The sequence below is a fragment of the Ochotona curzoniae genome, unplaced genomic scaffold, assembly GCF_017591425.1.
Source record: "Ochotona curzoniae isolate NIBS_2020 unplaced genomic scaffold, NIBS_Ocur_1.0 contig_2754, whole genome shotgun sequence".
Classification (NCBI taxonomy): domain Eukaryota; kingdom Metazoa; phylum Chordata; class Mammalia; order Lagomorpha; family Ochotonidae; genus Ochotona; species Ochotona curzoniae.
In genome coordinates, this window is record NW_024465582.1 from 29,432,573 (window position 1) to 29,545,829 (window position 113,257).

General features: G+C 44.9%; 1 protein-coding gene and 1 long non-coding RNA gene across 2 annotated transcripts in view; both read right to left on the reverse strand.

Annotated features, from left to right (window-relative positions):
- The window catches only part of LOC121154557, a 26,262-nt gene extending 803 nt beyond the window's left edge, over positions 1–25,459 (reverse strand). The window contains exons 1-6 of the long non-coding RNA XR_005883552.1: positions 25,292–25,459; positions 20,398–20,660; positions 8,152–8,291; positions 7,761–7,825; positions 6,822–7,068; positions 2,001–2,205 (exon numbers count right to left, since the gene is read on the reverse strand). This is a non-coding gene — a long non-coding RNA (uncharacterized LOC121154557). The remainder of the gene's footprint in view (positions 1–2,000; positions 2,206–6,821; positions 7,069–7,760; positions 7,826–8,151; positions 8,292–20,397; positions 20,661–25,291) is intronic.
- Positions 25,460–26,984: 1,525 nt separating this feature from the next.
- DEPDC1B (DEP domain containing 1B) lies at positions 26,985–104,056 on the reverse strand. The gene is made up of 12 exons (XM_040977578.1): positions 103,962–104,056; positions 87,128–87,416; positions 83,811–84,076; positions 63,790–63,925; positions 56,495–56,622; positions 55,691–55,821; positions 53,151–53,198; positions 48,158–48,298; positions 35,510–35,676; positions 32,997–33,173; positions 29,972–30,157; positions 26,985–28,009 (listed from the first exon to the last, which is right to left on the reverse strand). The coding sequence occupies exons 2-12, from the start codon at positions 87,293–87,295 to the stop codon at positions 27,848–27,850; spliced, it is 1,710 nt and encodes a 569-aa protein (XP_040833512.1). The 5' UTR covers positions 87,296–87,416; positions 103,962–104,056; the 3' UTR covers positions 26,985–27,847.
- Between the last annotated feature and the right edge of the window lie 9,201 nt (positions 104,057–113,257).

A 113,257-nucleotide genomic window follows, 5' to 3' on the forward strand; every position in this document is an offset into this window, starting at 1 on the left:
TAATCACTTCAGGAGAGGCTATGAAAGATCTGTGAAATCGTGTTTTCCGACGTCAGACTGATTCTCCTCTGCCCCAGCAGGCTACAGTCCTCCCTGTCTAACAAGCTTTGAATCTCAGCTTTGGTGGGGAGGGGGCCTTTGCATCCTGTTCCTTCCTTGGGTAACTCTGTAGTGTGGTACTTCCCTCCTCACTATACTATTCCCGTATGCTCTAAAATTTAATCCACATGCTATGGTTCATCATATTTGACTAATTAATGTTTATTTCTACCAAGTTTTTCCTGTTCAGACTCCTGGTGTGTTCTGTCCCTCCTTGCTGGGCACTACTCCTTCAGGAAAGAATTTCCTGTAGAAAAGTTCTCATGTTTGCCACAAATGAATTAATGCTGTTAATTATGGTAGCTCCAACAAGACCTTTTGTGAAATAAAGACTCAGTAAGTGATGCTTTCTTGAACTTTGCCAAATCACCCTAACTAAAATCTACCTTTTCCAAAGCTCCATGGACACTGAAACTCCTCACACTGCTGGCTGAGACTGCTGGTTGAGACTGCTGCAACGGTGGTGCAGCCAATTTGGAAAATGGTCTGGGAGTTCCCCCTAATATGAAACAGAGAAGCACTCTAAACCACCGATTCTACTTCTATGTGTATACTTGAGAGACGCAAAAACACACACTACACAAAAATGTTACATAAATGTCCAAAACAGCACTAGGAATAACGCAGAGGAGAGCCCACCCATATCTTCATCATATTATAAATAAGATACAATATGTGTCTACAGTGAAATATCAGTCAACCCTAAGAGGAAAGGATGGATTTACAAGTGCATTTGCTCCATCATGGAAAGCGGAAAGCACAACATGCAGTAAAAGAAGTCAGAGTGATCACAAAGGACTATATATTGCATGATTCTAATATAGAAAATAAAATATTAGAGACAATGCAGTGCCTCCTGGGTGCCCAGATCTGAGGGTGGGGATTCCAGCAGCAGCAGGAGACAGGAATGAGAACTGCTAATGCATGTGGACTGTCCTTGGGGATGATATTCTAGAATTAGACTGTGGTGGGCTTTGCACAGTCTGTGAACATATTTAGTTGCATGAACTGTACAGTTCAAACACATTTCCATGCCTGTGAATTATGTCTCCATAAAGCTGTTTTGTAAAAATTGCCTTTTTAGAAGGAGGCTTAGTTCTGCCTCTATAGTTCATGAAATGTACCAATGTGATGCTGAAGGAAAGCTAAGATCTCAACCCAAGAAATCACAAAGTCTATTTTTCAAAAGCTCTTATGACTATTTCTGTTTCTATTTGCTTTGAATAAAAACTGTTTTGAGAAACATCTGAGAGGACTGTGGATGGTTCTCAGATGTCTCAGAAATGGCTGCAGGGTAAGCTTCATTGAGTGTGACATAACGTGCAAAGGCAACAGGAGTGAAGGTTACTAAGGGACACATCGAAGCAAACTGCGCACATGTAAATGAATTTCTTATGCCAAAACCTAACGTATCATGGCACCCACGGCCATCAGTAATGCCCAGGAACAGATTCTGCCATGATGGCATCACTCGTGGCGAGTCAGAGACAATTCAGCGATCCAAGGAACCTCCTATCTTAGCATGAGAGTCTCTCATGCAGCTTGCTCATTTACCACTGCTCCTGAGCATATTATTTTATCTAATAATTATAACCAATCCTTTACCCCAAAAAATGCTTCTGTGGTTATTTACAAATTCGCAAAAAAAAATTTTCTGTGTTTATTCCTAATGGAAGGAGAAAAACAGGTACTTTTGAAATGATTAAATCCTTTCTATAGCTTTGTTTCCTGTTACTCTCTCATCTTCTTCCCCCCAGCTCTTGTAAAGCATGGCAACTCAGGAAAACTACAGAAAAAGGCAATATTTTCTTCTTATATCTCTTCTGGTGAGCAATAAGTGTTCCCATGAGACTTTTTCATCATAACCCCAAACATACAAGATGTATCTAATTGCTACTTACATGAGCTGATCTCATATTTAAATCATGTTGATGGCATTTCACCCAAGCTTTGAAAATTGCTTAGGCAATTTCTGCTTACTTATTTGAGTGAATTATAAGCTGCTTGTTGTTTAAGGGTTTTTAAAACCTAATTTTATTCCTTCCTAATTTCACTTCATTTCTTTTGATAGGTCTGGCAAACGGTAGTTATCCAGGAAAAGGGGTCCTAAAAAATATAAAAGGAACTAGAAATATAGCTTTCATCTAGTACAAAATGTAAATTAACATAAGATAAATGACCATAAACATGCTTATATAATTGTAAATTGAATACAAATGTATAAAAAAATCTGGTACAGATGCATCAGATGCTATTAGACATAAAATACTAGATATAAATTGAATATATATTGAACAATAAAAAATCACGACAGAATATAAGCCTTTAAAGAGTGATGAAGGAGGGCACAGAGACATAGGCGGAGCCTCGGTTTTGTGGTGCCTCATCCCGTACGGGCACCAGTGAGTCCTGGCTGCTCCCTTTCCCATCCAGCTCCCTGCTCAAGTGCCTAGGAAAGCAGAGGAGGATGTTCCAAAGCCTTGGGAACTTGCACCTGTGAAGAAGACCTAGAAGAAGCTCCTGGCTCTGGACTTCAGCTCAGCTCTGGCAGTTGCAGCCATTTAGGGAATGAACTTGTAGATGGAAGATTCATTCTCTCTCTCTCTCCCTCCCTCCCTCCCTCTCTTCTTCCCTCTCTTCCTCCTCTTTCTTCTATTCTGTAAACCCACTTTTCAAACAAAGACAAATCCTTTTTAAAAAGTAATAAAAGAAGATCACATTTGTTATAAAATGTAGGGGAAGATTGCTAATTACCTGCTAGAAATATTTATCGACGACTTTATTCCTACAGTTTCAGCTGAATATTTTTTGGTTGCCTTGTTACACAATGAATTTTTTTCTTAAAGTCTTTAATAAAGACTCTTCTCATAGATCTACTGTACATTTTTGATTATTGGCACATAATTACGGGGAGTCATAATTCTAGAAGAAAAAATGTTAAACATTTTGATTAAAGCTCATCAAAATAAACCATGTTTCCAGAGACCACTATGCATCCAGTCACAGTTATTGCCTCTTGATGTCTCACACACAATCCAAATTAATTGTATGCCCAATTCAACCTCCTATCAACTAGATTCCAAAAAACATCTATAACCACTTCTCACCATAATCCAAAGGAAATGGGAGGATACTTCAAAAAGCTATGGAAAAGGGGAATTATGTGAAGCTTAATTGATAGTTTCTAGCTGTACTGCTTCTGATCTGGCTCCCTGATGATGGGAGGGTAGCAGAAAGTGGCATGGACTCCTGCCACCCGTGTCAGAGATCTGGATGAAGTTGCAGACTGCTGGCTTAAGCCTGGCTCAACCCCAGCTGTTGCAGCCATTTGGGGAGTGAACCAATAAACGGAAATTATCTCTCCCACTCTGGCTCTCCCTGTAACTCCTCCCTTCAAATAAATTACATCTTAGACTGTAGAATAGAAAGTCTTTAAAGTAAAGACTAAAATCAAACTTGCTAATGGCCATTACTATACATCAGATCAGAGGGGAAGTGAATCCTAAAAAAGAAGAGCTAGAATTGTAAGTCAGAAAATGTCTGCAGGATACATCTGTAAGAAATAAACATCATGGTGTTTCAAATGTGCTGTAGAGAATAGAAACACCAGAGGGGGCCCACACCTGTATAATGAACTTATCCTTGACAAGAAAACTGAAAAACAATCCAGGGGAAAAGCCTGGTCTCTTCAACAACTGGATAGCACCTTGCAGATTAAGAAGAAAGACCCGCACCTGTCACACTATACAAAAGTCAGTTCTAAATGGTTCAAGGACCTAAATCAAACTATTAAAGGAAAACATAGGAAGCACTGTCCAAGACATAGGAACGGTGAAAGGCTTCTTAGAAAAGGTGCCAAAGCAAAGGCAGTCAAAGCCAAAATGAACAAATATCACACTATCACACTAAAAAACTTCTGTACAACAAAGGAAACAATTAACAAAGTGAAGAAGCAACCAACAGAATGGGAGTAAATCTTGGTATACTATACAAGTGATAGGGGACTAATATCCAGGATTTACAAAGAACTTCATAAATTCAGGGACAGAAAAAAAAAAGCATGAAGAAATGGGCAAAAGAAATGAATAGACATTTTTTCGGAGAACAGATTCAAATGGCTAACAGACATATATGAAAAGATGCTCAGGCTCCCTAGCCAACAGGGAGATACACATGAAAACCACATTGAGGTGCCACCTAACTACATTGAGGTTGGCCTACCTTCAGAACTCCACAATCAATACCTGCTGGCACAGATGTGGGGAGAAAGGCACCCTCCTTCACTGCAGGTTGGAGTGCAGGCTAGTACAACCACTGTGGAAATCAGTATGGAGAGTGCTTGGAGAATTGCAAATAAACCTGCCATATGAACGAGCTAGCCCACTCCTAGGAATATACCACCCCTTCCCCCAAATGAAAACTGCATATGAAAAGGAGATCTGAAATCCCATATTTATAGCAGCACCATCTGCAATAGCAAAGACATGGAAACAATCCAGATGCTCATCCAAAGAGGAGTGGTTAAAGAAACTGTGGTACATCTACTCCATGGAAGATTACTCAGCCATTAAAAATAATGAAATTATACCGTTTGTAACTAGATGGTCCCAACTACAGACCATTATGCTCAGTGCAATAAGTCAATCCCAAAAGGACCAATACCATATATTCTCTCTAAAATAAGGAAGCCATCATGCAAATTTAAAGTTCAATAACCCTTTCTATACTGTTTTTGCTGCACCTCATGTGTTTATTTTATTTTCATTTATTCCAATTTTTTTTTCTCTTGTCAAATTCATCACTGGCTCATGGATCACATGGTGGCATCATTTTACCCAGAAGGCTTTTGTGTTTTTTGTTTGTCAGCCACGTGTTGGGTATTCAGTGGCGCACTTTTTCGACTCCATGGTGCTATAATTTTGTTATTCTTCTTATTTTAATTTCATACCTGTTGTTGACTTTGTTTCTCATTTAAGGGAATGTATAGTGATGGCGTAATAGAGGCTACCATATCCAGATGTGAAGATACAATGCAGTATGCATCCCTACTTACAAATCACAGATGGACTCCCAGTGAAACTGTTGGACATGTTTAGACAATGTGATTCTGGACTATCTGACATTGTCTGTACCAGCCATGTCGGGACACAAATAACAGACTGATGGAATCATGCCTCCATATGAAGGACTATTATAATAATATGGGGAAAATCAGTCAGGGGGTGGGAATCTAAGGGGGTGAAAATTCCAGACCCTATGGAATTGCACCATAAAGTTCAAAAGAAAAAAAATTAAAACGTGCTGTAGAGAGAAACCATTTTTTTTTTTTCAACTGAAATTATTATACAGGATGGTAAGCTGATTCAATGTTCCAACAGGGACAAGCTAGAACAAAGGAAAATGTAACACTGACTTTGCAGGACACTGTGCCAATCCACTCAGTTACATAACTTCATCCAGTTTTCCCATCAACTCTTCTATTTTAGTCAAAGAATTCAGAGTACAAAGATATTAAATAACCATGTTTACAAATAAATGTATACTTTTTATATCATGCACATATCCAAGAAATCACAGCAGAATTAGAACATATTTCAAGAAGGATTGTAATTTTAAAGCAAATCAAGACATACTGGAAACTGACATTGTGCCTAGAAAAGTTATAACTTCATATGCATATATTTAAAAACCCACATTTCTGATCTTCAGTGATTGATCTCCCCAAATCCAAAGAAAAACAACAAATTAAAGTCAAAGAAACCAGAAAGAAGGAAAGAAACAGAAAACAGGGTGTTTGGCCTAGTGACAAATCACATGCTGCTTTCAAATGCCTGGGTTTGATGTAGCCTGGCTCCTGGCCACGGCTTCCTGCTAAGGCAGTGATGGCTCAAGCACTTGGGCATCTGCAGAGTTGGGGAAGGCGCTGGGAGCCGGGGGGTGGGATTCTCAGGTGAAATGGCTGATTGGTGGACGGAGGCTTGGGTTGAGTTCCTGGCTCCTGGCTGCTGGCTTTGACCTTGTAGCGGGAGTTAACCAGCAGCTAAGAGCTCACTCTGTCTCTCACAGAAATAATTTCAAAAGAAGAAACTGAAAACAAATACGCAATCGAATAAGCCTCAGACGTTCCTTCACGGGACCTAAGTCATTTGCCTAAACGACAGAGCTGAAATACAAGGCCAAGGCTGTTGGAGCTCCTGAAGCCCCCGGGGCCTTGTCCACCCCGCGACTCACAACCTGCTCCTGCACTCAGGCCCAGAGTGTGTGGTCTTCACCAAATCCATTCTCGCCACTTCTTGTGCTAGACAGGGCCCAAAAGTAAGCCAAGCCTGTGAGCTGTTCTTGACCTTGCTGACACCTTTACAATGTTTGATGGAGCCCACAGCTTTTCAGTTTTAAAAATAACTCGCTCAATACGTACTTGCTTCCCGCTTATGTGAAATATTTCCTTGTGTATATTCAACAAGAGGCTACTAGGTTAATATTTTAAACAAAGGGGAGAAGAATATTAACATTCTCCACGAAAGATTAAAAATACTCAGAGCACAAAAATGCTGTGTTCCAGAGATTTTGAAGCTGCTCGGCAGCAGGAGTGATGTACGCTAACCTGAGTTAGTCCCAAATCCTTCAGATAATACAGTGCACGCTGGAATCACCAACAAGCGTCACTTCTATCATTCCCTGCTTTTGTGTCTCCATTTGCCCCAGGGTGTTCATATACTCACCTGAGCTATAAAGTCCATGAAAATTGTCCAAGGCGAAGGATTCCGTAGCGTGGACCCAGGAACAGCAGCCTCTGTGACCGTGTTAGGCAGGCGAATCCTCTGGCCCACTCCGACCCTCGAGGTGCAGCCCAGCAGTGCGCCGAGCAACCTCTGCAGGTGGTTCTAATGAACGCTCAAGCTGGAGCGGCTGCAGGTGTTTGAATGACTGGGTTTGATTCCCGGCGCCAGGCTTCCGCTGATGCAGACCCTGGCAGGCAGCAGAGATGGTTTCTGTGACCGGGCTCCTGGCTCAATGTCTGGTTCCAGGCTCCAGCTCCTGACTCAGCCAGGGGGCCAGTGGAGCGGGGAGCGCTCTCTCTCTCACACACACATAAATAATCTTTGAAACATGTCAGAAGCTCACGGGACTCCACAAGTGCATGTCAGCAACGATGATAGAGTTCTTGATGGCTCCAACGAAAATGACGGCTAATTATCAGAGAACTCATCTCAGAGAAATTATCTCAGAGAGACTCCGACGGGAGGGAGGTTCTGTAAGGAGTTATTCCAATATCTCCACCCTGGGCCCGGCGCCATTTCCTCTTCCTCACAGCTCACGCAATTCGCGCCAGTCCAGCCGTCCACCAATCAGCCATTTCACATGAGAATCCCACCCCCCCAGCTCCCAGCGCCCTCCCCAACTCTGCCCACTGACCAATCATTCCTACGCAATCACCTGTGACAGTCTCAGGCACCAATCGCCTGGGGCCCTCAGTCCCTCCCAATCCCCGCCCCGCACCTTGCAGGCTCACCTGAGTGACCGCCTCCACCCCGTTCCTGCCCCGCTGGAATAAACCTCCTTAGATACCCCGTTGGGTCTGGTGTTTTCGGCTCACGGTAAAGAACCAGGCTGCGGGAACTAGCTGCGCATAGTAATATCATATGAACTAGAACTCTTACCTGTTTCAAATAAGTAACAGGTTCCGCGGTGCAGAAACGGGCCATCATCGGCACTTCTCGGCAAACTGCAAGAAATGACAAGAAATGTAATGAGCTCATAACACCGGGAGACCCTTGCCTGGACATTTGCTCATTCACCAGCATAGAATTGCCCTCTCCCTGCCCCAAAAACGGGGCTGAGCGGGAAAACAGAGCAAAAAACCGCCGTCCCAAGGCCACCCAATTAGAAAAGCAACTTGACAGGAGGCAAATGAGATTCACCAGCGCGTAACCTCTCATTATCCCCAGGTGACCGTGCCTGCACTCAGCCCTCAGTGGTTCCCCCTGTCTGCCTGCCGCCTCTGTTTGGAAAAGAAAATGAAGAAAAACGTACCCTCTGCGTTTCCCTTACCTCACAATTTTCAGCTGTACGGCCGCAGCTTGCTCAGTTTAGGAACATCAGTCTTCACAAACTACAGCAGATGCCTGCCTGCCCAACTTTGTTCCATTCTTGCTTTTTCATTTTCTTTCAAGCCAGATCCTTTTTCTTTTCTAAAAAAAAAGAAATCACCAAAAAAAACCCAAAAAAATTTTTAAACGTACTTGAGGTAAAGCATGCTGAATGCAGCTGTCCTGGGGAAAGAATACACATTTTTAACTATTTCTTTCCCCTTCTTGTTTGATTTCTCCCGATTTACACTGGGTAAGTTGCTGAACCCTGAGGTGAAGTATTTTAAGAATCAAAGCTCTCTCCTTCCTGCTTGGGGTCTGCAGGACAATGAAGCAAGGCCACTGTGGCCCTTCCATGTACCTCCTCCACACCCAGGGTCATGCACTGCACATCTGACACAGGAAAGCGAATCCTTTTATTATAATTACTCTGTATTTTACCTTTTTCCCCCCTTAAGATTGATTGATTCCTTTGCAAGGCACAGGAGCAGAGGGAGGAAGGGAGCAGCCCTCTGTTCGCTGGTTCCCTCCTGATGTGTCCACATCCACAGCTTCCAAGGCCGAGCCAGCCTGACACAGCTCTGATGGCAGAGGCCCACGTGCTGGGGCCACTTTGCACTGCTTTGCCAGGCACTTTGGTAAGAAGCAAGCCAGCAAGCAGAATGGCCTGGATTCAGGCCTGCATGTTGGTGAGGGCCACGGCAGGAGAGGGCTCAAATACCCAGCCATCCATCCAGGAGACTTCTAGTGAGGGCCCCTCTGCCCTGGGATGAGGGAGGCACTGCGGGAGTAAAGCAGGGAAAAAGGAGAATTATTTCAGACACACTTTCAAATAAATAAGACTCTGAAAAATCAAAAAGTAGACTTTAGAAAAGAGAGAATTAATTTGAATGTCCATTCATGTATTTGTCAGCTCAGCTTCACTACTGCCCACCTCCTATTTACTTTGGGAGCACAAGAATAACAGGACCTGTAATTCATAGAAAAAAAAATGGTCTTCCGAATCCATAATTACTTTAAACCCAAAAATTCATGTTTACTTCGTTCTGCCTAAAATCATATTCTCTACCCTTCGATAAAACTAACAAAATAGTTTAGTCCTGGTTGTACATTTATATAAAAATATATCTTGAAATCCATTATCTTAAAACATACTCAAGAAGCAAATGTTTGAATTGTTTTAGGTGACTGTACACCTTGGCATTACATCTGTCCATCTGTATATTTCTAACAGTAGATGCTGAACATACACTTCTCAGTTTTATAACACAATTGGGCATTATTTTTTTTCCTCTCATGATTATTCTTTGGTATCAGTTTTACTGAGCTATATTTCTTGTACCATACAATTCATCCAGTTAAATGAGGAAAATATTCAGAATTGTTCCATTATGATGTAGTTTGAACATAATTTGGCTCCCAAATCCAAACAGGATTTTAAACCCCAAAGTTTTAAGTTCATGGTCCCAAGAGAGTGGAAACCTAGCCCAGTTATGGTGCTTGGGCCCTGGGCTTCCGGAAAGGCAACCTCATCACCAGGAATGTGTGCTCAGAAGCAGGCTCCAGGGAGAGGGCTGTTACAAAGCCAGGCTGTGGGCCATCTTCTCTCTCTGCCCCCTGGTTCACCACTGTTGCCCACACATGCTCTGCTGATGCCATCTACCACCCTTCGCTGATGCCAGAGCCTGCATCCAGCAACCAGCACTGTGAGCTAAATAAACTCTCTTTCCTGAATGAGTTGACTGCCTCGGCTATTTTGCTCCAGGAATGAACAGCCGACTGATACAAATGATGGCAACTATGATGTAAGAGGCATGGATCACAGGACAAGAAGACAGAAAGGACCCTGCCTTCTGCAATCACACAAAATCACACTGTGGTTATTTCGACAGAAATATTGGATGTAGCTTTGAGGTTGCAAATTCATTCAATGCATTCACCCGACAATGAAATGCAAGAGAAGGGAAACAAAGACGAGACAGGTTTATTTGTCTTTGCTGATTCATCCAATTTTCCTAATAGGTTTCTACCCTGCTGGACAATAATTACATTGGGACATATCAATTAACAAACTTTAAATGTACTATATCCTTCTTATCTGATGAAATAGAAATTGATAACTGAAGTCATTTAACATAAACAACCATAAAACATATACATCTGCTATCACCATTTTCATTTAAACCATATGTACATGCATTTAATTTTTTTAAAATTTATTCATTTTTATTGCAAAGTCAAATATACAGAGAAGAGGAGAGACAAAGAGAAAGATCTTCCGTCTGATGATTCCCCAAGTGGCCTCAGTGGCCAAAGCTGAGCTGATCCAAAGCCAGGAACAAGAAGCCTCTTCCAGGTCTCCCACACAGGTACAGGGCCCCAAGGCCACAAGCAGGGAGCTGGATGGGAAGCAGGGCTGCGAGGATTAGAACTGGCGTCCATATGGGATCCTGGTACGTTCAAGGCAAGGACTTTAGCCGCTAGGCCATCATGCCGGGCCCTAATATTTTATGAAACATTTAATATATACTAGGTACTAGTCTTGTTAATAATTAATAAAAACATGGAATTACTATGTTGTACAAAATCTTCTAATACTGTTGATACAGTCTGGTATATAGCGAAGTTTGGGGACTTATTGGCTTATTAACTACTGGGTCTAGATTTGTTTCTTTTATACAATTTTTAAAGATTTCATTATCTTAATTGGAAGATTTAATTGGAAAATTAAAGATTTAATTGGAAAAGCAGATCAGATTTATAGACAGAAGAGAACAGAAACATCTTCTATCTGCTGGTTCACTCACTGAGAGGATGCAACAGCCTGAGCTAAGCTGATCCGAAGCCAGGAGCCTCTTCTGGGTCTCCCATGCAGGTGCAGGGTACTGAGGCTTTGGGCTGTCCTCTACTCCTTCCCAGGCCACAAGCAGGGAGCAGGATGGGAAGCAGGACAGCCGGGATTAGAACCAGCAGCCATATGGAATCCCAGTGCTTGAAAGGCAGCGGCTTAGGTATTGAGCCATTGTGCCGAGCCCCGAATTTGTTTCTATGTCTATATTTTTTCCCATTTTGCCAACTGAGATCAATAAATTCGATTTAGAGTATATATGATGGTTTCATTATTCATACTTTTAATTTCCTACAAATTGTTATTAAATATCCTATTATTTTATGTTTTCATTTAATTCCTTAATTAGTCCCTGAAAATGTTCAAGGTTCAGAATCACGTTCATCACTCATTTTAGAATTTGTGGTTTTCTATAGCAGGAGGCACTAAATATTTTACACTTTCTGGGCCTCATGGCCATAGTCACAACTACCGAATTCTGTCATAGTACTGCGAGAACAGCTATGGACAAGCCATAATCACTGAGTGTGTCTTAGTTCTAATAAATTAAAGGTGAATTTGGCCCATGGGCCAGTTTGCCAACTCTTATTTTATAATACTATTAGCCGCAAGCCATCATTTTCTTCAAGTCTGAGCTCATGGTCACTTAGAGCATCAATGTATCACAGTATAATTTCTAACAGTTAAAACACTGACTCCCATAAAACATATAAAGAAAGCATGTATGGAAGATTTATTTAACTTATTAGATGGGATCCACGAAGGCAATAAAGGCAAAACAAAAGAACAGAAGGGAGGCAGAAACAGCTGCAGTCCTTGGGGAAAAAAAAGAACAGCTGAAATAAGGATGCTAAAATACAATGAATACATCTTAAAAGGGTGCATCGGGCCTGGCGCAGTAGCCTAGCAGCCAAAGTCCTTGCCTTGCACACCTGGGATCCAATATTGGCGTGGGTGCTAGTCCCAGCCCCACTTTCCATCCAGCTCCCTGCTTGTGGCCTGGGAAGGCAGTCGAGGACAGCCAAGGCCTTGGGACCCTGCAGCTGTAAAGGAGACCCCGGGGGAGGCTCCTGGCTACTGGCTCTTAGCTCCTGGCTACTGGCTTCAGATTAGCTTAGCTCTGGCTGTTGCAGCCACTTGGGGAGTGAACCAGTGGATGGTGGATCTTTCTCTAGTGTATCTGCCTTTCCATTACGAATAAAAATAAATCTTAAAAAAATTGTTTTTTCTGTGTGTGTGTGTGTGTGTGTGTGTGTGTGTGTGTGTGTGTGTATGTACTTCCCAGGGCAAGGCCACATGCAGGGCTCGAGGGCAGGTCCCGCTAAGGTTCCAAATGATACTCAAGGTCGGTGGTTACCCATAGGAGTGACTCCTCCAGATGCCACCAGACTTCCATTGTTGTCATGCCCAGCCCAGGTGAAGCCTCAGACATGGTAGGGAAACATTCAGCCCTGCCTCTTGCGATCTGTCCAAATCCCTGAGCCACAGGCACAGAGGACGTTAACAGCTTTCATTATTTTAAGCCACTTTTAGGGTGACTGGTTAAGCAGCACTAGAAAATTGATGCAGCTACTATGGTTCAAGAGGGTGTCTCAAAACATCCAATGTCACATTACAGACAAAAGCTCTGAATTCATCCAGATCGATTTTTCGAATTACAAGGGGAAAGTTCATTCCTAACATTTCTAGGATGTCTTTACAAAAAGCAATTTTCTGGGCCCGGCGCGATGGTGCAAGTGGTTAAGGTCCTCGCCTTGCACGCCCCGGGATCCCATATGGGCTCCGGTTCTATCCCGGCAGCCCCGCTTCCCTTCCAGCTCCCTGCCTGTGGCCCGGGAAAGCAGTGGAGGACGGCCCAAAGCTTTGGGATCCTGCATCCACGTGGGAGACCCGGAAGAGGCTCCTGGCTTTGGATCAGCATAGCATTGGCTGTTGCACTCACCTGGGGAGTGAATCATCAGACGGAAGATCTTCCTCTCTGTCTCTCCTCTCTCTGTATATCTGCCTTTCCAATAAAAAAATAATAAAAATAATCTTTAAAAAAAAAGCAATTTTCTGCTCTAGCTGCAATACCTTAGATGTTACTGTGCCTTTTTTTAATTATTAAAATTTATTCTTGAAATTATTTTCTTTTAAACATTATTTTATTTCAAATGCAAAGAGAGAAATATCTAATATTCACTCATCAACTACCCAAATGGCTGCAACCGTGCAGGATGGGCTGGGGACCAGAGCAGCCGAAAGCTGGAGCCCATCTGGATGTGTCCTGTGGGTCGCAGGGAGCCACGTGCTCGGGCGTCATCATCTACCGCCTTTCCGGGCTCATCAGCATGAAGCTGGAACAGACGTGGAGCAGCCAGGGCTCCAAGCAGCACGTCAGTGAGGGACACCAGCAACACGGGGGATGGCTTCATCTGCTGTGCCACCACGTTAGCCCCCCTCAAGCCTCTTTTCTAGGTTCCTCTAATACAATGTTTATAGACAGAATGTTTTCATATTCTGGAGCCTTGTTCTTCACGGCTTCAGCGACATTCTTCAAATGTTCTCTCTGCAGAATTGACATTAACCGTTCGCATATTTTACAACAGGCCATTTCTTCCCTGATGCTGCTCAGAAGGCTGACTGTGTCTGCTTTTCTCACCGCAAACCAACTGCTTCTCCCAGATGTGTTCACTATGTGCTAATCTCTCTAAAGTGAAATTAAAAGCTTATTTCATTTGCCTATTTGGGAGCAGAACCCATCAAGATTTTTACAAAAATTTAAATTCATCTAATTCAGCCATTCAAATATTTTCAAAGCGTGAACTTTTAAAAAAAAAGATGTTCTTGCATTCCTGCTTCACTGATCTTTTAACAATATTTAATTCAATTTTCTCACTATAAAAGCATGCGTCATTAGTGTCATGACCAGCCTCCAAAACGGCCTTCGGGGATCTTGCCCTCATGTTACTGACATCGTCTGATAGTCTTTCTCTGCACCAAACATGGCTGACCTGTGAAACTAGCAGAACATTGTCAAACTGACGGGCACACAGAGGCACCGTGGCCTCTGTCCCTACCTCTGCTCACTCTGGTGTCATCTACCTGCTACAAGGACACTCAACCACTTCACGCAAATACAGACAGGCTGCCTTCCGACATCACCATTACCTTGGACACGCTCACCCTAACAAGCCTTCTGAGGACCCCAGACCCAGCCAGTGACTTGACTGCCACCTCGGAGCGACCCCAGGTCAGAACCAGCCAGGCCAAGATGCTGCCAGTATTCCTGACCCCAAAAAACTGACATCAAACATGTTGGTGTTTTTTTCATTATTTTCAAATTGTTTTCAGACAACTTTTTTTTTCTTATAAAATGGAAAATGATTGCAATGAGTATGTAAGTTTAGAAATAGCTGCCTCAAGCAGTTAGTAGAAACAGATTGGGGGATAAACACGGCTCGCAGTGTGCAGAAGCACACTCACGCTCTAGAACACAGTCAATGCCGTGCACCAACATCATGCACGGGCACGCGTCCTTGTGCAGCTTTGTGGAAAGTGCAGAACGTATTTAACAACTCTGACAGCTGGGGTCTGCTGAGCGGGTGTCAACTGCCAGGGTGCCTTTGGACAGCCTAGTTCCCATTCCTAACCATCCTCCTCTCACCAATGACAATCAGTATATGAAGGTAACTTCACACGATTGGGAAGAGGAGCGAGATCAAGAGATCCAGAGAGAGAGAGAGAGAGAGAGAGAGAGAGAGAGAGAGAGAAGCGGAGCATCTCAAACTCCACTGCCTTCTAGTGCAAGTGGGGATGGTGGCCAGGTCAAACAGGTCACACTTGGGTTTGGGTGGAAAACTGTGGCAAAGAGGGCCCGGTGCGATGGCACAGTGGTTAAGGTCCTCGCCTTGCACGCCCATATGGGCGCCGTTTCTAATCCCGGAAGCCCCACTTCCCATCCAGCTCCCTGCCTGTGGCAGCAGAGGATGGGGACGGCCCAAAGCTTTGGGACCCTGCACGTGCTTCGGAGGCCCGGAAGAGGCTCCTGGCTTCGGATTGGCATAGCATCGACCGTTGCGCTCACTTGGGGAGTGAATCATCGGACGGAAGATCTTCCTCTCTGTCTCTCCTCTCTGTATATCCGCCTTTCCAATAAAAAAATAAAATAAATCTTAAAAAAAAAAAAACCCTGGCAACGATCACTAGCAGCTGGGATCCCGATGCTGGTCTCTGCTCCTAACGGCTCCTTGTAACACAGTCTCTGTTCCAATCAGGCCCTTCCCCTCATCGCATCTCTCAGACTGTACAACAGCTCCAGCTGTGGCAGCACCAAGAGCACAACCTCAGTCTCATTCCTGCCTATTCCTGCAACATTCCCTCCATGCCACTGTTCTCTCTACTCTGGTCATGGCCCAGAGCTAACCATGGAAGCTGACCAAGAGCTAGGGGTGGTGGCCTCCCTCGTGCTTTGCTGCCTTTCAGCTCACATATTCCCGGACTCCTCCACGCCTTTCTTAATGCTTCCATGTTCTACCAGTTGGAGGGACACAATTTGAAGAAGATGGAAAGCAAGAACCTTAAAAAAAAAAAAAGCAAAGACCCTTACCCCTTGAACCCAGTGGGTGGGCTTCTACATGCTGTAATCTAGATCTTTCTTCCTAGAGCAACCACATCTTTCAGAAGTCCTACAAATTTTTTGTTTTATTAACTTCCTGAGCTTTAAAGACATTTAGGAAATCTGTCCTTCTCTTGCCCAAATCAAGCTTTCCACACTGGTACCACCACTAAACACGGACCCTGGTAGCTAAAGCTGAATGCCGAATCTGCATTCCTCTTACAAAAGCCCTAAGTGAACCCTCACTCCCCGCAAAGAGAGCTGCCTCGGCCCGACCAGGTAGACGGTAACACTCGGAGATACTCAGCAAAGGAGAACACCTGTGTTTGTGTAGGTCTATTTCATTCTCTAAATTTTATATATTCGTGTAAAGTGAACAAAGTTCACCTATTTCACAATATGGTTTTAGGAGCCTAAGGCTGCTTCTGACCCCACTATCCCTCCTGCCTGCGTGACCCACCCACCGCCTGCCTTCCATCACTTTATCATTTTTATAATTGGCATACTTTCGGTTCACTTCACGACCACAGACTTAACACTCCATGAGACAAAGGACTCAACAAGTAACAAGTGAAAAACAAGAAAAATCCTACTGTTCCCCAAGAAATAAATCCTTTTAAAAAATAAAAGAAAAACAAAAAATACAAACAGGAAAAATGACAATATAGGCAAAGACTGTGAACAATAATCAAATCTCAAAAGGCCAGTCTCCCTCTCAGGTTACCTTTTTGTATTCTATGAGTTATAACAGATCAGGAAAAATCTGATATCTATCCTTTGGGGGACCAGCTTACTTCGGTAGAGTACCGATTAAGAAAACTCTGCTATCCTCCATCAGTTATGTGACTTACACTCATGAAAGACAATGAATAAATAAAATAACCAGTTGAAACATAAATTTGCATAGAACAGATTAGGACAGAAATGAAACAAACTCACAGAATACAAGGAATGCATATTCAAGGTTTAACAAATCACCTTCCATTCTCTCTCCTTAGAAAACAAAAATGAATGGCCACATTTTATAAAATCCAGCACACTGTTAATTTTTTGGGACATTAAGAAAACAAGACGCCTGGTGCCTACAATCTTTGCCTTGAACACACCAGGATCCCATATGGGCACCGGATCTAATCCCAGTGGCCCCACTTCCCTTCCAGTTCCCTCCTTGTGGCCTGGGAAAAGCAGTCGAGGATGGCCCAACGCTTTGGGACCCTGTACTAGTGTGGGAGACCAGGAAGAGGCTCCAGGCTCCTGGCTTTGGATTGGCGGAGCTCCAGCCATTGAGGCCGTTTGGGGAGTGAATCATCAGATGGAAAACCTTCCTCCCTGTCTCTCCTCTCTCTGTATATCTGACTTTGCAATAAAAATAAATCAATCTTTAAAAAAATAAGAAGAAATGCTGCCAATTAAACTAGGATAAGTCCTCAATCAAAAGATGCATCCTTGTTTCATAGTTGCTTAAATGTGAAGGGAAAAAGGAGGGGAGGATGCCTTAGAAACAGTGAAATACGCAAGAGATGACGAAATTCAGGAAAAATTAACTGGTTGCTTTATATTATATTGGAGATGTAAAAAAAATACAGCTACAGAAGTAAAATATCAAAACAAGAGCTGTGAGGGTAGTTAGAAAGAATTACTTTCAGCACTTCAAAAATCTCTAAGATATTATAGAAAAATAAAGATTTTGAGTTGTGAAGCTAATACCCAAGTGCTTCCAAAATGTCACCACGGTCATGCAGCAGAGCTCAGCAATGAAAACATATATGCAACCTGACTCCTGAAACAGTCACAAATACACAAAAGCTGCTGAGCAGTCAACACGTGGGGAAGCCCGAGATCCTGCCTGGCAGCAGAACGACACTGCAGGGCCTCTGATGAAAAAGAAGCTACTCCCACATGTTTCCAGAGAAACTTTCCTCAACTTAAAAATGATCTCGGATTCCAGTTTGCTTCACAAAAGCACAGCAACAAAAACCCTGCTAATTTCATCACTAACTACTAGAGTAAACCAAGGAGATTCATACGGAGAGGAAAATTAGCATATTAAAATACAAATGAGGGCCCGGGTGAAAGAGTAATGGTTAAGGTCCTTGCCTTGAATGCGCCAGAATCCCATAAGGCGCCGGTTCTAATCCCAGAAGCCCCACTTTCCATCTAGCTCCCTGTTTGTGGCCTGGGAAAGCAGTCAAGGACGGCCCAAGGCCTTGGGACCCTGCACCCACGTGGGAGATAAGAAAGAAGTTCCTGGCTCCTGGCTACGGATTGGCGCAGCACTAGTCATTGCAGCCGGTTGGGGAGTGAATCATCATACAGAAAATCTTCCTCTCTGTCTCCTTTCCTCCCCTCTGTACATCTGCCTTTCCAATAAAACAAATCTAAAAAAATTTACAAATGAATCATGACAATATGAACCAAAAATGACATCACGGTAAACCTTGTAAAAAAGAAATGTGCTACCTTTTTCTTTCTTTTTTTTTTAAGATTTATTTAAAATCTTTAAAATATAGACAGAGAGGAAGATCCTCTGTCCAATGGTTCGTTCCCCAAGTGACCACAACAGCTGGTGCTAAGCCAATCTGAAGCCAGGAGCTAGGAACTTTCTCCAGGTCTCCCACGCAGGTGCAGGGTCTCAAGGCCTTGGGGCTGACCTCAACTGCTTTCCCAGGCCACAAGCAGGGAGCTGGATGGGAAGTGGGGCCACTAGGATTGGAACCGGCGCCCACATGGGATCCTGGCACATTCAAAATGAGGACTTTAGTACTAAGTCACCATGCTGGGCCCAATGCTATCTTTTTCTTTTAAAAAAAAAATTATTTGAGAGCTTTTCAATTCACTGATTACTCTCCAGACAAGCTGAAGCCAGGAGACAAGAGCTTCGTCTGTATCTCCCGTGTGGGAAGCAGGCGCCCGAGCACTTGGACCATCTTCAACTGCTTTCCCCAGGCCATCAGCCAGGGACTGGGTAAGAAACAGAACTGCCAAGACCTGAAAAGTACCCATATGGACTGCTGGCATTGCAGGCCATAATGCCAACCCCCAAACTGAACTATCCAAACACAACAGTATCCAATTATGACCAACATCAATTGTTTATAACTCAGTCTCCTATTGCTCTCTCCTATGGGAAATACAAGTTTATAAAATTAGACTTCTCATTAGGAAAATAGCCAATATTTGGAATAAGCGTATTTTACAACTTTCAGGGCAAAGAAAAAAGGCCTACCAAATCAAGAACATTTTAAAAAAACAGGGAATAATTTAGAAATGCTGATTTAACATTCTCACCTTAAGTCAGTTAAGGGAGTAAAACATAACCTTGATCTTGACTTAATGATAAAACTTGAAACCAGACATCATGTCATGAAGCCATTTGATCTAACAGAACAACGTGAAACTCTGTGTCATTTTCCACGCTCAGCTTCCCAAGCTGCTGAAAACCACTGTAAGCATTCATAATAGTATAAAAGGGGACCTGCTTTATATAAACACAAGGCAATACAAGCCAGGAAAAGACCACTTATTGTGATGGATGTCTTCACTGAATGCCAAAAAGCAAATTATTGAAAAGAAAGGATGCAAGGGAAGGCTTCCTACATGAGTAGGGGATTAAGCACATAGAAATCAAAGGCAGACAAGGAGGGCTCATGTGGAGACAATATTAAGAGCATCTCACTGCAGGCAACAAGATTAAGGCAATGCATTTGCAGAGCCAATTCTAACATTCATTAAACATTATGAAATGGAACAGTATAGACCCAGGGGCATGGATTATCAGGCTAGTGATGGAAAAACAGAAGTCAGCAACAAAAGGACCACCCTTTTAAATAAAAACACAAGGCAGGTTCACCAGTGTCAACAATACATTGCCGCCATTGCAAAAACACTCAAATAAAGACACAGCATGCCCTGTGATGACTTGAAATGAGAAATCATGATGTAGCAGCAACCTAAACAAGACCAAAAACTAATTCCAGCTAGCCCTGGGATCTGGACACAGAAAAAGAATCCATGTTCGAGAGGCTGAGAGATGTTACAAAAACAAAAACAGACCAAAACAAAACAAAATCTGCTATAGCTCATGAAATCTCCTTCCAGGCCACTCCTTGATGTCGGCCAGATACGACTTGGAACCATTGATACTACCTGGAGGAAGCGGAAGGGTCAGTCGCCTCTTCTTGTCGCTAGTTCCTACAATATGTCTTAAAGGTGATGTTCAGAAATGTGTAAGCTCGAAGGAGAAGGTCAGGGAAAAAGGACAGGACCACAAGACACAGGAGCCACACTTAGGCCTCTTCTTTGAAGCCTACACACCTAGCCTGTGGGGGACAGGACTTTGGTTTGGTCACCAGAGAGAGAACAAGAGGTGAAGTTTTACATGAACTGCTGGAACCACTCTGATCCCATCTTCCCATTTGGCTGTGTATCTCCAACTGTGTGTCTAGCATAAGTTCGCCCAAAGAGGAGCACTCAACCTTTTGTCTGCTAACAAACACTGTGTTATAAGGAGGGCCCACACACCCCATCTCTGCACTGGTCTCTCCACTTTGAGCTCCCTGGTCCTGAAAAACACCCAGCATGCGTGAGCTCAGAATCCAGCCCTTCACACTGTTGGAAAGAGAATCAAAGCTTGCTAACCCTGACTGTGTACCAGCAGTGCTACAGGATGTAGAATCCATTCAGTGCCAGCCAACCCTGGTGCTCCCAACTCTCCTGGAAGTGACTCTCAGCTAGTAAGTCAGCTGGAAGGAAAGGAGTCTTACCTTGCAATCAGATTTGCACAGCACATGCACTGTGTGCCTGCTTGTTTCAGGCGTGGGAGACGGAAGCCTGCTTAGGCTCTCGGTGGCATAGCCGTTATTGCCAGCATACTGTTCTCCTGCTGCACAGGCCGCATCCAACAAGTCGCCAGCTCGGTACCCTGGAAGGAGCTTCCTGGGCTGTGCTTATTCACTGTTTCCTGTTCACTGGCATCAACTCCAAAGGCATTAGTGCTGAACATGAGCTTTATCCCAGATGGTCACCTCTGCATTTATTACAAAATCCTTGCTTTAGAGAGCAAAACAGAAATATGGGTCTGAGGACTAAAACCAGGCTTATCTCAAGGAAAGACTGTTATTTCAAGGTGCAGAGCAAACGGCTAAGGCAGGGGGCTCACTGCAGACTCATCGGACTTCGAGGCTTTTCTTCTGGAGTTGAATTCTGCAATTTCTTTCTTCACATTAAAATCGAATGATCTGACATTTACCCCAAATTATCTGCTGTTGTATTTAGATAATTGCTCATTTCTTTTATGTATAACCCACTTTTAGAGAGATTTAATAAGCAATTGAGCCTTTTGGGGCTTTCAGAGGGAAAATATGATAACAAAGGAAAACATATTGCCCTCAAGTGCTGTTTGTTACCATAAAGATGACTGATTGTGAAGTCTCTTCTTTCCAAAACATGGCTTACTAAATGTAGAAAATGCACTAGACTTTTAAAGAAAATCTCTGGTTTTTCTTCTAAGGTTCAACTACCAACACAAGACTGACCTCTGCTGGAAACACCCGTCCTGGTCAGCTGAAAAGGAAAGACGATCCACCAGCCATCACCCAGGGCCTTCAAACATCATCACACTGTTCTTTCTGAAAGCAAATGAGAGAACTTTCTGAAAGCAAAACCTTCACCTCCTGAAACAGTAACTGTGTCTAATTACACGTGGCATTTTGGTAAGTCGAAGGCTTACAGAAACTTAGAATGATGTCAGTGTGTGTTTTAAATGTTCACTGTCACTTCAGAGGACTGCTGGCTTAAGACAGTGAAGCCATATTATCCCAATCATATTTGACTGCCCTAAAAAAACCAATTGAGGGAAGTCTTTAAATTTGTTCTAAGTATCAAAAAGCTTTTGAAAGATCAGAATTGTTAGGACAATTCTGCATATGGACAAAACCCCAGATTTAATTTAAAAAAATACTGTGCAGAATCACCAGGCTGATTTCATTTGCCGTTTCCTCTGAGCTTTCCATCAAAGTGGTTCAGATCTCATGCAAAGCAGCTTTCAGCCACATCATGGCAATGCTCAGCACTTCTCTCCCATGGTGTTTAGTAACTTCTGAATCGGAAACACACCGGATAAAGGATAGACCCAAAAGCGGACATCAGCGACTAGACAGAGACTCCAACGAGGAGCTCTCAGGAGGTGCCAGCCTGTACGCTATCCTGCATCCCTATTTTTAGCAGGAAATATTTCTGTTATCTTGGTCAATGATCACTGAAATTTTCACTGCCAGGCTCTGCAAAGGTCATGCGTTCTCAGTGGGAACAGTGAGCAAAAGGCCTCCACATTCCCATGTTGGATTGGTCTGGAGTGGTTTTTTTTTTTTTTTAAAAAAAAGTACCTCAATGTTAAATATCAATTGCAGTCTGCTTATTTCTCATGAAAATTATATAATCACTAGCTGTATCTTTTTTAAGAACAAGGTTTTGTCTATTTTGCTAGGCATAAAGCATCATCTAGTACATATCGAAGAAGACCATCTTGTTATCAATCTTCAAGAACTGCCAGCAGCAACATGCCCCACTTCTCCCTGGTGCTGGAAGAGCGGGGAAAAGCTGCTGTGAGCCTACACGGCTCCAGACACTGCAATCTCAGCTACGACAAGCACCCCCAGCAGGGGGATTACAGAGCAAGTGGATTTGGCCAAACATATAGATTCTCCTCCATGTCGAGATAGGCACAGTTGGTGACATTTTAGGAAAACCTAAAATATTCTATATTTTCAAATCAAACAATCAATTTATTCAACAATTCTCCAAGGTGGGATTTTTAAAGAAATTGTCAAGAGTGATTTCAAACCAAGTTTCAGATTTACTAGGAAATTATGCAACATTATTTTAACAACACAAACATGCACTGAACTGAAAGCGGCTTTCGTTTTTATTAGGTTAGTATTCTCTTGGCCCATCATGGGACCCATTTTTGCTTCTTTACATGGAATGATTAAGCATTAAGGCTAGTAATATCCTCTAACACACACCACTCACAATCACCAGAAGGCACTCCTCATATTGTTAAATCAATGAGTATTTCCCTTATCACAGGTAGCAATTTGTTCTTTAAAAATAGGTAATAAATACATTTGCAAGTTGATTAAAAAATGAGCAAATTTTGCTTATTAAAATGATTCTAGATCCAAAATTTCAAATCGAACACCTACCTATGAGCAAATAATTCAAGAAAAAATAATCACACTTCAAGTTTCATAGTAATGCATTTGTCTGGAAGACCCTAACTGCCAAGGTACCAAGGTATAATATTTTTTCTAGGCTGTGCATGCTGCCATAGACAAAAACAAAACAAAACAAAAAGGCAAAAAATGACTGTGTCAACATTAAAATGTTCTACGTCTCATTCTTTTGTTTTTAAAGTTTTACCTATTTTTATTGGAAAGGCAGATACACAGAGAAGAGGAGAGAAAGAAAGGAAGATCTTCCATCCGATGACTCACTCCCCAAGGGGCCACAATGGACAGAGCTGAGCCAATCTGAAGCCAGGAGCTAGGAGCCTCTTCTGGGTCTCCCACATGGGTGCAGAGTCCCAAGGTTTTGGGTTGTCCTTGACTGTTTTCTCAGGCCACAAGCAGGGAGTTGGATGGAAAACAGGGCTGCCAGGATGAGAACTGGTGCCCATAAGGGATTCTGGCACGAGAAAGGTGAGAACTTAAGCCACAAGGCTACCGTGCCGAGCCCACTCTGTCTCATTCTTACATGAGTGCTTCAAAATGTTGTGATGATGGATATGAACAGAACCCTCATTCTCACTGATTTTAGTAGATGATAACATTCTTACGATACTCTAGCTCTTGACATCTCTAGCACTGGTTCTTCAGGATGAAAGAAAACATGATATATTACAAGGCCCATCCATACTGCTTCGGCTGACTCCCTCTTAAAGCATGGGGGCCCAGTGGCTCACACGCAGACAGGTTCCTTTTCAAGTTAATATGCCCTACAAGAATGTGCAGAAACTCTTTTAGGTGTTGGCATCAGACCCAAACCCTGGATGGCACTAGTGTTAAGTTGCGATCCGCGGAGTCTGTTTCATTCGCTAGGTTCCCAGGTAAGACTTCGCGGAAGGCAGAGTCAGGGGCACAACGACGGGCAAGAGCAAGGCTGCACTCCATCACCCGGCTCGGACACCAAGTGCCGACCTGAAAAGCTTCCTCAATGTTTTAATAGGGGATACTCACTTGATAAATTTCTTATGCGAAACTCTCAGAACAATGGCAATGCTCAGGACACGGCCCACTAGTCATCCCTAAACCAATTATATATAAAACATACATTAAAAGTGTACCTCTGAATAAGGCACCACTATGCTGTGCTGATAGACCTGCGAAGCCTGTTTTCGTCACTGTTGCCTTCCTGTTTGGTGTAAGCATGTGGAAAGCTCACTGACAGCTCTTCAGCATGGATCTGCAGAAAGTGACCAGAAGAAAGTGGAAATGGATTTGGCAAAGCTAGCCAGCACGAGGAAACTAGTGCAAATCTAAAAGAAATTTTAAAACTTAGAGTTCTAAAAATTACAAGCTGGTTATAGAAAACAGCATCAAAGCTCCTCAAAAAATGAAAGGGAAAAAACAAACAAAACCAAAAAAAACCCCAGACCCTATGATCCAGGCATGCAACGACAGTATACAGATCCGCAGCCACGTGGGAGGTATGGAAGAGGCTCCTGGCTCCTGGCTTTGATCAGTATAGCTCTGGCCATTGTGGTCACTTAGGAAGTGAACCAACAGACAGAAGATTTTTCTCTGTCTCTCCTTCTCTCTCTGTATATCTGGCTTTCAAATAAAAATAAATTAATTTTTTTTTTAAAAGAAAAGGTTTTAGGAAGGGAAACATCTAAAATACAAGGATATAGGAAAGACACAAATTAATGTGTCACCAGAGGGTGTCATTACATAATGGTTAAAAGAAGGGTCTTTCAGAAAGATGGACAAATTTATAATGAATGTCATCACAAACACACAAAAGCTGCATAAAATCAAGTTAAGAACATAAACAATTTGAACAACGCTTCATATAGAGAAAATGATTGTATACAGTAAGTATAAATTCATATTCTCAAGTCCACACAGAACAGTAACAAAAACGACCAAATGCTAGGCCGTGTAACAAATCTCAACAAATTTCACAAACCATGCTTTTTACATCATGGAAATTATTTCAAAAATCAACAGTAAAATGTTGACTAGAAAACATATATATGATTTCACCAAGTCTACAGAAGCCTCAGCCAAGAGCCAAATAAACAAAGGAACAATCTGTAGCTTAATTTACAACCTTGATCAGAAACTCCGAAAGAATAATGAGAAACCCAGTCCTGGGCTCAGCTTTACTCATGAACATAGATATGATAATTACTCCACAACCATGAGCAACATCATTGAGCTATGTGCTAAAACAATGTCACAGCTTGTTCTACACGGCATCATACAGAGTTCAGAGCGCAAGGTTTGATATGAGAAATTAACTAATGCAACATACCACAATAACAGAATAAAGGATGAAACTTTCTAAAATTCTTTTATAAATGCAAAAGGGGAATTAAAAACTTATGATTAAAACAGACAAAAAACTGCTTCGGCAACTAAGGAATAGAAAACTTACTAAAAACAGTCCCACTGAAATCAGGAACAAGACGGCGGCTCCCAAGTGCACTTGTATTCAGCGTCACGCCGTAACGGAAGTCCCGAGGACCTTGAGATGAAACAAGGAAAAGGAAAGCAAGTGAGGGAATGAGAAAAGGAGACACAGGGCAGGAAGAGAAGAAGGAAGAAAATAAAGGATATATAAAGATTAAGCATACTTACTGTCTTGTAACAACTTACTCCTGAATTACATGGGTTAAAACATTTATTGGGCCAGTACCACGGCGTAGTAAGCTAAGCCTCCACCTGCAATGTTGGCACCCCACAGGACGTCGGTTCGAGTCCTGATGTTTCACTTACTTCTGAGCCAGCTCCTGGCCTGTGGCCTGGCAAAGCAGCTAAGGAAAGGATGGATGGCCCAAATTTTGGGCTGTTTCACCCACATGGGAGATCAAGAAGAAACTCCTGGCTCCTGGCTTTGGACTGGCCCAGCTCCTGCTATTGTGGCCATTTGGGGAGTGAACCAGCGAATGGGAAATTCTCTCTGTGTGTCATTTCTTCTCCCTCTCTCTATAATTCTGACTTTCAAATAAGAATAAAACAAATCTTAAAATACATATATTTATTATCTCACAATTTTTCTGACTTAGGAACCCAGGCACAGCTTAGCTTGGACTTCTGGCTTTGAGATTTTCAGAAAGGCTATGATGACAGTGTCATCTGTGCCTTGAACCACTGCAATGCCCTCCTAAGGGAAAGTCCACTTCAAGATCACTTCCACAAATGATGGCCGGTGGCAGGTCCTGGCTGGCCATAGACAGGTCATCAGTCCCACAGTTGGTTGGATTCTCCACTGGGTACTCCCAATAGCACCTGGCTTTCCAGGACGCAAGCTGGGGAGAATGAGGGAGGCAGACAGGTAAGTGGTAAGTTAGAGCCTTTCTAGAAGATATTCCTAAATGTGATCTCTAGGAGCTGGCAATAAGGCACAGCGGGTAAGGGCACTATATGCAGATCTGACATTCTATATGGGCGCCAGTTCACATCCCTGTTGCTCCATTTCTGATCCAGCTGCCTGCTTACAGCCTGGGAAAAGCAACTGAAAATGACCCAAGTGTTTGGGCCCTTGAATCATGTGATAGACTTGGATGAAGCTCCTAGATTCCAGGTTAGGCTGGGGTCATCCCTGTCCATTGCTCCAGCCATGTGGGAGTGAGTCAGCAGGTGGAAGAACTCTAACTCTGTCCCTCTCTCTCTCTCTCTGCAACTCTACCTTTGAAATAAAATAAACAAATAAATAAATCTTTGGAAAACAATCTCTACAAAAGTCTAAATACATATGGGAATACTGTTCAGCCATATTAACAATCAGGCAAACACAAAGAAAAGCCACAATCAGACACTAATGACATCTCTCTACACTTAAAATGGCCCTTTTGGGTGGGGACATTGAGCACTGTTGCCGGATGTGCACGTGGGATCATTTGGAAAAGTGGCATGCCCTCCTCGGGAGGTTTATCCCCACAAGGACCTTAGCCTCATGACCCCTCTGTAAGTGTGTAAGTGCCCTCCCAGAGCCAGTCCCAAAGCCCACACCTTAATGCTCATTTTCTTTTGGAAATAAATGACTAAAGTGAGAACCCTGGCAGAGAATGCTAACTGTTCTAAATAAATCACCAAAAGAGAAATACAATGTATGGGACAACACAAAACACAGAACAAAACCCCAGCATTTATTTACATTCCATTCCATTTACTTTGAAAGGGATGAAGAAGATGGAAAAATATATTTATAAAGAAAATAATCACATTTTACTTAGCTCATATTCATTTTTACAAAAATAAAGCAGATTTGACACACACACACACACAGATCATAGGACTAAAGGAATCTAAGCCTTTGTACAGTTCAACCTTCCAGCTTTAGCCAAGAGTGAGTTTATACCCTGGTGGGTAGATGAAAAGTTATTCCACTTACAGGTAAATGGCAACTCCCAGACACGTTCTAAAGGAACCATCTCCAGGAAAATCGGCCCTAGCATCTGCCTGTTCTAGCATCCAGCTCAGCCATCAGGATTTAAGACACTGACATTTTCTGTGTAATAATGGAAACTGTAAGGTACACAGGAGAAATGACTGCTGCCACGAAGCCAACAACATCAGAGTTAACAGTATCCTGTGTCTGTCTTCTTCAAGACTGCATGTCACACCCAGGACTTGGTGATAACTGAGACATTGGCACCCAAGATATACACACAACTGTTATAAACACCAAGAGAGCAACAAAAATCAATGGTAAAATACTTGAAGCAGATTGTGTAACAATTATAAACATGTTCATTTGACACTTAGATGTGGACTTGCATCTTTTTAATTGATTTGTACACATTTAAAACAACTCGAGTTCTACAGAAATACTGATAATGGCTCAGGATTTTTTTTTTTTTTAACGTTAGTCTTTAGATTTCAGTAGTCTATTTTTCCCTCTCCCAACACCAACATCCTCCTCATGAAGAACGTGTTGTCTCCAGACCAACAGAGGCCCCTGGCCCATGGCGCTGCGGAAGTGGAAGGGTCACAGCCGGAAGCTCCTCGTTCTCTGAAACGGCTGGAAAGGCTTTTTCAGCGCCCACATTAGCAGCTGTGGTTTGGGCTTGGGTTTTTCAGGAAACACAAGTGCTTCGCTTTCTGCTGTGGGAAATCGTTCATGGTAGACCTCAGGATAGGATTTCTGAAACTAATGAAAAAAATGTGCAAGAAATGTCAGAGATAAAATTGGACAGCCTGTCCTGACCCCATATTTTCCTTGTTTTCTTTTATTTTTGCCAACTCGTTTGATTAGAATTTCTACATATCCAATATACCTTTTCCTAATTTCAATCTTCAAATAAAAGTCTCGCAGCCATATTTCTTAAAACTTTCCCCACTGACCAGCTATAAATAGACTTGGCTTTAAAAATATCTACAAGTACCTCTGGCTTGAAAATTTCTTACATTCTAAAGTAAATTCTGGCCCAGTTACATCTCAGAATCTCTGTGCTTCTCCAACTTGGCCCCACCAGCTTTTGCCCAAGTAGAAGTTAGAAGAGAACATTCTAGTACGTATTACTTTATGAAAAGCTAAAAGAGAGGTAATACATTCGTGCTTTGATACTCAGCACATTACTCCTAACATTACTGTGAGGGAAGTAGGACTAAGCAGAATTCTAGTGAAATTTAAAAATAAATTTTTTTTAAGGATTATGTATATTTATTAGAAAGGCAGATCAGATTTACAGAGAAGGAGAGACAGAGAGAAAGATCTTTCATCTTCTGGTTCGCCTTCCCAAGAGGCCACAACAGCCAATGCTGGGCCAATTTGAAGCCAGGAGCCAGAAGCTTCCTCCGGGTCTCCTACACAGGGTCTCCTACACTCCTACAGGGTCCCAAGGTTTTGGGCCGTCTTCTACCTGCCAGCCATGGGTGTTGTACATGACCTGTTACATGACTGGAGGGTCCAGAGAGACAGACATGCCTTCTAGGCAATTGCAGAGCTGTTGGGAGGAAGGACTGTTGGGAGACGTCCTTCTGCCTTCTCCTTTCTTAGTCTCTACAACGGACTTGCTCGATCAGACTGTCTCTGGTGGTTTGTGCTGCAGAACACACCTTCTCACCCCCTCAGTGGTCAGAGGAGCCTGCTGGTTAGGAAACACCTGAGAATGCAGGGGAAGTAGAGTAGCCAGGACTTGAACCGGCGCCCATATGGGATCCTAGCATTTGTAAGGTGAGGATTCGGCCACTGAGCCATTGCACTGGGCCCTCTAATGTTTTATATTGGGTTGACGTGGAATCTAGCTGTGTAGGATTTAAAGCAAATTCAGGGAACAGGGAGTCAGTCCAGCAGTTTTGACCCCCCACGTCTGTATCAGAGCACCTGGTTTGGATGACTGCTCTGCTTCCTGACTCTACTCTGCTGCAGATGATAACTCGGGGAGATGTTGTTTTAAGAGGTTAGTTCCCTGCCTCTCATTTGAGAGAGCTGTGTTGAGCTCTCAGCTCCCAGTTTTGATTCCCCCAGTCTCACTTGGGGAGTGAAACAGCAGTCCGGTGCTCCATGTGTCCAACTGCCTGCCTCCCACCCCCGAAAAAAATTTCCTGACTGTGGGTCTGTATTTAAGAATGGTCAACATAGACTATTTTGAATTGCAAACTACCCTTTGAAATCCTACATGCTGTAACCTCACATAACTGGATCTAAACACTAAGAGATGCCGGAGGGAACAAACGGACTTGACGTTGGCTGTCTAAAACCAATGGCTTTTAAATCCTGGACACCTTACATTTATGAACTCTGCCTGCTTTGCCTTTTGGATAAATCAGAAGAAACCTGTCCTCCTCATGGATGACTTCATGGAATTTGAAGTACTTGCTTCATGAATTCACATTATACCTCCTAGCAAACCAAAGGACAAACACTAGAGAACAACCTGATAAATGAAGAGCTCAAGAATAGCGAAGATCTACATTGAATGATACAGAAAATCGGGGAAATTGATCCGAACTGTGTAAGCACAGAGACTGCTGGAATCTTACATGGAATAATGCATTTTTAAACTGCTATGTCTCAGAAGAGATTTAGAAGGAATCTATTAAAATAGAAAACAACATAACACAGTAGGAGGGATGTGAGGGGGTGTCATATGGAGAGCAATCACAGTACCTGCTTCAGCTTTTTCCTCTTCTCTTTGTTGGAGAGCTTGGCATCTGAGATGACTTCCTCCAGCAAGGCTGCCAGCGGCTCCTGGGAGCCGTATGCTCTTTGGTATTCAAACTCTTCTGGGCTAATTTGACGACACCATGATGGGGCAGACAGAGTGATGTCCATATCAGCTCCTGGGTATTTTATCTGAGCCAAAAAGATTTGCAGTCAAACAAAAAGATGTGTTGACAAATGAACCATGAACACCCTTACTGATCAAACAGAACACGTCCTCCAGGAGGAGTGCCATGTCATTCCCCAATCTGGGGAAAGCTTTCTACTGAAAATAAAAGTATTTCTGTGATTTTCAAATAGTAACATTTGAAGCCAAAGGCTCAAATAGAAAAGTTGCGCTTTTACAACCTGAATATGCATTTTAATCAACAGCCTTTGCCTCTTCTAACAAGATCTGCAATTGAAACATTAAACCATTACAGAGCAGTTCTGAGGGCGGGGCATCTCAGCCTGTCAGTCAGGCACCTGGGGGCTCCTTTCTGAGGCTGATTTCAAGTCCCACTCAGAGCTCTGACTACAGCTTCCTGCCAGTGCACACTCCGACAGGAAGCAGGTAGTCGAGTCCCCTGTGGAAGACACGGAATGAGCTCCTCCTGGCTCTCAGCTTGAGCCTGCTCCAGTCCTGGCTACTGCAGGACTGACCCAGCAGCTGGCCCAGCAGCTGGGAGATCCCACTCTCACTCTTTGGAACTATCCAGGCTCTTCCTGCCACAGGCCAGGGATGCTTCCCCCACCCCACTTCTTTGGGAACAGACAGAGACCTGCACTGAGCTAGTGGTTTGCAGACAGAGGAGCCATGCCCACCTCCAGTTTTACTTGAGAATCAAGTGAAGACAACAACCGTGTGGGCCCTGCATGAGGTGGAAGCGATAAGGGAGAGATGTGGGGGGAAATGGAAAACAAGGCCTATCAAGAAATAAACAGCCACCCCAAATAGTTCCTTTCAGAGTCTAGAGCATTTTTGAAACTATTGCACCCTCCTATTCTCTAGCAGAAGATGAAATTGACTATTACATTTACTCCTTATCCAAGATATTTTTTTCCCAGAAGCAACAGCTAAAATGAATATGTTGTCAAGAGGGGTTATTATATTAAGCACATTCCGTGCCTCAATAGCAGCTTAATCGATCAAATAAAGGCAATCTAAGGCAGACAAACCGTAACCACAGGGGAAAGGGACCTACACACAGGATCTGTTTTTGTTGGAAATAAGAACGGTAGGGAAAAACAAAAAAAGGTGAGAACAAAGTTGATGGATGGCCAGGCAGAATGCAACAGGTAGAGTCCAGGGCATGAGGAAAACCCTAGGTGCCCAGACAGAAGGACACAAGAAGAGGGTGAGACAAGGCCCACAGAAGGCTCGTATCAAAAACCCTGTCTACCTCCCAATTTTATCCGAGTCAGACCTGGCTGGCATTGCCCCCAGACAATCCATTGTTAGCAGCCCAAGCAACACTACATTTTCCAAGAAGCAGTGTTCTGAAATCAACACCAGGCAGGGGCTTAGTAGCCTATTCAAGAGAATGTATCTATAGGCCCAGCAATTATACTGAGCACTTCTATAAGAGAGAAGTCGTCGGTCAGTTGAGTGCTTCCAGACTCATCTCTTCACAAGATCATGTTTAACCACAGTTACGTTAATCCTTGTGGTCACAGCTCAGCCTTCTGATCCTCAATGGACAGTCAATGGTTCCAGTGTTTAGCTGCTTTGAGAAAGGCCTGCACTCCGTACGGGAGAATACAGACTGCAAGCATCCGGAGCAACAAGGTCATGGCCACAACACTCCCCACAGAAATTCAATGGAAGCATTTCTTCTTCTTCTTTCTTTTTATTTTACTTTGCCTACGTGTACCTTCATAAAACACTGTGGGAAAAAGGATTAAACTAAAACATCACTAAAATTTATACTTTTCATCCTTAAAACTTACGGCAGCAAAGTTATACATGTCTGTTAGTGATAATATGCAAAGTGGACAAAAATGTAAAAAAAATGGAACACTGATTTTCTTACACCAGTGACACCAATGGAAATCAAATCAATCAATCAATCTATAAAGGAAGCAAGACAACATGCTATCAATACAATACGCTCATGGCCTCTGAGCAAGCTACCCCCAGGAACTCATTCCTAGAAACTAATCATGGCTAAATGAAAAAGAAACTAGCTATAAGAATAGTTGTTGTCATGTTGCTTATAAAGTAGTTTCAAAAAATAAAGATAATCTAAATATTGACCAGAAAATATCATCTTAAAAAGTTAGCTACAGAACAAAAGGCAGTCACTAGTTGAAAATTTACTATGTGATAAATACTCCTGCAACCATTGTCCATGTATTAAACCACTCAATCCTACAAATAAGACTATGACGTATGTATTAATTACCTTTATTCCTATTTTGCATAAGAATAGAGAGAGAGAGAGAGATTAGAGCAAATGTGGTCTGAGTCACACAGATAATGCAGGGCACATCAGGATTTCACGCACCATTTATCACCAGAGTCTGTGTTCTCAGCCACTCTATTGTCACTCCGTAACATTCACTGCTGTGAGAAATTTTTATCTATGTATTATTACGAAAAAATGAGTTACAAGAAAGAGACAAGGAGAAAGGAAAGCTAGAGAGAGGAGAGAAAAGAGTAAAGAAAGAAGGAAAGTCAGGCCAAAAAACTACCTAAGAGACTTTAATACCAACTATGAACAATTCTGGTATTTGTTGGTATGCATTTTCTACATTTCCAAAATGTTTTGAATGTATTAAGATGATAATTATATATCAGTGACATAAGAAAACCAAGTGTGCAACCACACATTTTTTAATAACAGCAGTTACTTCTAATATTTACTAGGTGCCAAGAATTACTGCAAGCATTTTGTACACACTAATCCACATCACAGATTGCCCCAAGAGGCCTGGTGAGCTTACGTGACTTTCACTGCCGGTCACAGGCTGACCTCCTTGTCTCCTTTACCTGCACTCTTCGGAGATGAGCCACACGCTCCTCTATGGAGGTCTGCAAAGCCAAGGGCACCTTCAGGATCTCCTGGTAATTGTCCATTAGAAACGTCACCAACCTAGCAGCCAGTAACTCATCCAAGTCCACTTCATCCTTGGAGCACAAGATGCAGCGGGAGAATGTCTGCACCATCTGCAAACAGGGAGGTAAGTGAGTTTTGTCCCCATCCTGAAGTTACTGTCATCTGTTTCTAATGAACACATGAACAGTCAGTGAGAAATGGCCCAGGGCACAGGGCACACACCACACCAGGGACCTGGCCATCGGACGAGCCGGCTGTCTTCATCAGCCCCGCTCGAACACAATGTGCTTCTTCCTTGTAAGAATTCTAGTAGATAGAGAGCATGCAATTTTGAAAGATATCCCCCTTTTCAAGGTCCAGACACACACACATGCACACGTGCACACACACACACACACACACACACACACACACACACACACACACACGTGCACACACACACACACATACACATATTGGATATTATTGCCATGACCTGGGTCACTGAAACTTTGAAATTTAAAGTTCTTTATGACTATTCAGTCAAATAACATCTTTATCATCAATTTTAAAAATATATACCTACAAACAACTTTGGCTTCTCAATCAGTGCATCTTTTCCTAGTAAACTTGCTTTCTCTAGTGTTACGGATTTACTTTTAACAATCACCTTTGAACAAAGCCATGAGACTATGGAAATAATTGAATGATGATACTCCACAGCAATCAAACACAAAAATATGTATTATTTCCATAGCGTTCATCTTAACTGCTCCATTTTAAAAAATTGTTTATTTATTTTTATTGAAAAGAATTAGAAAGACAGACAGAGAAAGAAATCTTCCACCCCCTGGTTCACTCCCCAAGTGGCTGTAACAGCCAGAGCTGTACCAGTTCAAAGCCAGGAACAAAGAGCTTCTTCCAAGTCTCAAGTGGGTTCAGGGACCCAAATCTTTGGGGCCATCCTCTGTGCTTTCCCAGGGCATTAGTAGCAAGCTAAATTGGAAGGGGAGCAGTGAAGACTTAAACCAGCATCCATATGGGATGTGGGTGCTACAAGGAGAGAATTAGTTCTACCAATATGCTGGCTCCAACCACTCCTTTCTTAACACTATCCTTTGGGTCTCCTTTTTCTTCCCTTTCACATTAACTTCCTTTAGGACAATCTTACTCCAAAGTCTGTGAATGTGATATCATGCATTTCACTGGCACCCTGCAGTTGATGAATCATCTTCACTCTCACTTCTGTGTCCAGAGAGACACACGGGCAGAGAGCTTTGGTTTCGAGCCCATGAACCCTGGGGAAGCTGGGAACACCTTCAAACTGTATGCTCATTTTACATGGAGACCCTGATGGGGAGTGAGAGCTGAGTTCCTTCAGCTTTTCCCAGAGGTCTGTTGTTGCCCATCCATCTACTCCATGCAAGGATGTGCCGAACTGCTGAGCGCTCCACTCCTCCTGGCCCTAACTCTAGGGCTCAGCCCAGGGCAGGCTCCTGGGAATTCCACTGCTTTACAAGGATTTGGGAAGCACACATGTGCCCATGAGTCACCAATGTTGCCCCCAAGGCTTTCTTGTAGAGGAAAATTAACACATTTTTATTAGTCAGTAAGTTCTAACTATCTTATAGCACAGAGGGTGGGGAAGAAGACAAGTAAGAATGTGGTACCAACTTCCAGTGAGAAATTACAGAGATCTAGAGCACAGTGTTGTAAGCAAACCGATCATAATGTATGTTGCAAGATGGCTGAAAGAGTGCATTTTGCCACAAAAAAAAAAAAAGAAAGATCATCAGGTGAGGTGATGTGCAGCCAAAGTTAATTTGTTTTAATCGGTCTACACTGTGTTCATGTCAAAACACATTATAGTCCATAATGTATATATAACTATTAGTTCTCAATTAAAGCATAAATCAGTTTAAAAATAAATCTCACATGTTGATGTTATAAGTACAGTTCCAATCCAGCAGGTGTTTTCCAAGTGGACCGGAGAAAATGTTAAAACATCTCCTCACTTATGAACCTTAGACCCCACCTGGGGACATATGCGTCTTCTCTCCTCCCAGCCCATCTAGCCCAACTGTGTATGTTGCTTCTTCTCTTTAATCTGTGGTGCTGCATCTGTCTAACCGGTATATTAACAAAGTGCTTTCTGTTCAGGAGTAGGAGAGAACGCTGCTTTTGCAATTACCACTTGCCTTTGCAGTCCTCATCTGTTCTCTTTGCATCGAGGGTAGGTTATCAGTTCAACCACACAGCAGGCATCACTACCTTACGTTGCTTCCTTACGCATTCTTTACCTTTCCTAGGATTCTTTAGGACAGTGCCAGTCTGCTGGCTACCCAGCCAAGGCTCTTGCAGCAAGTCGGCCTTGCAGCTCCCTCTGGCCTTCCAAACTAGCAAACTTCACTCTGTTGAGTCTCATTCCAAAAACTTAAGTCACAACAGAAATGGAAAACCACCCTACCAGTGTCCTCGTGCCCAAGCCGTCACATAGCGGGGGCATCTCCTTGTTGAGGCAGATCCTGGTCATCATCCTCATCAGCAGCTGTAACTTCCTCCTGTTCTCAGGAGGCAGCAGCAGGCAGCAGATCTGAAAGGCTTCGACCGCCATCTGCTCTCTCTGCAGCAAACCTGATGTTGACAAAAGGTCTGTGAAATTACTAAAACTACATGAAATACTTTCACAATTCAGCTACAGTAGGCCATCTGATGAGAGAGACATCATTATGCACCAATCAGCACGGGAAACACAAACCATCACCCAGGGGTGATAAATACACCCATTTTGCTACCCCTTCCATGCGGCAGTTACAACCAGATGTGCCTGCTTCTCTTTGCCCCTGACCCAGGGTCAGCGGGTGAACACTAAGTGCACCCTCAGCACTCCCCCTGCTGGCTGGCTCAGGACACCAAGCAAGAGGGTGAGTGTCCATCCCTGTCCTGAATCCCCACCATGGCTTATCACCAGGGGCACCTGCTTGGCACTGACTCACAAACTAAATCACAGGACTAATGCTCCCATAGCCGGCCCACTGCCAAAAGACTCCACTTCCTCCTAAATAACACATGGTAAATAGCCCTTCATTTCACTTAGGCTGTTCTTTGCAATGAGTATGTTCATTTACTCATGTTATGGGGCATCACTCTCAGTTCAGATATGGTTTTGCTAAAATTATGGTATTGTAATACTGTGCTTCTTTTGACCCTCTTTGGCCCTGAAGAAATATGCAAGAGACATTTGTTGTCACATCAACATTTTCATATTACCACTAGTCTTTAAGTCGGGGGGTGGGGGGCACTACCTTTGGCACTGAATAGATATGTTTACCCGTCACCTGGGTTCTAAAAGCAAAAAGACAAGACAAGCCTCTTGCTCTGAAGAGTCCATGCACCATGAGAAAAACAGATAATAAAGAAGCAGTGAAATGTGCGAGGAGCTGCCACCGACATCCACAAAGGGCGATGCGAGGAACCGTAAGCCATCAGATTGCAGCGTTTGCTACCAGGGAGAGGACCTGGGAAAAGGGAAGCTGGAAGAGCCAGCAGACCACATTGTAGATGGCCTTGGCAGCCAGCCTAAGGCTCTAGGGTTTGATGGCAAAGAGAATGACACATGTGGGAAGAAAAGGGAGAGTTTTTATACAAAAGCTCTAACCCAACACATCCTTAGAAAATACAATTAACGACCATTATCACCACCACCATCATCATCATCATCAATGATGTAGTCAGCTTTCAACTTTCCATAATTAAATCAGTGGAAAGGGGAAAAAAAGAGCTCATCACCCCACTTCATTCATCATTATATTTATCCAACCAATGATTAAGGCTAACCGATTGTAAACACTGTTTTAGGAAAGAACTACAGTGAGGAATGAAACAAAATCCCCGGGGACCAGTCTCATGGTGAAGAGGGTTAAGCCACCTTCTGCAATGCCAGCATTCAGTGTGGACACTCAGATGCTGCACTTGCAATGCAGCTCTCAGTTAATGCACCTGTGAAAGCAACGGAAGATGGCCCACATGCCACCAATGTGCAACACTTGGATGTGCCTCCTGGCTCCTGACTTCAGCATGGACCAGTCCCGGCCACAGTTTTGTCAGTTATGTAGAGAGCAAACCAAACAAATGAAAGATATTTATTTCTCTCTTTCTCTGTGTGTGTGTGTGTGTGTGTGTGTGTGTGTGTGTGTGTGCACATGCGCAAAATTCTGCTTTTCAAATGAACAGATCTTGAAAAAAATCTGATCTCCTCTGCCTGCCAGCAGGTAATATCAATAATAATTATAAAAAAAATACAGCAATGTGATATAAGATAGAAAGCTGCTTTTGAGAAAAATAAAGCTGGGGAATCAGGGGATATACTCAAAAATCCTTCTAGCATTTCAAGAAAGATTTCTCTGTAAAGAGATGGCATTTGAGGGCCCACTGCCGGTTTGTATCCCAGCTGCTCCATGTCCCTTCTAGCTCCCTGCCTGTGGCCTGGGAAAGTGATGCAGGATGGCAGAGCGCCTTGGGACCTGCACCTGGGTGGGAAGAAGCTCCTGGCTATGGGTCAGCTCAGCTCTGGCCACTTCAGCCACTTGGGGAGTGAACCAGCAGATGGAAGATCTTTCTCTCTCTCTCTCCTCTGTAAATCTCCCTTCCCAAGAAAAATATATAATACGTTCAAAAAGAGAGAGAGAGAGCATTTGAGTTAAAACTTGAAGGAAGTAAAAATAAGCCAAGGAAACATAGGAAGAGAAAGTTTCATGAGAAAGGAAGCATTAGTTACAATGATGATGGCCTGATACCACACTTGGAATGTTTGAGAAACATCAAAAAGGCCAGGGAAAGAAAAGTGTGCCCAGAAAGGACAGGGCAGAAACGAGGTCAGAGAGGGAGCAGAGGGCATTTTATATTTCAGATTAAGCATGAAGAAGCAGTAAAATCTTCTTTGCTTTACTTTTTATTTTATTTGAAAAGCATAGAGACAGCGTGTTGGGATAAATGTCGGTGTGGGGTGTGTGTGTGTGAATGTGTGTGATCAAAGAGAGAGAGTGAGAGAGAAGAGGCGAGAACCTTCTGCTTGTTAGATTCACTCCCCAAATATCTGCAACAGCCAAGACAGGTCAAGTTCAACAGAGGTTTCCCAGGTGAGTGACAGGGACCCCATGAGTTGGACATCAATTTGCTGCCTCCAGGGTGTACAAGGGCAGGAGACCACAGAGGAGGCAGAGCAGCTGGGACTCCAACCAGGCTCTCGGAGGCTGCAGAAATCCTAAGTGATAATCTGCTAAAAGTATACTGTCCCACAATTGGTAAAATAGAAGCAAAAACTCCAAAATCTAAACTAACATCAAGGAAAAAACAACATAAATTAGATGCAAATTCTAATTTATGGACAATTCTCTTTAAAACTTGATTAAGAGATGCATTGTTCACTGATACACAGAAGCAAATTTGGCTCTTGGCCTCCACTGAGAACAACTAAAACACCACAACGTTTCAACACAGCTTTATTATTAAGTAATGAATTATTTAAGTCTGCCTTCTTAAATGCTAATGACCGCAACAGTTGCAAAATCACATTACAAGGCGCGGAATATTAACATACATAAAAATCATCAACATAATGTTTTTGTAAATTCACCATGTATAATTCAGAAAGATTCTGTCACAGTTATTGCCCTGTGGTCACCGGAAAATTTTCTCGCCTCCAATATCATACTGTGTCAAAGGATAGTCCATAAGATTGTGTGACAACTCACACTTGTCTTGTAGTTTTAGCTGAAAGAATGGTGATGCCTGTGTGGGCATCAATGAGAGGACCATCACAGCCACTGGCAACCACTCATTAGCTGGCCCTTGTCAGTCTCAGGATTACAGAAGTCACTGTACAGATAACTGTCTGCCTAGTGACTGTTGCCTAAAGTATAGATATCTGTCATTTGTGTCCATATAAAAGGCCACTGTTTTAAAAACATAAGCCAGAAATCTTTTGTTTTGCTTGTTAAACTCTTTATTAAGTGTAGCATGGAGCCTTTGCTATAATGTACATCTAAAGTGTCATCCAAAGAAAACCTGTTTGTGTGTGTGTGTGTGTGTGTGTGTGTGTGTGTGTGTGTGTGTGTTTCAGTCATGCTTTCCCTTCCACGTCACCCACTGCGACACAGATCTTGTGAAGTTCACTGGGACTCAGCGTTGGCAATAGCAGCCTGATCTGGGAACTATGTGCAGGCCTGCGGGTGGGGTGGCTTCGCGGCTAAGGACATCTGGCGCTGGACATACTTGGGTTCCTATACAAGCTTTGCAACTGAACCAACTTTCTGACCTGTAAGCCCTAATTTCAGTGCTTGTAAACTGGAGAAAATAAGAATCATAAGAATTAATGAAATGGTATAGAACAATGCTTATGATAAAGTACTATATAAAATAACTATGATCGGTGCTCTGAGAGTTACACTAATAAAAAGCACGACTGACACTGCATTTAACAGGCTTTCACTTGCAAACTGGCAAGGGGACTGCCTGGCTGAGCCCAAGAGTTCAAGGACAATCCATAATTACTGACCTAAATTTACATCCTACATGTAATCAACCTAAACAGATGAAAAGCTCACAGGGTCAAACAGACAAGTTACACAATGTTCATAAACTGAAGAACTAAGGAACCTAGATATACCCTATCTCCCAGACAAAACAAAACTTGTTACAACGCTATAATAACAGTATGATGATACCACAGGAACAGACAGAAAGTCATGGGACAGAGTATACAAACTAGAAACGGGGTAAGCATTAAGAAATACAAAATTGGGCCTGGCACAGTAGCTGAAGTCCTTGCCTTGTACATGCCAGGATTCCATATGCAAGCAGGTTTGTGTTCCAGCTGCTCCACTTTCCATCCAGCTCCTTACTTGTGTCCTGGGAAAGTAGTAGAGGACCCTGTGCCTAGGTGGGAAACCCAGAGGAAGCTCCTGGCTCCAGGCTTTAAATCAGCTCAGCTCCAGCTGTAATGGCCCCTTGGGGAATGAATCAGCAGGTGGAAGATCTTTCTCTTTGTCTCTACTTCTCTCTGTAAATCTGTCTTTCCAATAAAAAATAAATAAATCCTTTTAAAAAAAAGAATTCACTAAAGATAGAATCACCCACAAAATTCAGTTCAAGAAACATTTTTTAATTGCTGGGATAATTTGATAACATGTGTTGGGAAAAAATTAAATGACAATTTCTTACCTTATAAATATATAGGAAATTGCTTTTAACCAAGATGGAATAATAACGATCAGATTAAATCTCTTTTCAAAAACTACTAGAAAAATATTAAAAAAAAAAAAAAACTTATCCAACAGCTGTTTCCAGACAGCAGTAAAGCGAATCAGTATGATTTTCCTTATTTTATGCCTGTGTTTTTTGTACTACGGGAAGCTGACCTAGTTTGTAGGAAACACACAAAAATATTTAGGGCTGATAGGGCATCACATCAGTTACTTAAATGGTACAAAAAAGCAGCTCTTCAAATTGCACCTCTAAAGCGCTTCGTTAATTTAAGATTGTTAGAAAATTCCAGAGGCCAGAGTCATGACGTAACCCACCACCAGCAACAACTGCATCCAACAGGGTGCCAGTTTGGTCCCTGGCTATTCCACTTGAATCTAGCTCCTGGTTAACAGCCTAGGAAAGTGCTCGGGCCCTGCACCCATGGGGGAGATCCAGGTGAGGCTCCGGACTCCTGGCTTCAGCCTGTCTCCACCCTGGCAGACACAGCCCTCTGAGAAGTAAACCAGCAGATGGAAAATCTTCCCTGCTGGGGTCTGTGTGATGGGTGTGGAAGACAGGAAGGTGTGAAGAGTATTGTTTCATTGCAGGCAGGGCTGCAAAGAACTTCCTGCTGTTGGGAATGGGTGACACCCACTTCCGGCAGGTGTCTCTACGACCACCTGAATACAGCTCCGCCTCCCTTTGCATGAACACAGGACAGCCCCATTGAGAATTCTATAATCTATTTAGGCATTGTCTGCCTCTGTGGAGTTAATGCTTACTACCAATGTGAGCTTGGAAGTTGATGTCGCTGATAGTGTTTTAGACAAAGGGCTTAGGGTTTTCCCTCCCCCATTGACCATATGCTAATCAAGGGTGTTCTGCCCCCAGGTGTAAGTGGGAATCTATTCGGTCCCTCTTTCTTTGATCTTTAGGGCCCTCCTTCTGTGAAGTCTTTCCTTCCTTGATTAACTCAAGACTAAGCTGTAGAATGAGGATTGTGGTAGGAATGTGTTACTGATTGATACGCACCATCTATTGAGAACTTTTTCCTAACCACGGTGCCAGGTGGATAACATCCTAGCCTGGTGAAACAAATGGCAGAGTTATCTTTAGAAACACCCACTTGACCATGACGTAAAAAGTCTGAGCCAGAGTTTGACTGATTCTGTATAAATAAAGCGGACAGCTTTCCCGCATTGTCCATTATGATGAAATCCTAGTGGTTTGTCTTTCTTTCCTCTTTGCGCCTCATCCACGCACCCTTTGCAAGTTCCAAACTCAGCTGGAGCTGGACTCCGGCACTTCCCCTCTCTCTCATATCTCCCTCCACTCTTGTTACTCTGCCTTTCAACTAATAAATAAATCTTTTTAAAAAAAAATCACAAAGAAAAATTTTAAACTTTGCTTAAAAGAAATTGGTACAAGGAACAAAGGGCCACATGGGAGCTGAGACGTGCGTTACCAATGAAAAGCCTCCTTTTCAGTACACGGTGTGTGCTGGTTTTCCAACACGTTTCTTTGTCTCAGTTATCACGCTTCTTCTCCCATGAGACATTGTTTAATTTCATTTTCTCTAAGTGAGTCTGAAAGCCATGATTTGACCTTACAAAATATGCTAATAAAAACATATTTTAAAACAGGATGCTGAAACTGTGCAATTATGAACAAAGACTCTCGAGAGCTTTCAAGTTTAAGGGGAGCATCAAAAATAGCTCTGGAAGGGGCTGCTGTTTTGTTCTGGGAGGCGAGCAGTTTGAGTTTGTGAAAAATCAAACATACACATGGAAACTTCTAGGCAGCTGGACTCAACAGAACTGGAACAGAAGGGTCAATATTGGAAATGCATAGTTAGAAATCAATGCATTCATTCAATACACATTCACGTAGAATGTGCTAAGATTAGACAATCAAGCCTAGAAAGACAACGAAGTCATTGGGGGGCGGTGTGAATCTCAACCACCACAAGCCAGCATGAACATGGCAGAGGTTGGTATCGGAGACAGGAAGCTTCAGTGATCTGTCCAGGCAAGGCTAACGTTAAGGTCCACAGAGGAAGTTACTTTTTTCCCGAAACTCTGAATATTTAATGCAATGGCACACACATTGAGGAGGCACTCATCAACTCTTTTCTCAACATGCGCTGAACTAAAGTCTGTGAAAAAGGAACCGCGTGATGCCACAGATGACGGGGCCATCCTTTGGGCATGGTGTGGCTAACGGAGTTTCAAAGGATCCCTACATAACCACCATGGAGATCACTTCTTGAAACGCTTTAAGCACTCAGCCCCTTGGATCAGCAAGACTTGACCAGAAATTGCAGCTGCGCTACCTTTTCAGTTTTCAAATCTCCTGAAAGCGCCAGAAGGGAGCCCACACACGTATGAAGCAATGGAAAATCTTGAAGACCTAGTAGAGGGCAGCTGATGTCACTGGGACAGCCAGTGCACAGTGACAGCAGTCTGCACTACAGAAAAGTCAAGCCCAGAGATGCTGGGGCTTTCAAATTTCCTAAAAAAAAAGGGGGGCGGGGGGTGGGAAGCCATAACATTAATTATTTCTAAAGTTTATATTTATGCTTTGATTTTTACTTGAAATGGAGATGGACAGAGAGAACTTCAATCTGCCAGTTCCCTTCCCAAATGCCCACAACAGCCAGCACTAGGCCAAGGTCAGGGAGCTAACAGGTAACTCGGGGCTTCCACCTGCGTGGCAGGGACCCAAGCGCTCAAAGCATGTCATCTGTTGCCTCCGTGGCTGCACAGCAGAGGAAAGCTAGGACGAGAAGAGGAGCAAGACTCCAACCCCGGCACTCCGATAAGGGCTGCGGGCACCTCAAGGGGCACTTAACTACTGCAGCGAAGAGTTGTCACACAGATATGAATTTACATGAATTTCCCGTCCCTTAAAGTTTGGAAATTAACTCAATGTCCTTATTAAAGTATATGTCAAATCATAACGCACTTCTTGCTTATTTCTATGGGCCATGTTTAGCCGCATGGGCCAACTGTGGCTGCTGACTCAACTGTCAAAAGCACCCTTCTCGGATTCCTCAATATGAAATATTGAAATATGCTACACCAATCTCTGGTTTCTGGGTGGGATACGGGGTGCGCATAAAGAATGCTCCCCTATCTGCCTCACCCCACTCAAGTGGTCAAGCTCTGACCTCCCTAAAAGGAACTGCCACTTTGGAAATGAACATCAACTACAGCCACACACAATCATGTTGCTAGGTCAGACAGCTGAGTCAAATTACACTGTCCATAAAGAACAAATCTCACATCTCCAAAAACAGCAATTTTTTCCCCCTAGGAACTTCAGGATGTCCTATTTCGTGATTAATAATGATTAACTGCTCTTGGGATCACAGCTTTGGAGTTAAGCCCAACTATGTCAGAAGCAGAGGAATAAATTTCAAAACAAGTTCATAAACTAAGCTAAAAATCATTTCACTGAGAGTGCTGCAGAATTTTTAGCTTCTGTAAAAAATATACTAATGAATTACTTTAAATACCTAATAACACCCTAATTCTAATTAAAATCAAAAGGTTTACAAGGATAAGTCAATCCTACTGAAATTCAATTTACAGATCTAAATATTTACCTTTCCCCAGACATTAAGAAGATTGTTATATCATATGGCCTGCTAATCATATAAACAAGTTATGGTCTTTTATAACCTAAAAGGTTTCCACTTTCTATTTTTACAAGAACCTTGTAAAAATGTCTTCTCTGCAGGACACGTCAAACATATTCACTTGATACAGAGAGTCCCTTCTCTAAAATGCTTGGGCCCAGAAGAGTTTCCAACTTTGGACTTCTTCAGATTTGCAAATATTTACATATACATAATAAGGACATATCTTGGGGATGGGGCTCAAGGCTAAATCTGAAATTCACTTCTGCTTTATACTCCCTTTATACCCACAGCCTGACGGAAATTTGCACCAACATTTTTAACAAAGTTGTGCACGAACCATAAGCCCGTGCACACAGCAGTATCACGAGCTCAGCCACTACGCTGATGCCCTGTCACAGACATCGCCACCATCCCCGACACTGAGGCTTCCTGCGCAGCCGCACGGCGATATTTTTCTTGTACTCATGCATACAAAGTACTTCACAACATGAAGAAGGTACGCCAGCAATCCAGAGAAAACACAATGTGTTAGGACCACCAAGCAGCCCAAGAACATCTCCACAGCACCAGGAACCACTGCTAAAACAGGAGCAGCAGCCAGGGGCAAGCCTCCCGTCTCTGCCCACCTTACTGAGCTTCGATTAAAAGGTCATTTTCCACACGCTACTCCTGTACTTCAACTTCATAGTTGAGAAGAAACATCAGAAGCAACTGAAGGGCTAGGAAGTGGGTCCTGCATGGATGAGGATGCATGTTGTAGACAATGTTCCCTCCATAATTGACGGTTAAGTTGCCACTTGGGAAGCTTGCATCCCATTGCAGGATGTCTGGGCTTCCGCTCTTAGCTGCTTCCGATCCAGCTTCCTAATGCTCACCCTAGAAGGTCGCACATAAAGGCTTAAGTCCTCACTGCCCACACGAGATTCAGACTGAGCCAGCGCTGCTAGCTGCAGTTGGCATTTGGGAGTAAATTACAGAATGCAAGCACTCTCTCTGCCTATCTCTTACCTTGCAAATGAAATGAAAACAACTACAAATTTTGGTAATTAAATATTTTTAAAATAAACACTATAATATCTCCTCCAGAGTTCTTTGCCACATTAAAAACAGTTTTGTGGGGCCCGGCACAATACTGTAGTGGTTAAAGTCCTCACCTTGCACATACTGGGATCCCATATGGGCACTGGTTCTAATCCCAGCAGCCCCACTTCCCATTCAGCTCCGTACTTGTGGCCTGGGAAAGCAGTCGAGGAAGGCCTAAAGCTTTGGGACCCTGCACCCGTGTGGGAGACCCGGAAGAGGCTCCAGGCTCCTGGCTTAGGATTGGCTCAGCTCCAGCCATTGCAGCCACTTGGGGAGTAGACCACCGGATGGAAGAGCTTTCTCTCTGTCTCTCCTCCTCTCTGTATATCCACCTTTCCAATAAAAATAAAGTTTTGTGTTAGAAATCTTTGATTTTATAAACTGATGCAACTCCTCGCTCTGATATGAGCACACACTGCTACAGATCTTCAACAGGCCCATCACACGTTATCAGTGCGCTGTCTACAGGCAGTGCTTCCGCATTGCTAACATTATCATCTTCACCCTCAGTGTCATCACAATCAGCTTGACTCACAGCTACACCAGCCATTTCATCATCACTGAATAAACAACTGTGGCCTCACAATTAACACTACACATTTCTTGAACATCTGCTTCTTCAATAAAGTTCTCTGCTGCTTTGCAATGAACAGATGTTTTATTTCCACTGATCTTTAGAGACCCGAGGCTCGGCTTTCATTCAAACCCTGCAAGCAGCCTGCCACTGTTCACACTTCCCTTTATTCTCTCTTTGCGACAGCCCCTTGCTTGTTTCACCATCAGCATACCACGCGCTCCCAGTGAAACGCAGAGGGGCCCCCCTCTTCAATTCGACCTTCATGTTTAGCTGTATGGAGATACAACCTTTTCAATGGTTTATCAAGATCTTCACTTTCAGTCGTAGGTAGTTACATCACATATGAACTTCAAATATTTATCCTTCTGTTTCTTCAGGTCAAATAGCATAGTCATTCCATATCAAATTTTTAAGTTGCTTCACATTTACACCAATGTCCAACTATTCCAAGACCTTGATTTTCTGTGATAAAAACATAAATACTGCCTCTCTTGTGGCTTAGGTTCTCGTCTTTGCATACGCCAGGAGCCCGTATAGGTGTCATTTGTATCCCAGCTGTTCCACTTGCCTTCCAGCTCCCTGCTTGTGGCCTGGGAAGGAAGAGACTGGTCCAAAGCCTAGGGACCCTGCACCCAAGTGGGAGACCTGCAGGAGTCTCCTGGCCTCTGGCTTCAGATTGGCTCAGCTCCAACCATTGTGACCACTTGGATAGTGAACCAGGGGATGGAAAATCTTTCCTTCTGTCTCTCCTTCTCTGTAAATCCAACTTTCTAATAAATAATAAATAAATATTTTTAAAAATCTTTCTCTTTGTATCTCCTCTATGTAAATCTGCCTTCCCAACTGAAACAAACAAAAACATAAATTCTAATTCTTTTTCTTACCACTTTTTCTTACCCATAAGACTATCTACAGCCTCTAAAAAAAAGTTAGGGGGCTCAGGCCCAGCACGATAGTGTAACAGTTAAAGTGCTCACCTTGATCATGCCGGGATCCCATAAGGGCGCCGGTTCTAATCCTGACATCCCCGCTTCCCATCCAGCTCCCTGCTTGTGGCCTGGGAAAGCAGCTGAGGATGGCCCAAAGCCTTGGGACCCTGCACCGGTGTGGGATACCTGGAGGAAGCTCCTGGCTCCTGACTTTGGATCAGCTCAGCTCCAGCCATTGTGGCCACTTGGGGGAGTGAACCATCGGACAGAATATCTTCCTCTCTGTCTCTCTTCTTCTCGGTATATCAGTCTTTCCAATAAAAACAAATAAATCTTTAAAAGGGGATGAGGGGGCTAGCACTGTGGCAGGTTGGCCAGTTCTAGTTCCAGCTGTTGCAATACTGATCCAGCTCCCAGCTGCCACCCCTGGAAATGCAGAAGATGGCCCAAACACTTAGGCCACTGCACCCTTGTGGGAGAATTTGTAGAAGCTCCAGGCCCCTGGCTTCACCCTTGCCCAACATTAGCCCTTACATCCATTTGGGGAATAGTCTAGCAGATAGAAGACCCCACCTCCCAACTCTCTTTCTTTCTCTCTAATTCTGCCTCTCAAATAAATAATTTTTAAAAATTGGTCATATACTTAACCCAATATGTATAAAAGAAACAAATACTGAGTTATGCCTGTAGGTCTTAGCTCTGTGTATATTGCTTGTCATTGGCAGTGAACCTGTTAAGCCTTCAAATCCAAAGAATTTGGCTATGAGATCAGGTACCTTCTCTACATGTTTCTTATCTTCTGCTATAATATGGCATCATTCATACTGTCCAAGACAAAATAGGAAGGAGGAAGAAAAGGGACGCAAAGGGAAATAACAGGAGCATGAAGGGAAGGAGAAAGACTTACTAATCCTTACCTACTAAAATACAAACAGTATGCTAATTCCCACAAATTTACAAAACAAGTAAGAAACCCACACTGTATCTTGACCTTTGAAGCAAACACTTTGGTAAGAACACAATAACACTTAATAAACACTGAAGGTCTGATTTCCAAGAAGAAAAGAACAACATTAGAAAGACCTATAACAAGAACATCTGTTTCTTTTCTCAGTGTAAATTTGTTTCTTTCACAGTGTAAATTCTAAAGTACAAACTCACTTGCAGAATACCAAAAAGTTTTAGGGAATGAAAAATTATTATATTTATTTTACATGTCTCAGGTAATAATCCTCCACAAACCTCTTCTTCTATAAAAAGAAATTCGATTTCTAAATGAAAATATACCCCCCTCACTTGACTATTCATAAAGTCATACTCAGAGTAATGGATTCAGTCAAGAAAAGCAAACACCACATTTATATTCTTCTTTGCCAGCAAAGACATACGCTTTTGTATAATAGCGACATGCTATATATTATTTTTAAAGAAAAAAACCTACTAATCCTTACTTTGAGGTTCATAATAGAACCTAACCATTTTCTTTTACTCTCTAGAGCAGAGCTCCAGCTATGCCACGCATCCTAGTTTTATTGTAAAAATTCTGTAAGCTGCAGCTAACAAGAGCGTCGAGATAATGAAAAATGCAACGATTCAACATCAATAACACAGAGACTTGTTCATTATATCTCAACTTACCTAATACGTTGACAAAAGCATCAAAAAGATGAAATGTGAGTAAAGGCTCCTTCAAGTGACCATAGTAATCTGCTATGGTTTTAAATACATCCTTTTCAAATCCCAAGTACATGGGCTGTTTCAAATCTGAACAGTTGGGCCCTGTTTTAAAAAGAGAAAGAGAACCATTAGTGGAACAATTATCTCTAGGTATGAGCCTTTGTGCATATGTGTGGTGTGTACAGATATTCAAAGCACTCAGACACTCAAGGCACACAGAAAGGTGCCACGGGGAGGCAGCATACATTTTGCTCATATGATACACTGCATGTCAAAATTGAGCTTTCCACTAAAACAATGATGAAAATCACCAGTTTCCATTTTGAAAGCAATCTATCTTTTGTCCTTTCAAAAGTCACTTTTAATACATGTTAAGAATAGCTCTCTTGGAGGCCCAGTGCAGTGGCGCAAGTGGTTAAGGTCCTCGCCTTGCACGCCTGGGATCCCATATGGGCGCTGGTTCTGATCCCGGCAGCCCTGCTTCCCATCCAGCTCCCTGCCTGTGGCCCGGGAAAGCAGTCAAAGACGGCCCAAAGCTTTGGGACCCTGCACCCGCATGGGAGACCCTAAAGAGGCTCCTGGCTTCGGACCGGCATAGCATCGGCCGTTGCACTCGCTTGGGGAGTGAATCATCGGACGGAGGATCTTCCTCTCTGTCTCTCCTCTCTGTATATCCGCCTTTCCAATAAAAAAAATAATAATAATAAAAATAAATCTTTATAAAAAAAAAAAAGAATAGCTCTCTTTAAAATAGTCTGTATGTTCCTAATCTTAGTAAAGAAGGCTGACCCAGGAGATGGGTCTTTGGCCTACTAGTTAAGACACTGGTTAGGACAGCTGTGTCCTTGTCAACTTCTCGTTAATGCAGACCATGGAGGGGAGCAGTGATGACTGAAACACTTGGGTCCCTACCAGCCAACACAGTCAGCAACACCTGGATTGAAATCCTGGGTCCCAGACAAATGCCATCCCGTCCCGCTCCATTCTAGTCACTGCAGCCATGTGAGAAAGGAGCCCACAGATGGAGCTGCTTGCTCTCTCCCTTTCTGTGCTCTGCCTATCTCCCTCTTCCTTTCACTGTATCTCAAACAAACAAAAAGTTTAAATAACTTTTCTAAAGTTGAATAGATTAACAACATGTGTAATGATAAGCCATATTTTAATTATTTCCTTATTGCTGTGTTACAAAGTCATATAGTCAGAATTGAAGGAAATAATCAGTTTTTGCCTCCATCTATTCCAGATTTATAAAAACTCAAACTAATCTTTAAAAGATATTCTTGGGCCCGGCAGCGTGGCCTAGTGGCTAAAGTCCTCGCCTTTAACGCCCGGGATCCCATATACGTGCCGGTTCTAATCCCGGCAGCTCCACTTCCCATCCAGCTTCCTGCCTGTGGCCTGGGAAAGCAGTCGAGGACAGCCCAAAGCTTTGGGACCCTGCACCCACGTGGGAGACCTGGAATGAAGTTCCTGGATCCTGGCTTCGGATCGGCGCAGCACCGGCCATTGCGGCTCACTTGGGGAGTGAATCATCGGACGGAAGACCTTCCTCTCTGTCTCTCCTCCTCTCTGCATATCTGACTTTGTAATAAAAAGAAATAAATCTTAAAAAAAAAAGATATTCTTGAAGGTATTTTACAGTTTGTCTTGTTAATGCATTCTGATAAAGACTTTCCATTTGATCCTCAATAAAACATCAAAAGCTTATCAAGTATAATCATACTAAACAGTGGGAGCAACCTCGGAAACCCTGAATTAACCTGGACTCAGCTATAATCCAGAAACAGAAGGGCAACAAATGCTTGCTGGCACCAACACTGTGGCAGTTTGATTCCTAGCTACTCTGGTTCCAATCCAAATGCCTGATGATCACATCTGGAGAGACAGCAGAAGATGACCCAAGCATTCAGGCCCATGCTAACTACATGGGGAACCAGATGGAGTTCCAGGCTCAGAGCTTCAGCCTGACCCAGCCCTGGTTGTGGCAATCATTTGGGGACTAAATCAATGGATGGAAGACCTCTTAATCGTTGTCTCTGTAACTAGGCCTTTGAAACAAAGCAAAGAAAGGAAGGAACAAACGAAAGAAGGAAGGAAGGAAGGAAAGAAAGAGGGAAGAAAGGCAGGAAGGAAGGAGATAGACTCGCCACAGAGTAGAGAGCAAATGCTCCCAAAATTAAAACACAGATCCCACATTTACATTGCTAAGTTGATAGACTGAGTGAGTTATCTATGCCACAAGGAAAACGGCAAGTGGTCCCAAGAACAGTTCAGTCATCCATGTCTCCTTCCACGACAACATGGCAGAAAGGAGTGCAGCCACACTAGCAATTCTAGCCAGACAGATCCCTACCCCAGGAGACCAAAGAAACAGCCAAAGACACATCATACAGAAATTCTTCCTACAGGGTCACTGCAGCTGAAGAAAGGGAATAAAGTTTAAAGACTGACTGATTGATAAATTGACTGATTGATTTTAAAAGCAGAGGAATTGAAAGGAAGAAATTTTCCTGGGACACAGCTTGCATCTGGATCACTCGCCAAACATCTGCAGAAGTCAGATCTGGGGCAGGCAGAAGCTGGGAACTCCATCTATGCCTCCCACGTGGGCAACAAGGCCTCGGGCAACAAGCAAGACACAGATGTGTATGCACTCCAAGGAACCCAAAGAGATGGATCTCCAAGATCCAAAAGAGGTGGAACTACAAAGCAGAACTGAGCAAAAATACAAGAAACAGACCTGAAAAGATCATGTACTCAGTGCCTGCTTCTGTGCCTGGCAGACAACTGTCGTGGGGATCTGGATTCACTAATGCTAAGACGGACCAAGAAAAACTCATGACTCTGAAAAACTCCAAGGAAATCCTAAGATACAGCAAGAATTTGGAAAAAATAGTTATTTTATAAAACTATGCATAAGGTTGCCCTTGGCCTCTGCCTACCATTTCTTTCCTTTGGTGTATAAATATCTCTAAGGTTATACCAGTGATTCCTAAGCATTGTATGTAAGAAACATTCCCACCTTCCAATACCTCCTCATGGTACAACACTGCCTCCCCCGTGTGAAGATATTGCCTGTATACCAATGATTCCAGTTATCCTAACCTTTCATTGAAAAATGTATGATTTCACATGTACGTCAAGTTTGAGGGAAGAACCATACTCTTCACACTTCACTTCTGTCATCACAGGAAGTTCAACAACATCAATATATCATAGTATATACTTTATAGCATATTATAGTCTAGATTTATTCCACAATTTTCACTCATTCCCAGCTGATCAACTTTCATATCCTGGATTGGTAAGAGTTCAGAAATGGGTAATTTAACTTGCCATTTACACCTCCTATCTCATCACTGTCAAATCTGGCCAAAGAAATCATTTAGATGGAATTTACTTCAAATGAATGAGCACAGAGAATAAAGCACTGAGACTGAAATACCAGGACCAGTTGGCAGGAAGAACCAGAAGTCTTCTCACAAAAACACCTGCTAACCATTAGAACCCATTTGTTGAGTTAAGCATCCTGATAATCCGCAGAAAAACGAGTGGTAGTGAATGACTGTAGTAACTCTTTGCTTTCTGTTTTTATGAATGAAATGGCTATCATGTGCCTATGCAAGATGGTGTAGGTTCAGGAAAATCCTCATCAGGACTGTGACCCAAATTACTGCAACAGTCCTTGGTTCTACACGTGCAGGTGCTGCTCACGCAAAACCATCCCTGTGAGTGGGCCACATCAGCTTCCCAGAACATTTCTCTCCCATTTAAACATGGACTCACGGAGGTGAGCATCCAGCCTACTGGTCAGACACCACTTCACGGAGGTGAGCATTCAGTCTACTGGTCAGACACCACTTCATTGAGGTGAGCATCCAGCCTACTGGTCAGACACCACTTCACAGAGGTGAAGAGTCCAGCCTACTGGTTAGACACCACTTCATGGAGGTGAGCATCCAGCCTATTGGCTGAGGCATCCACAGTCCACAGCAGCGCAGCGAGCCCCAGCTACTGACTCTGGCTTCCTGTGACGCGGACCCTAGCGGCAGTAGTGACAGTTCAAGGTCAGGTCCCTAACCGCACAGGAGTCCTGGGCTGAGTTTCTGGCTCGGGGCTTCGGTTCAGCCCAGTCCCCATCACTGGGAAACAGAGTGAGTCACCCCACGAGAGCTTAATAATACAACTATCTCAAAATCTTCATGGAAAGTGTAAGTAATAGAAATAAAAGACAAGTTTATGTTGGTGCAAAAAAACTGAAATACATCCATATAAAAGTTCTTCAAACAGCTCATTAGAAAAGAAGTGTTATGAAGACATCTATGAAGGAACTCAAAACAATTTTTAAACCCAAATAATTCATATCATTAGAGAGAGAGAGAGAGAATGAGCTCCCACCCCCTGGGTTACTCCCAGATACCACCAACAGCTAGGATGGGGCTGAAGCTCGCAGCCAGGACCTCGTGTGGCTCCCCTCTGTGGCCGGTAGGAATCCAGCTATTGGAACCTCAGTACCAGCAGGCAGCACCATCATCCACTCTATCCACATCAACTTTCCCAAGAACTTTCAATTCCATTTTTCCAAAAACTTTTCAAAGTATCCTTACTTGCATACACTTTAGAAATCAAAATTTAAGTTCCAGGCACGAACACCTGTATATTTTAAACAGACAGCTATCTGTTACATTACATGTACGATTAGCAGCCTCTCGTAATGAATGCAGTTTAGCTGTGGTATCACTTCACTTTCTGGACAGTGGAAGCACTAGCATTGTTCAGTACCTCAGCCCTCTCACTAAGGCACAAATCCATGACTAGCAGCCCAATAGTCTCGAAGCAATGAGCTGCTGCCCTCCCAGGTGTCAAGTCCATGTTCAGGCTATTGAGCACATTTTCTAACGCAAGGTATTAGAATCTGTTAATTGCATAACATTAGCACATAATTAGTACTTACAATTTGCCAGGCACTTCATAGCTGACAGTACCCAATGAGGAAGTTCTTCTGCAGGAAAATGAGACAAAAGGGGAGATGTTTAATTCCACAGAACTCTAGAAATTTGAATCACAAAAATAGCTGGTATCATAAGAATACATTATTCCACCTTCCATGACATCTGGAGTCTGGGACTCGGCACTGGGGGCTGCCAGAGCAGGCCTGAGCGCACGCACAATTTTCAGTCCCAAAGGCAAGGTGGGGAGGTGGGAGGGAAGAGTCCAGATTGGCAAATGTGTGGGTTAGTTCTGGAGGGGGCACCCTGGGTACGGCTGAGACAACCTTAGCTCACTGGCATGTGCAACAGCCAGGCTGGAGTGCAGATCATGCCAGACAAGGCTATCACTCACTTCATAGTGGTGTGCATGAGCCAGGGAGGGGAGCAGACAGGGCAGCACTAGACTGCAGCACCCACCAGCAAGAGTTGTGGCTGCGGGTGGGTCAGAACAAGCCAGGCTGCAGCTTCTGATGGCAAAGGCCAAGATGGGGGATGGGCTACGCCACGCTGGGTCATAGCAACCTCTGGCATGCACAAGAACTGTGGCTGGGAACAGGCCAGGTTGGGGAGTTAAGGGACTGGGTCATGGTTCCTTCTGCATAGCATGAGAGACTGAATAGGGATGGCGATCTATGCTGGACATGACTGCAGTGTTCCTCAGCACTGGTGTGGACTGGGTCTGGGTTGTGCCAGACTGGGCTAGGCTTCAGCACCCACTGGTGCTCATGAGAACCAGAGTGAGTGCCAGGTCCATTTGTCCCAGAGCTGGGGAGGAGCAGGCGAGGGGAGGAGGATCTGAGGGTTCCATGGGGCCTGGCCCACCTGTGCAGAAGATGCCAGATCCATGTGCCCTGGGGCAGGAGTCCCAAGGGGCCCAGCTCACCTGGCCTGGGTCCTTAGGCCCACCTGTGCAGTGGATGCCAGATCCTTGAGCCCTGGGGCAGGAGTCCCAGGGGACCCAGGTCGCCTGGCCTGGGTCTTAGGCCTGCCTGCATGATGAGTACCAGGTCTGTGTGTCCAGGGGTGGGTATCTGGTGGGACCTGGGTTGCCTGGCTTCTCCCCTTCTCTCCTAACTTCCCCCAGATACAGGAAGAAGAAATTGAAAATTTGGAAACAAAATGGTCTCACCCACTTTCCACTAACCCTCGATCCTTCCCATCCTGATAAACTATGTAAACATGATCAAAAATAAAAACTGAAACAAAGAATTTGAGTTAAAAAAACATTGAATTAAAGGATGAAGAAATTCATCCAATTCTAGTCCAATATTTACCCATACGAAGGGAAGTTTATACGAAGGATTGTGGTCCACTGAAAATATCACTATTTTCTCAAATCAAAAGTTATATTAACAAAACATATGCCTGGAATGAAATATTACATAGCATTCCATAAATATGCAGAATTTTTTGTGCCTGTTAAAAATTGTTTTTGGTCCCTTGTCACCCACATGCATGGGAGACATGCATGAAGTTCCTTGCTCCTGGCTTCAGCCTGGCCCATAAATAGGAACTTTTAAAAAAATTTTTGTTCAAAACTGTGGCCTACTCAAAGCTGCTGCAGCCATTTGGAAAGTGAAGCAGTGAATGAAGAGTTTTTTCTTTCTGTTTCTCAGGAACTCTGTCTTTTAAATAAATAAATCTTTTAAAATTGTATTTACAAAAACTCAGGGTAGGTGACTGCTAAACGTCTTTGCCCCTAATTCAAAAGCTGATGTCCCAGAAAAAGACATGCAAAATTAAAGGACTTTCAACACTTAAAAGAGCACACATCTTAAAATGAAACAGCATGGGGCCCGGCGCGGTGGTGAAAGTGGTTTAAGGTCCTCGCCTTGCACGCCCGGGATCCCATATGGGCACCGGTTCTAATCCCGGCAGCCCCGCTTCCCTTCCAGCTCCCTGCCTGTGGCCCGGGAAAGCAGTCGAGGATGGCCCAAAGCTTTGGGACCCTGCACCCGCGTGGGAGACCCGGAAGAGGCTCCTGGCTTCGGATCGGCATAGTATCGGCCCATTGTGGTCACTTGGGGAGTGAATCATCGGACGGAAGATTTTCTTCTCTGTCTCTCCTCTCTGTATATCCGCCTTTCCAATAAAAATAAATAATAAAAATAAATCTTAATAAAAAAAAAAAAAGAAACAGCATGAACCAAGATTATCTCAGGAAACCTGACACAAGACATGATATAACTGAAAAGCTACATTTCAACAGTGAAAAGTTAGTTTAACTGTGGTGCACCTGAAAACTGCTCCAGACTCTGGGTCAGTAAGACGCACACTCACTGCTCAGACCCTTCCCTGGCCCTAGCTAACCTCAGGGGGCATGTTACTGAGACCGTCATCCCTGGACATCCACCTTCCTATGACGTGTTCTTAAGGCAAACAACTCACCACAGAGGCATCAGAAAGAGAAAAAAGGATTCCTTCAGGAGATGGGGTAACTCATTCAGCATGAAGGGACAGGTCCCACGGCAGCTGACGCATGCTGTGGCGTTCAGGCACTCACTTGACTTGTCGTCGAGGACGACGACTCCCTGCTTGCTGACGCTGTACACGTTATGGATGATGAACTTGGCGTTGACGAGCTTGATGTCTAAAATGTCTTCCAAGGAGTCGAGACCAAGGATTTTCCGTAAACTGAGAAGGTAAAATACTAAATCAATATTATGCTACAGTTTCACTATTCACTTAATAATAATAATAATAACTGCCAAAGAACACTATTTAAACACATTATTTTCAACCAATCTGTATGAAGCTACGGTTATACATGAAAAAATATCCTATCATCATTTGTAAGCTGCTTCTCTGACTTGCATGACATGACGCCATGAAGACCAAGAAAATTATGTTTAGTTTTATCTTTTTTTAAGATAACACGGCTTTTTCATTTGTTATATTCATAGTCTTAATGACCTTAGTAAATTAAGTGCATAATTAAATTTACTATTTAAAAAACCAAACAGTAGCTTTTCTAATGATGGGAAATGGCTACCAGTACATTCCAGTAAGAAAAGCTGTTTTTGCTGCTAATACCATGTTCTTTAATTATACTGGTGCCACATGAATTTTTTAGGAGATCAATTTTTCCAGTATGAATTGCACGAGGTTTAAAATTTGAGAAAGTTTAAGAAGTTTTAACTATTATATAACAGGCAATTAGAACCCCAGAATTCAGTAGAACTAGTCTGTCTAAGCAACACAACGGTAAACAAGGCAAAGTTGGGATCCTTACATTGTTACAGAGTAATGAGAAAGCAAAAAAGACAAAAAAAATCACTAAGCTGCTGACCAACGCCAAGATACATACTAGGACAGTGTCATTGACTTCCAGATCTCCTCCACATTGGCCTCGGTCAGCTGTCTGCGGTGCACCAGTCGGCAGGCTGGCACCTCTCCAATGGCGATGCTGTGACGTTTGTACCACATCTCAGAATTCTAGCGGGAAGCGGGGAGGAGGGAAGGGAAAGAGAAGGGACAGAAAGAGGGAAAACATACTTCAATACAAAGAGGCTTAATTTCCTGGGAAACATCTTTGTCTATTTATAATTTGATTTACAGTAATTGGGGAATACTCATTTTCTTCACATATATCTCAGAGAAGGAAAGAACGGCTCATAAAGATTGGGTCATATTACAAATGAATATTCATGAGTTATGAAAGAGCTATGGTAATATGCATGAAGCTAAGTGGAATTTTCCCAGTGGGAGTTCCAACTAATCAGTGAAGTGGCACTGAACCAGAGTTTTCTTAATCAAAATTAAGTGGAGGAATATCCCACTAAAATGTCCAAATTGACTATTTAACATGCAGTGCTTTCAGGAGCTACTTTTTCACAAGCAAATATCAAATAAGTACAGTGTTGAAAAGCAAGGCCCAGATCTCAGGCACTTGTTTTTTGACGAAATATTGATTGCAGAAGAAATTCATGGACCACATGGATACGTGAAAAACTAAGCATCTAAAATAAGTCTGCTTGCTTTTGAGATTGATTTACTTTTACTGGAAAGACAGATTTACAGAGAGAAGAAATAGAAAGATCTTCCATCTACTGGTTCACTTCCCAAATATTCGCAACAGTTGGAGCTGAGCCAATCGGCAGGCAAAAGCCTGAAGCCTCATTCGTGTCCTCCATGTGGGTGCAGGGTCCCAAGGCTTTGGGCCATCCTCGACTGCTCTCCCAGGCCACAAGCAGGGAGCTGGATCAACCAGGGAAGGGAAGCAGAGCAACCAGGACACATAGTGTGCCCTTATGACTTGTTCCTAATTGCAGGTACAAGATTAGCCAGTTCAGCTATTAGGCCAGCCCCAGGTATTTCTTTTTGAAGCCAGACATATAAATTAGTACATTTGCCTAGCAAATTCACTTCCAAAATTTATTCTAAAATATGTTATTTAAATATTTACATGGAAAGGTATTAGTTACTACAATGTTTACAAATTGAAAACTGAAATCACTACTTATATTTAACAGCAAACGACTAAAATGTAAAAATGTAAAAAAGATCACTTTTACATTAGACATGATATAGATACTAAAAATTATGCCAACTGTTTAGTAGCATCAAAAAATGGACATAGTACATTGTGTTTCAAAAGAACCTTACATGGTCTCATTTTAAAAATGTGCATGTTTGGGAATCAAGATGGCGGAATAGGGTAAGGACACATTTAAATGGATGGAAAAGCATTTAATCAGGATGAAGCAGAGAGGACACATTCCAGGAAATAGGAGAGGAGAGAGCAACAGCAGAGGGGTACCTGGAGACTGACAGACACAGGAAAGCAGCAAAAACAATGGTGTGGTGTTGCAGTGACTGATACCCCAGCAGCATCCAGCTAATGGCGATCTGAACTCCACCAGCAGCCAGAACTCCACAAGCAACCAGGTGGGAAGGGATTTCCACTGGGAACTTGGGAGGTGAACCCAAAGAACCATCTGTCCTGCTGGTCTTTGATTTGACCAGGAGCAGAAGCAAAGCAGCAGATCCCAGATGGGCAGTGCGAGAACAGGGTGAATTTCACAGCCTAGTCAGCCCCCTAGAGCCGAATTGGGTGCCATTTTGCTTAAGGAGGCAAAGGCAAGGGAAAGGACTGAACATAAACTGAGCTGGGAGTGATCTCATTTTTGACTCAGTGAACTGCAACAATTAGGCATCCTACAGGTTCCACCCAACACAAGTATGGGTAGCCCTCAGACTTGACAGCCAGAAGATCAAGAACTCTAGTAAGTTGCCATTTTGTACGGTGTGGCAAAAGTTTAGGACTACAGAACACAACAGTGAACTGTACATGTGCTGAGCTAGCAAGAACTCACCGAGTTCAGTGAATTGTACTGGTCCCACAGGCAAATAATACCAACTCTGGCATTGTACAGATCAAAATAGTTCCATGTGGCACCCAAATCTAACATTCAACAGGTTCCGCCAAGATCAGTACCACCAACAACCTAGCTATATAGGACACCTGTGTCTCCCTAATCCTGGGACCTGCTCCAAACGGAAGTGGGAGCAAGCTTGCAGAAACAACAATGCAACTTCAGCACGATATCACAGGAGTGGAGACTGGTAAGCCAGGAGCTGGGGCCACAAAGAACATGGTGAAAAACTAACATAAGAACCCAGACCTGGAACTTGCTGGAGGGAGCAGCACAAGTGGCTGCAAGCAAAGAGCTGTGTACCAATGGGAATAAGTAAAACCAAACTGTAGACCTGTGGGTAACACAGCTTAGAAATGTGCCCCAAGGAGAAGAATCTGATAACTAGAAGTGCAATGATCAAGAGCAAAAGAAGACACAAAGGCAAAATGATTATTATTGAAGACTCCCTTGCAAAGGAGCAAAACCCAATGCCAACCTCAGAGTTCACTGAGGAAGACATCGAGAAATCAGAGACACAGAATTCAGGAAACTCATTATAAAGCTTCTCATCAACAATGAGAAGCACATACAAGAGTTCAAAGAATTTAAGGAATATCTAACACAAGAAATAGCAGCAATAAAGCAAATCAAGGCTGATGTATCAGAAATTAAGAACACAGTAGAGCAAATTAAAACTATGGTGGAGTCTCCAAAATAGAATGAAGCAAGCAGAAGAAAGAATCTCAGAATTGGAAGATATTTCCTGTCATCAGGAGGAAGCAAACAAAAAGCTGGAAGCAGAGCTGGATCAGGCCAAAAAAAGTATTCAAGAATTGAAAAAACTATTAAGAGGCCAAATATATGAGTTACGGGAGTCCCGGAAGGTGCAGAAAGAGAAACTGGGTTTAAAAATGTATTTAATAAAATAATAAAGGAACATTTCCCAAATCTATACAAAGAATTGAAAAACAACATCCAGAAGGGGCACAGAACTCCCAACAGGCTTGATCAAAAGTGATCTTCACCACAACACATGATCATCAAGCTCTCTTCAATCGAACATAAGGAAAAGATCCTTAAATATGCACGTGAAAAAAAATCAACTGACATATAAAGAAACGCCAATTAAACTCACAGGAGACCTCTCATAGGAAACTCTATAGGCAAGAAGAGAATGGAGTAACATATTCCAGATTCTAAAAGAAAAAAATTGTCAGCCTAGGATAACATATCCAGCAAAGCTTTCTTTCGTCTTTGAAAATGAAATAAAATTCTTCCACAGTAAACTGAAGTTAAAAGAATTTGCCTCTTCCAAACTTGCTCTACAAATGATACTTCAAGAGATTCTATTGACAGAGAAGAGAAATAGCACCAAACAAAACCAAAGGCAAATGGCAAGAACATCCCAATAAAATGACAGGACCAAATTACCACCCATTCATATTAACCTTGAATGTAAATGGCTTAAACTCATCAATCAAATGTTGTAGATTATTAGACTGGATTAAAAAACAAAATCTGGCCCGGCAGCGCAAGTGATTAAGGTCCTTGCCTTACACACCCGGGATCCCATATGGGCGCTGGTTCTATCCCGGCAGCCCCGCTTCCCTTCCAGCTCCCTGCCTGTGGCCCGGGAAGGCAGTCGAGGACGGCCAAGGCTTTGGGACCCTGCACCTGCGTGGGAGACCCGGAAGAGGCTCCTGGCTTCAGATCGGCATAGTATCAGCCCTTGTGCGCACTTGGGGAGTGAATCATTGGACGGAAGATCTTCCTCTCTGTCTCTCCTCTCTGTATATCCGCCTTTCCAATAAAAAAAAATAATAATAAATAAATCTTTAAAAAAAACCCCATCTATTTGATGTCTAGAAGAGACATATTTCAACCAACAAAAACCAGCGGAAGCTGTATCTCATGGATTTTGATGTTTTTGTTTTTGTTAGTTTCATCTCTTCAAAACACTTTCTTCTGATTAAATTATTCAATGACTCATATTATACAGTAGCCTCATTTTCTTCAAGAAGGTTCTTGATTTTCATTTTAATTTTTTCAGCGACACATTAGTCATTCAGTAGCACGCTATTTAACTTCACGGTGTTGTTAATTTCTTTTTTTTCCTGTTGCTGACTTTGTTTTGTGGCTTTTCATTTAAGGAGATGTGTAGTAGCTGTGTAATGGAGACTCTCATATCTAGTAACATGTTGTTTAACTTCATGGCATTGTAAATTTCTATTTTTCTTCCTATTGTTGATTTTGTACTGTGACTTTTCATTTAAGGGGATGTACAGTAGCTGTGAAATGGAGACTAACATATCTAGATATGAGGATACAATGTCGTATGCATCTCTATTTCCAGACAAAGATGGACTTACAATGAAACTGTTTACTGTATCTTGACAATAGGATGCTGGACTCTGCCATTGTCCATGCCCGCAATGATGGACATATGACTGTGTATGAAGAACTATACTTTAGTAATGATATAGAGGAACTAGGTTGGGGGGCGAGGAAATTGGAGGGGGATATGGGAAATCCCAGGAATCTATGGAACAGTATTATAAAATAATAATAATAATAAATAAGTAAATAAAAAGAAAAAAAAAGAAAGTGAGTGGTAGAGGAAGAAATTCTTGCTATGTAATCTTGTAATGAGTTCAGGTCCCACTCAGGATGCTCTCGCTGGTCTCTATGCTCGGTAGCTTCAGAGATGATACCCCAGCTTCTGGGATTATTATATTCATTTCCCCTTTCGATTCTACCTCCAGCATCCCAGATGCCAAAATGAGCCAGCTTGACCACACACACACACTCCTCATTCTCTCATGGTTCATGTCATCAACCAGAGCGTGAAACAGCCGGAACTCTAGGCAGTAGACTAAAGCATAGAAAAATGCTAATGCAGTAGACTAAAGCATAGACTAAAGAAAATAAAATAAAAATGTGCATGTTTCAGGCCCGGTTCAGTAGCCTAGTGGATATCCTGGACTTGCACCCACCAGGATCCCATATGGGTGCTGGTTCATTTCCTGGTGGCCAGACTTCGCAACCAGCTCCCTGCTTGTGGCCTGGGAAAGCAGTGAGGATGGCCCAAGGTCTTGGAACCCTGCACCCACGTGGGAGACCTGGAAGAGGCTCCTGGCTTTGGATTGGCTCAGCTCTGGCCGTTGAAGCCACTTGGGGAGTGAATCAGTGGGCAGAAGATCTTCCTCTCTGAGACTTTCCAATAAAAATAAATAATTTTTTACATGTGCATGTTTCAAAGCACCATGCTAAGCTTTCACCTATAGCACCAGCATCGCATATGGATGCCAGTTCATACCTTGCTGCTAAACTTCCCATCCACCTCCCTGCTTATGACCTGGAAAGGCAGCTGCGGATGGCTCAAGTCCTTGGACCCCTGTACCCACAAGGGAGATCCTGAAGAAGCTCCTGGCTGCTGATTATCTCAGTTATAGCTGTTGCAACTCTTTGGGGAATGAACCAGCATATGGAAAATCTCCTCTCTCGGTCTCTGTACCTCTGTCTTCCAAATAAAAATAACATAAATCTTAAAAAAAAAAAAAAAGAAAGAAAAAAGGTACACAAGGAAAAAAATAACAATAGCTCTCTCTACATGACAAGTGACTCATTTTCTTCTTTCTTTGCCCAAAACTCTATGAAATAAACACTACCAACAGTCCTTAATATCAGCGAGAACTTGTATAGCAGGCACTATGCTAAGCCTTTCATACGGATGAAATCACTTGACTCCTGGGGCAACCCTACCTCAACTAGCACCATGAGCATTCCAGTATCACCAGTATGAAAACTCAGACACAGAGAAAGAAGCTCAAACAGCAAGCAACTGGAGAACCCAAGGTTCAAAACCAGCAATTTGGCCCCGGAGCCCACAATCCTACTTATCAGGTTATACCGGCTCATCAGCAAACACAAAAGAATTGCATTTGTCTATTTTAATTTATTTTTGTTTTAAAAAATGGTTAGGCAACACAGAAGCTAGGACAAAAGCAAAATAAAAACAAACAGAAAACAATAAACAAACTGAAAGCAGGGACAGAAAGTCACATCAGAGACACCAACGTTGGGCTTCAGTTCTGTAAGGAATATGATCCATTTATTCATCCGTTATTAACCTCATCCTTCTGCAAACAGCAGATTGCACTGGGATAACAGACCCTGCTCGGCCACTGTTCCTTTGCACACTGCCGAAGGAGCAGCAGCAAGTGTTTTGGAAGAAACACACCTAACAAGCAGGGAATACAAATCTCTACCACTTCATCTACCTTGAAAGTAGGAGAAAAGAGAAAACAGGTACGAAATAGATACAGACAGGGAAGAATCAAAAGCTAAGATTTTGGAGCAGGGGTGGAGTTTGACATTTCATAAGAGGTGTTTAAAATACCAAAATAAGGGGCTTGGTGCAATAGCATAGTGGTTAAAGTCTTTGCCTTGCATGCGCCGGGATCCTATATGGGCGCCGGTTCTAGTCCCAGCAGCACCTCTTCCCATCCAACTCCCTGCTTGTTGCCTGGGAAAGCAGTCCAGGACTGCCCCAAGCCTTGGGACCCTGCAGCTGCGTGGGAGACCCGGAAGAGCTTCTGGCTCAGCTCCAACCGTTGTGGCCACTTGGGGAGTGAACCATGAGATGGAAGATCTTCCTCTGTCTCTCCTCCTCTGTGTTTTGGACATCTAGTCTTAGGAATCCAGATTAATTTGGAACCTCGGTGTTACTCCAATTCTTTAAAATTGTCTCATAAAGCTTGTCTCCACATTTTCATTTTCCACTTTATCTCAGTCTCAGTAGTCTTCTACTGCAGATATTTCACAGAAAAGGTATGCAAAAAAAAAAAAAAAAAAAGAGGTAGTCCATTCTCCCAGGAGCTGAGGTTTTCTCAAGACTGGAAAAACATGTTTTTGTTCATATGGTGTGTGGGGTGAGTCATTTCGCAATACTCTATAGTCTAATCTTCAATCTCATTTTCAACTGTCAATGCACATTTAAAAAAAAAAACAAAAGTTTAGCAGAAAGAGGCAAGGGGGAGAGGAATAAATGGCGGAGAAAGAGAGCTCTGACAGAACATACGAAAACAGCTGCCATTTACTCAGTAGGAACGTAACAGGCAAGAGAGAGAGTGCAACAGCCCATGCTCCCTTGCTCCTGGCCCCCAGGGGTGCGCAGGCCCGAGGCTGGCTGCAGTATTTCTGCAGAGGAACGCTGCACCAGAGCCCTCGGCGCCGTGGCACTCACCATCACGAGCGGCCTCACTGGGATATTCTCTTGTGAAGTGCTCGGTGGAGGATCATTCCACTCTGGGAATTTAATAACATCCCTTTGGTATGGGGGCTTTTTTGGATATGGTTTCAGAGGTGACGAAGGAGGAAACCTGCAAATCAAGAACAAACTCTGTTATTGCAGCAGTGGGAGACACCGAGAGTTTAACACGAGCAGCCAGGTCTTGTGTCTTGAGAATTTACACAATAGTTCCAAATTACAGATGTTAAAAGAGCCCTACTTTACCAAGTTATTACATGTGTCTAGTTGTAGTTAACTATGTAATGGTTTGCTTGCTTTTCATATTCATGCATGGGGTCAGGGTTTTGGGACAGCCGGTCAGGCTGCCATGCACAATGCTGGAATCCCATATGGTTCGAATCCCGTCTACTTCACCTTCTGCACGGCTCCTTGTTAATGACCCTGAGAAAGCAGAGGGACGCCCACGTGCTCAGGCCCTTACAGCTGCACAGGAGACATGGGTAGCGCTCCAGGCTCCTGGCTTCAGGCTGGCTCTGCGCAGGCTGGACGCAACAGCTTGGGGAGTGAACCAGCAGAGGGCAGATCAATCTTTCTCTCTCTCTTTTCTTCTTTCTTAATCTATTTTTTCAAATAAAATATTAAATTTTGTAAAAATACTCATTCATTCATTAGGCCCCCCCAAAAAATTATGGGAGAAAACAGGGACCACATACATGATGAAATTTTCTTATCATTTGATTTTCATAATTAAAGATGTCTTCAGCAAGATGCTAGGGCAACCATTTTTTTTTCACCCAGCTCAAATCCTTCTTATAACTCCAGCCAAAATGTATAGTCATGTAACGAATGGGAGCTACAGATGGTAAAATCTCAGAAACACTTGCTAATGATATTAACATAAAAATCATCCAGCCTCATGTGTGTCTATACACACTTGGCACTGAGCCAGCAAACCATTTTTGGGAAGGAGCCCTAGAAAGCTCCCAGAGCCCCCAGTCCACCTCAGGACACTCCCTCCCTGCCCCCAGCCTTCCTGCGCTCAGCAGCTTCGCTCAGCAAAATAACACTTAGAAACCTACACACATCCTGACAGGAGCTGAACTGGTCTAAACCACACGTCACAAGTAAACAAGAGAGGCGATGAAGTACCTGCTTTTCTCAGAGATCTGCTTCTGGAAGCTTGTTAGGAAAAGGCTGCATGGCGCTGTGCTTGCAAAGCAAATCAAGAACTCTTGCTCCAAACACTGGCATACAAGATGACAGTGTGCTCGCATTTTGACATCTTACTAAGTCAAAGAAAAGGTTGAAAATCTGGCCCAGGGTATTCATGGGAAAATTAACTGAAGGGACTCAAATCTAACTCTGAAAGCAAGTGTGGAAAGGAAGAATTCTAAATGTCTAAGTTTCTTGCTATTTTTCTTTAAGGTTGATTGATTGATGGACTGAAAGGGAGAGTTATAGAGACAGAGGGAGAGACCGCCAGAGAAAGCTCTTCTATTTGCTGGTTCACTCCTCAGGCAGTCACCAAGAGCCAGGCTGAAGTCAGGAGCTTCCTCTGGGTCTCCCATGCACTTGGGCCTTCTCTCACTGCTGTGCCAGGCTAATCACAGTGGAGCAGCCCACACTCGCACTGGTACCCATGTAAGATGCAGAGGCCTTAGCCACCAGCCACAACAGCAGCCTTTGTCTACAGATTTCAAGGAAAGTTTACATCAGTGTGAAATCAAAGAACTATAAAACTATAACAGCAAGAAGATATCTCCCTCTCTTTCTCTCATTCCTACTTGTTGCTTTTCAAATACATAAAAATTTAAAAACCACAAAAATGAAACAGTTCCTCTTTGTACCCCACTAATGCCCACTTCTCTCCCCCCTTGGCTCTCATGTCAACATTTCTGGATCTGAATTCCAACCTTGGCTCTCCCGTGGACTGTGTCTGTTCTGGAATCTAAGATTCTCTCTAAGTCACTGTCTGTCAAATAAGAAGCTGGATGATCCACAGGTATGTGTTTCTTGTATTCCAAAACTCTCAGAAACAAAAAATACATTCCAGAGAGCAAAGTACAAATGCTTTTAAATTTTAATTTTGAGTTTATTGAAAAGTCAGACAGAGAAATAATAGACATCACCCACCCACAGGTTTACTCTCTAAACGCTTACCCCTGCCACAGCTGGGTCAGGTTGAAGCCAGGAGCCCAGAATTCAATGCAGTTCCCCACATGGGTGGCAGGGAACCAAGCACTTGAGGGGGGTGTGAGTTAGCAGGAAGCTGGACCAGCAGCACAGCCAGGACTCAAACCCAGGCACCCTGAACAGCCCAAGCAGCAGCAACCGCTACACCAAGCTTCCAGCCCCAAAGTAGGAGTTCTTGTTGCAGAGCCACTCCACTCCACGCTGAGAAGATGAGCTCTCTGCACTGAGGACCACTCATCGCGGTCAGAAGAGGAAGAGGCAGAGGCGAGGCGCGGGATCTGTGTTCACCTAAGCTTGGCTGCCTTGCGGAGACAAAATGTAGAGGGGCTCCCCCTAGTGGACTCGCTTTTATTTTGCGCATTGAAAGTCATCAAGAAAATCCTAGTTACTCCTGTAATGTTAATGTCGGGCTTGAAAGCCTTTTACAGGTGATGTAGTTCAAACACCACATTGTTTTTTACTTAGGACAAGCAACGCCTAAGAGAGGACAGCATCTGGACAAAAGAATGAGCCATAACATAAAAGACTTCCAAAGCAGGATCACAAATGATCTGAAAATGTTCAATAATACAGTTTTTCATGAAACATGATAAACTAAACATGAAAAATGGTGAAGTGTTAAAGATAATCAACACATTCTTTTAATAATCAATTCGTTTTATTTCTGATGATGTTTGCACAGTTGAGAGGGATGAACGCCTGTGGTAGTCCTCGGTGCATCTGGAGGTCACGAGCACAAGGCACCCCCGGAACACTGCCAGGGGGCTTGGCAAAACAAGACTCCACTTGGCCCTGCCGGCGACGGGCAGCCTGGGACCGGACATACACATCCCGTGTTCCTCTGCTGGGGGAAATGAGGGGATGGATCGGGGCACTGCGGTCAGCTTAAGCTGCTCTCACTAGGAGAGACTGGCGCCTGAAACAGGCCTTTAAGTTGGTTGGTGCTGGGAGCTGGGAGGACCAATTGGGCTGCTGCTACCAGTGGGCCTACATGAGCTTCACTGTCAGACTCAGCAAAGACGGACCCTATTGGTTGGCTGACTCGTGGCCATCGCCTTTCTCCAGTGGGCAGCCTCACATGCTCATGTGGACCACCCAGTTAGGGTATGGATAGCTGAGGATTGGGAGAAAGGGGATGAGACAGCTGCCTCTAATCCCCTTTTTTTCTTCCTGTATCTGGAGAAAGTAGGCAGAGAGGGTGAGAGGGCCTCTCCCACGAGCAGGGGTGTCATCCCAGTGTCATCCCAGAGTCCCCCATGTGGAGCATGTTCTGAGGATATTGCTTAAGTGCTTTCGATAGTTCTGAGATGCTGTTCATTTCATTGCTCCAAGGATGAGGAATTCCTCCCAAGAGCCACTGGGTGACACAGTTCACCTTAGAGTCTTGATTCACCCAGACACTCTCATCAAAGCTTGGCTGCACTAGACATCCTCTGCAGGCCTCAATGAACTGACTGTCTTGTCTTCCATCTGGGCATGCCGTGCAATGCACAGCTGTCAGCAAAACCTCGCCAGGGGTGACCCCAGCCTAACTCCTGTGTGTGCCAGGCAGTGCAGGGGTCCGGCTCAGTCCATCACCCACATCAGCCTACACACACACTGGTGACTATAGTCACTTGGTCACTTCTGTCCCCAGCCACATCTCACGCACAAATCAATGGATGCAGCAGCCCAGCACAAGCCTGCCCACCACACATGCACTCGGCCCTCCAGCCCATCAGCAGGAACTGCAGCCCAGTCAGAGTGACACCCAGCATCCCCATCAGGCCTGCCGTCAGAGAGATGCCCACCATTTCCATGCTAGGCCCACTCCCAGCCCTGGATTTTGCACTTACCAGGTGGTTCTACAGTCTAGCCTGACAGGACGTGTCCCAAGTCCTAGCCGATGCTTCAGCAAAGCCAAACCAGCCACACTTACTCTGGCTCATGTGCGTACCAGTGGGTATACCCAGTTATCCCAGCCTGGTTCTCCCCCTAAACCAGCTCACACGCAAGACAACGGGCTTTGTAGTCCTGCCCAGCCTGGTCTGGCCACAGCCCCAGTTCTCATGCTCACCAGCAGGAGCAATGGTCCAGCAGGAGAACCCCCACAGCTCCCCTACCGGGTTTGCTCCCTATCCTAGGTCTTACCTGTACTGGTGGGAGCTGTGACCACACTCACATAGCTTATCTAACCTCAGCATTCACCAGTGAGTGCTGCAGCCTAGTTTGGCCCGACCTATCCCCAATTCCAGCTCATGGTGGTGGGTACTGGAGTGTAGACCAGCCCAGTCAGCCCCTAATGTGAACTGGCTAGTACTGTGGACCAACCCGGCCTACCCTGCACCCCATCCATCTTGGTTCTCACTTCAGCAAATAAGTGCTATTAACTACCCAGCCTGGTCCACCCCAGTTCTGAGCCACACATGTGCCATTGGTACTGTAATCTGGCCTGCTCTGGGCTGCTCCCAGCCTTGGTTCTTGTGCTCACAGGCAGGGACTATGCCATGACAGAGGAGTTCCCCAAGCTCCTCTATCAGGCCACCTGCCAATTACAGATCTCACACACATCAGTAGCTGCTACAGTTCAGCCCTACATGACCTACCACCAGCCCTGGTTCACATGGTTCAGTGGGTGCCAAAACCTAGCCGAGCCTGTCCTACACACTCTGGCTCTCACAAGCACCCGTCAGTGCTGAAGCCCAGTCTGGTATACCCCAGATCGAGTCCACCCCATGCTGAGGGATATCATAGCCATGTCCAGCTCAGTTCACCACCCCCATTCCAGCTTTCGCGCTCACCAGTGAGAACCAGAACCCCAGAGCATGCCTTAGCTCCCCGGCCAGGCTCACTCCCAGCCACAGATCTTGTGCATGCTAGTGGTTGATCCAACTCAGTCCAGCATAACCCATCACACAGATTGGCCTTTGCCATCAGATGCCTCAGCCTAGCCTGGGCCAGGCTGCCCCAAGTCCCAGCTCTCATTGGCAGCTGCTGCAGCCTAGTCCTGCCCATTCTTGCTTCCATCCCTGGCTCATACAAACCAGTAGGTGTGATCACCTAGCCTCGCCTCGACTCCACTTAGCATGGCCTGAAACCCATCCTACTTCTGCTATGGTTTGGCTGGCCCTGCCCTATCCAACCCCCAAGAGCTGACCCGCCAACAAGTGAAGCAGTCCTGCCCAGGATGACCAACAGCCAGCCCTAATACCCCTATGTTGGTACACCAGGGGAGTTTCCCAAGTTCCCCCACCAGGCCCACTCCTAGACCCAGATCTCCTGTGTGCCAGTGGGTGCTGGGCTCTTACCTAGCACAATCTGACCCGAGTCTCAGCCTTTGTGAGTGCTCGCAAATGTTGCAACCCAGCCTGGACCAGCCACGCTCAAAACTGGTTCCTGTTTATTCCATAGGAACAGAGATTCCGTTTCAATAGAGGAGCCAAATGAGTACTTTTTAAGATCTGTCCGTCCACATGTTTGAGAAGCAGAATAAAGGCGAGGAGGGTCAGAGGAAATCTGCCACCCAGGGCTCCCTCCCCAAATGGCCACAGTGACTTGGTCTGGCCCAGGGCAAATCGGGAGCCGAGCTCGGTGTCCTCCTCAGGGGCAGCAGGGCCCAGGGACCCGGGCCGTCTTGCAATGCCTTCCGGGGACCTCGGCAGGAGCTGGGACAGAAGCTGAGCAGCGGAGACCCTGCAGCACCCCCATACAGGAGCCAGCCTCACGCGCAGCAGCCCAACCCACTAGATCTCAATGCCAAGCCCTCAACTGAGCCATTCCGACAGGAGGAGATGTGAGCGCATCTGAAAGGTACCCCGATTTAGATGAACAATGTCCGGAAAACAACTGCCATTGGCAACAGAAGAAAAACATATCCGCTGCCTGGCGCTTCAAGGAAGCATTTACACGGAAAATAACGGCTATTTACAACACAACAGAAAATGAACTATTCAGATATAAATCAAATAAAAATGTTCAAGATCTGCATACTGAAACAAAACATCACCAAGATATTAAATACTAAATAAACGGAGCAGCACACCACGTTCCTCATTGAGAAGATTCGATTTTGTCAAGATATTAAATCTTCCCAAACTCATCTTATGATTTCACACAATTTCACTCAAAACTCCAGGAGTTTTTAAAATACACAAGTTTGTGCAAAAACATACATGGAAGGGCAACGGGGCTAGAACAACCAAAACAGTCTTCAAAAGGAACAGAGTTGGCGTTCTCACACTGTGTGTGTCCGGGACAAGGTTGACTGGACACAAGGTTAGACACAGGGCGGCCTCATGACCGCTGGGCCTGGGCCTCTCGCCCCCACTATGCCCCCACTACACCGCAGTCTGCCCAGCGCTCAGACCGGACGTGCCGGGGTCAGTGCAGGCAGCAGCCGGTGAGGTGCGGCAGGTGCGGCAGGGTGAGTGATTCTGAGCGGCAGAAGGGAGGATGGTGCTTACACAACACTGCACCCACGGCTGATGGACTCTGCCTGACACGTGCTTGCCAAAGGTCCAGGGTCACGTTACCAGGTGAACCGCCCGGAGCCTGCAAAGCACTGGCTGAGGGGAGGGGGAGGAGGGAGGTACAGACACACACGGATGCTGCAGCCTTTCTAGGCACGTCCAGCCTCCAGGCTTCCCAGGAAGCAGGCTTCACGAACACATACAAGGAGGCAGGATCTGTGCAGCACCAGAAACGGACAGAGCCCACCAGGATTCCGAGACGTCCTTGCCCACTGGCCCATGCTGCCGGCAGCCTGGCAGGAGCCAAGCCAGTCCTACCAGAAGACGCAGGGGATCCATCCTAGCAACTCTGTCTAACCCAGCTGCACCTGGAGGCACCCCCAGTTCCTCTGCCCCCAGCTGCTTTAACATAAGCAGCCCCCCAGGGACCCCTGCTCCCTTCCCCTTGGTCCTTCTAGATGCCACCCGTGCTGCCCTTGGCATTCACTTCTTTACATTCTAATCTCGTCTCCCAGCATCCCCTTCATTTCTCAAAAGACCTGAACTAAGAGTCCCCTATGAATCTGATCTCATCCATCTGATGGTTTGATGCAAAAGACCCAGCTGACACTACGGGGCTGCCCTTTCAGCAGGCTTCCCCTTGCGGCGGAACGACGAGGACTATTGTTCTGCCTCTTTGTCCTTTATGTGAAACACTCCACATTTTATGCACAACCAAGGGGGTTGGTCATAAACTATCATATCGAGATGTGAAGAAATGATACAGTATGCACCTCTACTTCCAAACCCCAGAGCCTATGGAACTGTATCATTAAATAAATAAATACCATTCCATTAAATAGTCTCACACTCTGATGCTACAAAATCAAAAACTGTATTGCCAAAATCAATGGTGATATCATAAATCTGCATAGTGATATAATGAAACACATTGTGATGTTAGAAATATTCCTTGTCATAAACTAATGTTGATATTTCATACACATTGTGAGGTCATAAAACTACTGTGAGGTCAAAATCTGTCATGATGTAATATCACTGTGATATCATAAGTCAACCATTTTGTCACAATCAAGATATTACAAAGGACAATTATGAAGTTTCAGTTATGATGTCATAAAACAAAACTTGTTCTGTAAAACAGCTTTATGTTATAATAAATTGAGATTCTAAGGAAAAGCATCGTGTCACACACCACATTTGTGACATCATCACTACTGGTGTCATGCAAATAATTGTGATGTAATAAACCGTTAATGCCACATCCTAATCTATCCACTGTGAAGAATAATAAACTGCTGTGTCACAATCACGTATGGTGTCACCAATACTGATTTGCTATCGTTTTGTTTCTTGTGCAAAATAACGGATGTTGATCTTACAGAGAGGGCAAAAAATTGGCAAGCAAGCACAGAGGGAAGCCTGTGGGGCAGTCTTGCCCACCAGCTTGCCACCTTACCCAGTCTGCAAAGCTGTTACCTATTCCCTCAATTGGGAAAGCACATCCGCGATATATTTCCTGTGTCCTTGTTCACGAAATAAAAACGGAGCCTTCCTCTCCTCAAAAGATTGTTTCACAGACTGACTTGTCAGCAGGCCAAAAGATCCCAAAGGATCAGACATTACCAGTAAGAGGGACATAAAAAGTTTGACATAAAGGGCTGGCATTGTGGTGAAGCATGTTAATCCTCTGCCTGCTAGTGCCAGCATCCCATATGGGTGCTAGTCCATGTCCCAAGCTCCCTGCTTATACCGTGGGAAAGCAGTGGAGGATGGCCCAAAGCCTTGGGATCCTGTATCCACATGGGAGACCCAGAACAAGCTCTGGGCCCATCGCTTCAGATCAGCTCAGCTCTAGCTGTTGTAGCCATTTGGGGAATGAACCAGCAGATGGAAGATCTCTCTTCCTGTCTCTCCTACTCTCTCTGTAAAATCTACCTTTCAAATAAAAATAAATAAATCTTATTTTAAAAGCTGAGATTAGCTCCTGTGGTCAGGTTTAGCAGTGTGGCCTGCACGCCAGACCTCACCATCTTTAGGGAATCCAGTGTCACTACAGCACAGCCACACCCAGACCTTTGCATATGGTCTCTCTCTCCTTTCAGTCCACAGTGGCAGAGCTAGGTTGTTCGGCTGGGAAGATTCACCATGTGGCCCTTCGCAGGACAAAGGTGCTAAGCCCTGGTCCAGCAAAGCAATGATGGAAGAATCCTGCCACGCCTGTGACCTGGGCTCCCCCGGCTGGGAGCTACTCGGCGCCGTTTACACATCATCACAGGCACATTCAGTTTGATCACTGAGCACCAGGAGATCGGCAAGCACTCACATCTCATCTTGGCAGCCAGTCAGTATATGGCAAAGACAGAAATGCTAGTACTCTTCCTTTGTGATGTCAGAGGACACACAGGTGCGGATGTGCCAGATGACCTAGGCAGCAATGACAGGGCACCAGAGTTAGAACTCAGCACTGCCTCACCCCAAACACAAGATGCACTGCAGTCTCCTGCTGTGGGCTAGGCAGGGCGTCACGGAGGGACAGGGAAGAAGCGCTGTCCACACCCAAGCCACATGCACCCCACAAATCCTCTCCACATCCCCCCATGCCCATTTGACATGGCTGGAGGCTCGGCTCCCCAACTCTTTCAGACAGCTCAGGCACCAGATGCCCTGACACCTCAGAGCTCACGATCTATACGGCAGCCCCACCCCTGTCCTTACCCCAGCCTGGGTGGGGACAATGCCCCTCGCGGCCTGACGGCATCCCTTTGCCTTTCAACACACCCTGCTTTTCTATTCACCTCTAGCTAGTTGCATCCTGTGACACAGGAAGACAAGGACCTGGAGCCCCTGTGGCTGGGGGAGCTCTCAGAACCCCTTAATATAAACTGGGGTCCCTAGCCCCACAATGCTTCCATTATTAAGCTCCTCTTACATCCTCACCACTCTCACAGCTCATTTTCTGTGGGAAGCGCAGAGCCACCTGAGCCGCACAGCAGGCGTGGGGTGGTTATTGCCTCACTCAAGCACTCTCCTTTGAACTCCTTTCCCAATGAATGGGAGGTATTGTGCTGGGTGCTGGAGACGGACTCAGGTCCTGCCCTGGCTTATCTTGCCCCATTCCCTGTGCAATGGCACGCGAGGTGCCTCCTGGGTTCTCTTCTCCTGGGTTACCTTAAGGCAGCTCTCTCCTGTCCTTGCCCGGCAGACATCTGCTGATGCAGGCAGACTCCAAGGTTAACCTCGGAGTTAATGAGTCTCTGAATCAAGCAAAGTTAGTTCCTCCAATCCTATGGCGCTGACTCCACATCCGGTCTCCGCATTTACAACAGTTAAACTTCATTTAACTCTTCGTCTTCCTAACTAAGCGATAATTCTTTGAAGACAAAGCCACGCTTCTCAAGGATCTGGCACCACGCTGGCGTACAGTAGGCACTCCAGAACACTTGAGAAAGAGAGGAGAGGAGAAAAGGATGGAGCACTGGAAAGGAAAAGCAACACTGGAGACGATCTAATTAACACAGTCCCCAAATTTTCCAAGAAAAACTTCCAGTGGGCGAGAAGGTCAGCGACGATCAGCTGGTGGCATCCTGAGTGGGCACCCGTTGCACAGAATGATTGGCTGGACCACCACACTTCTTAGCAGTCACGGGAAGATACACAAGCCTCTCCCAGCCCTTCTCTGTGCGTGCATCACTGCACAAAGTCAGAATGACCACTACACCCTGCCTCTGAACTCTGGTGCATCCACTGTAACCTGGATCTAAATATTAAGCCCAGGTTTAGACTTACCAGAGAAAAATGGAATAAAGTCCACATGATGCTTGTTCATTTGTGGCTAGGTCAACGAAGCCTGAGAAATATTCAAACCACCCCCTTCTCTCGCCCAAACAGCCTTCTCTTCTCTCTGAGACGGGAACATGCGACGGGGAGCCAGCTCCCTTGTTCTGAATTCCATTGCGCCCTTCCCTGACTCGCAAGGCTCATGAAGGAGAACCAGGCACTGTAAATTCAGGAAACCCAAGGAAGGATACAAAGCAAGAACAAAATTTTAAAGGCACTTTGGGGAAGGCCAAGTGAATAAAAAAATAAATATAGAGGTAGAAGCTATAAAAACCCGACAGAAACTATGAAACACAGGAGCTGTGGGCACAAATGAAGGCTCGGGATAATAAACAAATAAAACACAAATTTGGAATTATCATAAGCAAATCAACAAAAAGTCCCAAAGCAGACATTAAAAACCAAGGTGCATCAGTAAGCAGCAGTTGCCTTGTACAACTCAGCATATTTAACACATCGACACATACAAGCACCCGTTGCACACATAGATGGGGTTAGTTTGGGTTATTAGTTCAGTGTGTAACTTTAAACCCTAGGCTCGTGTCTTGGCTGGATTCTGTGTCTGGGCATTGAGGCCTCCAAGGATCCCGAGTTCGAATCCATCCTCAGAATCTCTGCTTGTTCCAGGACAGTATGCTCCTTGCTTTAGCCACGAGCAGTCCACATACACAGAATAATCACTGCACTATTTCCTAGACCTAGAAAGGCGCCCTCATTTTGCTCAGTCTACAGGCACTGCTTGTTTCATCCACCTAGCAGCTATAAAGCTGCAGGGACAAACCCTAGCTAAGTTAATCAGCACAGGTTTGGGGGAGGTGAATGTGGACTACCAAACCAAGAGCACAGAGGGGGTGGAGGGTGAGGAATGCGAGGGAGGGACAGCAGCCCCGGCAGCACACACAGCAGCAATTACAGAAAAGGCACACCGGTGGGATGCTTTGCCCTTTGGATGGCTCTGCATCCACATACACCTGTCCTTGCTCTTCAGGCCTTCCTTCGGTCATCAGTCCTAAGCCATTCCTTCTCGTTGGCATCTCTCACTCACCCAAGGCTGGAGCAAGGGAAGACAGGGGCCGGCACCCTGAGTGCTAGGGACAGCAAGAGAAGTATCTCCCCCACCTATGGGTCGGCCCTGCCTTCCATCAAGGCTCCCACCGACTGTTGAAAAGGGCTAACGGCAGGGCCGGGTTGAGTCCCCCTATGGTCTGAGCTTATGGTCGTGCTCTGCAGCCAGAGGCTGGGCCGCGTGCAGTGTGGGAGAGCAGGGCACAGTGATTCTGAAACATGCATCCAGATCCAGGGGCACCAACTCGCGGCCACCAGGACGAGAAGCCCACAGACACGGCAGGCGTGCTTGAAGCAAGGCAGGGTCTTGGGATTGTTAGCTGGCTTAAGACTTTAATTCTGTCTCTCCCTCGCTCGCTCTCTGTGACTCTTTCAAATAAATAAAATAAATTAAAAACAACAACAACACTAAAGTTCCAGGGTTCAATAAAGAAATGCTAAGCATCATAAACCTTAACAGACATTATTGATAAAAACAGCAAGGCGGATTAATAACCCACTTTCAAAAGAGCTCTTTGTCAAAGTGGGACTTCATGATCACATGCAGAGCCCGTCCCAGTGTCCAGCCTGGGCTTGGAAGGAAAACATCAGACCCAACGCTAGCATTCCACCCGAGGAACACGAGGAACACGACCGCTCACCACCTCCACTGACACCTCCCCAGGTCCTCTGCCCTTTCACATACTGTTACTCAGTCAGCGCACTTTCTATCCTGCTCAAAACACTAGCCTTGGCTGCTTTCTTTTAAAGGGATAGTCCATGCCACACCGAGACCCCACCTAAGTCATCTGTGTCTCGGGCTGGCCTCACCCGTTGGCTCCAGCCACGCCCGCCTTTCCCTCCTGACCCAGCACAGCTCATGGACCTGCCTCTAGGGGGCAGCCTGGAGCTGGCTTTGGACCACCCATTCCTTTCCCACTCCCTGGGACCCAGACCCTACCCAACTCAGAACTCAAAGTGCAGTTCTCCGCTACTTCTCCCGTCTCTTGCTCCGAGTTCCCAAAAGGCTGCAGGCCATGCCAACTGGGTCACAGTAGCAATTCACACTGGCCCTCTGCTATACAACGGTAGAGAAATGGTGGGAAATGTGACCACATGAGTAAGTGTGCCTCATTCAAAGACTTTCAGGTTTTTCAATTTTTAAGCATGTTGTACTGGAAGTTATTAACATCGGCTGCACCTGCAAAGAGATCCAGGGAAGCTGGCAATGATGGGAATAGATCTTCAGACTGTCTGTGTCCATTAGTCCACATGAAAGCATTCCCTCCACAAAGGTTAACAAAGGTTAAAAATTAAAAGTGGCACTGGAAATTAAGCCAGCTCTTGCCATGTGGTATCCTGTATCTGGGCACCTGAAGTTCTAGCCACTCTGCTTCCCATCCAGCTCCCTGGGCCCCTGCCATCCATGTGGTAGACCCAGATTAAGCTGTCAGCTTTGGCCTGGTCCAGCTCCCAGCCACTGTGCTCATTTCGGGAATGAACCAACAAATAAAAGACCCATCTCTCTCTTTCTCAATCTGTCAATGCCTTGCAAATCAGTAAGTAAATCTTTTGAAAGATGAGTTAGAATGAGATAGAAAAATTAGTCATGACTAAAATCACTATACTGGTCAAATAAAAATTTTTTTTCAGCTATATAGCCTAACAGTATAGATTCTTTTGGGTAGTTAAGTTTGGTTTGCTACTTACTTTTCATGTTTATAAGCTTCATCTCTCCAAAAGAGATAAGTGAAGTCAGAGAGAGAGAAAAAAAAATCATAGGATATTCATTTTCAGTTCCCCTACTGTCTTAGACTGGGAAATACGCAACACTGAGTATTTGAAAACACGGGGCTATGGTGGCACAGCTGGCTCAGCTACTGCCTGCATCCCATATAGCACCAATCTGAGTCTCAGCTGTCCCGCTTCCAATCCAGCTTCCAGCTAATGTGCCTGGGAAAGAAGTGGAAGATGACCCAAATGCTCAGAATCCTGACCCCCACATGGGAGACGTGGAAAGAGTTGCTAGCTCCTGGCTTTGGCCTGCTCCAGCCCTGGCCACTGTGGTCATGTGGGGAATGAAACAATGTTTAAACAGCAATCTCTACTTTCTTTTGCTTGCTTGCTTCCTTTGTTTTCTTTCTTTTCTTTCTTTCTCTCTCTCTCTCTCCCTCCCTCCCCCCTCTCTTCCTCTCTCCTTCCCTCTATTCTTCCCTTCTTCCCTCCCTTCCTCTCTCTCTCTCTCCATTCTTCTTTCTCTGTAACTCCACCTTTCAGGTAAATAAATAAATCTTTTACCAATGCATGCAACTTAGTTTGGGTATTAAAAAGAACCTTGAAGATGTAGTTCCTCCCTGCCAATCTATATACCTGGGAAAACTGACACCCAGGGAGGCTAAGAACTCCACCAGTTCATCACAGGACAAGAACGTGGCGTGGCTGAAATGAGTTACAAAAGAAAACGCATGGTCACACACTGCGCTTCCCTGCAAAACTCAAACTCGCCCACTAGAGGGAGCACACAGCCAATGAATCTGAAGATGACGGCCCCAAAAAGGGAAGGAAAAACATTTTCAGAGGCCATAAAGGAAAAACAAAACAAAACCAGAAAAACATCTAAATGATGACAAGTCACATGTAAATAGGGATTCCTTTTGCTAGCAGTACAGACACTTTCCAAATCTTCAGCTTAAGAAAAACTCAATGCACTTGTTAACTTTACATGAAACTGTTGGCAAAGTGAGCGGCGATGGAGGCCTTCCCCCCGGGGCAGTGTCCGAGACGGTCAGTTGCTCTGCACCCCGAGGAGCACTCAACACAATTGGCATTTTATTTCAGCCACCCCCAAGACATCAGGTGGTATCTCCTCGTTACTTTGATTTATATTTTCCTAATGATCTAGCAGGTTAAACACCTTTTCAAGTGCTCGTCTGCTATCTGTACATCTCTGCGGAGGATACTTCGCTGCTGGTTCACTGGCATGCTTGTGACATGCAAATATTTTTCTCCCTGCCACTTGCTGTCTCAGCCTCTCATTAGGGTCATTTGCACAGGAAAAGTTTTTCATCTTGATGAAGTTGTAACTTACCATGGTTCTTTTATGAATGGTGCTTTTGGTGTCACGTCTAGATGTCAGGCCAAACACTTTCTCTCATCTTTTCTAATAGACATAGTTTTACATTTAACTCCATTTTCTACTTTGAGTTAATTCTTGCATAAAGCATGAAGTTGAGATTGAGATTCTCAAGTAGGAACATAAGAACGACATCCCAGGGCCCGGCGTGGTAGCCTAGTGGTTAAAGTCCTCATCTTGCGTGCGCCAGGATCCCACCTGGGCACCAGTTCTAATCCCGGCAGCTCCACTTCCCCTCCAACTCCCTGCTTGTGGCCTAGGAAGGCAGTGGAGGACGGCCCAAAGCCTTGGGACTCTGCACTGCTTGGGAGACCTGGAGAAGGCTCCTGGCTTTGGACCAGCTCAGCTCATCTTTGCAGTCACGTGGAGAATGAACCAGTGGATGGAAGCTCTTCCTCTCTGTCTCTCCTCCTCTCTGTATATCTGACTTTCCAATAAAAACAGATATTTAATCCCCGCCGCCCAGAATGACAATGCAAAAAAAAAAAAAAAAAAAAAGAAAAGAAAAGAAAGGAAAAGAGGAAAGAGAAGCAAGGGGGCAGGGCAGCAAAGTGCTAACGGTCCCTCCCAGTACAGCTCAACCACTCCCAGTGAGTGAGCCAGTCACTGGGTAAGTCAGAGCAGAATGGCAGGAAGTCGAGGGCCAAGGGCAGTGGCCCCACCAGGCCCTCAGCCACAGATCTACAACAGGCCAAACTCCCTTCTCATTAAATCAGCACAATGCACACTTTTACTGACATCATTAAATTAGGTTTAAATATTACAGAGGTTGATACCATGGGACATCGCATTAAGCTACCATTTGTGATACCAGACGGGCACACCAAGTTCAAGTCCAGGCCGTTCCACCGCTGATCTAGCTGCCTGCTCGTGCACCTGGGAAAGACATAAATGATGGCTCAAGTCCATGAGTCCTTGCCGTTCGTGTGGGAGACCAAGTATTCCTGGCTCCTGGCTTCAGCCGCTGCAAGCGTTTGGTAAGAGAGCCAGCAGACAGATACATCAGTCTTTTCCTTTCTTCTTCTCTCTCTCTCTCTTTTGAATAAATATATAATTATTTAAAATAAATACATAACCACATGATCATTTGCTCTCATAAACAGAGGGGAAAATGAAACTTCTAAAAACAGGAACATTCCTGGAATTTTGTACAGAGGTTTCAAAGAGAAAAGTATCTGGTTGTCTGAAGACAGGTAACTTTTTATTAAAAAAAAAAAAAAAGATTTCTTTTCACTAGAAAGGCAGATTTACAGAGAGCAGAGATGGAGAGAAAGGTCTTCCATCTGCTGGTTCACTACTCAAAATGGCCACAAAAGCCGCAATGGCCAGAGCTCAGCTGATTCAAAGACAGGAGCCAGGAGCCTCTTCTGGGTCTCCCATATGGATGCAGGGGTCTACAGACTTGACTCATCCTCATCTGCTTTCCCAGGCCATAAGCAGGACGCTGGATGGGAATGGAGCAGCCAGGACATGAACCGGCACCCATATGAAACGACAGAACTTGGAGGTAGAGACTTAGCCAGTTGGGTCAGCGCACCTCTCCCCATCAGCTTCTATGTACTGGGTAACCCTGCAAACCGCCACAGTAGCCAAGCCCGGCTGCTGCCTCCCAGGCTACACACCAGCAGGACACCGCCGCAGAGAAAAGGACAAGAACTTGAACCTGGGTACCCTGATGCAGGATGCAGTTGCCCTGCGAGGTATCTCAGATGCCAGGCCAAACACTTGGCTCTTCTCAGGCTGATGGTCCTTCCCTGACCACCTCTGGGAACTTCCTAAGAAGTTCAATGTGCACTACAGGCCACTTGGGACATCCCAAGAACTCTGGGAACACGGCACGTGCTGCTGACACCGAATCTGTCACGCTGTGCACTCACTCACTAGCTTGTTGGATGAGCTAACCTCTCAGCGACAGCAAAGCAGCACAGCATGTCTCAGGAGAAGAGACTGCTGGTCAAATCCCGACTTTTCCACTACTGGCCGGCTGGCATTGGACCTGTCAGTAACTGTGGCCCTGCGAGTCTCCTAACCTTTAGAAGTAGGCACTAGCGCCTTTATCTCCAGGGACGGTTTCTGAAAGCTCCCCGGTGCTCTAGAACATTCGCTCCCGTCCTTCCAGCAGCACCTCCTCCCCACAATCCCTCCACTCTTTTCTTTTTTCTTTTTTTATTTTTTTTTTTATTGGAAAGGCGGATATACAGAGAGGAGAGACAGAGAGGAAGATCTTCCGTCCGATGATTCACTCCCCAAGTGAGCGCAACGGCCAATACTATGCCGATCCGAAGCCAGGAGCCTCCTCCGGGTCTCCCACGCGGGTGCAGGGTCCCAAAGCTTTGGCCTGTCCTCGACTGCTTTCCCGGGCCACAAGCAGGGAGCTAGAGGGGAAGCAGGGCAGCCAGGGTACGAACCGGCGCCCACATGGGATCCCGGGCGTGCAAGGTGAGGACCTTAACCACTTGCGCCACCGCGCTGGGCCGGCCCCCCTCCACTCTTTTAAAGAGGCTTGTCCCTCCACAGTGCTCCACACTTCGGAAAAATGCCTAAACCCTGCCAGCTCATGGATGTGTCCTCACCCTATCTATTTTTCTTTTACTAAATATATATTATATTACTATATTATATCTATACTAATATTAATATATTGCATATGTTAATATATTAAATGCATATTTTATTGAATATATGTAAATATTCCTCATGGACAGGTAAATTTACAAAGAGAAGGAAAGTCAGAGAGAAAGAGCTTCCATTTACTGGTTTACTCTCCAATTAGCCGCAATGGCCAGAGCTGAGCTGCTCTGATGCCAGGAGCCAGGAGCCTCTCCCAGGTCTCCTACATATGTGCAGGGTTCCAAGGCTTTGGGCTGTCCTCTACTGCTTTCCCAGGCCACAAGCAGGGAGCTAGAGGGGAAGTAGGGCAGCCAGGGTACGAACCGGTGCCCACATGGGATCCCAGTGCATGCAAGGCGAGGATTTAGCTGCTGAGCCATTGTGCCGAACCCGCCCCTCTCTACACACACACCTATTTTTCACATCAAGCCTATCTCTAGTTCATGATTCTCCCAGCGTTCACACTCACTTGGCAGGTGAATCTGCACATAAGGGCTGCACTGGGAGCCACAGTGCTGGGGGCCAGATGCTCCTTCCTGGAGCACTGGTACACCCTGTTAATGACCCTGAGCAAAGGTGACCAGAGCCCGACTGTCTGTAGGAAACAGGGCCGCCAGCTCATTAGCTCACCCTCCATTCAAGGCACGGGCACCCTGACCAATGATTTACAAGTCAAAAGAGATCTCACCCCTGATTAATCTAGGTAATGACAAAAGTCAGTAATTAACTTACAGGAACTTCCACTTGGGAAAGCCGAAGCTAATTTTTAGGTGGTAAATGATGAAAAACAACAGTGACCAAAAAAAAATCACTTCTCCCTTCATTCACAACTATTCAACTAGAAAAAATTAGAGAGGGAGAGGGGCAAAACAGAGGTACTTAATGTATAACTTGTGTTTGTGTCCTATTTTTTAAAGGGCCATACGTGTTAAGTCTCAATACCGCAGTGAAACACATCTGGCTGCCACAACATAACAACATGCTCCAGCTCTGCCCTGCTGAGGTCTCAGAAAGCCTCCTGGAACTCAGTGGAAATTTCCCAATCCAAGGTCACCACAGAACAGACTGGAAGTTACTCAGCCAGAGAAATCTTGCAAAAGTGTTCCAGCTACATCTTGATGGGAGAAAAGCAATCAATTACCCAATAATCACTTAAGAATAAACCCACTGCAAGGATTCCACTGGCTAATTGTCCACCCGCAGTGCCAATATCCGTTATGGGCACTGATTCGTGTGCTGGATGCTCCACTGCCCATCAGCTCCCTGCTTAGAGCCTGAGAACACAGCGGAGGACAGCCCAAATCCTCGGGACCCTGCACTTGCATGGGAGACCTAGAAGAAGTCCCTGGCTCCTGGCTTCAGATCGGCTCAGCTCCAGCTGCTGCGGCCAGTTGGGGAGTAAACCAGCAGATGGAAGACCTTCCTTTCTGTCTCTCCCCTGTAAATCTGCCTTTCCAATAAAATAAATAACTAAATAAAATAAACCTTTTTTAAAACCGACGAATCCCCAATACAGTGCTGTTGTGGGTTAAGGAGTTAATTAGCACTCCTTAAGCTGAGCAGTAACAGGAAATGCGCTTGAGGCTAAAAACACCTAGACTAATGGGACTCAGCGGTATTAATTGTTTGGCTAAAGGACTTGGGGGGGAAGAAAGGCTTCAAAGAGACTTCCACCATCACTGGTCTGCTGTAGGTGCTTCATCCCAGACCCTCTCCCTGTCCACGTTAGAGACTCCACTGGCCGGAGCAAAGTGTGGCATGTGGAATCAGGGCTAGAACTCCCAATGTCTGATGCTAAGAAGCATTGGGAACAGACTCAGACCACCCAAGAGCCTAATGACAAGCTGGATCAGCAAAGCAGAAAAAACTGCCCGGTGGAGTGCCAGTGATGGAGTACTCAGACGACAAGCATGATTGCTGGCTGCTGGAACTTCTGGGGAAGACTCCAAGAGGATGCTGGAGTCCACAGGTACAACAGGATCTGGTGCCCACCCCACGCACTTGCCACCACCCTCACTCTGCCCTGCCTTTCTCGGCAGTTAGTCCAACACAGCGACAATGAAGTGATTCCAAAAAAAAAAACCCAGGTTCTCTCCGCTCGGCCATCTGCTCCAGGGAAACGACCTCACCAGCTGTGGGGATGATTCCTTGTGCTGGAGGAAGGGAAGCAGACATTACGGATCTACATTCTGGGTGCATCTTCCAATCCTTTCCGAGTTCTCAACGCTTCAGGACTCTCCGTAGCTGAGTCTCTTCAGTTTTGCTCCCATAACCTGAACCTTGGGTGGGCCCCTCCATCTCCAAGCAATAGAAACATCTGACCGGCAGGGAGAAGCGTGGTAAAAGGGAAGGGGATGGAGGGAGCCAAAGATAGCTTTCCACCTCCCCAGGGTTATCCAGTGGTGCCTCTCCATATTCTATCACTGAAAAGCAAGCAAAATATGTTTGCGGGAAAACAAACTGGGTGGTCAAGCTTGGTCCGAGACCCCAAGGAATTCGAGCACAGTTCTGCGCTGGTTAAACATCAGGCACCTCAGCCACTAAGCCAGAACGGCCCTGTAGAAACTGCCCTGATGCGCCTTGAGAGGCCCAGAAAAGCGCCATTGGTTTTGATTTTGGCGACACAGCCCAGCTCTGCCCTGAGCCAATCCCCAGGGGAACCATCACCTCAGCCGACAAAGGGAATTGCTAAAGTCTTCATTCCTCCTCCCCACTCCCGCCGGCAGGGCCCCTGTGTCGCCCGTTACCTGTAGAGGTGACGGTTGTCTTCAAAGTCTTCCTGACCCCACTTTCCCTTGATGTCTTCAATGACATGGTTCTTTAGGAATTTTTTCAGCAGCTGGACCGTTTGTTTCCGAGTCACCTCGGGCCCGAAGTTCTGACTGTGCGTCAGCAGCTCGTGCAGCCAGTCCACAGCCTCGGTTGCCGTGAAGCAGTGCTCATAGCTCTTGAAACGGCAGCGATGCTTCCGTAACGGCATCCTGGCCCGGAAGAGCTCCACGGTGTCGTTCCACTGGCAAGGAAAAGGCACTGAGGTCAGCCGACGGGTATGTTCAGTGGCAATGCATCCCAAATCCTGAACTCAGGGAGGACCGTTATTCCCATGAGAAAAAAATGCTTCAAGTCCCAGTTCCACGCCCATCTGCAGCTTCCTGCCGAGGTGCACTGTGGGAGGAGCAATTGCAGTTCTAGGTGGGTCTCGGACACTTACACAGGAGGCCAGGACTAAGTCTCTGCCTTACAACAGTCCCAGACACTAAAGGCACTGAGAAGAAGGGGAGAAAAAAATAAGAGAGTCATGGCTTTTTTTTTTCTTTTTAATTTGAAAAATAGAATTACAGAGAAAGAGGGAAAGACAGAGAAAGAGAGAGAGCAAGGTTTTGCATTCATTTGCTCACTCCCCACAATGGCTGCAATAGCCTGGGCTAGGTCAGGCTGAAGCCGGGATCTGGAGCTTCTTCCCAGTCTCCCACTGGGGAGCAGAGACCCAAGCAAGCGGGCCATCCTCTGCTTCCTTCCCCGGCTCATTGACAGGGAGCTGGATGAGAAGTAGAGCTCGATGAGAGTAGGGGATGCTGGCATTGTGGCAGTGGCATTTAACTTGCTACACCACAACACTGGCCTGAAAAGTTTTTATTTATAATCTTAAAACTCTAAAGCTTCTGGGAAAAAGAGAGTGATGGTTGCATCACAATGTGAAGATCCTAAATGTCATTGCATTACACAAGCAAAATATGTGAAAATAATTTTATGTGACATACATGTGTGTATACATGCATATATATTGCCATAATCAAAACAAAAAGATCCCATTAAAAGAAAAAGAAAACTAAAGAACACAAACTTTTGAAGGGAAAGTCACCTTTTACTCAAGAAATACTTACTTAGGGTATTACCATCAAGTTGTCATCTTAAAGGATTTTTACATAAATAAAAAAGCATATAATAAGTTATGATTAAACTAAGCCTGTTATTAATAATTCACTTCTTAGAGCCCCAGGACTTATATACTTCTGCATATACTTGTAGACTGCATGTTGCTCAAAAATATTGTGCGTGGAGAGAAGAAAAATGCATTAAATGGGAATTTGGTTAAAAAGAATTTTGAGGGTCCAGCACGATAGTGTAGTGGTTAAACTTCTCGCTTTGCAAGCGCTGGGATCCCATATGGGCGCAGGTTCTAATCGCGGCAGCCCCACTTCCCATCCAGCTCCCTGCTTGTAGCCTGGGAAAGCAGTCGAGGACGGCCCTGCACCCACGTGGGAGACCAGGAAGAGCTCCTGGCTCCTGCTCCAGGTTTACTGAATCTTGAGTGCCACCTGTGGTTGCCTTGGCAGGGCCACACCAAACGACTACACAGGCCTTGTGCAGTCTTCAGGCTAGAGGATGCCTACCCATTTTCAATGGATGAATCCTACTGAGCATCTGTTTTGGCAGTGGACTGTAAAAACAGATACAATAATTTCTCCCATTCTATTCATATGCACCCATGTAGCGTGGCTTTGCCATCCCACCATGAAAAAGTAGAGCTGAATTACTAAAGTCTATTACACTTAGCTGCTTACTTGGACCAATGGGATGTGAATATGCAAGAGGAAAGAAGCTTTGCTTTAGCTACCCCAGATCTATGTAAAGACAGCTAGGCTAACCTATTGGAAACACCTGGCCCAGCTAACGGTAAGCACATCAAGCAGCCCACTGACATCACCTAGTTCTGGTCAAGTCAGAAGTCAATAGTGGCACATGAGCCACGTCAACAGAAGAACCGCTTAACCTAAGCCCAGCCCAGACCTCTTATCCACAGAATGACCCGCATATGAAAGGGCTGTTTGAACACTAACAAAATCATATCACCGACCCCTCCCCCAGGTCCCTTGAAACCATATTTAAAATTTCCTAAGTGGCATATGTAGTTTCCTGCAGCCAGGATCTGTAGTCCTTATCAGATGCCAGCCCATTTCCTCTGCCAGATGCTTGCCGCGGTGACTTGCACCTGACCTCCAACAATCACTGCATGGTGCACTCTAGAAAGACAAGTATATCTCATGCATAGTACTCACTTCCCAGGGGCCTCACCTCGTCCACACTGAGTGCAGTGAGGATTTGGATCCCAAATTTCCTTCCCACCTTTCATGTGTATTCAACAGCGCGCAGAGAGCAGTAAGATTCATTCCCGAGCCAGAGGCAGCCTAAAGTGCCAGACACACCAAGGCGTGAATTGCTTTCCCCCTGAAATTATCATTAAGATTGCATACAGAGCCCTCTTAAACACTTCCAAGGGCATTACCAGGCTGTCACCTGTTATTCCATTGTGGTCATGTCTGGGGTGGCAGAAATCACTAAAAATCATTTGCTCCAAGGTCAATCATGAAACAACTTCCTGCACCTTTCTCTGCGGCAGGTCAGAGGAAGCAGCTGCAAAGACTCCTTGGGACCATCCCTAGCGGGCCGAGCCCTCCCTCAGGCAGGTGCTGACACAAACAGAAACTCCAGGACCGGGAACCCAGCCCAGGGTGTCCCACCCCCGCCCTGGCACCGTTAGAAAACAGGGTTGTTCAGGTGTCACCCAGGAAGGGGACACGCCCTGCCTCGGACAGCCGCAAACCAGGACAGGACCGCGGGAGGGCGGGGGAGCCCTCGGGTCCGGGGATCCGAGGTCCGGGGCAAGGGTGGTCCACCCTCCAGAGGAGCGCGTTTCAACATCCCGGAGGACAAAGGCCGAGGGCGCTGGACCTGGTCTCCCAGAACTTTTAAATCAGAAAGCCCAGTGAATGGCCCAGATCCTGCAATCTTCTCCGGGAAGCTGCGTCCACCCCCGCTGGCCCGACCGCAGGCCAGGGCAGCCCTTCCAGCACACCCATCCACTACATCGTCCACTACACCGCGGTCCAGGTGTCCAGCACCGTCCACTACACCGCGGTCCAGCGGTCCAGCACCGTCCACTACACCGCGGTCCAGCGGTCCAGCACCGTCCACTACACCGCGGTCCCAGCCCTGCGCGCCCGCAGCCCGGGACCGCCCGGCCAGGGGGCCCAAGCCCCCGCACACCCACTCACGCACTCACCAGCTTGGTGGCCCGGTACGGCCCCGGCCCCACGATGCGGTGCTCCATGGCCCCGCACGCAGAAGCGGCCTCGGCCGCGCCAGCCAGCGGACCCGCAGTTTGAATCGCGAGCGTGCCAGCTCCGGGCGCCGATTGGGCGGTGCGGGAGCCACGTGACCGGAACTGCATGGAGTGGGTGGGGCCCGATTGCCGTCTCCATGGAGACGGGCCTCCGGCTACAGCAAGTGCCGAGGCTCCGACCGGACACTGTGCTCGGGTCCTCGCTGGAGCCGAGGGCTCTTGAAGTCTGCTGGAAGATCAAGGAAAAGTGGGGTGGGCTCAGCTTCCAGCTGCGGGGAGAAATTTGCATCCTCCCCTGCCCAGTGCGCCCCGGGGCTCGGAACCGGTGGTGAAATGTAGCGACTTTAGAGTGTGCATAGGAAAGGGAAGAAATTAAAAAACTCGCTGAAGAGTGCGTAGCCACAAGTTGGGGTGCCTGAGCAATAGGGACCTGGAAAGGAGCCCGACTCTGCTTCCTTTTATTCTCATTAAACCCACAGGCCTCGAATCTGAATCCTACGCCTGGCAGCGTGTCAGTTTCCAGCCTTTGGCTGGGGGAGGTGAAGGGAGCTGTGAGTCCTTTTGTGCTGCCTAGAACATGCTCTTCTCCACACGCCTGCCTCCCTCCAGGAATTCCAAATCCAGTGTGTTCAAAGGGACAAAGGCGGTCACCCCATTAGACCCTTGCAACCAGAATTCAAACTTCAACTCTACTCATCTCAGTGTGTGCCCAGCATAGGACCTCCTACAATGGTAGCCCAGTAACAGTTAGGACCTTAACCCACTTGTTGCCCCCATTTATTGTGCTGCATTTAGGACCCTCAAAAATGTGCTACTATTGTACTACCCCAAGCCCTGGGTGCAAGCCACTCCCATTCCCAGATTCCACAGGATTCAGAGTTGGATTCTTCAAGTTGGAGGTGAGCATGGAGTGATGAGTCTGTGTTTAGGTAGGTAGTTGGTCAGCACTGTGCAGGACCTGCCCCCAACTGGTTAGCTCTAAGAGGTTGGCAGGTTCTGAAGATGCCACCGTGCTAAAGTAGACTCCAGTTGGCCTGGCACCTACAGGTGAATGGTTATTATTCACCGGAATGGGTCCCGGTGAAGCATCTCGAAATGGGGTCTAGTATTAGGATATTAACCAAGCAGGTGTTAGTTCAATGGTGACTCTTGCACTCAGATGTCTCCCTTACTTTAGAAAATCCTTCTTTAGTAAGGAGCAAAGCATGGACAGGAAGTGCAAATTCAGGGAGGACTAAGATCTGATCAAATTACAGAGCTTACCCTTGTGTCACAGCAGGTAAAGCTGCCATATGCAAGGCCAGGATACCCTATCGACAATGTTTTTTTGGTTCCCACTTCTCCACTTCCAATCCAGCTCGCTGCTAATAGCCTGAGAAAAGCAAGAAAAGATAGCCCAAGTGCTTGGACCCCTTGTTGCCCATCTGGGAAACCTAGATGAGGCCTCTGAGCCAGCCCAGGCCATTGTGGCCAGGGGACCCATCGGTTTGAAGATCTCTCTCTCTCTCTTTCTCTCTCTCTCTTCCTTCCTCCCTCCTTCCCTCCATCCCTCCCCCTGCTCTGCCTCTCTCCCTGTAATTCTTTCAGATAAGCTTTAGAAAGAACCAAAAGACCTGATATAGTCTACATTCAAAAGCATTAATGGGAAAGCAAGTGTTTGAAACAACAGGTAAAATCCCAACATCCCATTTTAGGGTCCTGGGTTCAATTCTCATTCCCGCTGCCAGTTCCAGCTCCTGCGTCCTGATGATACATGCTCTAGGAGGCATGCTGGTCATGGCTCAAGTGGTTCTGACTGAATTTCGGCCTCTGCTTCGGTGTGGCCCAGCCCCAGTGGATATGCACTAGTGGGTATAGGGTCTTTCTGCCACTCTGCCTGTCTGCCTTTGAAATCAAATACTTTTCAAGCCATTAAAAAAAAAGAAAGAAAAATAACACTAGGAGTAAGGCATTTGTTTTCTATGGAATGATACGTATGTGTTATTTTTGTAATCAGAAAAAATCTGTAAAGGTAGTTTTTTTTTAACTTCTAATGAGTGAATATTAAGGGTTTTTTTTGTTTGTTTTTTTATTCTCCACAGAGAGATCTGCTTGTTGTTTGCAAGGATAACCAAAGGGAACTGTGACATTGGCACAAAGAAATTAAAAAAAAATTGTAGGGGCTTGTCCATCTGAGCCCAGCCACAACCTGTTATGGTGGTGGACTTAGGATCTGATAACAAAATAACGTGCACCCTTAAACTACCTTGCTTCCTCTTGTATAGCATCACAATGTTTGGGGAGTCTCAATTTCAGTGAAACTAGAAATACAAGCTGAGGGACAGGAGTGCAAGCTAACAGTTTAACAGCCGTTTACTCGTTAGTAAGACAGAAATATTGATGACTGTCTCATGGAGTCGTAGGGGTTGAGGATGCATACAGCAGTGATTGAAACAAACTCTTCTAAAAAAAACCCTGCCACCTCCTCGAACGATTGTTCAACCACCCACTAAGAGCCGTGCCTGTCTTCCAAGGATCCACACATCAGAGGCCACAGAAGCAGCCTTTGTGGATTTAGTTTACAAGGGGCTGTGATCATCTGTCAGGCTTTCGACATCACATAAAGACCACTGAGAGAGTGCTCCGCCTCGTTATGAAAGACCTCAGGTTTCCGGATATTTTTCTTTGTTTAAAAATATTTACTTTAGCTTTTTGAAAGTCAGAGCTACAGAGTGAATGAGAGACAGAAAGGGGAGGTCTTCCATCCAGTGCTTTACTCCCCAAACGGCCGCAACAGACGGGGCTAGACATGGTCAAAGCCAGCAACTGACAACTCCATCTGGGTGCCCCAGTTGGGTTACAGAGGCCCAAGGACCTGGGCCATCTTCTACTGCCTTCCCAAGTGTATTGGGAGGGAACTGAGGCAGAAGCAGAGCAGCCAGAACCAATGCTCCGTGAAGGAATGCTCATTGTTTTGTTTGTTTTGCAGGTAGTGGCTTAACTGGCTATGCCACAACATGGTCCTTTCTTGACCTCTGTTCTGGCTCAGGTGATCTTCCTTCTGTTGGTTCAGCATGCCGCGTTGCCACCTCACAGCCTTTGCCCTGTCAGCATGGGTGTGCCTCTGCTCTTCCACAAGCACCCTCAGCTCACCAGCAAGGCTCCATTCTAGCCTCCCACCCAGACGGGAGTCCTCCGTTAGGCACCCCATCTTGAATGGCACTTACATGGACCTAGAATTTGTATTCTTATCATCTGATTAGTGGCTATCCAATACATAGGTTTCATCTTCTGAGAGCATTTTGGACATTTGGGGACTTGCTTTCTGATTTCTAAAACTGCGAGAGAGACCTGCTGGCAGTTTCTGTCCAGAAGTCAGGGGAGCTAAACGGCCTTTGATGCCTTATATCAGGCAACACAACCAGCAGTTGTCCCTACTTCCTGGTGGCCTTTTAGTGTCCCCCTGGGCTTCCGGGTAAATAAAAACTCTGTTTACAGGTAGCTGTGCCTAGAGCCTACTCTGTTTTGCATACGATTTGAATATGTGTTAGACTGTTTAGCACACACTCAAGTACCCTCTCAAGACTATAGCACAGCTACCACTCCACAACATGTCAGTAAAGGCAGCATGAGAAAAGGACGACAACATTCAGTTTCTGTTTATACTCAGATGCAAATATTTGCCTGTTTTAACGATAGCTTTCTGGCATAGTTGTACTTAAGCATTTATTTACATTTTTTTAAATGCAGATGAATTTATTACCAGTGGTTTCCCTGTTATTTATCCTTATGAAAGGATAGTTTGCTAAGTTCTAATTCTGTGTAGGAAGACTCTGGAAATTTCATCTTGACATCATTGCTGTAACCTGGAATATAAACTCCCAAAGGTTAAGGACCTCTCATTTCCCACCCTACTCCAGCCCTGGAAGAGCTATAGAAGATCCTCATGACATTTTTCTAAAATAAATGACATGTCTTTGCTTCAATGTTTTAACTGTTCTAACTTTCTGTTGAGTAAAGATCAAACAGGGAAATTTCCAGAGTTTACCATGCGGCTTTCAACTTAAACATCTCTCTCTCTCTCACTCTCTCTCTCTGTCTTTTCTCTGCCTCCCCAACCTGTTAATTAAACACTAATAGAAGCAAACTTGGCTTTTATCTGATAAACTCATGTATGTTTTAATCAAATATCTGTATCTATGACTTATCTATTAAGGATTAATAGTCAAATTATGGCTAATTCCTACCAACTATATTAAAAAGATATAATGATGATGCTACAGTGGGTCAAGCCACTGCCTGAACTGCTGGCATCCCATATCAGAACAAAGCACACGTTCAAGTTTCAGCTGCTCCACTTCCCATTCAGCTCCCTATTAATGCATGGAGAGATGGAGCAGAAGGCCCAAGTACCTGGGCACCTGCAGCCACATGGGAGACCTGGATGGAGTGCCAAGCTTGTGGCCATTTGGGGAATGAAGCAGCATAGAAAAATCAATCACTCTTTCTCTCTCTTTCAATAAATAAATAAACCAGGTAAGTTCTGTGACTTCTTTCAGTTAATTAGCAAAACGTGGACCCGCTCCTGACCTTCTACCACCAAAGCCTATGTTTGAAATTTGGCTTCATTAGGTGGCTCGTTGACTTGGTGTTTGATAACCTTCTGGAAATGAAAAGAGGAATTTTTCCAGTATAAAGTAGAATCTCACACATATTTATGTCAAGGCTTGTTTTAGGAGACAGGGAAGGAGATAGAAACCTTACACAAATTTATTCCAATAACCAGGAATGAGATTGATAAAGTTGTGCATTTGGCTTCTTTTTCAATGTTCTGATTGTGGTTGGTTTCTTCTTATGTTTGGTTTTGTGCTGACACATATATTGAATTAGATTACTACCCCTCCAAGAAAGTTTGACTCTCAGCCTTAGCTTAGTCCACAAAAATGTATTAAAATGAATTTTCAAGAGAAAAATTGTTAAGATGAATTTAACTCATTTTCACCCTCTGAGGAGAGGACTAACTACGACGTGAACTCTTCTGGCGTATTTAGGTTTGAGGCCACGAAGATCCTGTAGGAACACTGACTGGGCTCCCAAGCAACTTCACAAGGCGTTAGCACATTGCAAAGCGGGTGTTTCACCATCACTCACTCATTTGTCACAAACATCAGGAGATTTCAAACTACAGAGCAGCAAGCACTTGGCGTAAGTACACTATTGTGTTGGAAGGTGCATTTCCCAATCACATCCCATGGGGAGTGGCTGCGAGCTGGGTCTGAGTTCCCCAGCGAGTTCCTGACTGCCAGGCTCCTTCTGCCCATCGGGTGGGGTACTGCGCGTTTGGAAAACAAGTCAATCACCACAGACCTTGGATCTCAACCTTCCAGATTGGATCGCAATTTCATCAAGTTGTATTTATTGGCATTTAAGCCATACAGAATATTTATTTTTGAAAGTATTTATTTCTAAAGATTTTTTTAATTGAAAAGGCAGATTTACAGAGAGAAGGAGAGATGGTGTGAGAGAGAGAGAAAGAAATCATCCCTCCACTGGTTCACCTCTCAAATGGCCTCTACGGCTGGAGCTGAGCCGATCTGAAGCCAGGAGCCTCTGTCAGGTCTCCCGCATGGGTGCTGGGTTCCAAAAACTTGAACCATCAGCCACTGCTTTCCTAGTTCATAAGCAGGAAGCTTATGTGGATCAGAAGTGGAGCAGCTGGAACACAAACGGGTGTCAATATGGGATGCCAACCCTTCTAGGCAGAGGATTAGTGTGCTGAGCCACTGCACCCGCTCCTATTTCTCCTATTTGTGCAAGTCTTCACAATTTTTCAGGCTGTGACTTGATTTCCACTGCTGTGGCTCAGTATTGTGACCACTCTGCTTGGAAATGTTCCCCCAGAACTTGTATTAACATTGTTTGCCAACAGAAGTCATATTTTGAAGGAGTATGAGTAAAGGGAAAAAAAAAAAAGATAAAAAACTATGAAAAATACAAAACGGTACCATTGATTACTATTTTTATTTTAGCATTTAAAGAACAAAGGCAGTGTCACGCACACAGCATGTCAAGCTTCCACCTGTCGCGCCCAGCATTTCATATTGAAGTGCAGGTTCAAGTCCTAGCTGCTCAGCTCCCAATCCATCTCCCTGCTAACGTGCCTGGGACAGAAGGTGGCTCAAATGATTAGGTGACTGCCACCCATGTGGAAGACCCCATTGGAGCTCCAGGCTCCTGGCTCCAACTTGGCCCAGACCTGCTATTGCAGCCTTTTGAGGAATGAACCAGTAGATGAAAGACTGTTCTCTTTGTATGTTTTTGTCTGTTTTTCTTACTTCCTTTCACTGCCTTCCAAATAAATCTTTAAAAAAAATTTTAAATAGATATCACAAAACAATAGAGGATCTACACTGATTCAGCAACAATGGATTAGTGCCTTATATGTGCCAGGAATTGAGTCACTAGAGTAACATGATGGGAAACCCTTGTAGCAGCTGGCATTCTAAGTAAAGAAGGAAACATCCTAAGTAGAGAAAGGCACAAAAAACCAGCTGCAATTTGCAAAAATATATATAATCAGTGATGTGTGCTGGAAAGAAAAATACAAGCATCACAGAAGGCAGTGGAAGACAAATGCTGACAAATGCTCAGGTGGTCCAGGAAAGTATCTCTGATAATTCTCTGGGTAAAGCAAGGGTTGCTGTGCGGAGCAAGGCCACCTGAGATGGACAGGTGCTGGCTGTATCCAGGAAACACGGGAGGAAGCTGCTCCTAGGAATGAGTGCGTGAAAGATGGAATGGAGGAGATACGGTTGGGTACAGAGGGCAAAGGGTTTGCAGGCCACATTATGAGTATAAGATTTTTATCGTGAATTTGTTTAAAAATGCTAGAAACGCTTGAGCAACTGTGTCTAGGTCAGAAACAGGTTTGTAAAAGCTGCTGCATGGGTAATAGCCTAGGGTGTCTGCAGGCATGTAGGCAGGAGTGGAAGCAAGTCTGGAAGCTGTTGCAATACTCCAGCATGAGGAAATAAACAACTTTGTTTGCTATAGTACTTGGCACATAGTGAACTTCCACAAATACGTGCTGAATGAATAAATAAATGAGCAAGAGAACCTAAGCTCAGAAGTGATACATTCCTTAAGGATCTCTTTGATTCATTCTATTTCTTTTATGAATGAATTGTACAAAATGGCTATTTTTTAAATCTTTATTTTATAACCTCCCACACGTGTTTCTGAACCCATGCCTCTGTCACTCTTTATCATGCAAGCGCTCCATCTTGCTTCTCCCTCTTGAGTTTGAGAAGGTACAGTCCACGTGTGCTGTATCCCTGCTGTTTCAACTGCCCTTCCACCTCCTGCCACTTCACACTTACACTGTTGCAGTTCAAAGCTGCCATAATAAAATTTTTGCTAAGCATAATAGCTAAATTGATGTTCAGTTTGTGTAATAGCTCAACTTCTGGCCTATTGTTCCTATGTCGTGTAGAAAACATAACAAAATGTATCTCTCTACACCTAGAAAAGTGACATGATGAAAAAAATCTTCAAGCTAACTTTGCTGCTGCTGGGGAACATAGGACCCAAAGGAGGAAGTTCCCAGACACGGGAAAACAATCCTAAGGATAGTTATGAAATTGCACAGAGAACAGAACATCATTGGAGAATAGTTGTGCTATCCTGAGCAAGATCCAACTTGCCTGGGTCTCAGTTTCTTCATCAGTTCCATGGAAATAAAACTGAACCTGTTCTATAGGGTTGTTGAAAGATTTAAGCGAGGAAATAGATGTAAAGCTCTTAGAAATCTTTGTGTGGCAAGCACAACCCTAAGGTACTTAGCTAGATCATCACATCATAGACAGTGATAGAGATTAGCCATAAGGCAAATGTGCTTGTGGGATGGTGAAGCTGACTGATGGTGACCAAGATCTGTGGTCAGCAAGCTGGAAGCCCAGACAAGGCTGTGTTTCAGGCACAGTGCAAGTCTGAAGGCCAGAGAACCCTTCCCAATGGTGTAGTTCCAGCATAAAGGCCGGCAACCTAAAGACCAGTATGAAGCAAGAGAAACAACCTCATATGCCAGTTTCAGACTCTTAGCAAGGAGGAATTCCTTCTTTTTTTAATATGTATGGAAGAGCAATGGAAAGAGAGATCGATCTTCCATCCTCAGGTTTACTCCCCAAACGACAGCAAACAGCTGGTGTCGGGCCAGACCAAAGCTAAGAACAGCACATGAGCCTCCCACCTGGGTGGCAGGGACCCTGGTACAAGACATCACCTGCTGTCTCCCCAGGTAGAGGAGCAGGGAGCTGGATCAGAAGCAGAGCAGCTGGGACTCTAACTGGTGCAACTCACCTGCCGGCTCTTAGAAATCCCGTCTTGGTCAGGAAGGGTCAGCCTGGTGTTTTCCTCAGACTTTCAACTGACCCACTTACAGAAGGAGAGGCAATGTGCTGTACTGTGTTCCTTGATTGAAACGCTAAGCTCATCAAAAGCACCAGTACAGAAATATCTAGAGTAGGGCCTAGCGTGATGGCGCAGTGGTTAAGGTCCTCGCTTGCACACCCGGGATCCCATATAGGTGCCGGTTCTAATCTCGGCAGCCCCACTTCCCATCCAGCTCCCTGCCTGTGGCCTGGGAAAGCAGTCGAGGACGGCCCAAAGCTTTGGGACCCTGCACCCGCGTGGGAGACCCGGAAGAGGCTCCTGGCTTTGGATTGGGTCAGCTCCAGCTGTTGTGGCCGCCTGGGGGGTGAATCATCGGACGGAAGATCTTCCTCTCTGTCTCTCCTCTCTGTATATCCGCCTCTTCAATAAAAATAAAAAATAAATCTTTAAAAAAATAGTAATAAAAAAAAAATATCTAGAGTAACTTTTGACCACATATAGGGACACCCAGTGACACTTCAGGCCCCATGAAATTGCCACCTAAAATTAACCATGACATCCCCAAAGATTCCTATTTCCTGATGTACACAGACCTTCCTCCGGGTATTCAACCAAACTCTAAAATAGAGTGTGCGTGACGACATTGTGCGCATGTAAGTCAGGTTCCTATCTGAGGTTTTGATGAAGGACTTTGCCTACCTGGGCCTCACTGAATCATGTGACCCCTCTTAAGAAGGACATGCTGGCTGGCTGATTGCAGAGAAGATAGAGATGTGAAGCACAGCTGGCTGCACCATCATTCAAGTATTGCTTATAAGTAAACTTTTTCCCCCAGGAGCTTTATTTCCAAGCATTTGGAAGTCGAGTGTTTTGCCATCAGGAGCTTTCACAGGAGAACCCTGCCTGGCTTCTGTCTTGATTTCAGTCCCTCCTGATAACCTGAAGCACTGAAAAGAGAGGCAGTCGCCCATGCCGAATTTCTCACCTACGGAGTTGCGTAGTAACAAGCAGGTGTTTAAAAATCATGGAATGTGTTGTAATTTCTTATAGAACAATGAAAAACCAATCCACTTTTTTATACAAAAGTCTCCAACACTTTTTCTAGTGCCTACCCGGCAGTGGCAAGAATAGACAAAATATTAGTTCTTGATAAGTCACTAGCTTAAGGGATGAAGGAGAAGATCAAAGACTATTTCACTGACATCTGGGAAATTAGCACAAAGATTGCACCATTAACCACAATGAAATAGGAAGTGCCTGGGTAAGCAAAAAGGAGCGTGGTGGGGGGAAAAGTAACCCAGGCTCTACTAGGCGAAAGAATCACTCAGGTAGCCTCTTTATAATGTTCATTTATACAGGTCATTAAATTCCATAGTGATTTGTGGCTTTGGTTAACTACTAGCAGCTCCAAAGATTCCTGACATGTACAGAAGTCTAATCGTGATGAAGCCCTGGATTTATAACTCCCACCAAAGATGCCGGTGTACAAGAGAATGATATCCAGCACATAAGTGAGCCTGGCAACCCGTTTAACATGCCTAGTTCAACACGTTCGTGCCCTGATCTACTCGTCATACCTGGACAATGCCATTTACTCACGGGACTATCCCTCCTCATTAGAGCCAGCGGTCCAATGTAGTGGGGGTCTGGACATGTACCATTTAATTGACAGTGACACATCCAAATAGAGACGATCCACGGCTGGGAACACTAGACTTAAGAGGACAGGATCCTCCTGGAGAAGCTGAAGCCCTATAAACAGGACTCAGAGAAGAAGAGTGTGGAGAGAACAGGGGAACCCTCCATTGCGGCAATGCATGCGACCACAGTGAAGCGCCTGAGCCACCTGTTTCCTAGGCCTTCAGTTCTGCTGCCTCCCCCTGGGTTAGTAGCGTCTGTCCATCCCTGGCACTTCACTCACTGCAATCCTTCAGCTCTCCCTGTGCTCAGTCTGTTAGAGCCTGAGCCCATCTGAGCTGCATCCCTGGAGGTTTAAGCCCTGGGTAGCCATCTAAGATCTTCTCCATTTCATTCTTGAAAGACATTAGATTCAAGTTTTTGATCAGCAGAACCATAAACCACCACAAAGAAAGGTACTCTAAAAAGCTCATGGAATATGGAATTCAACGCCTGTTTTGGTGGACCTGCCATGGTAGCCTAGAGGCTAAAGTCCTCACTTTGCATGTGCCAGAATCCCAAATGGGTGCCAGTTCATGTCTTGTCTGCTACACGTCCCATTCAGCTCCCTGCTTGTGGCCTGGGAAAGCAGTCCAGGACTGCCCAAAGCCTTGGGATCCTGCACCCGCGTGGGTGACCTGGAAGAAACTCCAGGTATCTGACTTTGGTTCAGCTTAGATCCAGCCATTGTGTCCACTTGGGGAGTGAACCAACAAACAAAAGATCTTTCTCTCTGTCTCTCTCCTCTCTGTAACTCTGATTTGCCAATAAAAATAAATAAATCTTCAAATACAAAGCTTAGTTTGATGTAAAAAACCCTGAAATACATGCATAATTTTTTTAAATAAAGCTCATTTTCCACCAAACTTTTAAATACCCTTTATAAGCATGGATCTCAAATGTTTTTGCAGTAAAATAAATCTTTGAATCCCATGTTGTCATGAAATTCTCAAAGTGCTTTCCTGTGACTGTGACTGGTCTGGTGGCTAGCCAATAAATGTAGTCAAATGATTAAGTCCAGGCACCTCTGCTCAGTATTAGAAGACATCTCAAAATTGGCATCAACCTATCTGCGTTTTAAAAAGGATATATCCCGAAGTAGGAAATGTACTTATTCCAACTGGCAAAAAAAAATCAATGTGAAAAAGAAAAGGTTAGGCTTGAGAAGTAAGGAACACCGAGAACTTTCAAAAATTTTAACTGCCAGGTGCCCACGGCAGGCATTGTCTCCTGTAGGGCAAGACATTGAACAAGGGATTGCCTATTTCAGGCGACAACAGCAGAGGTCCTGGAAGGTGAGGCCCATGGACCACAAGCCCAGGCAGAACTCAGAACCAGCAGTGACACGGTGATCTGCAAGAGCAAGCCAGAAATAGGACGAAGCTGGGACCGGGAGGCCCACGCAGCTGGGGAACAAGGCGAGTCTGTCTGTGTGTGACACTCAACATAGTCAACAAGGGCTGTTGTGTTCCGCTGCAACACTGCTGTGATTATTTTTGTTCAGAGCCCAGTAACTCAAACAGCCTAGGACCCACACAACAAAACTGCATCAAGCTTTTGTCTTTGCTGATGACGATAACCACATATTTTATGTTCTTTTTCTTTATTGTGGTACAGATTCTTCTACTTTTCAAAGGTTTTCGTGATTGTTCAACTCTTTGCTTCTCATTTGATCATTTGAAACACTTGGAATCTGATAAATTCTCTGCAGTAAAAATCATTTGCCATCTTAAAAGACTTTTTTTCTCAACAGTTTTAGGAAGGCACAAAGATTTCCAGGGTCCTTCCTGTCTCCCACATGTGTCCCACATGTGTCACCATCAGGGCACCCCAAGCAGTACATCTGTAACAATATTTTTTTTCACCATAACACATACAAATCTTGCATCACTAAACAACAGGGTTCCCTCCTAAGAAATCTGCCATGTCACAATTTTGTCAGTGTGTGAACATTCTAAACTTTTCTTACAGAAATCTAGATTCTGCCTCCTAAACATCCAGCCTTTGTGGTACGGCCTATTGCTTCTAGGCTACAAATCTGAAAGCATGCTACTGTGTTAACTACAGAGGGTAATTGTAAAACAATTGTCCTTATAATATCAATAGGCAATATTAATTTCCCAGGTCTATTATAATCTATGGGACTACCAGCATATACCAGGTCCATTGTTGACCAAAATTTGGTGATTCTGTGTTTGACTATGCACAGAAAAGCACCCAGAGAATCTGTATATGGTTCACTAAATTTTCACACACTAATCATATCCTTTTAACTGGCATCCAGGTCAAGAAACAAAACATTAAGAGTCACCCTGCACCTGTGTGGTTTTGTGGTGTAATGGGAGTGGCCTTGGCTCTGAATCCAGCTATGCAACTTCTTGAAATAAAAGATGGTCACTATCTGAACAGATGCTGTTATGCCACCCCCATTCTCCATTCTCCAAAGATAACTAGCCCAGATCTTTCACACAGTAAGAGAGAGAGAGAGACAGAGAGAAACAAGAACGACCTTACTCCAGATCAGAGAGGCAACAGGGGCCAAGTGACAAACAGCCAGGAACTTAGTCCATCTACACTGTATCCCAAAAGCCAACCTGGAAAAGTAGAGGAGACAGGGGAAATTAAAGGGTTTTATTTAGTGCTAAAAACACACATGCAGTTTCAACCCGGGCTTTTTATATCAATTGAAGCTGTTCCCTGTTCATTCAAAACCGGAGAGACTTCTAGATGTTGAAAGCCATCTAACTGCATTTCCTGGTTTTTCTCTAAAAATTCCCTAACTGGCATGTGCTTGGAATTACTTGGTAGCATCGTGGCTTGATTCCATTTCTCAGAGGGATTAACAAAGAGTGTGGCTCCCCAGAGTTCACTAGGAAATGGTCCCTAAACCTGTCTACACTCCAGAACCCTGGAGACTCACTCACCAAAGCAACACGAGGTTGAGGTTTGATGCAGAAGTTAGGCTGTCACTGGAGAGGCCTCTAAACCAGATGGGAGTCTCTGGGCTCAAGTTACATTTCTGCTTCCTCTCCAGTGTCCTGTTGCTACAGACCTTGAGCATAACAGGTGACGGCTGGAGTACTTGAGTCCCTGTCGTTCATATGAGAAATTCAGGGTGAGATCCTGGCTCTGGGCTTCAGTCTGGCTCAGCCCCGACTTGTGGGCGTTGGGGGTGAGAACTAGCAAATGGAAAATCAATCTCTCTCAATCTCTTTATCATTCCAAAAAAAATTTAAACATAAAAATATGTTGAAAAAAATATAATGATTGCCAGGGCCTGACTTCATATCTCCAGTAAGTAGCTTCTCCTGGATGGGACAGCACTGGGAGAAGGATTATAGCATCTGATGGTCTTTTACAGGCAAGCCTAGAGCTGCAGGTGCAGTTCTGCTGGCCCTGCCAAAATGTGTTCCTGGCCAGACCTGAGAGGACTGTGGCTCTAGCCCGTTGTATGCTGGAAGCTGAAGCCTTCGGAAGCTGCATTTTAGAGGAATGCAGGCAGGGGTCATAAGGAGAATGGAGTCGGGTCTTCATGCAGGGCCAGAAAAGCAGAAACCAAGAAGGTAGATGCAGAGGAGATATAATGAAAGTAGAGGCGTGGGCAGAGCCTGGAGTTATCACGAAGTTACAGGGCAGACACTCAGAAGCAAGGATTTCCCAGGAGCTTTCTAAGAAGAAAGAATCACAACTCCATCGACTGAGAATTCTTACCTGTCCCTCCGTGGAGCCAAGACCTGACCATACCTCCCTGTTATGATTCAACTATCGGGCCTGGCATGATGGTCTATAGGTTAAAGTCCTCGCCTTGCAGGTGCCAGGATTCTATAAGGGCACTGGTTCATGTCCCATATGCTCCACTTTCCATCCAGCTCCCTGCTTGTGGCCTGGGAAAGCAGCAGAGGATGGCCCAAAGCCTTGGGACCCTGTACCTGCATGGGAGACAAGGAAGAAGCTCCTGGCTCCTGGCTCTTGGCTCCTGGCTTCAGATTGTCTCAGCTCTGGCCATTGTGGCCGCTTGGGGAATGGAAGATCTTTCTCTGTCTCTCCTCTCTGTGAATCTGCCTTTACAATTAAAAAAAAAAATCCTAAAAAAAAAAAAAAAGAAAGACGCTTTTAAAAAAAGACTCAACTATCAACTTACAGAAAATGCACAAGATGGAAGAGTATGGGGTAGAGGTGGGTGTGTTTGCATTGTGGGAAATTCTTATAAGTGATGGGATGTTTGTAATTGCAAAAAGGGGAAGGGCAAGGGTAAAGAATGGTGGGAGAGCTGCCAAGAGATTTAAAGGACAAATATCAGTTACAGTGTGTGGATATACTTGATTCATGGTACACTGAACTATCAAGACAATAGAAAAGAAAAAGAATGTAGAATAATCACGAGACAATTGGAATTCAAGGAGTTATTTAAGGATGAGCAAGAATATAGTTTAAATGTTTAGGTGTCATAAATATATCATCATTTTCTTTTAAAAAGACTCCTAATCTTTCAGAACATGGGAGGATCGCCTACAAGACTTGCTGAAACAGATGACTGGGCTATACCCCCAGAGCTTCCTATTCAAAAGGACTTAATTAGAACCCAAGAACTCCCATTTCTAACAAGTGTTCAGGTGACTGGAGTGGTCCAGCTCAGGGGATCACAGACTAGCAATTGTGATTTCAGATCCCTGTTTTGAAAGATGAGTGATGAAATGAAAGTATCATAAAATGAAATTCATAAGGAAATACAAAGGATCTCTATAAGCCAAGAACCACCTTTAAAAGGAAGAACAAAGTTGAAGGAGGAACACTATCTGACTTCAAGAAAGCTTTAGTAATCCAGAGTATGTTCCTGGTGCAAAAACAGACTAATGATATGGGGAAAGGGCCAACTATCAGGCTTATTTCCAAACTTCATTAGTAAATAAGTTTGTGGGGGGAACCAAGAACACGTGCTCCCCTTGTAAATGGAAATAGGAGGAATTACAGATTCCCAACACCTTTAACCAAAGCCTACTGCACTGAACACACTACAGACTTCCCGTTCTCTAGCATGACCAACGAATGCCCTCACTTGCCACAACACTGAAATGTGTGACAGCAGTCTTCCACTCGTGGGCCTTTCCTATTCTCACCTCCTTGGAAATGGGAGGAGGAGTCCACAGAACCAAGGGCAGACGCTGGAAGGGTAGGGGCTGGATGATCACATGGGTAAATGCTTTCTTTTCTTCCTTGACTGATGATGAGAATGAATGTTTATTCTATTCTTTCTCACATAACATAGGGAGAGACTTCCTTCGAACAGTGATTCCCAAGCTTGCCATCCCCTTAGGATCACCTAACGCCTGATGCCCGTGTTCCACCTCCACAGACTGTGATTTCATTGTGCTGGTGTGGGCACAGGATTCCCAATGGATTCTAATATGCAATCTAGTTTGAAAGCCATTGACCCAGAGAAATATTTCTGGCCTTGTTAACTTCTCTGAATAGGGAGTTTAGGAGATCAAACAGGGCATGCATAGCTCAGATCCTTCCGGGTTCTCTGTGAGGGATAAGCTTGCAGGGCCTACCCATTCGGTCCTGTGACTGGGGAGCATGTGTTTAGTACCACCAGGCCTTGGGCATTGGGAGGCCAAGGTCAGGTGAGAGCTGTGGTTGTCCAGGCCTGACCATGACAAGGTAAGCATGTCTAATTTGAGTAAGGGGAAATCTCCAGAAGTCTACTTAGCTAATAAACCAAAGGCCATGTTCACCTAAGCATTTACCCATCCAAAATTTTAGTTGAAAAATATTCTAAGCCTATAGAAACGTTTAAGGAACCATCCAATGGGACCTATTTATTCTTCCATCTATATTCATCAATTGTTAAGATTTTGGTCAATTTGCTTCCCTACTTCACATACACGCAACACTGAATCTACTTAACTCAGTAAGTATCTCCCAAGAACAATACCATGTTATATGTGCAATTCTAACATTCATAGAGCAATATTATCTAATATATGGTCCACATTTAAATTTTTCCAATATCATTACACCTAGTTTTAAAAAGATTTATTTTATTTTCATATAAAAGAGTTTCAGAGAAAAAGAGACATGAAAAGAGAGGCCTTGCATCCATTAATTCACTCCCCAAATGATAGCAATGGCAGGGGCTGGGCCAACCTGAAGCCAGGAGCATCTTCTGGGTCTCCCACATGGTTGCAGGGGCCCAAGGACTTGAGGTGTCCTCCACTGCTTTCCCGGACCATAAATAGGGACCTGGATCAAAAGTGGAGCAGCCAGATCTTTAACTGGCACCTATACAGGATGCCAGCACTACAGACTGTAGCTTAGCCTACCATGCCATGGTATAGCCCTACCTACTACATTCTTAACAGGCAATCTTTCATAAAGAGGAACTTTAATCTTCTCCCCTCCGCTGCCTGGTTGTTTTGTTTGTTTGTTTTTAAGAAAAATTACATACTAATATTTATGGGAGGCAGAAAGAAAATTTCCATCAATTAGATCACTCCCCAAATACCTATAACAGCTGGGGTTGGGCAGTGTGAAAGCCAGGAGCCAAACACTCAATCCACACCTTCCATGTAGGAAACAGGCACCCAACTAACTCCCACAGTCACCACTGCCTGCTGGGGTCTGCTAGAGGCAGAAGCCAGAACCACATATTGGACCCAAGCACTCCTAAATGGGACACATTTATGCTAACCAGCATCTTAAGAACTAGACCAAATATCTCTCTTACCTGCTTTTTGAGTTTCATTGTGGACTCATGAATTCTTTGTTTTAATTATGACATATTTTTGAAGATTATTTGAAGGGCAGAGTTGAGTGAGAGAGAGAGAGAGAGAGAGAGAGAGAAAGAGAGAGAAAGAGAATCTTATATTCTTACATTCACTGGCTCACTCTGGCCACATCAGCCCAACCCCTGATAAAACCTGAAGCCTGGGACTCCATCCAGGTCTGCCACACAGGTAGCAGGGGCCCAAATACTTGGACCATCTTCTGCTGCTTGCCCTGATTCATTAGTGGAGAGGTGGATCAGAAGTAGAGCAGGTGGAACTCCAACTGGCATGCATAGGAGATGCCTAAACCACAGTGCCACAACACTGGTCCCTGAGTCACATCTTCATTTCTACTATTACAGAGCTTCAAGCTCCTCTTGCTGGACTCAAATGTTTCTCTCCAGGGCTCTCTGTTCCTTTTACTAGAAAATGGTATTTATTTCTCCTCCGGTTTCTTTTCAGTGGGAACAGTGAAGTTCTTATCTCTACTGACCTAGCTCCTGCATCTGAGTCCTTTACCAACTAGGACAGGTGAAAAAAAAGGCCTTGTGTTATTGATCCTCCTATTCCATGATATCCGGTCCAGTCTGAACACAAAAGACAAGCACACCTTCTGTTTGCATTTCTGTATTGACTGGGCAAATAGCCTTTGGATGTTTACTCTGTGCAAGGCCATGTTAGGCACAGCCAACAGAATTTTACGCCAGATAGGCACATTCCTGGCCATCCCGGATGTTACAGTTTTGGATAACAGTCCGGGCGTCCTCCAAAGACCTGTGTCTCCCGGGTGTGTCTCCCAAAGTCTTATGTTATTTGTTAATAAATTAAGAGCAGATGTGATCGAATGATGGGCCCAGTGGCAAGCCTTTAAGTCGCTGGTGGCTTGCCCTTGCAAGGGGGGCTCTCCAGGGATGGTCACTTACTTATCTGAAGTTCGGGTTCACTTCCTACTCTTTTCACCCTGTAATCATGCCTCCCCTTCCTCCAGCCTCTCCAGAGACATAAACCAGACTATCCAGTCTTGGACTGTCATGAACCCCCAAACCTAAGTATAAATAAACCTCTTCCTTCCTACAAAACTTCTCCCAGACATTTTAGTTCAAGTAACCGAAAGTTGACTGGTATAATAAAGCCTACAGTCTTCACGGGGGAAGAGGGGAGCAAATGTAAATCAGGTGATCATGCAAGTATTTCATTAAATGTCTAAATACAGGAACAGGTGTCCTGGCACAGTGGGTTAAGCCACCTCTTGGGATGCTCACAGCTCACATCAGAGTGCCAATTGGAGTCCCAGCTACTTAACTTCCAATCTGGCTCCTGGCTAACGTGCCTGGGAAGTGGCAAATGCTGATTCAATTCCCCAAATACCTGCCACTCACGTGGAAGACCAAGATGGAGTTTCTGGTTCCTGGTTTCTGGTAGGACCCAGCCCCAGGAGGCGCAGTGGGTGTTGGAGGAACAAACCAACAGATGAAAAATATCTCTTGTCTTTCTATCATGCTGCCTTTCAAATAGACAGATATTTCCTAATAATTAAATAAAAATCAGCACATTGAATTCTAGGAATGTAACAAGGAAACTGGTATACTCTGGGTAGCTGAGAAGCGACCTCCCTAAAAAAAAAAAACAAGTGAGATTTAACACCTAAAAAAATGGGTAGACTTCATTCAGACCAGGAGTAAGGAGTTGACGTGCCTGCTGGGAGCTTAGGAATCGGAGGGGGATGTGTGGAAGAAGGTTGTCAGACGCAGGCAGAGGGAGAAACCTGGAACCAAAAGAATGTGGAAGGTTTTCTGCAGCAACTGCAGTTGAAAAGCTGGGCACACACTGTCTCTATAGGGCCTGGAAGCCAGGCTCATGGGTCTAGTCTTTATTTTCAATAGTGTAAGCGAAAGCCAGGAAAACGGATTTAAGCAGGAGTGAGGCATACTTAGAACTCAACTTTAAAAAAATATTTCTCTTTTCCTTCTTTCCTTCTCTTCCTCCTTCCTTTCTCTGTTTTTTATTTGTTTTTTAAGATCTCTATTTTAAAAGGTTATTGGCTGCTGGAAAAGCTCGCCTGGGGCGGGAGTGCAGCTCAGCATTCCAGCCAGAAGGCTCGGTGCAGCAGGCAGCACCAAGAGAGCTGCCAAGCAGCTGCTCTCGGGTGGTACCTTTGAAATGTCACTGTCACTTCCTGTCCCTGAGCAAGCACACACCCAGCCTGCAGCCACAGACCAGGGAGTCTGGTGCAAGCGCTTTCCCCAAGTACTTCTTCCCAGCCCTCATGCTCTCAGTTCCCTCCTTATCTGACTGGTCGGGAAGCACAAAAACGACATTGACCCTGGCAGGGAGTATTTAGGAACACAAAGCCAGGAAACAGACTTCAGAAAGGGCTTTCCCGGAAGTAAAGAAGAAGAGTCTCAATTGGAAATGTATTTGCATCTTTGTGGGGACGGGCAAAGGATGACTTAGAGGAAGGGGTGGTGGGCGTGCACAAGACAATCTCCCCCTGCCCGTCCACCTGTTCTCTCCCAGCCCTGAAAATGGGAGAGCAGTGGCACTGGGTACAGTCGGGAGACGTAATGTGTGACACACGGAGAATGTCAGCAATCACAGCTGAGAAGAAGGGAGAGCAGAGAGGAACAGAAAAGATTCTTTGAAAGCATGTACAGCCCTTCGGCTGTGTTAAAGAGTCCTATCAGACACCCTAAGCCCACAGCTTTCCAACGCCTTTTCCAAGGCTAACGGAACTCTGACATCAAATCTGCCAAGGCAACCAGGTAGCATCAAGGTTTTCATCCTAACCACACCTGTTCAGTAGTGAATGCTGAGTGCACAGAGCCTGTTGTGCAGCTCTCTCCAGAACACTATTCATCTGGCAAAACTGAAAGTCTGTCCCCAGGAAACAACACATCCCCACCCATCCTCCCCTGCCCCTCCCCTGGCCCTGACAGCCACAATCCTGGTTTCTGTCACCATGAATTTGACTATGCTAAGTACTCCATAGAAGCGAAGTCCGTGTTCCTTGGGGACTGGCTTATGTCACTTTGGAATAACGTCCTCAAGCTTCATTCGTGCTGTAGCAGGTGTCGGAATGCTATTCCTTTTTAAGGGTGAATTCTGTTCTGCTGCATGTATATAGATCTCCATTTGCTTATCTGCTTAACTGTTGTTGATGGATGTCTGACTGCTCCTGTTAGGTAGGCGGATAGAAATTTGCCTGTGTGTGGTAAAGGGGTTCATAAAAAGCACCTTCAGGGAAGAGCACAGCAGTCTCTGCTTTGCGAGCAGCTCAGGATTGTAAACTACCAAGTCCTGCCCATCCCAGGTTCATTTTATAGGTGAGCCCAGCCTTCCCCTCAAGAAAAGCAACCCAGGAGCATCCTCTTCATCTGGAGTCAGGAGAGCTCACCAGTCTGATGACACTGAGCAATAAAACCTTAGGAGGCATTTCACCAGGAAGGTAACTGTTTGCTCAGAAGAATGTAGGTTTGAGGAGGAGGAGAAACATTGAGATGAAATAGATCCTACACCCTTATTCATTCCAATTTCAGTACATGTGCCGCTGAAGCAAGCATCTACACCCTTATTCAAAACAAAGCAAAAAGTGGCGCAAGTGCTGTCCCCTCCCCGCCCTGCCTTTCTAGGTCTCTCCCACTCTCAGTTCCCCGAGAGGTACCACCCATCCTTTCTGAATGGTGAGCCTCAGCAAGCCCTGCTCCCTTACTTACCACTTTAGTCTTACATCTGAAAATTTTTTTCTTATGGAAAGACAAGAATCTCAATTCCAGTCGGCTCCAGGAACACTTCCACCTGTTGACAATTACAAATCACGATGCTGTGGATGTGCAGATCTCCTCCAGAATCAGTTTTCAAGTCTTTTCAGATATCTGCCCAAACATGAACTTGCTAGATCACATACAAGGTGATTTGATTTTTAGTCCTTCGATGGTCCATCATATTGTTTCCCATAAAGACTGCACCATTTTACAAATTTCTTTGCAACATCTCCAACACTTGTTAATTTGTTTTGTTTTCTAGTAGTCAATCTAATGAATATGAGTTTATTTTTTCTTTACTATAAAAGATGCTTATTTTGTGTGGATATTAAAGATGTAAAACAAAAACAAAAGAAAAAAAAGACAAGTGTTTTTAGGGACAAGTGGTGGTGAAAGGCCAGGTGTTGGTGTAGCTGGTGATGGCCACATGCCACAATGGAGTGCCTGACTTCAAGACTTGGCTCCACATTCTATGCTAGCTGCTTGCCTAATGTGCACTGGAGTCAGTACATGGTGGCACCAGCATTTGGGTTCCTGTCACCCCAGTGAGAGACCTGGATTGAATATCCAGTTTCTGACTGTGGCCTGGCTCAGGCCCAACTGTTGGTACCACCATCTCAGATGGGCACTGGTTTGTGTCCAGGTTACTCCACTTCTGATTCAGTTCCCTGCTTGTGTGTGGCCTGAGAAAGCAGTAGGCGATAGCCCAAGTCCTTGGGCCTTTGCATTCACATGGGAAACCTAGAAGAAGCTCTTGGCTCTTGGCTTCAAATCAGCTCAGTTCTGGCCATGGTGGACAGCTGGAGAGAGAACCAACAATTAGGAAATTTCTCTTTCTGTCTCACCTCTCTGTAACTCTTTCTAAATTAAAAAAAAAAAAATCTTAACAAGAAAATAAACAAATGGGTCAAAATAGGCACAGGAAGTTTGGAAGGAAGAAATAGAAGTAGTTAAGAAATATGAAAATAGCTAAAAATGCTCATGGAAAATGGAATCAAAAGATAAACTTATTTTTATGCAAAAATGTTTGGAATTCCTGCATAACTTTTCACAGACACATTTTCCACAAAGATCCCTGGATACGGAAGGACTAGCACTGGGTACTGGGGAAACAGGGATGGGAGCCTACTCGGCTCTCTGGCAGTTGTCACAGGGGCAAGGGGGGTCTCGAACTCCTGTTGCAGCGGGGAGGCATCTGCAGGTGCTAACGGTATCCAGAGGCTTCCGTTCTGCTCTGCAGTGACCATGGCCCTGGCTGGTTTTCTATCTAGTACAAGCAAATGGAGGCTGACAGCCAAAGAACCATTTCCTTCCCTAACAGCAAAACCAATGCTACAGAGCCATGCATCTCTTAGCAGACTCGGTTCTGGGAAACGTCTTATTAGGCAATTTCTCTGTGGTGTGAACATCTTCGTATGTCGATAAATACACTCTGACAGCCCGCACGTCCCCAGCCTTACGGCACCACCAGCATACATGCAATCCCCTGTTGACTCACACATCCTTATCCAGTACATGGCTGTATTTGGGACGCTCCACATAAGACAGGAAAAAAAAAAATCCAGTCCTTATAAACTCTAAAACACAGAGGAGATGGTCAGCTCTCGGATTTTGTGTTGGAGGAGGCATGCTGGGGTCATTGTAGAAGTTAAACAAGAATATGAAAGCTCTTTGTGTTCACCCTAGGGTGCTGAAAAGACATTGCCTATGCACATGGGAGTGATTGCGCTGGTAGTGCAAAACCTCCCTGGGAAGCTCTGGGGGTACAGGGGCTCCCACAAATGGCTGAAACGTGCAGCAGCTTGAAAATATGGACGTAGACTAAGCAAAAGCACCTCCCACCTGGAAAGGTGGGCTCTGTGTCCTCCTGCGAATCCAGTTGGGCTCTTCCGGTCGCCGGGAGCTATACAGAAATGATGCTTCATGATTTTCAGTTAGCTGCTGCAAGGTTGTACAGTGTCCCTTAATTTGGGAGTGAGGGGCACTCATTCCACAGAAGTTCCTTCTCTGGGAGCTGGCACTGTGGTATGTCAGTTAAGCTGGCACCTGTGATGCCAGCATCCCATGTGGGCACTGGTTCAAAGCCCGTTGCTCCACTTCTGAGCCAGCTTCCTGCTGACTGCCTGGGAAAAGCAGCAGAAGAGGACTCAATTTTGTGGATCCCTGCACCCACATGTGAGACTCAGACAAAGCTCTTGACTCCTGGCTTCAGTCTGGCCCAGCCGTTGGCCACAGCATCCATTTGGGGAGTGAACCAGCAGATGGAAGACCTCTCCCCTAGTTTCCCCATACCATCACTCTGCCTTCCTAATAAATAATATACATATTTTTTAAAAACCTAGAATCGAGACCTAGTGCAATAGCCTAGCGGCTAAATCCTTACCTTGCAATCTCCGGAATTCAAAATGGGTCCCGATTCATATCTAGGCTGCTCCAATTCCCATCCAGCTCCCTGTTTGTGGCCTGGGAAAGCAATGGAGGATTGCCAAGCTATTCACCTTTGGAAAGGAGTAAGATTCCAACATGAAAGACAGAAGGGGATAAAAATCCAAGTCTTCTATAAATTTTGAACAAAACAGGGTTGGCTTAGACTGTGCTGTCTTAATGAAAACACCTGGGATGAGTAATCCATAAAGAACATCAACTCATTCCTTACGGTTTGGGAAGCTGGGAAGTTCAAGATCACAGAGGTTTTCTTGTCTGGTGAGGACTGCTCCGTGCTCCCCAAGTGACTCCTGAAGGCTGCTCCCTCCCGAGGAGAACACAGCATCCTTACGTGACAGAAGTTGGAAGGTAGAAGATTTATTTTATTGGAAAGGCAGATATATAGAGAGGAGGAGTGACAGAGAGGAAGATCCTCCATCCGATGAAAGACAGACAGGCCTCTGGTTGAGGACATGCGACATGAGTTTCCTCATCTTCATCTTCCTCCTTTAGCCTACTCAATAGGCATCCTGTACACTGCATGAGACAGCCAGCCTTCCCCATGAGGGTTTCAGCTTCCACGAGCATCTTTCACTGCACATCCTTCACACCCACCTGTCCTTCTCTGGCTGCAAACTGAACCTAGACAAATGTATTGTCCCCAGTCTCAGCTGGGCCCTCCCGGAGGCAAGGAAGTATCTGTTTCTGACTCCAGGCTGGTCTAGTCTCTCCTGCATTTTTGTTCTCTCAAATCATCCTGACAGTGAATACGCCTGCTCATGTTTCTTCTACTTTAAAGCAAAAGAGGAAAAAAAAAATATTCTCCTCTCTCCACACTTTCTTTCTCCTTCTATCCTCCTTTGAACCCAACTCTTTGAAAGAACAACCCTGCTTTTGCTGGGTGGGAATAGGAGCAGGTAGACCAGCACCAAAATCAGCAACAGTACTGTAGCATGCTAATTCACCCTCAGCCTGCAAGAGCCGCCATTACATCTGGATGCTGGCTCATGTCTTAACTGCTAAGCTTCTGCTCCAACTCCTTGCTTGTGGCCTGGGAAATCACAGGAGGATGGTCCAAGTCCTTGGCCCCTGCACCTGTGTGCAGAAAAAGGGGCCAGAAAAAGCTCATGATTCCTGGCTTTGGATCAGATCAGCTCTGGCTGTTGAAGCCATTTGGGGAGTGAATCAGTGGATGAAAGATATATCTCTCTCTGTTTTTCTTTCTGTCTCTGTAATAGTCTGCCTTTTAGGGCCTGATTTGGTAGCCTAGGGGCTAAAGTCATCACCTTGCACATGCCGGGATCCCACATGGGCACTGGTTCTAATCCTGGCAGCCCAGCTGTTGTGGCCACTTGGGGAGTTAATCATCAGATGGAAGATCTTTCTCTCTGTCTCTTTTCCTCTCTGTATATCTGCCTTTCAAATAAAAATAAATAAATCAAAACCAACACTTCCCCAGCAATACACCGTGTGTACAACCTGTCCTGCTCTCAACCCTGCACTCTAGGCTCCCCCTCCAGGCTTCCCACAAGCTTCAGTCAGATTGCTTCTTTCCTTTTCTCCCTGGAGTTGTCAACTGGGGTCACTCACCCATCATCGTCTATCATGAACTGGGATCACTTCCTGTCTCAAGCCTTCTTCTGAAACCCTGCCCTCAGCCTGGGTAGAACCATTTCTCCTTCATTCTCTCAGCGTACATGTAAAATCCATCATTTTAACAGCCAGCCCATTAAACAAAATTTAAAGTTTAGTCACATTTTCTTTGAAAAGGCAAGAAACAGAGAGAATGAGAGAGAGAATCTTATCCTGAAATGTCCACAATATCCAGGGCTGGGCCAGCCTCAAGCCAAGAGCCACAACTTTATCTGGGTCTCCCACATGGGTGGCAGAGATGCAAGCATTTCAGCTATCACCTGCTGCCTTCCAGAGTACATATTAGTTGGAAATTGAACAGGAGGTGGACTAGTCAGAACCTGAACCAGGCACTGCCAGATGGGACACAGGCATCCGAGGCAGTGAGTTCAGGGCTGACCAAGCGCCCACCCTCAGCCAGAAGAGCCGATCTGGCTTCCTCACATGCTTGTCTTTATCACCTGCAAGTCTCTATGGGCATTCGTATTTTTTAGATCCAGTGTCTGGCATTGTATCAAACACAGCAAATGTTTAACAAACTACTGTTAAACAAATTACCTAGGAAAAAGTGTAAGCAGAGGAAAAGAATCTGCATCGAGAGCACATCTTCGGTGCTGCATCCATTCACCCAACATGCATTTACTGAAGTCCTGGAACATGTCCACCACTGCTCTAGCCATTTGCTAGAAGCAAAACGGATGAACGATGACCATTAACTGTTCAAAGAGGTTACTTTCTAATGAGGGAGATGGTCCACAAACAACAGAAACACAACCCACGTGCTGGCCTGGCATGGTGGTCTAGTGGCTGAAGTTCTTCTTTGCATGCACCAGGATCCCCACTGGGCACTGGTTCATATTCCAGCTGTCGCACTTCCTCTCCAGCTCCCTGCTTGTGGCCTGGCAAAGCAGTCAAGGACAGCCCAAAGCCTTGGGACCCTGCACTCACATGGGAGACCTGGAGAAAGCCCCTGGCTCCTGGCTTTGGATCAGCTCAGCTCTGGCTGTTGCAGCCACTTGGGGAGTGAACCAGCAGGCAGTTCTTCCTTCCTTTCTCTCCTCTCTGTATATGTGACTTTCCAAAAAAAAAAATAAATAAATCTTAAAAAATACCAAGCGCATGGAAGAGTGCATCAAAAGGTAGTAAGTGCTTTGGGGAAAAGAAGGCCCCAAGTTCAGAGATCCAAACACAGGCTGCAGTACTGAGGGACTAAAAATGGAGCAAAGAGACAAGGGAATTGAAGGGCTTGGTCCATCAGTCCTTTAGGAACTAACTTGTTGGGTGAGGCACAAGTAAAGCAAGGACTCTAAGATGGAAATGCATTTAGCATGGTGCCATGAACAACAGAGATCTGGCAAGGATGGAGGGAGAGGAGCAATAGGAGGCAAGGGCAGAGGGGGTGATGGTGATGACTAGCTGGATCCATGACCATTCTATGA

Bases quoted from the DNA above. Each gene is read 5' to 3' on its own strand.
- DEPDC1B (XM_040977578.1), bottom strand. From the start codon at position 87,295: ATGCAGTTCCGGTCACGTGGCTCCCGCACCGCCCAATCGGCGCCCGGA. The intron at 48,299-53,150 runs GTAAGTACTAAT...TTTTTAAAACAG, and splicing joins TATGAAGTGCCTGGCAAATT to GGCCCAACTGTTCAGATTTG. The intron at 35,677-48,157 runs GTAAGTTGAGAT...TGTCAACATCAG, and splicing joins TGCTTTTGTCAACGTATTAG to GTTTGCTGCAGAGAGAGCAG.